The sequence below is a fragment of the Dipteris shenzhenensis genome, chromosome 11 (assembly GCF_047967505.1).
Source record: "Dipteris shenzhenensis isolate YYH24624 ecotype China chromosome 11, Dip_SZ_1.0, whole genome shotgun sequence".
Classification (NCBI taxonomy): Eukaryota; Viridiplantae; Streptophyta; class Polypodiopsida; order Gleicheniales; family Dipteridaceae; genus Dipteris; species Dipteris shenzhenensis.
Genome location: NC_141606.1, coordinates 25,055,145 through 25,199,323, shown reverse-complemented (window position 1 = coordinate 25,199,323; position 144,179 = coordinate 25,055,145). Strand labels below are relative to the sequence as shown.

General features: G+C 42.5%; 2 protein-coding genes across 3 annotated transcripts; one reads left to right on the top strand and one right to left on the bottom strand.

Moving 5' to 3' along the window:
* Positions 1-25,567: 25,567 nt before the first annotated feature.
* Positions 25,568-26,525, bottom strand: LOC147896816 (histone H2AX). Its single transcript, XM_087381580.1, has 2 exons — positions 26,234-26,525; positions 25,568-26,091 (listed from the first exon to the last, which is right to left on the bottom strand). The coding sequence occupies exons 1-2, from the start codon at positions 26,423-26,425 to the stop codon at positions 25,870-25,872; spliced, it is 414 nt and encodes a 137-aa protein (XP_087237706.1). The 5' UTR covers positions 26,426-26,525; the 3' UTR covers positions 25,568-25,869.
* A 27,273-nt stretch (positions 26,526-53,798) lies between these two features.
* LOC147896815 (uncharacterized) lies at positions 53,799-129,860 on the top strand. 2 transcript variants are annotated; one of them, XM_087381474.1, is made up of 14 exons: positions 53,799-54,111; positions 54,703-54,781; positions 54,978-55,081; positions 69,180-69,306; positions 69,428-69,522; positions 70,001-70,124; positions 85,053-85,133; positions 86,035-86,133; positions 86,242-86,418; positions 102,278-102,341; positions 117,416-117,486; positions 117,582-117,689; positions 117,903-118,076; positions 128,993-129,860. In XM_087381474.1, the coding sequence occupies exons 1-14, from the start codon at positions 54,074-54,076 to the stop codon at positions 129,143-129,145; spliced, it is 1,494 nt and encodes a 497-aa protein (XP_087237600.1). In that variant the 5' UTR covers positions 53,799-54,073; the 3' UTR covers positions 129,146-129,860. The 2 variants fall into 2 exon arrangements, with proteins under 2 accessions (XP_087237600.1, XP_087237599.1); XM_087381473.1 differs by having other exon boundaries at positions 128,960-129,858.
* Positions 129,861-144,179: the final 14,319 nt, after the last annotated feature.

Sequence of the window (144,179 nt, the reverse complement as noted above, 5' to 3'; positions counted from 1 at the left end):
CGAGAAGGTGCCGTTATATATATATAGATAGATATAGGTATATAGAGATATAAAGGTGCCCTTATATTTTATATATATATATATATATATGGGAGGATATCAAGGCTTTAGAAAGAGAGTGGGAAGGTGCCCTTACGTGCATATATATATATATTTATTTATTTATTTATTTATATTTATATCACAAAATGCAAGGCTCGTTACACATCGCCCATTGCCCGCCCAGCATCGGTCGTGTGGCCTTTACATACCAAGGAGAAATGTGGTTTAGACAGAAAGACTCCTTATTTGCCCAGCTGAGTTTGAATCCTCATGTCAGCGGGCGATGAACGGGGAGTAGAGCCTAGGCACCCACGATGTTGGGCGGTCCTTTCTTTCACCACCACGATTGTCGACAAGCCACGTGGGCACCACGCACACCTTTGCCCTTTCCCAACTTTGGGCGGGCGTTGGTGTGTAATCGCCCTTAGTACGCACAGGATTGAGGGCCAAAACTCAAATTAAGCTAAGGTAATGGCATCTGAATGCACGACACGCTCGTCGATATAGAAGGGGAGAGGGGATATGTCTGAGCGGTGGAGAGGGGGGGCGAGTGGGAGAGCAAGGGGCCTGAGTTGAGGGAGAGGAGAGGGAGCAGAGTGAGGTAGCGTTGAAACAAGGTAGAGAGGCAAGGCCAAGGAAGAGGAGAGGGAACGGAGTAAGGTGAGTGGGAGGAAGAGGGAGGGGGAAGGGGGAGAGGAGAGGAAGCTCAATGAGAGGCAAGGAAGGTGGCTTGAGGGAGAGGGGAGGAAGCAGAGTGAGAGAGTCGAGGGACGAGGCAAAGAGGTAGAGGGAGCGAGAGGAGGGGGTGGGCTCAATGGAGCTAATAGGTTAGATAGATATAGATATAATTCATACTTAGGCTAGGGGACTCTCACATTTGAATGGGGCGAACGTTTGACAGAAAAAATGGAACGTAATGGGTCGGTGCTTGGGAACGAAACACTGATTCCCTCTTGCATCGGACATGCAAAATCTCTGATTGCTTCATGCCAGATCAATGCATGCCCTATGAGATGCGCAGTATCCGCCTCTTCTGAAGCCACTCTTACAAGCTTCCATGTAACCCTCCGTGGCTGCAACATACTCGCCTTCTACGGTAGACAAAGCAACACACTTCTCTACGTGAGACAAGCACGACATTGCACCACCTATAAAGGTGAACACATAACCAGAAGTGGATATCCTGCTGTCCACATGCCTTGCATAGTCCGAATCTGTGTATCCAAGTACACGTATCTCTCCTCTGTCAAAGCAAATACACATCTGCTGGTGCCCTTCATGTATCTCATGATGCACTTAACTACCTCCCAATGCCTCTTTCCTAGATTAGCGATATACGAGCTAACAACTCCCACTACAAAAGAAATGTCCTATCTAGTAGCTATCATACCATACATAAGACTCCCAACCGCTGATGCATAAGGAACCTTGGCCATCATGGCCCTCTCCTCATTTGATTTGGAACTATCTCCCTAACTCAATTTCACAATTGGACTCAATGGAGTACTTACAGCCTTCCCCCCTCCATATTGAAACACTACAATACTTTTGTAACAAACTCCTTCTGTGAAAGCCAAAGGAGTTTCCTACTCTGGTCACGCATGATGCACATACCAAGAATATGACCTGTAGGTCCCAAATCCTTCATGTCAAAGGCTTCGTGCAACTTGTCCTTCAAGGCACTCACCTCATAAGTGTTCTTGCTAGCCCATATCATATCATCCACATCACATAAAGTGCCAGAAGTATCAGTCTATTATCCTTAGCCCTTTTAGTGTAGAGGCAATGATCAATCTCACTTCTTCTGAAACCTTGGTTCCGAAAAAAAGCATCAAACTTCTTATACCATTCTCTAGGCGCTTGCTTAAAGCCATAGAGACTCCTTTTCAACTTGCAAAACTAAATGCTCTTTGCTCTTTTCTTCAAATCCTTCTGGCTATACCATGTAAATTTCCTCATGCAAATCCCCATGCAAGAAAGTTGTCTACTGCCACAAGTCCAAGTACACATCTAAGTGTGGTAATCTTCACAAGCGAAGAGAAGATCTCATCAAACCACACCCTTCTCTTACTTGAACCCTTTAGCAACCAAACGGGCCTTGCACTTAGGCACATCATCACCTGTGACCATGTTGTAGACCCATTTACATGGCAATGCTTTCTTTCCATGTGGCAAAGAAACCAAGTCCCAAGTCTTATTCTTCATGAGTGAACTCATCTCTGATTGCATAGCATACTCCCACTTTCACTGATCCTCAAGCATCATAGCCTCTCTGTAGCAAGAAGACTCCCCACAATCAGTAAGCATCATGTAGTCTACCCCTGGAACAAATCTATCAGGTAGTCTAGACAAGTTTATCTTCTCAAGGGCATTTCAACTTGTTGTCATGCCTGCCTATCAGCCACATTTGGCTCATCATTTCTACCAATCGATGATCCATCATCTCCTTAATTGTGTACTTGTGGGAGTACATGGTGGCATCATTTGCTGCACATTCGGTGCATGGACAACTTGCTGTCTATGAACATATGCAGTGGATTCACATCCTGGAAAGTGATTCTCCTCATTTCCACATCCCTCATGGGTTTCTTATGCATATCCTTCTCATTGAAGACCACATCATGACTTCGTATGACCTTCTTTGCTTCTGTATCCTAGAGACGATAGCCCATCTCTCCACTTTCACCCAGAAAGATACATTTCTTAGACTTAGGATTTAGTTTCTTCCGAAGCTCTTTTGGCACGTGTGCATATGCCGCACACCCAAATATAAAAAAATGAGAGTAAGAGGTCTTCTTACCACTCCATGGCTCTTTAGGAATACCACCATCCAAACTCTTACTAGGTGATCTATTGATCACATGCACTACAGTCTTCATTGCATCAGCCCAAAAACCACCAGAAAGACTTGCATTGGAAAGCATACATTGCAATCTTTCCTGAATGGTGCGGCTCATCTTTTCTACAATTGGATTTTGTTTTAGAGTACGAGGGGATGTGAGCCCTCTCTTAATCTCACGTGTAACACAAAAATGCTGAAAGTCATGAGAGAGATACTCTCCACCATTGTCAGCCCCGTAGGCATTTAAGTGTTCTACCTGATTGATTTTCAACCAAATCCAGCGATTTCTAAAATACCTGGAACACATTGCTCTTCCGAGCCATAGCATAATCCCACACTTTCCTAGTTGCATCATCAATGAATGTCTTATAGTATTCAGTCCCGCCTAATGACCATGTAGGCATGGGACTACATACGTTTGAATGCACCAAATCAAGCTTTTCAAGCTCTTTCTTTCCCCTTCTTTTGTGGGCTGATTTAGTCTAGTTCCCATAGAGACAATGCTCACAAAATTCAAAGTCAGAAAAACTCAAATGCGATACATAACCCAAACAGCATAAGAGTTTCATTCCATTTTGTCTCATATGGCCCAATTGACAATGCCACAAAGAAGTACTTGGCTACTTGGTTATTGCAACAACATGATCAGACACCCCTGATACATGCAAGGGATATAGAGTCCCACACTTGGCACCCCTGGCCAAAAGCATAGAGCCCTTTTGAATTTTCCAACTCCCTAAACCATAGATGGTCTGAAAACTAGCATCATCTAGCTGACCCATTGAAATGAGACTTGGTCAGCTTAGGCACATGTCTCACATTTTTCAAAACAAATGCATACCCATTTGCAAAAGAAAACTTTATGTCACGTACTCCCACTATGTCACATGTATAGTTATTTCCAAGATGCACACAACCTGTCTTCCCACTGTCATAAGTGGAGAACCATTCCCTATGGGGAGTAACATGGAATGAAGCACCAAAATAAAATCCAATCCTGGAAATATGCATCATCTGAAGTGGTAAGAAACTTTGCAGGTAAACTAGACATGAAAAGAATGTCATTATCACTATTATCAGTGTGACTGCATTGATCTCCTTGATCTTCACTTTTCCTTTGTCCTCCCTTGGACTCTGTTCCTTCTTATTTGCACCCCAATTTGCATTCTTTTTCTTATCCCTTTTCTCTCTTTTCAACTTTACTGACAGTTGTACGGAAGGTATCCCATGAGGATGGCAATGAGCACAAGAGGAATATTGCCTTAGTCTCCATGTCAAAATTCATCTTTTGAGCCTGAAGCTGGTTGAAAATAATATTGAATTCATTCAAGTGAGAAGCAATAGAGACCCCTTCATTCATTTGCAGCTCAAACAACCTCTACATGAGGTAAACTTTATAAGAGGCAGTTTCCTTCTCATAAGTGGAACATAATTTCTTCCACAAATCTTCCGTAGGCTTCTCATATACTACTATGAAATAAACTAACGCTGCAAGATGAAGTCTAATAGTAGACTTTGCTAATACATCCAACTCATTCCAATCATCCTCAGACATAGGTGCAGGCTTAGGTGCAATCCCTTTCAAGAGTTTAATCTACTTCTTTAGAATAAGCACATCCCTTATCTGTCTTTCCACATTGAAAAGTTTTCCCCATCAAACCTTTTAATGCTGAAAAATGCCTTTTTAGACATGGAAGAGGATGCCATGATGCAAATAAAGCAAAATCCCAAATGCTAGTGCCTGCAAGAAAGAATCACACCAAATACCAAGTCCACCCAAATATGTCTGCCACAGTGGAGGGTAATATCACCAAAAATTCAAAGCTCAATGCATCAAAATGCATCTAAATCATGTGCATATTATACTATGCATCCATATGAGCAAATCTAGCCCAAAAGAAAATGCCAACCTACAATGATAAAACAATGGCAAACCCAATGCCAATAAGAGCAAAATGCCTCAAGCATAAACACCATCCATGGGCATAAGCATCAACAATGTCTCATCCAAGAGAGCATAGCACTACCAGTGCATCAACTGCAATGTGTCAAAGTTATCCCTCAGCATAAAATAGCATCTATGTGCTAAACATCCATCCCATTGTCAAGGCAATATGGGCCTATCAGTGTATCCAACAAGGATCACAATGCATCCAAATGGCCTCTAAAGCATCCACTGCAACCCAATGCAAACCACCAATGAGCGTACATGGCTCATATTTCAACCAAAGTGATATGCATAAGGTATGTCCCAAAAATTATGGCCCCACGGCAATGCCCGCCACTAAAAATAGGACCTGAGATGCCTCAAAACATGGGTGTCACTACATAATCGGACTCAGCAAGACAATCTGCAAATGTCTCTCTTCTATTGGAACTTTAAAATCCAAACCGATGAATGGGAAATGGGGCGTCAACCCTTCCAATTGACCAGCAAATAAAACCATAGAAAACTTAGAAACCTTGTAGTGGAACTTGTGAAGAAAATCCAAAAAGAGGAGAAAACATCGACACAGAGTTTCGGAATTCCTTGAATACTCCACCGAATCACGCAAAAATTTGCAGAGCTTAGTTTTAGCTTGTCCATGAATCACTGGAATAGACGGATTCAGAAATGGTGGTATGAGTGAGCGGGTCGAGTAGATGAGCGTCTAGACATAGGAAGAGATCAAAGAAGACAAGGTGCTTGATTTTGAAGCTTATTGTTGCTCCTGCTCCTTCTCTAGGGCTGGTTGGAAACTAATGGAGGCCTGGAAGTACTTTGGCAGTGGAACTTGAACCAGAGCTCACGGGTCACAAAATAGCGCCAGTAGCAGCCAAATTCACGAAAATGGTCTCCTTCCTTACTCAAGGATTTCAGCTCATTAAATGAGCAACAAAGTCTAGAGCCAAGGAATGCCAGCACCCACGAGATGATTCCTGAGGAAATCATCTCATTCAGGCTCAAAAATCATCACAGGCTCCAAAACCACCCCAAAATTCATCTTTTTGCTTCAAAACCACTTAGAAACTTGAAAAACCACACAGAAAACCAAATCAACTTTCATTTTTTATCTTTGCATGCCAAGTATGGAGTTAAGACAACCCACAAAGCTACTCCCTCCTCCCACAAGGCTGCAGCACAGCAGACTTCAAGCTCCAGGCACACATACCAGGCTCAACTAGACCACCCACAGCCATAAATAAGTGTGTGTGTGTGTGTGTTTGAGTATTGTACATAACCAACATTAAGGCACACTGGCCTTTAGCCCCCACATAGTTAAGCATCAAGGCCAATGGTAAGGACGATGAAAACTACTAGGAGGAAAGACCATGGTCCATCAATAGCAAAAATGGTTGCATTGAAAGGACGAGCTGCTCATCCAAGGAAAGGATGCCTATGCACCTTCTCCAGTTTTGTGTTCCTAAAGCCCCTTTACAGAGGCTAGTCAAGCAAGTTTGCGAGATCACAGCCTCGGCTATCGATGGCAGAGAACATCAATATGGGCATTGTAAGAGGCTTCAAAATATTTTTTAATAGAGTTCTATCACGATACAATGCTTCTTGCTGCCCATAGTCATAGGGTCGCCATCATGAACAAGGATATGACTACCCTAAAACTGGTGAGATGGAGATACAATAAGCTAAATGGGAGCTACATAATGGCCTGATATAAAGATGAGAGGCATTCTTCTTATAGCACCTATAAGATCTCCAAGGGCATATGAGGTGAAGATAACGAAAGTGACACACAACGTAGCAACTAGATCAAAGATGGCTTTTGAAGAACCATAAAGAGCGCAAATGAAGGAGTGTAGGGCTACTTCCACCTCTACCCTCATTGGAGTGATCACAAACTTAGAAATGCAGGTTTTGCAGAGGCTAAGTACACTAGGACCGACAATGTTTATTAGTTTTAAGGATGGATATTCAATTAGAGAGTTTAACCTTAGAAATGATTGTAGAAAAACACTAAGGAATAGGGAAGGAGAAGTCACAGATACGATCACCCTTTCAGGATTCTAGTAAGTTTATATTTTATATATCATTTAAGATAGCCAAATATTTTTATATCATTCTCAACTAGTCTATTGATTTGTAGCCTACTCAGGAAAACATTACATGAGTCTGTTCAAGAACTTGTACAAATTGTGGACATAGCAATCTTCTTCAAATTAAGGAATCCTAGAGAGAGGGAGGGAGGGAGAGAGAGAGAGAGAGACCTTGCTCAGAGCTCTGCATCTCAAACGTAAATTTTGGGAAACAGGGCACGTTGAGGATGGAGAATGGATCTAAGGAGGCAAATTGTAGATGCGAAGGGGGCACGCAAAGGATGGAGGACTTGAGCAAATGATGTGTGAGGTTAGGCTGCAAGAGGGCTAGTGAACTCCAATGGCATGAAGGTCTAGGTGGCGAGCCTTAAGTAGCAACATGTGGACCCACCTACCCAATTAAACTCATAAGTGCAATGGGTACGAGGCGTGTATACCAATATCTCCAATGTGTACGAGGCTTCAATGGGCATGGGGAGCGTATACCGAGGCACCAATGGCTAGTTATAATGGGTATGGCTCCAACGGCGGGTTACCAATGCCTCCAACATCTCTATGCATCACCTCCATCTCCGTCTCCCATGCATCATCTCTGTCATTGGCCCTCATACCCGCTCGTGTTCTCAATATCCATAAATTTCCCATCTCCTCTGCCCTCTCGTGCTCTCAGTCTCGTGTTTGCTATCTCTACCACTCGTTAGCTCTCTCTCTCTCTCCCCCCAACAACCATGGACTGCACAATCTCTAATTTAGAAAAGTGTGCAAAATCATGTGAATTGGAGCATTGGGAATTTCCCAAGCCTCCAAATCGCATTCTGTTGCACACTTCCTAGTCTTGCATATTTGTGAGGCCAGGGTTGTCCAGAGAAGGTTACGAAACATGATACTAGGAAGTGTGCAACAGAACGCGATTTGGAGGGTTGGGAAATTTCCAACTCTCCAACTCGCATTATTTTGCACACTTTCTTGAATTAGAGATTTTGGAGTCCATGGTTTTTGGGGGAGAGAGAGAGAGACACACACACACACACACACACACACACAGACCCCAACCCTGGGCTCCAAAATCTAGAATCCCTAAAAGTGTGCAATAGAATGTGATTTGGAGGGCCTCCGAATTGCATTCTATTGCACATCTTGAAATGTAGATTTTGGTGGTTAGGCCTACCTGGAGAAATGATCAAAGCTAGAGGTCAGGCTTGGCTGTAGGTTTAGGCCTGTATGGACTCCAAATGATTGGTTTTTCATGGTACAATTCTCTCTCTCTCTCTCTCTCTCTCTCTCTCTCTCTCTCTCTCTCTCTCTCTCTCTCTCTCTCTCTCTCTCTCTCTCTCTAACCCCAACCCTAGGTTCCAAAATCTAGAATCCCTAAAAGTGTGCAACAAAGTGGGTTGGGAATTTCCCAACCCTACAAATTACATTCTATTGCACATCTTGAAATGCAGATTTTGGTGGTCAGGCCTAGCTAGAGAAGGGATCAATGCTAGAGGTCTGGCTTGGCTAGAGGTTTAGGCCTACATGGAATCCAAAATGTTAGTTTTTCATATAGTACAATTCTCTCTCTCTCTCTCTCCCTCTCTCTCTCTCTCTCTCTCTCTCTCTCTCTCTCTCTCTCTCTCTCTCTCTCTCTCTCTCTCTTCTCCCCCTGCCAACCATGCACCTAAAATTTGAAAATAAAAAATATGTGCATCAGATGTGATTTGGAGGGTTGGGAAATTCCCAACCCTCCAAATCACATTATATTCCACACTTCTTGAATTGCAAATTTTGGAGGTCAGGGTTAACCCCAGAAAAGAGTTGAAAGCATGAGAGAGAGAGAGAGAGAGAAGATGTAATTAGTTGATCATCTCCACCAAATAGAAGAATTTTTCATCTACTTACTCCATCTACCCATAGTCTTTGTCATGTGCATCTTCAGTGATTTGTCTTTGCACTCAAGTTTATCGATTATTGCTTCATTCCTTGGTTCAAGCTTCTTGATCCATCTTTAGTGTTTGTTTCTCTCCACATTCATGGATTCACTCTCTACATGCGTTGTCTGAACTTCACATGCACTAGGGACTAACCAGCACTGTGAAAACATTGTGTATACATGCATTTAAGAATCACCCTTCTTACAATTGGAAGTACACATAATAGCTTTAAGATATTATTCTCCATCATTTGCATAGCAAAAGAAGTTTAAAGCATTGAGAATCACCACTCCACTATAAAAGTCAAAAACCACCAAAAGACTAGAATCTTCTTCACACCTGGCTACCAATGCATGAATAAAAGCCCAATCTATCATTGTACTTGACGACACTGTCGATTCACTAACATATTCAAGAGTGCAAATATAATTATATGATCCTTATAACCATGCAAATAGCTTGCGCATCACCTTCAAAATCTCCTAGATCTCTTAAGCGGGCTGCAATCTCTTCTAATGGAGTTCTTCCAGACATCCTCCTTATCACATATGAAAGCATATGCCTATACTAGTAGGCATGTGTTTTCATCCTCCTTATCACATATGAAAACAAATCCCCCTTATTACATATGAAATCACATACCTATATTAGGCATAACTTAAAATTTTCTACACCCGAGACCATTTAGTAAGGTGGGATGAATCCAATACCAAACATGCTTGACGTCTCCACCAAAAGATGTGACATGAAGCTGGGGGTAATAAAACTTAACGCACCTCTTAGCTTCCTAATACTTCCAAGCTTAATGACAGAGATCTTATATCACTAGGAAATGGGAAATAAAATATAAACTTTCATTCTAAGAGACCACACTAAACATTCTTCCCTTTCTTCCTCCCTTAGATGAGAATGAAGATGGTAACATCCCAAGACTTGATGTTGTACTCTAGCATAGGGAGAGAAAGAATTACCAGAGGCCATAAGCTCACCAAGCCGGTCTACATCAAAGAGAAGAGCAATACATTGTTGAAATAAGATCTTGCAGCTCAATATGACATGAACTGATATACATATCAAGGGGTTTGAAGGGTCTAATTTGGTTGGATGGGCAACTTCAAGGGAAACATTGCACCTCCTTCATAGATACCTTTACAAGTAGCTCAAAAATTCTTTGTCATCAGACACAGAGGCCTATAACTCCCAGTAGAGACATGATATCAAATATTCAAGTACATTTAGATATGGTCCTTGAAATGGGCTTTGTGCAGATATATGTTTTGTAAGAAACCAAGGAGCAGTTGAAAAGTTATGGACATTTTGCTCAAGGGAGTAAACTTTGTCTAAAAAATAAATAGCCATACGCAAAGAATCATAAATTTTTTATTTGACATTTGATAACTTAATACATAGGATGATGTTTCTTGAAGGGATCTTTGGGCTGATATAAGTTTTGTCAAAATTGGAGCATCGAGCTGGAATTTAAGAGCAAAATACTGACAACGCGTCAAACAGTCATGAAAAACACCTACTCCTACTGATGCCGACTTGGGAAAATACTCCCTCCATGATTAGACTTTATTAATGATCCAAGTTCCATAGAGGCTGCCTAGGAGAGAAGAATATCTCCCTTTGTGGCTCAAGAAAATAGATAAACCATGTATGCACAATGAGCGGCTGAATAGAAAGCACCGTTGAAGGCTTTGGAAGAGAGAGAAAGAACAAAGCAATGGAAAAAGGGGAGAGACACTCAAGAGAGGTAACTTGAAGTGACCTTAACTACCAATAAGTGAACACTATTCAAATGCAAATCAAAATACTACAAACACAAGGGAAAAGAAGAGATTTCATACATACAAGGGGAGGGGGAGCTCCAAGACTACTCATAGGAAGAGAATGAGCTAGAGAGATATGGACTCAAGAGTTTACATAAGAGGATATCTACAAGAGGGAGAGAGAGGGCTCATGCAAGATGCTTGAGGAGATAGAGCTACAAGAGATTGGGAAGACTTTGGTAGAGAGAGAAAGAACAAAGCAATGGAAAAAGGGGAGAGACACGCAAGAGAGATAACCTGAAGTGACCTTCATGTTTTGTAGATTTGCCCTTGTCAGGCAGAAGTTGTGTTTTTTGCAGTGATAGAATATTTTTGCAGTGTTCTGTAATGGCGTCTGATGCTCTTTCACAGATAGTCATAGAACAACTTCCAAGCATGGAAGTTTAGAATGATGAATTTCCTTAAGGGAAAAGGCTATTGGGAGTTCATTACTGGAGCTAAACAAGAACGAGTTATTCCTAATGTTCCCAATCAACAGGAGTTGCAGGCATTTAAAGGATGGCATGAGAGAGCCAGAAAAGTTATGTACTGGCTATCTATCAGTATTTCAAATTCTATGATTGTGCATATTCAAGATGCAAGCACACTAAAAGAGGCGTGGGATACTTTGACAGAAATGTATAGCACAAATATGCAGGCCAGGAAAATGCAGCTCAAGCAGGAGTTGCATAATGTGCAGAGAAAAAATATGAGCATCAATGACTACCACATGAAAGTGAAGAAGATTGCAGATGCACTTGCTTCCATTGGGTCACCAGTGGAAGATGATGATTTAGTTTCTGTGACCTAGAATGGTCTAGGAAAGGATTATGCATAGTTCTGGACATCCATTGCCATCCGTGAGAATTTTCTTGATTTTGGGGCGTTGATTGCTCTTCTAATTTCTGAAGAGCAGAGAAATGGTGGTGCATCTTTTTCAAGAGGAACTTCAAAAGAATATATCTTCTACTCAAATGCTGGAAGAGGTAGAGGCAGAGGTAGAGCAGGCCGATCTAGAGGCTGTGGCAGAAATCAGAATATGTAGCCAACTTTAGAGGCAGGGGGAGCCAAAGAGGTCGTGGTGGATGGCAGAGAGGCCAAAATGCAAACAGCAATGTTGAATGCTACTACTGTGGTAAAATGGGTCATATGGTTAAAGACTGCTATAAAAAGCAGAATGACATCATGACTTAAAAATTGCAGCAAGGCAATTATGCATCCTCTAGTAGATAGGGTGATGACAGAAATGAGCATTTGTTTATGGTGCAGCACATGACCGATTCTGTGAGAAGTGCAAAAGAAAGCAATGATGTGTGGTATGTTGACTCAGGTGCATCAAACCACATGACAGGTCATGCAGAATGGATGCAGGATGCAAGGAAAATGGAAAGACCAGCATTTGTGGAGACTAGTGATGATACTGCACATCCTATTGTGCAGATTGATAAAATTCCTTTGTCTATGCAGGATGGAAAAAAGAAATACCTGTCTGATGTATTTCATGTCCCAAATATCACCAAGAACCTGGTTTCTATTGGTCAAATGGTTGAGCAGGGCTTGCAAGTGAGATTTAATCCTCATGGATGCTTTGTTGAGGATATGAAAAATAAAGGTCGCTTGATAGCAAAAGGGAAGAAGAAGGGCATGATGTTTACGTTGGATGCGGACATGCCTGAATTAAGTGCAGCAATGTTTGCACATGGGACCGGTGTAGTTGTAAATATTAATATTTGGCATAAACGCATTGGTCATGTTAATGTACAATGACTTAAATTAATGCAGGCCCAAAATATTATTGCAGGATTGCCTAAGTTCAAGGTTGCAAAAATGCATAAGGTATGTGAAGCTTGTCAATTTGGAAAACAGGTAAGGAAACCATTTCCTAGACATGTTCAAGACAGTAAGAGGCCATTGGAATTAATCCACTCTGATGTGTGGACTACTAAAGAGTGGAAGTCTTGGAAATAGCCCATGTTAATGTTTTTGAGCCATTTAAGCAACTTCAACAGATGCTAAGGGATTCAGATGAAGCTATTACACAGAGTGAGCAAAGAGTAGAGGAGATGAAGGAGAACATCTGCAACCTTAGGATGAGGGAGGAAGGAATCAAGAAGCAACTTCATCATGTACAGAACAAGATTTGGTATTGACGGCCTTAATAATTAAATCGGATGCCTTTTGCATTTTTTGCCCAATTGGCAAATTAAGCTGCAGCATCTACTTTCTCATCGTAAATGGCTGTACTAGGCAGGCACATTTGATTTGTCCATGACCTGGGCAATGGCAAATGGCATTCTCTACATAGCAATCTTGCATGCACAAACATCCTGAAGGAAAAACATTCACAGTGTGGTAGCACAAAGGCCATTGGATCATGCTGTCATCTATGATGGGGGTATGGCAGACCATGCATTTCGGACCCTACTGCCAGTCGGGATTGAAGCTCTTGGCTATGGCGACTTGACGCATTTGTTTGCCCAAGCTTGGTTGTAGATCTTCTCCATCAATAGACCTTTTATTGTGCACCAAATGCCCTCAAAGAGCTGCTCTCTATCACCTCAATTTTGGCCTCCAAGATCTCTGTATGAAGCTTGATCATTTTTTGTAGATTTGACTAAGTTTGACTATTTGTGTTGCATGAAGCAATTGTTCGCTCCCATTATTTTGTCACTTTTATTGATGACTACAGCAAAAAAGTATGGGTGTATTTTATGAAAAAGAAAAGTGAAGTGTTTGGGCATTTCAAAGCTTTTAAAGCTATGGTTGAAAAAGAAACAGGCTTGCAAATAAAATGCCTAAGGTCAGATGGAGGGGGAGAGTACCTCTCAAATGAGTTTGCAAGGTTCCTGCAGGAGCATGGCATAAAGCAGCAATATTCATGCAGTCATACCCCACAGCAAAATGGACTTGCAGAAAGGAAAAACAGGCATATTGGAGAGGTATCTTGTGCCATGCTCAATGAAAAAGACCTGCCATATTATTATTGGGCTGAAGCAATTACCACAATAGTCTACATAATGAACAGGACTCCCACTGCAACAATACATGGCATGATGCCAGAGGAGATGTATACTGGTAGGAAACTAGATATTTCTCATTTGAAAGTTTTTGGTTGCATTGCCTATGTTCATGTGCCAGATGAGTTGAGATCCAAGTTGGATCCAAAAGCTGAGAAGTGCATTTTTATTAGTTAGTCTCTACATTAAAAAGGGTATAGGTGCTATAACCCTTCTACTCATAAGTTTACAGTTAGCAGAGATGTTGTTTTTTATGAGATGAGCAACTGGTATAAACCAGTAAATGTGATTGATGATGTAGATGCACAAAATGGTAAAGACAAGGGATGTTTTGAGAGCACCTGGTAGTGAGCCTATTTTGCGCAAGTCTACTAGAGCTAGGTATCCTGTGGATAGGCTGAAATATGATGGATTTACAGCCATTCACTATGCCTATATGGTCAAAGTGATACATGAACCAGAACCCACTTCTTTTGAGCAAGCCATGGGAGAAGAAAAATGGGAGAAAGCCATGGATGAAGAAATGGATGCCTTGGAAGCAAATGCTACATGGGAATTGGTGCCTTTGCCTAAAGACAAGAATGCAATTGGCTGCAAGTGGGTTTATAAGGTGAAGCACAATGCAGATGGTTCTGTGAACAGATACAAGGCAAGATTAGTTGTCAAGGGGTATGCACAGTCATATGGCATTGATTATGGAGAAACATTCAGTTCGGTTGCAAGGATGGCAACTGTAAGAGTAGTCATTGCTATGGCTGCATCAAAGGTCTCGCCCCCGAACCCCCACCAGGGGGGCTGCTAGCCCCCCTGGGACCCCCCAAGCCGCAAGAATAAGGGGCTCCCACACAATCACCTTTCTACCATCAACGGTCTCATTGTTAATAGACCTCATCTGACATGCAAGTCAGGATTCACCATCGAGTGTCCCGGGCTCACACATGGCTTCTCCTCATATGGGGGCCTTACAACTTGAGCACCTTGGACCACTGGTGGGGTTACCAGGAGGGTAGAGCATTTAGCATATCTAACCATTGCACACCCACACGGGAGTTGCAATAGGATACATATAGGATTCCCATGCCTAGTAATCCCATTGGTGATTTTTGGAGGCAATACCCAGACATGTAGTCAAGAGGAGGATGGGACCTCTTCGGAATTCCAATGAGTATCCACCAAGCATAAATGGCTCTTTGGAGCCATAGTGTGCTTGGCATATGCTCAATGAAAAGTACCTCCTTGAGTAATTACAAGCTCCGTCTGCCTTTCAAATGCATCCCACATTTAATGCGGTACCCCATCACTACTGGTGGGATGCTAATCATCATGATCCAAATAATGTAGATGCTCCTGGCAATTGGCCATTACTCAATAGAAACTCCAAGATCAAATGGACAAGCCAAGAAACACTCATAAGAGCCTTGGATAGATCAATTATGCAAGGCAGTTATGTCAAAACACTCAAGGAAAGTGCAAAATATAGTGAAGCCTTAGTAGTAATTCTAGAGGTGTCCCTCACCATTGATGACCATTTACCCAACCTCAGCTTCAATCTAAATCAAGAGATAAATGCTCAAACAACAATTCACCTCTTTCAAAGAGCCATATCTCTTCAAGGGCGTTATGTGTGTTTGTTCAAAGAAATGGTTGACACTGGTTTCTTAAGAACTGAGCAAGCAATCTACGGTGTTCATGGATTACAAGGAAAAGATCGACAAAAAGCTCGCTCCATCCACCGAAGCCATCTTTATCATACTCATCAGTGGGTAAGGACAAATGAGCTCGAGAGAAAAGTGGAGAAATCAAGAGAAATGACATGTATGGACCTCAATTTCCATGGGAGATGAAGTACAACTCCCTAATCTGATGTCAATAGAGGCTTCACACCTGAGAGAGAGAGACAGAGAGAGAGAGGGGGGGGGGGAGGGGTAGAATCCAAGGGTACTCATGGAAGAAGAAACTAAAGAGAAGTTGATTCTAAAACTCTATACGAGAGGACATCTATAAGAGGGAGAGAGAAGCCTCATAGAAGAGGCTTGAGAAGACAATAGGGCTATAGCAGCATGTCATCTAATGGTGGGAGACTTGTTGAACAAGGGAGAGGAGGGCTCCTTTTATAGATACTTTGTTATCTTCCTTCACCCCTTTACAATTGTTGCTTGTAGATTCATTTTCCCATCAATCACATAAGCACGTATGTCACCATCCATATCTTTTTGGCTACTTTTGACATGTGTCCCATCACAAGATTCCCAAGACTCTTTAAATATTGTGAAAGAGTCTTCCCACATGAATCTATAGGGACTCTCTCTTTTCCTTATGTTGACATCCTCCATATTCCACATAGGAATTCTAGAAGGATTCCTCTTGACTCCACATACCTCCACATGCCTTCCACACACTAGGCATGTGATCTCTCTTACATTGTTGAGCCCACATGGTCATGATCCCCCGCCTCCTCATATGACTCACTCTTCTTATTTTTTAAAAACTTCATAATATCAAATAACTCTCACCCCATACCAAGGTATTTATCATTCATACACATGGTATTTACAATGATTCATTCCACTCATTCTCTCAATCCCTTAAAATATCTTAGAAGATGAAAATAAAGTGATAGCCACTAGGCTACCGCCTCATCCTCACAATATTATCAAACCTGCATAAAAGCAATACAAATAGCAAATGAAAATATCAAAGTCTTGCATCACAATACCATTAGGATGTTGTCTTCTTCCCTTGAAACAACGTGCGGGGACATCCTCAGTCCCACTTCAACCCAATACATTTATGACTTCTCCACATCTAATCTTTATTTCAATAATAAATCCAAAGCATGTCACCACACTGCATGGCATGTTCTTCTAATATCCCAATTATCATCATGTACAATAGACTCTTTGCATAGACTTTCATGTTCTTATACACTAGAAGATCCAGGTCTCCTTCGACCAACCACCGGCTCATAAAAATACTCTAGCCTATGACTATCATGCTCCATGATTGTAGCAGGGGGGCAGAGCCTCTTCTCATTCTAATTTGGGTTTGCTCAATTGATGGCCTTTGCATTTCAGGTGTTTGATGCCCATCTTCTTCTATCACTATGGGCTATATCAACAAGCTTTTTTGTAGACACATTGCTACTAGAATCTCCAGTCACCATCCTCTCCCTCAGTTTATTCTCCCAAATATTTGCCAGCCATGTAGGCATTGTAGTGTGCACTTTCTAGTATAACCAATTATCAAGGTCAGTCGACTCACCATCTTTCACATCATCACTTCTTTAGGGCCTCTTTATAGATATTTGCACTAGCATTATATGTTGCTCTCCTCTAATTTTTGTATAGCTTTGTGTGCTCTCCTTAACATGGCATAATAATGCACCTCATGTATCCTCTATCATGCTCATTTCCCAATAATAACCACATGTCCTCTCTTTATCTTCCATTACATTTTTAGGCCCACCATTATACCCAGTTCTAACCACAAGCCAATTTGCACCTGCACCATCAGCCCCACCATGAAGCCTCTAAATTTTGGTAGAGGAAACCCATTCATTATTAATTGTTCATTAAGGAGCTACCAAAACTTTATCTGTGCACCATGGACTTCAATCTTAAATTCGCATGTAGCAACCATCGGAAGCTCTCTAATAAATGGGTCATATGCATGGGCACCCATGATAAACCAATGGAAATTATCAAAGTGCAGCCATTGTTGACCCAAGCTACCACATGGTCTCATCCTATCAACCAAGTCAAGTCCTGATCCTAGACCAATAGTGGAAATCTTAAAGACATGAGGTTGTTGGTCATCCAAGGAAAAGGATACATTGCAAGAATGGATATCTACAATGTCATTTCAAATCCAACAACACATCAAGCCCAAAGTCCATGCCTTCCATTCCATGTCTACTTGATTGCATAGCTCTTTGAATCATCCTTCTTTGCAAAAATGGTTTAATCTCAAGAACCTCTTGAAAACCAATCTCATCCAAATTTTTTGTAGCTTCCTCTTTCCCACCAATCAACATTTCCATGACAATGTCTTTGTCAATACCAACCTCGATATTTTTGCAAGATGTTGAAAGGTTCTTTTTAGCACAATCTGATATCATATCATCCACTTGCTTTTTTTGGCCTCGACTTCTACCCTCATCCACTGGATCCTCATGAACTCCCACACATGTATAGCACATCTTGTAGTGTGTTCGCGATCATGTGGAATGAAGTAGTGAATCTAAGCATTACATTGTGCAACACAGACTATTCTCTCACCAATGCAAATACCACATTCTCTATAAATTGGACCTACAAGACATGTCTTTCTTAGTTTTCCCTTCCAAAATGCCTCATTGCAAAGTTTTGCCTGCTCCATGTAAGGACAGTCCAAATTACACCATCTCCAATAGCATGCACACCTACTTATTCACAGCACTATTCTATTGAAAGAGTCTTGTGAGCTTGTAAAGTGTCCAAACATGGTCATCAAACTTTTGATCTATACCAAGCATTGTAGATACGTGAGTACAAGGTGGAAGCTCAAACACAACATAGCCATTATAGTTTGTCAACAACTCCAATGCATATTCTATACTTTTAGCACTCAAGAAAGCAACATGCAAAAGCACTATTAAGTGGGATTCTTTGAAGAAAGTTGATCACACTCACATCGTGGATTACAGAGAACATCATACCTCAAACTTTCGCTCTAGCTTGAATCAAAACTCTTTACCTTCTAGCTCTAAAGGTCGATGAATGATTCCCACATCCTCAAGTCCTACCTCCTCTTGTAAGACAATGTCACCACCTTGCAAGCCAAAGAAGTCTTTGACATGTATCGGTGAAACCTCACAAATAGTAGAGTCGTATCAAATCTCTAAAGTCTAAGCACCATATTTGATTATACAAAGATGGAAGGCATTGCTAGCAGAGAAAAATCCAGGCGATTAGCCAAAGGAGTTTAAGGAAATAGAGAATAGCAAAACAAGAGCGAAGATGTAAGGGCAAGGGAGATACAAATGAGCAATGCAAAAAAAGACTAGAAACTGAAAGAAGATGGGAAGTATCAGTCTCACCATGGCAGCCACATAATGGTAGATTCTTGATTTGATTTGCAATCATCAAATGGTGTCTACGAAAGAGCAGATACAAATTCACAAGCCTCCTCAATTTTGTTCTATCATGAGCTACATGATGATTAAAGGTATTGAGGAGAATGTGTTGCATTTTGTAAGCTAATCGTACACATTGTGGACACGAGCTGGATTTTTGAAGTGATTTTGAATTTCCAGCAAATTGCTCACATCATGAGACATAAGCATCCACAATTGAACACTATCTTAGCCATCAATATCCTCTCTCACCCTCTCTCACTCTTCCACTTACTCGCGCTTGCTCCCTCAATCCCTCACTCAGTCACTCATGCTCTCACTGACTCACTTACTCTCGCTCGCTCCCTCGCTTGCCTTGCTCACTCTTGATCACTCTCTCACCACCTCACTCACTCTCGCTCTCTTCCTCTTTTGCCCTCTCACCCTCACTCTCTCCCTTCCTTGCGCACCCTCACTCTCTCCCTCCCTCACCTAGATCACTCTCTCCCTCATGCTCTCTCCCTTGCCCTCACCCTTGAGTTCTCTTTCCCTCGCTCACCCTTGCTCTCTCCCTTGGCCTACCTCCCTCCCTTGCTCTCTCTCCCTCCCTATCTTGTTCACTCTGCCTCCCTACCTTGCTCGCCTACCTCACTCCTTCCCCCCCCCTCTCTCTCTCTCTCTCTCTCAACATCTACGCCTCCCACCCTCGTAGTTGCTTCTCTCCCTCACTACCTCCCTCCCTCAAATCCCCATCCATAGGTGGCCCATTGGATCATGCGCATTCATTTTTTGGTGGCTTAGTGGATTTTGCACATTCTTTCAAGGCTTGGTCAGCTCACCTCTTTATTCCTTACATCATATTTCCTTGTGCCAAGTTAGTCTCCATAATTTTTTAAACTCTTAAGACATAAACTATAAGCATAAAAGAGCTTTCTTGCAAGCATTGGAATGGCAAAGGGGTCTCCCTAGAGGCCGCAATATCATTTCCTCTTGGGAGCCCCCTTTGCCCAATTGTTGGGCCATTCCAATGCTTGCCCATTTTTTTGGCCTTTACAAGGGCTTCTACAAAGCTTTTATGCAGGCCCTTGAAAGTCTTATATGATAAGTTAGAAAAGGGATAGAGGAGGCTTCCAAAAAGAAGTCTCCTCCACCCCAATTTTTTTGAATTGTATGCATTGAATCTATGCATCATAGAGCATGCAACTAGCCCATTTTTTGGACTTTGGGAAGGGCTGCTCTTAGGGTCAAGAAAGGGTGTAGCCCTAACAAGAGCCAAAAAATGATCAAAGGGCCTCCCTGGAAACCACAACATTGTGGCCTCCTAGGATCCCCATTTGCCCATCTTTTTGCCTCTTGACAAGCTATAGCAAGAGTCTTTTGGAGTCCCCTTCCAAGTTTATATGATAACTCAAAAAAGGGGTAGAAGAGGCTTCCAGGAAGAAAGCTCCTCTACCATTACCTTTTTAAATGTAAAGCATTGAGTTTATGCTTCAAAGAGCATGCCAATAGATCTTCCAAGAGCCAAAAACTAGGCAAAGTGCACTCCCAAGAGGTTGTAATATCGTGTCCTAGAAGACCACTTTGCCCATTTTTTTACCCTTAGAAGGGCTGCTCTTTGGGAAGGGTAAATGCAAGAAAGGGCCTTACTGTAGCCCTGACATGACCCAAAAAAATGGGAAAAAGGGGCTCTGAGGAGGCCGCAATGGCCTCCTGTTAAGGCAAGGCCATTTTGCAAACCCCTTCAAGGGCTCATATGATCATTCAAGAAAGGGGTAGAGGAGGCTTCTAAGACGAGGTCTCCTCTACCCCAATGTTTTTGTATCTGATGCATTGAATCAAAGCATCAAAGAGCATGCAAGAATCCCCTTCCAAGGCTTTTAAATAAAAGGCAAAGTGGGCTCCCAGGAGGTTGCGATATCATGGACTCTTGGGAGCCCACGTTTGCCCATAGAAGGGCTTCTCTAAATCTCTCTTAGAGGCCCAAAGAGAGGCTTACATCTATAGTAAAAAAGACTTTATAAAGGCTTGCCTAATGCCTCCAAGAAGACTAACATGATAGCTAAAGGCTGACATGAGAAGTCTTTGAATTATAGGGCTTTGCATTATAGGATTTGCATTATGAACCATGCATTATAGGGCTTTATATTACAAACCATTGTAGGACTTTGCATTATAGGCTTTACATTACTAACAATGTTATAGAGATAAAAAAATGGGCAAACATGGCTCCCAAGAGGCCAAGGAGAGAATGCACACAAATCCACACTATTTTCAATTTAGCATACATGAAAATATTCTAATGATGCAATGGAAGTACTACTAGTGGATGAAAATCATTTATTGAGTAAGCCATATGCTTTATTTACAATGAATAACTCCATTTGAAGAAACTCGATTTATTCTCGCAACCAAAAAGACACTTGACATAGATGAAATGAAAGGCTTGGAAGTCTTTATTAAATAGCTTCAAATTATGATGCAAAAATAGCCCAAGCAATCAAGTAAGAATTTAGAGATAATCGAGTTAAATGAGGCATTTGTTAAATCTTTAAAGAAACAAGAAAATTTAAATCATTGACCCTCCGAAATCTTTTCAACAAAAACAAGATGACACACGAGGATTTGCGGTAAATAGAAATACAATGATAAATATGAAAGAAGTTGAGGAATTCATTTTACCTCAAAGATAGTGGTAGGAAGGTTGAAAAGCCCTTACTAGAGTTTGTACCATTTGACACTTCAAGAGAGTATTCTAGTTATTTTTATTACAATTTGAGCATGTGATCCAAAATTAGAGTTGGATGACCAAAGTAGCCCCATTTCGATGAAAAAGCTTTGCTCAACTAGCAAGGGATGACAAGGGAGTTCCTATAACATTCACAACTTTATGGTATGAAAAGTCTCCCAAAAAAATATAAAATGAAATAGCTAGCTCTATGAGGGTAGCTTACAAAAGAAATGTGAATGGGTTTCCAAGTAAAGAGGGTTTGACAAATGTGGATGTGAGTAGAAATCGAGGACTCAAACTCATAAAAATAAGCATGCATATGATGTTGAAAAATATATCACAATCCTTGATCATAACCTTGCACATATAAAATATCATTTAAGTAGACTTGACCCATGAGATGAAAATGCAATATTAAACTCTACACACCTTATATATTTTTCATTCAGATGGTATATCTACACACCATCTATGTGATGAATTCAAAACACTCTTTCCTTATGTTTTCATATTTACCCCCACAATCTCATTTATACTCTCCTCTCTAAAGCACACACTATGCTTCAAAAGACAATCAAATTTTAAATGTACCAAATGGCCATTAGCACTACTACCCAAATTAATGCCAAAAAGCCAATAGATTTGACAAGCACTTTTCCAATTCACCTAGTAGCATGATCCTCCAATTGTTACTAAGATGGAAATTAGACATGAGGCCAACCTTACAAATATCCCTTTCAATATTAAGCAATATTCCCCTCATAATGGAACAATGCTAGAATAAGTGATATAACCTCTCCATTGATTTACTATGAGCAAACAAGATGGGTTCACTTCAAATCTTTACACCAATTTGGCATGAAATGACAGTGATTGGTGTCCCACTTTCCATGCAATAAAACAACTTTCTAGCATGACAATTACTTCATATCTCCTTGAATCTCTTCCACCAACATCCCACTGAAGCCCCCACTTTCTATTCAGCTTTGAAAAGGCAAGTACCATATCCTTTAAGTTTATGTAGATCAGCCTAGATGAGATTTTTAGTTAGTTTTTTTCTTCTTGTTAGCATTTGATTAGTTTGTTGGTGTACTAACTAAAAAAATTTCAAGCAACTATCCAAAATCTTGCTCATAATCATGTGCATAAGTAATGTTTCTTGGAGAATGAGCTTACATATACAACCAGCACAACATATCCATCAAAGTCAAAGAACCAACCTTTGCCTTCAAGGCATTGCTCCATCATATTTCTTCACGTAGACCCCCAATGCCTTTTCACATAAGGTTTCCAACATATGCCTTCTAGGCAAAAAACAATCCCTTCATCAACTCCAAACTAGATATGAAAAGTGAAAAATCAGACAATAGCTCATCATACCAAGACAATCCCCTCAATATCCCAACCTTAGTACCTTTTCCTTGCTCAACCAATGTGATAGCTAGGTCCATGGATTACCATTTTTGAATAGATAAGGCAACCACTTGCCAACCAATGATATATTTATTATGGCCAAATCCAATAGACCAACTCCACCCCATGGTTTGGGGGCTTTCAAAGACTACCATGGGAGGTAGTACATATGCCTCCTACAATCTTCCTTAACCCAAAAAAATTCCCTAAGCATCCTTTCAACTTCCAACCAATGAGTCCATTTAAAATTCCATATAGAGACTACATATGTAACAAATGCATCAAAGAAGTGCTTTACCACTACGACTCTTGCATTCCAGCCTAGAGGCAATCTACGCCATGCACAAATCTTGATCTTGATATGTTCTTTGAACCAAATGAAGTGTTCCCTAAGGTTTATCCCAAACCAAATGGGGCTCTTAAATATCTCATCACCTCCCTTTGAGAACCCATTGCACTAGTAGAATGCTTAGACATGTCCTAAGACTAATTGATTTGGCCCAACTACACACTGAGCCTAAGACCTTGCAAAAGAGACCCATGGCCTCCATTAGAGAATCCACTAACTCCTTATTCTCCTAACAAAATGCCATTATGTCATCCACAAAGAGTTGTGAGGAAATTTGGTCTCTAGCAACTATTGGCAGATGCAATCCTTGGAGCTTACCAACAACAACAACTAACAAATGCAATCCTTGAAGCTTACCAACAATTGAAATCAATCTTTTAAACTAACACTAGCTAATTCAATGGTTCAAAGTGAATGCACCCACAATCCCACCATTCAAGCATAATGCAATAGAAGCATTACCAAAAAGCATGGAAATCATCTTGATGAAGATACTTCCAATACATCTAACAGGATCAAATGCCTTGTTCAAGTTGAGACCAAACACAATGCACTTCTAGTTAGTCATCAAAGAAGTGGCCCGTGCTGTAGGGCAAGGAAGAGAGAATCGGTTTCACTTACCTCATGATGCTTATAGGGTTTTGCAAGTGTCCACAGCTATGCATACATTCAACATGTTGCCAAAATTTTCCCGATCTTTCACAAATCCACTTTGCCCTTGAGTAACAATTAGTTGCAAAAATCCCAAATCCTCAAAGAGAGCTTTGCCACTCCCATTATGAGGCATTGAGCATGGAAATTGGCCTCCAATCCCTAACATGCAATCTCCTTTGACTCTTAGGAAATAGTTTAAATGAGTCAAGCTTCCGTTTACAATCGAGGCATTGGCCATGTCCACTAAGTCCGCACCAAGAATGTATAATGAATTTTGAAGTGAGGCCGTCAACCAAGAGCACAATCCTCTCAAACTAAGGTATCCCACAACCCATCCCATGTAAATGGCCTAGACAAAAAATCTCTCAGCAAGTCAGATATACTAGAATGAAGATCATCCATTCTAGTCTACATCTTGAGCCACTTGATGGCCTACTAGTCCTTTAAGATCATTAAGAACACTTCAAACAATAATCCAAAATCTTCAAGCAACTATCCAAAATCTTGCACATGATCATGTGCATAAGTAATGTTTCTTGGAGAATGAGCTCTTACATATACAACCAACACAACATATCCATCAAAGTAAAAGAACCAACCTTTGCCTTCAAGGCATTGCTCCATCATATTTCTTCACGTAGACTTGCATCCCCTCTAAGACCCCCAATACCTTTTCACATAAGCTTCCCAACATATGCCTTCTAGGCAAAAAACAATTCCTTCATCAACTCCAAACTAGATATGAAAAGTGAAAAATCAAACAATAGCTTATCATACCAAGACAATCCCCTCGATATCCCGACCTTAGTACCTTTTCCTTCCTCAATAAACCAATGTGATAGCTTGGTCCATGGATTACCATTTTTGAATAGATAAGGCAACCACTTGCCAACCAATGATATATTTATTATGGCCAAATCCGATAGACCAACTCCACCCATGGTTTGGAGGCTTTCAAAGACTACCATGGGAGGTAGTACATATGCCTCCTACAATCTTCCTCAACCCAAACAAATTCCCTAAGCATCCTTTCAACTTCCAACCAATGAGTCCATTTAAAATTCCATATAGAGACTACATATGTAACAAATGCATCAAAGAATTGCTTTACCACTAGGACTCTTGCGTTCCAACCTAGAGGCAATCCATGCCATGCACAAATCTTGATCTTGATATGTTCTTTGAACCAAATGAAGTGTTCCCTAGGGTTTATCCCAAACCAAATGGGGCTCTTAAATATCTCATTACCTCCCTTTGAGAACCCATTACACTAGTAGAATGCTTAGACATGTCCTAAGACTAATTGATTTGGCCCAACTACACACTGAGCCTAAGACCTTGCAAAAGAGACCCATGGCCTCCATTAGAGAATCCACTAACTCCTTATTCTCCTAACAAAATGCTATTATGTCATCCGCAAAGAGTTATGAAAATTTGGTCTCCAGCAACTGTTGGCAAATGCAATCCTTGGAGCTTACCAACAACAGCAGCTGACAAATGGAGTCCTTGGAGCTTACCAACAATTGAAATCAATCTTCTAAACTAACGCTAGCTGATTCAATGGTTCAAAGCGAATGCACCCACAATCCCACCATTCAAGCATAATGCAATAGAAGCATTACCAAAAAGCTTTGAACAATCTCCTTTTCTCCAATCTCTCGGTATAAACGCACATTTAAAATGTTAAGCCACTTTCGGATTAATTAACAAAAATGAACTGTCACAGCTGTGCAGATAACTTCGTAACTTTTGATCAGAATTGTAGGATGCCTACCCAGACGTTGAAACATATAGACGAAACAACTTGTATTGAAGGGAATTGATGAGTCCAAAATCCAGAGAAGGATACGCAGAGCATATTTGATATACAATCCAGTTTCCCTTTCTACACAGACTCTATCCAAATAGAAAGCTCATTCAACCCTTCCATCAGCGTAGAACTTCCGATTCTTTATGTACAAAGAGGCAAGGTACCTCTAAAATTCCTGAGAAGCGCTACCAACGTCGGCTTTACCCTTCCCAGTCTTCTTGGGAAGCAACACAGAGTGGATATTGGGCAGTACACCACCATTAGCGATGGTTACCGCACCGAGAAGCTTGCTTAGTTCTTCATCATTCCTTACTGCTAGCTGGATGTGTCGAGGAACAATCCGGTTTTTCTTATTATCGCGAGCAGCATTACCCGCCAGCTCAAGAACCTGCAGGGCAAAACCCAAAACCATACAGATCACAAAAAGGCATCAGAAAGAGGTCAAAAAACCAAGCAGCGGAAGGCAGCACCACAACAAAGAGGTCGTCGTGGGAAAGAAGAGAGAGAGGGGAGCGAAAAAACCAACTGACCTCGGCAGCAAGGTACTCGAGAACGGCAGCTAAGTAGACGGGAGCGCCAGCGCCGACGCGCTGGGCATATTTCCCAGCTTTAAGGAAACGGGCGATGCGACCGACGGGGAACTGGAGGCCAGCCTTGTGGGAACGGGAGACAGCTTTAGTGCCTTTCTTTTTACCACGGCCACCACTACCGGAAGAGGTCATGGTGAAGAAGAAGAGGGAAGGAGAGAGGGCAGAGCGAGCGATGGGTGAGCAGAGGGCAGCAGCAGCAGCAACGCGAGGACGAAGAAGAAGAAGAAGAAGAAGACGATGAGATCACAATTGGAGACTAGTCTCCTTTTTATTTACAACATTTTTTTGAATTTGGAACACCCGCTCTTCTCATCACCCCCCTCCCCCGCCGTTGGATCCCCTCCTCCCCTCGGGATCCATGACGTGTCTTTCTCTCTCGTCGTCCGATCTTTCCCCCCTTTCCGTCGCCAATCACAGCCATCGCCCCGGATCGCTGGCTCACTTTCTGGTCCGCCCGATCTGCCACGTGGCCTCATCTCGGCTCCCATCGCCTTTGGCGTGATTCTTTGTAAACTTTTGAGCGAGGCGAGTCCTCACGTGGTGGTCAAAACGTGTGTGTGTGTGTGTCTCTTGGACTTCCCACACAAAAAAAAAAAAAGTGTGTGTGTCTCTTGGAGGGGTGGGGTGTGAGGGTTCTACCTCCGCTCTGGACCTCGCCTCAGGTTATTAGTGTAGGGTAGCAAGAGGGTTTTTTTTTTTAAGTGCTATGAGCGCGCGTGGGCTTGCCTTTGAGGGTTAATCACATCTTGCCACATTCAAGGGCTTAACTTTTTTTTAATTTTAAATAAAGGCAAAAAGGTTACCGTTTGCAAAAAATACAGGTTATTTTTTTATCTTCATTATGGGACCATTGTCTCATTCTTTATTAGCATTGCCTCGCTAGGGGCATGCTATAGCAAAGGTTCAATTTCCCATCTAAAGCGGGACTTTCCAAAGCGAGACTTTCCAAGCCCAAAGATGCTTGCGATTGGGTGACCAAGAGGCTTCCTTTCATCCCCTCTCAACCTTATGTCTCACGAGTCTCTAGTTTTGCTTCTCGATGGCATCCAGCAACAGCAAGACGTGCTAGAAGAGTGAACGAAAGCTCTAAATCCATCAGCAACCCCATCTAGTGTGTTATTTCATATTTGTTCTTCCAGGATCTAGCAAATAAATTTGGGCTTCCAAGAGTTGTATTCTGGATGTCGAGTGGAACTTGTGCGTACCTTAGCTTAGTCGAGGCAACTAAACCTTGAAGGTGAGAAATTTGTGTAAGATGATTTTGTTGGAGTCAGTTATTGGAGACACAAGCGCGCACGCACACACACACAAACTACCTAGAGAGAGAGAGAGAAGAGAACTTCACCATTATAAACAAAGGGGCGATGCTATCGGGCACACAATGTGCCCTCTTGTTTTGGTACCTTAGGCTTATAAAGCCAAGGTGTGTGGAATTTCCCATAGCCTCTCCTTTTTCATTTGCCCCACCTAATTCGACATATCGCAACTCACATGTTCCATGATGAGAACAGGAAGCATGCGCAAGTTTTGCATTTTTGTCAATTCAATTATTCATTTGAAACTTCAAAAGGTTGATGTGCATTCACATGAGATTGAGTGGCGCAATGGATTCTCAACTTTGTGGCGGAGCCTAAGGCAAAGAACCTATCGTCATTCCACGAGGCCAAGGCGTGCATAATGGGATTGACATCACTCAACCAAAATACTTTTGTGGTACCAAACACCATTAGCATACACTCAAAATCAAGGTTAGATGTTGTTGGCAATTGTTCTACTTGGTATGGGTTCCTAGTCCCTTCTTTGTTTTCTTGAGCATAACATTAATGAAATTAATAAATGGGAAAGCCACATCCAAGGTTTTTGACTGTTAAAACCCACATTAGCCATCACCTTGATTACTCACCTGTATATTCAAACCCCTATGGATGCTTCTTTATCTCTCTCCACAAATTATGCATGCGGCTTTAGCCATACCACTCATGCTCAGCCTATATTTGGGGTGACGAAGGGTGTGTTAACCCATGTAGCACATGTGAGATAGCATGTATTTTAAAAGCCCCTATATTTCAAATTTTCCAATTTTTCAATAATCATTTACGCCTTCCATATGTACACATATTTGGATGTTAAAATTAAAGCTCTCCTTCATATAATTACAAAAGTTAATTACATTGGATAATATATTTCAAATCCTCTTGTGTATTTACATGGCTTGTAAATCAAGGTACTTAGCTAGCTCATTACAGCACTTAGTAAACGTAGCATCTTTAGACCCCTACAATCCAAACCATGGAAACCACTAATACGTCCTTCACGTCAAGACTTTCCTTTAAGTAGGGGCATCTTCCTCCTTTTCAAGCAACAATATTTTGATGTCCTAGGCCTTAAATAACCTAGCCATATTGAACCCACTTGATCTATTACTTAGTTGTTTGTCCCTCTTTAAAACTCAAGAAACCCACATTGCAAAACTTTTATCCAAGCTACATACTCAACCACTAAAAGGCGTCGTGTTGTAAGAGCACAAACATAAGCACTGTATAACCTTCAACCAAGTGTGGGGGTTAAAGGTCACTGTGCCTTTACCCCAGTTATGTACAATACTCAAACACATATATAAATGAATGAAAAAGAAGATTAGGGTGTTCTGCACCCACCAAAACTTGTGTGGCTCTCTGTTTCTCTCTCTCCCTCTTCCATTCTTGCTTCCGTTGAGAGCACTCTCAACTAGTATCAGAGCCCGGGTGATCTAACTGAGCGTGCGTGAATGCTTGAAGCTCAGCAGCTTTGTGGGAGGAAGGAGAAGCTCTGTGGGAAGCTTTAGGCAACTATTGCTTGCTTTTGGTGTCCACTTCACTTCAGGAGCTTGGAAACACCTTCATTCTTGAATCTAGGATCATTTCATTGGATTTTTGACTCACTGTGTCAATTTCTACGTTTTTCTGCCCGAGTGTTGGAACTCAAGTTTAGAGCAACCATTTGCAGATCTGTCAGATCCGGTGGACTCAGGAGGTCCTAAAACTTCTATGTTGCTCATCATTCGCACTCCGGTGGAGTTTACAAATAGCTCTGTTTCCAAAAACGTTTTTCAGTCCGTGTGTTGGACCTAGTGATTGAGACCACGGTTTCCAAAACCATCTGTCCCATTGCATTCCGGACGCCCAAAAACCCCTACTTGTCAGTTCTTACGTGATTCGGTGGAGGATTTTCAGAGTTATAGATCTCTGTGTATTCGATTTCGTCTCTCTGTTATGCATTTTTCATTCTAAGGTTTTGAAACCTTAGATTTATGCCACATGGCAGTGGATAAGTGTTGACTCCCATTTCTCACTCATCGGTTGGGATTTTGGAGTTCCGGCAGAAGAGAGATATTTGTAGATTTTCTTGCTGAGTCCGATTATGCAATGGCGCCCATGTTTTGAGGCATCTCAGGTTCTATTTTCAGTAGCGGTCATTACCGTGGGACTATGATTTCTTGAGCATATCTTATGCAGATCACTCTGGTTGTAGTTTGAGTAGTGTGCACTCATTCGTGGTGTGCATTGGGTTGCAGTGGATGATTTATAGGCCATTTGGATGCATTGCGGTCCTTATTGGATGCGCTGATAGGCCCAAATTGCCTTATGGGATGCTATTTTTATGGACGCTTTGCACATGGATGCTATTTTATGCTGAGGGATAGCTTTGACACATTGCAGGTGATGCACTGATAGTGCTATGCTCTCTTGGATGAGATATTATTGATGCATATGCCAGTGGACAGTGTTTATGCTTGAGTCATTTGGCACTTATTGGCATTTTGGATTGCCATTGCAGTTGGCATTTTCTTTTGGGCCAGATTTGCTCATATGGATGCATAGTATATGCACATGAGTCAGATGCTTTGAGACATGAGTTTTGGTGATATTTCACTCTATTGTGGCATACACATTTGGGTGCACCTGGTATTTGGTGTGATTCTCTCTTGTAGGCACTAGCATTTGGGATTTTTGCTTCATTTCCATCATGACATCCTCTTCCATGTCTGAAAATGAGTTTTTTAGCATTAAAAAGTTTGATGGGACAAACTTTTCTTTGTGGAAAGAACAAATAAGGGATGTGCTTATTCAAAAGTAGCAGATTAAACCCTTGGCAGGGATTGAAGCTAAGCCTGCAAATATGTCTAAGGATGATTGGAATGAGTTGGATGCATTAGCAAAATCTACTATTAGACTTCATCTTGCAGAGTCAGTTTGTTTCACAGTAGTAAATGAGCAGACTATAGAAGATTTGTGGAAGAAACTATGTGCTACTTATGAAAAGGAAACTGCCTCTAATAAAGTTTACCTCATGAAGAGGTTGTTTGAGCTGCAAATGAAGGAAGGGGTCTCCATTGCTTCTCACTTGAATGAATTCAATATTATTTTCAGCCAGCTTCAGGCTCAGAAGATGAATTTGGATGCATAGACTAAGGCAATATTTCTCTTATGTTCATTGCCATCCTCATGGGATACCTTCCGTACAGCTGTCAGTAACTCTGCACCTGGTGGAGTACTGAAATTTGATGATGTTGTGGGTAGCTTGTTGGCCGAGGAGATTAGACGCAAGTCTATGGACGGCAACAAGCAGGATGCAGCCTTAAATGTGCAAAGGGGCAGATCACAGTTTAGGGGGAAGTCCCAAGAAAGAGGGAAGTCTCGTAGCAGATCCAAGGCATGGAACATTGAGTGTTACCACTGTGGCAAGAAGGGCCATATGAAAAAGGATTGCTACAAGCTGAAAAGAGAGCAAAAGGATAAGAAAAAGAATGCAAATTGGGGTGCAAATCAAAAGGAAGAGAGTCCAAGGGAAGACAAAGGAAAAGTGAAGATCGAGGAGATCAATGCAGTCACACATGATAGTGACAATGATGTTCTCTTCATGTCTAGTTTATCTACAAAGTTGCTTACCACTTCAGATGATGCATATTCCCAGGATTGGATTTTGAATTCTGGTGCTTCATTCCATGTTACTCCCCATAGGGAATGGTTCTCCACTTATGACAGTGGAAAGAGAGGTTGTGTGCATCTTGGAAATGACTATGCATGTGACATAGTCGGAGCAGGTGACATAAAGTTTTCTTTTGCAAATGGGTCTGCATTTATTTTAAAACATGTGAGACATGTGCCTAAGTTGACCAAGAGTCTTATTTCAGTGGGTCAGCTAGATGATGTTGGTTTTCACACCACTTTTGGCTTTCAGAGTTGGAAAATTTAGAAGGGCTCTATGCTTTTGGCCAGGGGTGCCAAGTGTGGGACTTTGTATCCCTTACATGTATCAAGGGTATTTGATCATGTTGTTGCAATAACCGAGCAGCCAAGCACTTCTTTGTGGCATTGTAGGTTGGGGCACATGAGCCAAAATGGAATGAAACTCTTATGCCGTTTGGGTTATGTACCGCATTTGAGTTTCTCTGATTTCGAATTTTGTGAGCATTGTCTCTATGGGAAGCAGACTAAATCAGCGCATAAAAGAAGGGGAAAGAAAGAGTTTGAAAAGTTTGATTTGGTGCATTCAGACGTATGTGATCCCATGCCTACACGGTCATTAGGCAGGGTTGAATACTATGTGACATTCATTGATGATGCAACTAGGAAAGTGTGGGCTTATGCTATAGCTCGGAAGAGTGATGTGTTCCAGGTATTTGAGAAATGGCTGGCCTTGGTTGAGAATTAGTCAGGTAGAACGCTTAAATGCCTACGGACTGACAATGGTGGAGAGTATCTCTCTCATGACTTTCAGCATTTCTGTGATACACGTGGGATTAAGAGGGAGCTCACATCCCCTCGTACTCCAGAGCAAAATCCAGTTGCAGAAAAGATGAACCATACCATTCAAGAAAGGTTGCAATGCATGCTTTCCAATGCAAGTCTTTCTAGTGGTTTTTGGGCTAAGGCAATGAAGACTACAGTGCATGTGATCAATAGATCACCTAGTAAGAGTTTGGATGGTGGTATTCTTGAAGAGGCATGGAGTGGCAAGAAGCCCTTTTACTCTCATTTGCATATATCTGGGTGTGAGGCATATGCACATGTGCTAAAAGAGCTTCGAAAGAAGCTAGATCCTAAGTCTAGGAAATGCATCTTTCTGGGTTATGGTGAAAGTGGAGAGATGGGCTATCGTCTCTGGGATCCAGAAGCAAAGAAGATCATACGCAGCCATGATGTAGTCTTCAATGAGAAGAAGATGCATAAGGCACCCATGAGGGATGTTGAAATGAGGAGAATCACTTTCCAGGATGTGAATCCACCTGCATATGTTGATAGACAGCAAGCTATCCATGCACCAAATGTGCAAGAAATGGTACCACCAAGTACTCCCACAGGTATACAATCAAGGGTAGATGATGGATCATCTATTAGTGGAAATGATGAGCCAAATGTGGCTGATATGCAGGTGGGACAGCAAGCTGAAATGCCCTTGAGAAGATCATCTAGAGTGTCTAGACCGCCTGATAGGTTTGTTCCAGGGGTAGACTATGTGATGCTTACTGATTGCGGGGAGCCTTCTTGTTACAGAGAGGCTATGATGCGCGAGGATCAACGCAAGTGGGAGTATGCTATGTAATTAGAGATGAGTTTCACTTATGAAGAATAAGACTTGGGACTTGGTTTCTTTGCCACATGGAAAGAAAGCATTGCCATGTAAATGGGTCTACAAAATGAAGGTCATAGGTGATGATGTGCCTAGGTACAAGGCCCGTTTGGTCGCTAAAGGGTTCAAGCAAGAGAAGGGTGTGGACTTTGATGAGATATTCTCTCCGGTTGTGAAGATGACCACACTTAGATGCATGCTTGGACTACTGGCATCAGAGGATATGGAGCTTATGCAGATGGATGTCAAGACAGCTTTCTTGCATGGGGATTTGCATGAGGAAATTTACATGGTGCAGCCAGAAGGCTTTGAAGAAAAGGGCAAAGAACATTTAGTTTGCAAGCTGAAGAAGAGTCTCTATGGTCTTAAGCAAGTGCCTAGAGAATGGTATCAGAAGTTTGATGCTTTCATTCCGTCCCAATGTTTTAGAAGGAGTGAAATTGATCACTGCCTCTACACTTAAAGGGCTAAGGATAATAGCCTGATAATCTTGGCACTATATGTGGATGATATGCTATTGGCTAGCAAGAATACTTATGAGTTAGATGCATTAAAGGCCAAGTTGCATGAGGCCTTTGATATGAAGGATTTGGGACTTGCAGGTCATATTCTTGGTATGCGCATCACGCGTGATCGGAGTAGGAAACTCCTTTGGCTTTCACAAAAAGAGTATGTTACAAAAGTATTGCAGCATTTCAATATGGAGGGGGGGAAGGCAGTGAGTACTCCATTGCCTCCATATGTGAAACTGAGTCATACAGATAGTCCCAAATCAGATGAGGAAAGGGCCATGATGGCCAAGGTTCCTTATGCATCAGCAGTTGGGAGTCTTATGTATGCTATGATAGCTACTAGACTAGACATTGCATTTGCAATGGGAGTTGTTAGCCAGTATATGGCTAATCCAGGAAAGAGGCATTGGGAGGCAGTTAAGTGCATCATGAGGTACATGAAGGGTACCAAGAAGATGTGCATCTGCTTTGGTATAGGAGACATGCGTGTACTTGGGTACACAGATTCAGACTATGCAGGGCATGTGGATAGTAGGAGATCCACTTCTGGTTATGTGTTCACCTTTGTAGGTGGTGCAGTGTCGTGGATGTCTCGCGCACAGAAGTGTGTTGCTTTGTCTACCACAGAGGCTGAGTATGTTGCAGCCACAGAGGGTTGCAAGGAGGCTATATGGCTTGATCGGCTAGTGGGAGTTGGGATTCATACAGGTGTACCGACATTGCATAGTGATTCCATGAGTGCTATTCAGCTAGCACAGAATCTGGTCTTTCATGCAAAGACCAAACACATTGAGGTCAGGTACCATTTCATCAGGGAGGTACTTGAGGACAAGTGCATAGAGCTTGTCAAGGTTCATACAGATGATAACCCTGCAGATATGCTGACGAAAAGTCTACCTAGTCAGCGGTTTGAGTATTGTCGTGTACTGATGGGCTGTACTGATGGGCATTGGATAGTATGCTCACTGGTTGTTCTCCCTTAAAGGCACATTGTCCTTTAAGTGGGAGGTTGTGGGAGTTAAAGGTCACTGTGCCTTTACCCCGGTTATGTACAATACTCAAACACATATATAAATGAATGAAAAAGAAGATTAGGGTGTTTTGCACCCACCAAAACTTGTGTGGCTCTCTGTTTCTCTCTCTCCCTCTTCTGGTCTTGCTTCCGTTGAGAGCACTCTCACCAAGTCTTTAGTTTCTTGTTGTCTCTAAAGGGTCATGCTCTGAGTTGTCAAAAGGAAAAGGCTTGTGGTTTGTCTTCCATTACAAGCACAAAGAGTAGCAGGCAATGGCTATGTCTGTGTAGTTGAGAGTTGATCTTCAAAAACCTTTTTTCTCCCTAGCGTAGTCCCTTCAAGCACTGATACTAAAATATCCCCATTTTCAATGATTATACTCCTTGCTAAACTCAAGACTCACCCATGCAGCCTTGAAAGTCTATTCGTTATTAGAAGCACAAACAGTAGGGTGCAATGGCTATGCCTATGTAGTTGAGAGTCAATATTCAAATGGTTTGTCTTCCATTAGAAGCACAAAGAATTAGGGGCCATGGCTATGCCTATGTAGATTCTAATAACGAATAGAGTTTCAAGGCTATATGGGTGAATCTTGACTTTGGAAAGGAATATAATTACTAAAGATGGGGATACTTTAGTATAAGTGCATGTCTTCCATTAGAAGCACAAAGAGTAGGGGGGATGGCTATGCCTCTGTAGCGGAGAGTCAATCTCCTCTTTGTGCTTCTAATGATGTGTCTTCCATTAGAAGTGCAAAGAGTAGGGGGCAGTGGCTATGCCTATGTCACCGAGAGTGAATCTTTAAAAACAAAATTTCAATCTCTTCAAACACAATATACTAAAATATCCACATTTTTAGTAATTATGCCCCTTGCCCAATCAAGACTCACCCATATAGCCTTGAAAGTCTATTTGTTATTATTTGGACTTTGGTAAAATATAAATTAGAGAATGACTTTGAATTTGTATATTTGACAACACCTTCTATGGATTTTATAACATAAGGTTGAAACTTGTAATGTTTTATGCATGATTAGAAAACCAATCCATGGAAATGGGGATCTAAGCCACATCTTTCCTAGATAGGGACATTTATTGTGGGTTTGACCACTTATTAATGTCCAATTTTATAATACATACTATCCATGGCATCTACCAAAGACATGGCCTTTTTTCATGGGATCAATTACTAATTTATGCTCGATGTCACAATTAAGACTCCATGATCATGGTGTGAGTTAGAGGAATTCCCTTTTCACTATGGCATTGATCACTTCTTTATGTCAAACTTTGTAATAAAAACTCTATGTCCATGGTGTGAACTAAAGGAATGCCTTTTTACTATGGGTTGGGAGAGGGCATGGATGGAGGGGTGAGGGGTGCAAATTTCTTACTACAGCTAAGGAACTAGGAATAGGGAGGTGTGGACAAGAGAAGAAGGGAAAGGAGGGATGGGTGGTTGAGGATAGAGAACCTTTGGCTATAGCTAGAGGTTAGAAGGGGGAAGGGTTGGAGGAAGGGGAGGTGAATGCTAGAGGAGTAAGGGGGTCAAGTTAGGATGGGTGAATTGTGACTAACATACCTCACTTTATTACTACCCAAGGCCAAAGGATTTTGTCCCCTCAACAATTCAGCCTTGCTCTCAACACCTCCCCCTCCCTACCATCACAATAAATTTTATGTGTTTCTCCCATATCTTTGATGTTGTTTGTTCAAGGTAAAATAATATTATGAATTTAATATGAGTCCAACTCTTTTTTCCAATTGTAAATTTGAATAGCTTGAGATTTCATATTGTGACAATTACATTTAAAGGAATCCATGTGTAGATTATACTTTTAGTCAGGATGTCCAAGCAAATATTATTTCATGTGGAGGTCTTTAAAGGTAGAGATGTATATCAATCGTCATAATGAGAAGGGTGCTAAAGGTTATGTAAGCCATAGTGGTATCAAAGCATCTTTGAAATCAATGTATATGTCAACTTCAATAAGAAATACATCAAGATTGGATTTACTAACAATTATGGGAACACTTTGCAAGAGGGCCAAAGTTATAGTTGTGTCAACTTGTATGTTATGTAAGTCATAGTCGTATCAAAGCATCTTTGAAAGCAACGTATATATGTCAGCTTCAATAAGAAATACATCACCGTTGGATATTCTAACAATCCTAGGAACACTTTGCAAGAGGACCAAACTTAGTAGATTATTCCAATTTATAATTTCCACAACCAATCATAAAGCTATGATGGCATTTAAACAAGATAGGCAATCTTTTTATAGCATATTGTGGCATTAAAGATATTGGCATCCCAATTTTAAAAGTGAAGTTACTTTGAAAAGAGCACAATGGTAATTTATCTTCCATTGGTTCATTGTGCAAATCATGTTTGTGAGTCATGCTATGTGGGAAAGCAAATGAAGTGTTTTTTTCAACATCTTATTTTGGAAGCACAAATTTTCCAATTTAGAAGTCATATAAAAAATGGGATAACGCTAGACATAAGAAGCAATGAAGGAGCCTCGTTATTCCCTACTAATATTGCAAAGAGATCTAAATCTACTTCATGAGGAAACAATCAAAAGTCATAATTTGAATAGGGTAGTTGTAGTAGTGCAAAGGATGCAAACCTAGAATATGTTGGAAGCTTGTGAGAGATTTTGAAAGTGAATTATAGAGGATTCAATTAAGTTATTTGATGTCAATTTATTTAAGGTAGCTACATAAGGCCTCAATAGATAGAGAAAAGACTCCAAGTATGTATTTAAGGTAGTCTACATAAGGCCTCAAGCAATAGTGAGAAAAGACTCCAAGTGATCATTTGCAATTGATACCACCAAGGTTTGAGTTGACCAAATAGACACATTTGTGCTACGTATACATTGTGAGTAGATAAAAAGCCAACTCATTCTTTTGGTTTACAAATACTTTTTGATTATCCATTTTTATGCAAAACTATTTAGATACTTTTGCTGGATTATTTCTAATTCAACCTATTGGATGACAAATATTGGTAGATCGCCTATATTGCAACTCAAAAGAAAAACATGCCTAAGGACACAAAAGTTGTGGATGAGATATATGTAACAACATTTGACATCTAAGTAATTGCCTCAACTTCTACTATGCATGAATACCCCACTTGAGGTACATCAAGAGTGAAAGAAGAGAAAACTTTGTCTTGGATGACTTTTTTCTTGGGGGGATCAACTAGAATATATGTAAGTTACCACATGAGTTCAAATGAAAGGGTTTTTTAATTTAAAAATTTCAGGTAAATTTATAGAAATGCATTCGAGGTTGTACATTATTGGGTCATGAGATGTGACTCCTAAGGTAGGATAGGAATATTGGAAGTTCTTGCTTCCATGACACCTACTATGACATTTTGTATCTCTTTCTTGGCATCCATATCTTCAAAGACATGTCACTTCTTGGAGCAACTTGACAACAAATTGCTTTATGGGTGTATCAACAATCCAAGATTCTGTGACCCAAACTATCAAATATTTTCTAAACCAAGCTTGCCATAATCCTAGACTTTGGAAACACGCTGCTTTGGGCATGCACCTAGTGGACCTAGTGGCACACACAAGGAAAGAATTTAACATTTTAAACAAGGTCCAAAAGCTCCTCCCCAAGGTCATTCCCCATGAGAAGGATAATGTAATTCGAGAGGGAGCAAGAGCCCAAGAGGTTAAAGAGCATGAGGTGCCGATCCCCTCAGACCATGCCCTAGGCACCAAAGCATTTGTTTAGGCTAGACATAGCTGTCGCACCAGAACCTCCCAATCATAGGACTCTAATGCTAGCAAATACCCATCTAATGAAGGCTTGTATACTATTCCATTGATGTTGATGGTGGCATCATAGTAGATGTAAATGGGAATGCCATGCTTTCATAAATGCAAAAACTTTATTATACAAGAATCTTCAAAGAAGTGATGATGGACTTTAGATTAAACCAAGGGAGAAAAAGAATAATGTCCAACACTTTCATGATGAGTTTTTTGTCTCTGAGCAACTGGGTTTTATGATTAATAAGATAATAGATTTGTTGAATCAATGCAAGGAGGTGATTGGAAGGTCAACAAGAGAGTCGCATCCACTGAAGCCTACCAAATTAGAACATAGCCATGAATGAGGTGAAGAAAACCCTTGACAAGAACAAGCAAAAATGCAAAGCTGCAAAAGCTCATGGAGGGGAAGTGGGTAAACCCAATTAGGTTGGGATGGAAAGCGAGGGTTCATAGCTTATTTTGTGTTTTCTTATCCTTTTTCTACATAGCCATTTTTCTCTAAGATTATTTTTTCCTACATATCTATCTCACATCCCTTGCATTCTAATTTCTCATGTGTGCACAAAAGCATATGATAGGTTGGGATTATACCCCAGAAGAATACAAATATGTGTACCACAATGATACCACAATGTTTGATCAAAGGCCTAGAGGTTTGAGGAGAAGACCTTGGCGATATCTTCTTCAATGTAAGAAACTGCTAAACCTTAAACACACAATATCTTTTTCAATGTAAGAAACTCCTAAACCTTAAACACAAACACAAACTTTATGCAAACACACATGTTAAATGAGAGCTTCAAAATATGTATCTTTAGAATCTTTGATGTGTAGACACTCGAGACTGATTGTTGCATGCATAAAGACACATGCAACTATGGCTAGCAATCATGGAGATGAGAGAGGCTTCCAAGGATGGTGTGCTAATTGGATCCTTATTAAGGAGGTGGTGATGTGCAAGACAACTTAGAGGAGGATCCTTCTTATGTTCATCCTAAGGATGAGGGCTCTAACACGAACCATGGGTCACTCCAATGATGAGTAGCAAGGATGGTGTGTGCTACTTGGTGGAGCCTTTTTTGGGTTGGGTCGCATCTAGCTACCATGGTATTCTAGCCCTTAAATGTCCTTATATAATGAAGAGCTCTAGAGTAGTACCTCTGAGGACTCCTCTCTCTCTCTCTCTCTCTCTCTCTCTCACACACACACACACACACATACACACACACACACACACACACACACACATGTGCACGTGTGCACACACACACACGCATGCACGCACGGATGTGCAAGCTTTAAATACCCTAAATAGGTAAGACTTGCATTAGTATTATGTGTTTTAGGTGTAAAGTAAATTTGAATAAGGCAAAGACAATTAGGCCTTGGTTTTTGCAAAGCTAAGAACAATGAAAGGGACCTTGCTATTGCAAGTTTGAACTAAAAGAAATCTAGAACCCCTTAATTTTGTAGGGCCATGCTAGACTAGTTATGTAAGGTTACATTGAATGCAAGAGCCAACTATGAAGGACTAGCTAGAGAATTATTGGATCCTTGATTTTCTAGAATGGGCCGGAATGAAATGGTTTTTATGTAGGGTCAAGTTGATTATGTTGAATTGGGCTGATTATAAAGGACTAAGCAAAATGAAAGAGTTGATTATGTAGGGCTAGGCAAGATGAGTTCCTTGCAAGTCCTTCTATATTGGAGAACCAAATTGAATGAATTCCAATATTGTAGGTATCGTAATGTAGGCCTAAGTCAGCTATGCAAGGTAGAGTCAAATGAAAGAGTCACTTATGCAGGACCATGGTAGAAGAGTTAAAGGTTTTTTATCATTTTAAGAATAGCTAGATAAAGTTTTGATCCCTTAATATTGTACGATTGGGCTAGGTGAGCTCCCAATCCCCTAGCATTGTAGGACAAGATCCTGAGCTAGCTTTCTAGTGTTTTAAGAATGATTAGATCTTCCAATATTGTAGGACCAAGCAATATAAGTTCAATGTCCCCTAACATTGTAGGACTAGATCAGCTTCTTCACATGGCATTGAGCATCATAAATATACATAAAGGTGATGGTGGACACTAACTATACTGGTTATAGATGCTACCAGGACATATATGGGAAATTGATGAATGGTACTAGCAATAGTCATTAGCTAGAAGATTCTAAGCTCAAACCATCCACCAGCTTGGTGCTGATGGACTTTTTAATGACACATGTAGGGTTTTTCAATGAGATTGTTGCCATACTGCAAGGCGATGGAATACTTGGATGACTAATTAAAAGAACAAGAGAAGATGGGACAAAATCGAGAGAAAAATAAGGGGTCTTCTTAGTAGGCAGAGGAAGGCCATAGCATTTGGGAGATCAAATCTTATAAACAACAAGGTTTCGTTAAATGCCTTGCTTCACCCTCCATAACTCAATCTTTGAGAGACAATGGAGAAAATTCTTAATGACATATAGCATGAAGCAATCTATGAGACTTAATAGAAGGATGGGGAAGGGCACTAGAGAGCAAAGGATGAAATCGGACATTAAAGAGCCATTGTAGCAAGAAAATCATAATCGAAATTATACAGTTCTTAGAAAGTAAATTTTGCTTAATGTTGCTTGCATGAAATAGAAGCGGAGGAATATATAGAACTTTGTAAAGATTCGCTTGAAAAAAACTTTTTGCTTAATGCAGCTTTCTTGAAATAGAAGTGGAGGAATATTTTGTAATTTGAGGCTGAGATTTACCTATTAGTAGGTTGTATTTCTTGCATATAGAATGATTATTTGATTTTCACAAATGATATCCTTTGAATATGATCATTGCTTGTGGAAGAATTATTTGAGAGCACTTCTGGGAAGGACACTGTGTGCATTTGGTAGTTTTTTCCATGTTTTCCTTGCTATGGTGTGGTGAAATGGATGTTGCATGTGGGTATGTGCTACTTGTATTTGGTTTGCTTTTTAAATGAAAAAACATGGAGTTAAAATGCTTGCATCTCAATAGTCATTTACAAGAGTCACTCCATGTCCTACCCTAAACTTAGTCTTTTACATTTTTGCGCATAAGCATAATAAATGACTATGAGATGCTAATTTCAATAATAATTACCATATTTCTCTCACACAACATATTTGAAGCTCTTGACAGTTTATATATATATGTGTGTGTGTGTGTGTGTGTGTGTGTGTGTGTGTGTGTGTACATACATACGTATGTACATACATATGTATGCATGTATGTATACATAAGTACATACATACAAAAACAAGCATGTATGGCTAATTTTTTAGGTTTAATTAAAAATGAAAAAGTCAAAGTTTAGCTATGATGTTGCTGGTAAAATGAATAACACTTGTGGATTGGCATAAAGCCTATATTCCCATGATAAATATATGACGTATTTGTTAGGATGTGGCAAATGAGTTGGTCCACCTTCAACAATCTTTTCATATATTATCACACGATGTTATAGCATGCAATAGCTAGCTACCCTTGAACACTTGAAGTCTAGACTCGAGATATTTAATTCCGGACGACAAAACCTTGATCCCAAATATCAAGCTATACTTTTTACTACATAAAACATTTTTTTGTTACAATGTAGTTTTCATCTATATCCAACATGTGAAAATTAGTTGGGATTAACAATGGAGTCTGATGACATGTTGGACCATGATGAATAAAGAAAAAGAAAATTTACATCTTATATTGAGGATTTTTTTTGAAAAGTGAAAGGTTTCCTACCTTAGCAAGTTTTCATGATGTTTGATTTTAAATACTAATTTCTTTGACTTAACCTAGCCAAGAATGGAGGACAATCTAGTATACATTAGGCTTGAATAGGTACACACATCCCTTGTAATCCGGTGAGGATTCCCGGTGAGGATTCAATGGTGTATTTTGGGGGGGAACTATGTCTTCTTTTGGGTAAAGTGGGAGTGAGTTTAGTAGTAGAGGAAAGGGAAAGAATGTTACGGGCAAGGGAGGGACTTAGGAAGTTGAGAAAAGAAGAGGGGAGGGAGAAGTCAATGGAGGGGGACATGGACTTTGCAATTTCAAGGAGTAGGATCCTGAAGTGGTAAAACGTGACAAGGGAGAAGATTACCTCTTTGGGTAATTGTGCCATCAAGTTTAAGAAGGCAAAGAATTTGGCTTGTAAGGAGCTAATAAGGAAAAAGAGATCCAGATGGTTGAGTGTATACCTGACAACATGATCAAACCAGAGGATAGAGCATTTGTAGGACATGTTAGTCTTCTTTATGAGACAAGTGCACTTTATGTAACGTCTGAAAAGGTTCCAATAGTTCTTAACATAATAGTTGTCGTCTTTGTTTGAAAAGCCGGCATCGTTTACGAGTGGCACCTTTTGAGCAAAAGAACACCTCCGTCGTGTGGTGAAACCACATTTAGAATGGTCAATAGAGTTTAGAAGTGGGAGTTGAAAAAGTAATTTGAGTTAAGATGTTGATGCCCTTGGTAGGCATCTTGTTTGCATTGCTCCACCTCTTTTGAAGAGAGCTTGCAAATGAGGGCAAGCAAAGGAATGGAAAAGGGTGCAAGAGAGCTCAGGTTATCGAGACACCAGATCTTATGATCAACAACTGGAACCTTCATTTCTATGTGTCTAAGAGGAAGAAGGGGAACACATGAAGCAAAGTAATAAAGCTGTGGAAACTAGAATTTGTAGGGGCTAACCCAGCAGGGATGGGGAGGGGAAAGGCACCGTTGAGAACAAGGATGTCGTTGGTGAGGCCGAGGATGATGGTATGGTAATCATTCAAAGCTTTTGTGTCGTTGAGATTGATAGCGGCTAGGTTTGAGGCAACTTTTCCAAGTCTAGCAAGGGCCCCATCACTTTCACTTTGTGAGAATTTGAGAATCTTGATCCAATCATTAAGGGAAAGCATTCTAGTGAGTAAAGGAGTGTTTTTGAAAGGGCCTCAAGATCGTGCGTTCTAATGAATGAAAAGAACTCAAGTTTTTGAAAACATGAGAGTACCACTTGAGACATGGGAGAGGGAATCGGGAGAGGAGTGTTGAGTGACTTGGACTGAAGTGTAGTATCCAAGAGTACTTTTGCAAAGGTAAGAAAAGGAATTAGTACCAAGATTTGTGTAAAATGTAGAAAAAATAATCTAATGAAAGGAGTCAAGAGGCTAAAAAGCAGTGATGACTAAAGTGGACTATGTGCAACCGACCAAAGTTGTAGGGGAAAGGACGTGTGTGGAAGACAAGACCACAACCCCTTTAAAGACAAAAGAGTCAGGGAAAAGGGTAGAAAGACAACATTATAGAATTAAGGAAGAGTTTGAGTATGTAGGTAAAGCACCTATGAAGTTGTGAATTCATTGCTACTTTGCAACTAGATTTAGCTTAAGCAATATCATTTTTGTTGCACCTTGATTGCTTGTTCAGCTAGCTCTTCCATCTTTGGGGTAAATCGTAAAGGAGCTTGCTCCGTCATCTTTGAGGTAAATCATGAATGAGATAGAGTGGCAAGAATTATGACAGAGCACTACGGGGTGTAGTACAAGGGCACCATGTGAGGAGAAGAGACTATCTTCACACAATCACAACACATTTTATTAATGAAGAAGCACCTATATAACGGCGAGTCAATACATATCCCTAACCTCATATGTGATATTAGAATATGCTTTGTCAACATTCAATCACCCTTTCACTGATTTCTCAATCACACCAAACACGTGCATGCATAGTCACACCTAGACACACATTCTCAAGTTTATTCATACATAACCCTAGCCTTTAGACTCTATAAACTCCCTTCCAGGTACATTAGTTTTCCCAACATTCCCCCCTTAAATTGATAACCTCAACCCTAGTAGTATTCCAAGGGGATCTTCAAGATTTTTTGACCTTGTGACAACATATAAAAACTTGATGTAGAACTCACTCGAGTTACTTTAGCAGTAGAGTCATTTAGGCTCACTAGAACTAACATGACCTCATTCCAAATTTAGTTTATTATTTTACAACATATAAGATGTCATTATGAACTAGAATGAATCCTTAGCCCAAGAGGCCCAATGACATTCAACCAAGTTGGCCACAACTGCGGCCTCAACAACATCTATTTCTTCTTCATCTCTATGATCCTCAATAAGATTTATGAAAAGCCTTTTCTTGTGTAATAATCCTTCTTAAAGTGGCCTGGTTTCCCACAAAAAGGACACTTCATATAGATTTTGTCCTTGGATAAGGCCTTTGATGTAGATCCCTTGAAAGTTTTATTGATAAGGTATGCTTCCTTAGAAGAATAACCTTGAGAATTGGATATGTATAGGAGAGTCATCTACTAATGGCTCTACTAATTCTAAATATTCTACAACTTTGCACTTGAGCGTTGGATTTGCATCAAACTTTTTGCATTGGGTTTGTAATATTATGTATCAAATGTCTTGGCATTCGGAATTTGCATTGGATTAACAACAGTTAGGAAATTTGAGCGATTCCTTGAAAAAAGTCATTGGTGATTTAATTAAACCAATTAACCTAAGCTAAAACCGCTAATGTATATATTGACGTTGAGCATTAAGGTGGGTTGTGGAGGTCGAACAGCAGAGACGTTTTGACGAGGGGATCTTCCTCTTCCTCCTCGCCCTCCTCCTCCACCATCAAGCTTATGCTTCTCACCTTCACAATCGCCTCCATCAACCAATCCTTTGCCTCCTCCTCTTGCTGCGATTTCCTACTACGAGGCTCTCTCTCCTTCTGCTTCTTCTTCCGCTTTTGTTGCTATTCTCCATTCGCCCTCTGCTCAATCACTTGATTCTCCTCCCTCTTGCTCGTACTTGGCATGAGTTCAATGTTTTGGTATTGAAACATACCCACCCAAAACTTAAAAAAAAACTCTTCCCATCGCCCCTTCATCACCATCGCGAGCTCCTCGTGGGGCTCTTGAAGCCTTGCACACGTTTTCAACAACAATGACGAAGGGCAATGGAGGGCAATGGGGATCAGCAGCAGCAGCGGTTAGGAGGTGTTCAGTAGTAGGGGCGAGCACGTTGGAAACCATGCAGAGAAGAGGCTCCCTTATATGATTTCCACGGCGGTTCACATATAATTCTAGAACAACTAATACAAGGACACATGTCTCCTATTGCCTCCCCCCATTTCTACCTTCACCCGGGCTAATTGAATTTTTTCTCTCATTACCCCCCTATCTTCTCTTCTTCTAAAACTGACCCAATTATCTCAACTAGTTTAGGTGTTGAAAGATTTGTCAAAGTTGTCACAATATTTTGATAGTCCACTTGAAGTAGACTTTTCAATAGCATTGGTATGCAAACATCTACATCTGCAAGTTGGGTGGTTTAACTCTTCATCCAGTTAAGGGGGGCTAGAAGTGGATACCCAATTATAGATTAAGCTTTAAAAATTGCATCAAAAGACTGATCTTGGAGCTCTTTTCTTGAGTGCCAAAGAGCTTCTCTAACTCTTGCCATGCTTCAAAGGATGCGTGCTTTCCATTGATGTGATGAATGAACTCGTCACTTAGTCCTAAAGTAATACTGGTAAGATATCTCTCATCCTTAGCAATCCATGTGGCTTCAAAATTCCACATTGAAGTCTTCTTTGTATAGGAAGGTCTTACCATTGACATCGTATTCTCAAGGTCGTGTCTAATCCCTTACAAGAAAACTGCTTTAGAATGCACCATCACCATAAAATGCATATTGTTGCATAAGACTTTAGAGAACTCATAAATTCTTAGCATGATTGAAATGCCAACTCCTAGCATTAACTTGTGACTTGCTCTTTACATTCTCTAACTTGACTTTTAGATTTTTTGACTTCTTGCTCAAGTGGTTCTCATTCAGAGAGCAAAAGGAGGTCATCAATGTAGGATATCTGGATCATCACGGATATCACCAACCTCAATGTTCAAACATTGTAGGATTATCACATCAAAATGCAAAATAATCATCAAGTGCTTTTAATAAAGAGCTATGCAAAATGTAGTGCAATATCTTGTGGTAAGACTATAGCATCTATAACTTGATTGATTTAGTGATGCCAAAATGTAAAGACTTGACGGAAGCTCTTTAAACTCAATCTCAAAAGCTGCAGAAGTTTGCAAAGGTACCTTTGAGACTATCGTTGATTATCCAGTGATAGCCTTTGTTGCACAATGTCTTTCTTATGGATGAATGTCCATCGCCATCAACACAAGTGAAGTGCTTACTCTAAAAAATAACTATCCCTATGCATGACATTGAAACTATCGTTGATTATCCAGAGGTAGCCTTTATTGCACAATGTCTTTCTTGCGGATGAATGTTCACTGCCATCAACACAAGTGAAGTGCTTACTCTGAAAGTAACTATGCCTATGCACAACATAGAGATGATACACTAGTTACTATTGTGGAGCAGCAACAAGTGATGTTGTAGAGAAGTTAAAAGTGGTGACGTCTGTTGTGATTGGTTAAAAACATATGTTTTGCGATCAAATTGTCAGGTTGATTATGTTTGACACATCATTTTTTAGTCTAGTGGTGATGCAAGGTATCCAAAGCAAGAATTATTTGATGATATAGCTCAACATCTAGAGTAGCCTTTTTTGTGTAGAAGTGAAACAAAGGCAGGTTGTAATAGTGAATGGCAGCATGGAACAAATAGGGTTGAGGGACTAACTACAAGGAGCTAGTAGGGACTAGGATTGCAAGCAATTATATATGACAATCAAAATGAGGTAGATGATAGGGAAGCATAAGCCTTTATGGCTCTGATACCAAACAAAGGAGATGGAGTAGCAAGAGTGAAGGCAAAGAACTATGGGGTGTAGTACGAGAGCACTATGCAAGGAGAAGACAACATCTTCACAATCACAACACAGTTTATTCATGAAAAAGAGCCTTTATAAAGGCAAGTGAATACATAGTCTTGACCTAATATGTGAGATCACAATATGCTCTGCCAAACTTCAATCACCCTTCAATCTCTCCACTAAATTCTCAATCACACACACACATAGTCACACCTAGACACACATTCTCACGTTTAGTCATATGACCCCTAGCCTCTAGACTATAGACACTCCATCCCAAGTACATTAATTTGCCTCTAGACTATAGTCTAGCCTCTAGACTATAGACACTCCATCCCAAGTACATTATTTTGCCCAACAAATGCACTAACAGGACTAAGGCTTTTGCCACATGTGAGTCCTTCTACTTTGGTTTCAAATGTGCCTCAAGTTTGATTTCGAAAACTTTGGTGCTAGCTCCAAAATAAGGTCCATATCAATACTTTCTTTGGCATTGCCACCCATCACACTTGTCAACTATACCATATCAAAATAGCTATTCCATTCATTTGTTATGGCATATGGTTAGTTGGTGGTGGATTGCTAGATCATTAAGATGGTTGATTGTGCCATCTTGTAGTAGTTGCCACATCATCACTTAGGGGTGCAATCATAACATCCTACCATATAAGTAAGAATATGCTACCACGTGTGCAAAGAATCTTTGGAACATAAAAGAGTATTCAACCTTACATTTTATCATGACATCCTAGGTCTTATTAGACCCCAGATAATTTGCTAAACCTAGAATCCATATAGGGTTCATCGCATACAAAGGAGACTCGTAGAATTCATAAATGAGCCATCATTTTAGACTGAAATGGATTATTGCTATGCAAGGTTGATAATAACTTCTCTTATAATAGATGCTATAATATTGGGAGAGAGAAGATATTGCTCGCATGCATAGAGTTTCTACATATTCTTCTTGAGCAATTTAATGTGGGCATATGGTCTTGTGCCTTGGGGCGGAATATAAAGCGGAGAATTCAATTACTAGAAGAAGTAGCAGATAAAAAGTTTCCTTTCTTTATGGTTTGGGGACAAGAGGAATGTTACAAGAGGCAAAATCCTTCATTATTTAGACTAGACAAGCAGAATGTATAAGCTTTTTTCAAGCCACTTTATACCATGTGGGAATCGTGGAAAGGACAATATGATCAGACAAACACTATCTTGATCAATGATAGCCCATATAAGGGTTGTGTAAATCCTCTCAGTACTTGTTTGTTTCCATAGCCATTTAGACTTAAGAGTCAATCCAATGTTGCACTCATAGAGAAAGTATTGCCTTATCTCCTTGAACTAAGACATGTTTCAGATGTCCGATCAATGATCATAGCAGATCCCTTTGGTAATGTCTAGTTACACCAAGTCATCCCTTGTCTGGATACTTTGAGAGTGTTATCAAGAATTTTTAAAATTTATGGAGCGATATTCCTCCTCCGAAAATATTTTGGGAAGAAAGTTACTCTTCCTCAGACAAGGAGAAGAAACCATCAAATTTTTTGAAGCAAGATGAACAAAAAAAAACGAATTAGTTAATGAGAATACCAGCACCATTAAGGAGATTGTCTACAGAACAACTTGACATATTACAATCAATGCGCAATGTGGATTCAATGAGTGATGTGGAGGCAATCTTAAGGGCTCAACAACTTGGATTCTTGGGTCAATATATTATGAGCACAATTGAGAGAATCTATCTTCGGCCTTTGGAAGATTGGCAAAGACAACATGGCAGTAAGAGAACAAGTAAGAAATGATCCCATTTGTCAAACTCAATTATATATCTTATTCCTCTATAAGTGGTGCTACTGTATAAGTTTTCCTATTACTCATAAGAATTTGCATTAAGCTTTGTTTTCAATTAGCGTGGCATTGAAAATAACACAATGTTTATAAGCTTCAAAGAATTGTACTAACTCTAATGCTTCCTAACACCCATTCATATTGTTAAAGGACTTGATGCCCATAAAAATTAACAGTTATGGCAATAGTGTAAGCTCTCCAAGTTTTGGACATTTGATTTAGCTGAAGCAATCTAGTTGACCACTTTTTGATCTGGTCTGTTGCAAGCACAAATGAGCTGAAGAAGCATGAAGATATGATATTAGCCAATACTTAGTTGAACTAAAGTTCAATCAACATTTGAGATGGTTTAGTTAGTCAAGTCAGCCATGCCTAATGCTTACTCAAAAGTTGGTTATTAAAAGACAATGATTAATTATGGCTAGCATTTTGTGATGCAGATTTTCACATTACATACATTTCAATACTCTTTGATACAGTTCTTATGCGGTTGTGTAACTTTGTCAGTTATTAGGATTTATAGGCCTTCCTTGACTATCCACCTCCTAAAGTGGTGCACTACCCCATGGGTGTTTATAGTTTGAAAGACTATAAAAAGCAAAATAAACATTGGTAAAGATTTAGAAGAAAGAAATCTTTAATTAGAGTTCAATGTCTCCCCCCTCTCTTCCTCATCATCTAGATCCCTTGCTTACTAATTGTACATACACCTCTTACAAAAATATAAAGAAGCTCATCGAATATAGCCACCTCCACGATAAGGGAAACTAATTTGGAAGAAGCATTTGGACAAACTTCAAAACATATGTGGATGTTTGTCTTATACTGCAAAAGTATAAAGGAACTTATCGAATACAACCACTTCCAATGATTAGGGAGATTAGTTTAGAAGTAGGACTTGGACAAGCATCCAACCATATATGGATGTTTGTCTGTATCTATCTAGCCCTCTAATAGCTCCCCCGGTAATTGAGAAGAATTAAAACATTTATGAATTAGTGGGGAAAGAGGAGGAGGGAGGGGTTGTAAAGGCAAAAGAGGAGGGGGGGGGGGGGGGGGTTTAAGGGGAGAGTGATTAATGAGGTAGTCCCTCTTTTGTGAGGGATGGGGCCCCCCTACCATCTTATTTACAAGGGCAAGGGCTTAGAACCTTTTTACACATTTTTCACATCATCTCATGTAGCCTAACGAAAGACCTTATGAGTGGGTATAAAATGTATCGAGTTCAAATCCCCCCTTTGCATTAAAGTTTGAATGAAGTCATCTCTTTGACATTAGTTAATCGGGCTATCTCTACCTTTTCACTTATGAGATCAATTGAATTTCTCCATTGAAAAATAAAGGTCTTTTCAATTAGGTTTCTCCTCAGGTGAAGTTATATGCATAGAATAATTTGTTGAGACTAAAGGCCTTTCAAATACATAGATGGGAAGTATAGATCAATGGAGGAATTAGGTGGGTGCCATTTGGGGGGAACGATGCATTTTGTAACAAGGTCTTTCCAATACTCTAAATGAAGATGTTTTAAAAGAAAAAGAGCAAAAGTAACATAAATAACAAAATGACAACGTGTTCATTTGAGAAAGTGATACTCATGAAATAGATAAAAGGTAACAAAGCATGAAGTTATCGATAATTTGTTTTGTGATTATATTGATTAATCTAAGATAACTAATAGAACAAATGAAATCTTTTTACCAATGTTCTGTAACCAAGTGCTTACATCCATAAAAGATAGTTACCACGTGTTTCAAGCTTTGTAATTACCTAATACATTATTATGGCACCTTTTTTTTAGACAACTCCAATTTATACTCAAATTTGCTTGCTCGGCATAGATCGTTCAAGATGTTGGAATGGTACGAATAGTTAGTTCCACTAGAATAAATGGATTGTATACATGTTGAATCAAAGACAATATCAATATTGTATATACAAATCTATCTTATTAACAAAGTGATGAGAATGTCCATTCTTTTTCCCTAAGATATAAAGACATGCTAGAAGTTGTAAAAATTATAAAGTACTTTTGTTAAGAAAAGCATACTAGTAGAATGAGAATGTTGTACGCAAATGCAATCCACTTATTCTTCTTAGATAGTAACATAGACTTATGGATTTCAATGTTCACAAAAGAGCTTGAAAGTACAAAACATGTTTCCTTTGAGGAATCTTGATGATGAGAATTCAGGAACAAAATAGCTCAAGCATATTACTAAGGAGCGAACTACTACTTTATGTTTAAAAGTGGTTGCTTTATACTAAACATGTCTAATACCTTTGAATCATGAGAAATGACACTCAACATGCCTCCTTCATGGAGGCTACCTATCCATTATTTTCTCTCATGATGTCAATGTAATATGTGTTGGGATTGATGCCAAGATAAAGCGCTTGCTTTCCATTTAAGTTTACACTTCTTTGCTAGATGCAAAATTTGTGTGTTTGTTAGCACTGCCCTGTTAGGGGCAAAGCTCTAACTACTACAAAGTTTCTAATTTAGAGGCCCTTTGAAAGCGGATCAACTGGAGTTATACTCCCCCACTTGGGAGCAGTGCATTGGGCACGTGTGTGCCCCTTGTTTTAACTCTTTTAGATTTAGATACTAAAATGGGCATCCTAGTTATTTCTTATAAACCATAAATGTTCCTCCATGGTTTGGTATCTTAGCATCTATGTTCTATTAATCTATGAACTCTTTAACAATTGGATTTTAAAAAGAACCCCTCTTTGCCATATCCGCCAGTTATATGACCTCACCTTTTCCTTTCTCAATAAAAATTCTAAATTTTTTAATACATTTCACTTTTATATATGCTTCATACTTTGAGTGGACTTTTCCTCTTTGTCAAACTTAACCATAAAAGAAAGTGGCTTTTGAAAATATGTCGATAGAGATGGGACAAACGAGGATCCGTGCATGTGCTTCAGTGAAGTTTTCAAGAGAATAAATATTGTCTATAGCATTGAGGTGAGTGCGCAAGGTTATTTTCTTAATGTGGTAATGTTGTTGTGGGGTTTACCTTCTTGGGGGGTGGCCACATGCAAGTGGTGTCCATGTTTAAGGGAGATGGGTCCATCCTTGTAAAGTTTGGTAGTTTGAAGTTGATAGGTATAATTGGATGCATTATGCACGCCTACATGTTGCAATGGTAGCATGAAAGGACAAAACTAAAAGGGCGCATTGATAGAATGAGTTAGCATATTGCTTTTGGTGAGTAACTGCTACGAGGGGCAAATGGGTCAAAGCGTGTCATTGGCAAGCGTTCATGAAGACGATGACAATGAGGGAGACTTGAGGAGGAGGGAGATACATGTGGTAAAGATTACATGCAAGATTACATGCAACTTGATGATTTTATGTAGGGTAGATGCTACTTGTGGCTTCCTCATTTAGTGAGGGATTTGTAGGAAGTGGTTAACTTAAATTGTTGGCTTAGTGTTGCTATGAAAGACATCAGATATTGGAGATTGCTACAAGTCTATTGTCAGAATATTGGTCAGTTGTAGTGAGAGGTTTGATAGACCATAGTGGTGCATCTTGTTGGTGGAGTGGTGGTGGCAAAGGTTTTGTTTGTTCAATATGGCTATAAAAAGGGGAAAATTGTTTATTTGCAAGCCCTATTTGTGGGTAATTGTTTGGTCAAATGAAGCATTGGGAGTTAACCATGATTGATGTGCTGTGCAAACTATATCTTCTTCAAATGGAAGTTGAAGGGAGTTTCAATTAGAGTGGCTACAACGCATGCAAGGGCTAAAGATGGCTACCATGTTGACCACGCTCAATATGTGGTCTTCTTTGGAGGGAGTAATTTCAATTGATGTGTTTTTGACAAGAGTGGCTCAAGATGGCTCCCCATGTTGACCATGTTTGATGTGCGGTGCCAATGATATCTTGCTGCAAATGGAACTTGGAGGGAGTAGTTTTTTCTTTCTTTTTGGGCACTCACCCACCCACGGCCCATTTGAGGGCACATTTGCCTAGGAGGTTATGTTGCCAGGCTACAAGATAGGCTGCAAACAAGATCGTAATGTAAGCATCATGCAAGCTTGAAGGATTTGAATGTGGCTAGCCCTTAGGTAGGCGATTGATTTGAATGTGGGTAGCTTGCATGATGTGAATGTGGGGAAGCTACCTTTGGGCCCTACTGTTAGAGCGAGGAGTAGTTTTAATTGATTGGATAGATTGGGTACATGTATTTTCAATTTGTTAGGAATGTTGCCAATGAGATGCCATTCGAATTAGGTATTGGAGTTAGTAGGATGTCATTAGAGTTATGGGCACATGGAAGGCAAGGGTAGCTTTTCATTGGTTGTTCGATCAGATTGGGTAGTTTGATTGCAATTGTTAGGCATGGTTTTGGGTTGTCGTTTTCTATTGCTTGCTAGAAGGGCATGTAGCAAAAGGCTCATTGGTGAGGGTGAGAGAGGCTACAATGGGATGGATGGAGGCTAGAGATGGGCATTGGAGTGACCATGGTAGGGAAAGTGGGGGACGAGCCATTTTCCAAGAGGAAAGTGGGACTCCCCGACCTTGATCCTGACCATCAGCTAAGCCTTTGGGAGTGAAATTTCGAGCACCTCGGGCATGCAAATTCTAGCAGGGTGAGAGTACGATTCCGGAAAGATTTTGATCCAATGGTTGAGATGGAAGTTTTGAAGACTAGAGACGAGAGGTGGAGGAGGAGGATGGGAAGACGGCGGAGCAAAGGTGGCTAGTAGGAAGGCCGGCTTGAGGCCGTGAAATTTACAAAAAAGAAAAGAAAAGAAAATTTCATTTAATCATAAAAAGAGATGCTACTGTTGATGCTCATGCTCATCATCATAATCATCATCATCATCATGGTCAACTCTGCGTTTCTTAATGTACTTAACTAGTTTCTGCACACACATACAGAGAGACAACACTAACTCAAAGGTTAAAACAGAGAAGCATTTCTGTTCATTTCAACACAAGCATTCTTCCCAAGACAACAACAACAACAACAAGCACATGCTCTCCCCTGCTCCTGCTCCCCTCACGTTTCTCCAAGCCTCCTGCTTCTTCTTCTCCTCCATGTCTCTGCTCCAACACCTCCTCCTCTCCCTCTCCTCCACTTGGCTCCTCCATCCTCCTCCTTCCCCTTCCCTTTGCCCTTGATCGCCTCCCTCTTCCTCCCCTTCCCTCCCTTTTGCCTCGCCCCTTTTGCGTTTCATGGAGCCCTTCGTCAACTTCGTCATCCGCCCCCCCAGGTCTTTCCTCCTTCCCTCCCTCCCCCCCCCCCTTTTCCCCTTTCTCTCACAATTTTTCTTAGAGCTTTTCTGGAGAAGCTCTGCACTTGGGACGGCACACACTGCGATACCGACTTCGCGCAAGAATCCCTTTCCAGGAACACCGCGGAAAAATGTTCGAAATGCAAATTTCGCCTGAGATTAGCCAAAAATGATGCACGCTTCGAGGCGCGTATATCGTTCTCTAGAGAGTATCGGAGGCAGGACTGCAAATTCGAAGTGTGGTAAAGGCCAGGGGAATGTGCTGGGGAGCTACTACGAAGATGTGCCCCATTGCTCTAATTCGTAGACCAGAATGTTTAACGACACCGGACAACTGAAGCTCCCTCCAGAACGTGCATCTCGCGCTGTTTATTCTCAAGCGCGCTAGCAAAACTATTTCAGCAGCTTCCTTGCTACGCACGAATTGTTTTTCTTTAGGTGGATCGCTTGAATTATATACACTATATACTCCTCAATTTCAAGTAACGGCAGATTCTCCCAATTTGAAGGAATGGCGAATTCTCAGAGGTCTCAGGAGACACATGATGGTTTATTTTTGTGTGATTACAGGGCAGATTATAGTATCGACGATCTTCTCGAACCTGAATTTTCCATTAAAGGTCGCAAATATCAAAGAAAGGATTTGGAGGCAAGCGAGTATCTCTACGCTTTGTATTATCTTTATATTTTTCTCACAAGGGACGGTCGTACATTGTAAAGTGTGCAAAGAACCTTGAGAACATTCCGTCCTGCCGTGATTTGGGAGATTTCAAGTACTCATGATCTGGAGGTCTTGGGGTCTTACGAATGCAAGCATCCTCAATCTTTCCTTTTTGGTATGGCAGATTACGAACAACAGAGGTCAGGTGTTGAAGTGCAGTCATTACATTCCCCAAGCATTTTCTGAAGATGCACAACTTCCGTGTGTTATTTACTGCCATGGAAACAGGTGATTTGCAATGCGCAATCGTTGTGCGAAATGCTATTCTACCTTTGGCTTAAGTTTGTTTTGCCCCTTTCCCACTTGTTAATCCCATCTTGAGGCTGTCGAGGATGCTCAAAGCTGAAGCTCTGCTTGGTATGCGAAATCTTGTTCCTGTTACGTTTCCCGTGGACTTATGCTGCAAGAGAACGAGAAGTGGTTTAGTTGTTTTGCGATTGTGTGTGCGCTGGTCAAGCGGTAGCTCAAAAAGCTGCCGCATGGCTAGGTTTGCTTATATTAGTTCCAATATTTCCTTCGAACGTAAGCGAGAGACTGTTCCATTATTTCCTTCGAGCGTTCTAATTGCAAGCGCGAGACATATTTAGAATGCTCCCCTTAACGAAATCGAGTGTTTTCCTCTTAGATCCTCTGTTAGATATTGCTGCAATTGTCCTGACTTGTTAATGCAGGCTTTTTGTGCCACCTAACTAAAGAAACGACTATCTGCACAAACCTAGGAGGAGGCTGTATGTGGCATCAGGGAGGAGACCAAGCTGGGACGTGGGAGGTGCCAGGACTCTAGTAAAACAGACTGAGGAAATGCTAGAGAGTCCATAGGGCTGGGCTGCTCCCTGACACTGGCACAGCAGACAAAGATACTTGTGCAATGTATAGAGGGTCTGAAGCGAACCTTCATTTAATGTGTCTCTACAAGCTAGCATGCAAAGTTATTGTAGAATAACCTCAGGAGTCAGCAACACATGAGGCCTTCATCTGAAGTCAGCGATCAACATGACAATGTGGGCGGGCTGGGTGGCAGTGGAACAAGCTGAGTGAGAGAAAATGGTCTTATGGAATGGGAAAGAATCCCCCGTTTCATACATATTTAGAAATCCTTTATTAAAATGTTGTGTGTGTAAAAATTGGGTTCTAGATATTTAATAATATCTCAGCCTTTAACCCCCTGCTGATACGTGGAATCGACTCTTCTTTATGCCTCCAGGTGCTAACCTAAAGTCATCAGTAGGCTACTCTTGTTGTTTTTGTTGTTCACGATCTTTGAACCCCATGCCTGTGCATTCTTTTAAAGCACTCGTTGGCACATAAGCAGTTCTCTCTTTCATTATGCTTCCATCCTGAGTTGGTTAGCCCACTCATGTGTGTGACTTAGAAGATAGCTTGAATGTGTGCTGCATTGTCTGTGTAGGTAGGCATAGGATGTCCGCATGTTCTTATCTTGCATGAGCAAGGACGCCATGCTTGCAAGCATAGTAGAATCATGATTGTAACTTTTGTGCACGGGACTTTAGTGGGTCATTGTTTTGTCGGAGGATTGATCACAGAGATTCATAGAAGTCCTACATGCTATAGGACGTGCGAATCTAGCCATACAAAAGCAACAGCCATGCAGGCACCACATGGCATGAGGTAGCACATCCCCCATGCAGGCTGCCATATCAGCTGCAGGGCAGTACGCAGCAAACAGCAGTTGACTGGGTGCCATGTCAGCCACTGGACCTGCTGGATGGACACCTAGATCTGCCCAGGAGCAAGTTGGCTCAGGATGACTGCAGGTTGGCCAGCAGCAGACTATAAAAGCTCCCATACCTTATTGCAAAGCAATAGTTCAGCAAGCCACAACCTTCAGCAAGATGCCCCAGCAACAGGGCAGGAGGAGGAAAGGAGCAGCAGCCCTGCCCAGTGCCTCCCTCCAACTCCTTCTTAGTAAGACCCAGCTTTCACCATCGGTGCAGAGCAACTTCTTCAAGAGAGCTTTGTAATTCAGCCTTTTGGCTGAGCAATAAAGAAATACATTCTATGGAGGGGGCCACTTGCACCCCGTGTTAGGCGATTGCTGCCACACAAGCACTTGCCTCTTGCATTTCACAGAGACATTATGCTTCTGTAGTCAGTAGGTCAGCCCGTGCACGTGTGAGACTTAGAAGTTAGCTTGCATGTGTTTGGTATTGTCTGTGTAGGTAGGCATGGATACTGAAATACTGAAGTCCACGTGTTTATATCTTGCTTTTTGGCTCTGATGGCATGAGCATGGATGCCACAGCTTGCATTGTATAATTTTCTGGCAAAGACAATGTTATATGATTCTTAATTGACCCTGGCAATGTTATACGAGGGGCACAATTTACTATCTTGTCTTGATGTGACTCTGCATCTAATTTTAAGTTTGATCTGACCTTCTCCGATTCATTACAGCACCAACACTTTTGTTGACTGATTTCCCAGAGGTGGGCGAACTTGACTTTTTGATACCTCATGCTCACCTGTAAGCAGAGTCTCAAGCTGCTGGGCCTTTAGGGCAGGTCTTTGTAAGTTGCTTGCTTATTGCTCAGTGGTTCAGTCTGTTTGTGTACAGTAATTACTGTTAGAACACCCACAACCAAGAAGGTTTGAGATACCTGCAAATGTTAGGAGACATTCGCCACCCAGCCACAACAGTTCATGTGTACTAGTCCACTTAGGACACTTAGTATACTTAGGACCAGGGCATGTACCAACGGCCCTAGGCTCTACTAGGCCTTAGGGTCTCTCTTACCCCACTAACTAGTGACCACTATCTTTACCTAATTTCCTAACCCAAGGCACCCCCCCAAGGGTAATGCTACATCACACTATTATTGATGTAACATTTCCTCCCCCTTAATAAAAGTTGGCGTCCTTGGCACAATGTCAGGAATCTGAGTTTGCGACACTTTCCTAAGTAACATGTTCTTCTGAATCATCCACTTTACTAAATATTATTTTTTATGGCACGTAAGCCTTTCTTTAACATCAAGAATTCTTTCTAGATCATGTGGAAGCTTTGAGAATACTATCTTGGTATGTTTCAGAATTTGATTCATAGATGTTTGAGAAAAGGATTGCTTGCTACAGCCAACTAACACAGCGGAATAAAGAAAGGTCTTGAGATCTCACAACAAAACTTGAATGTGAACTCACTCCGTGTGCTTACTGAGAGAACACTTTAGATATGTGTATTCTCTCCACAGATATTCAGCCAAACAAATCTCATAAATAGAGGTAATGTCCAAGTACAAAATATAGCCAAAACTGACCTCTCCTAGATCACCGTATGTCCCCACTGGACTTCAGTAGCTGCTCTAGGTTGAGCACTCCTGCAGAAGTATGCTCTGATGTGTAGTGCAGATACAGCTTGCCTTCATGCAGCATTCCAGCAGGCTGGAGTGTCCTGGGGTGCTGACTCTCAACCTTTTGAATGAATGGAATGCCTCCAAAGACGGCATATATTTAGAGCTGGAATTGGCTGACCCTGTGACAGATTGGCCAAACAGTCTGTCACCCAACTTCGTCTGCTCCCCAACCAGATCTGCCTACCTGACATGGGAGGCCAACAGGTTGCTGCCTATCTGTTGCCCCGACCCTCTGTTGCTGTCTGTTGCCTGTTGCAGACTGTATGCAGCCTCTCCTTGCCAACCTGAGCTGCTGTGCTGCTGACCTCGGGCCAGGCCTATAAATGAGGATGCCTTCTCGAATAAAAAAGCATGTGGAGAGATGTCTTAGATGCCAAGGAGGGAAGGAAAAGCAACCAATGCAGTCTAGGCCAGGGCACTTTTCTTTCTTCATACAGCAGTGCATGTGGAAAGTTCCTTCATCATAAATGGCCTCTCAAAGGCAACATCCCATTTTCAAAGCAAAAAATGTCCTTTCCTACTGAACCTCAATATACATTCAATACAGGCCACTTAAAGAGCTCGAGTCGGCCATGAATGCCCTTGAAATACTTGCCCACATCCAGCTTGAAACATTCTTCCTTGCCCCTTCTCCTTGATCCTTTCTTCTTTTGCGAGGCCAAAGTCCAAAAAGTCAATGTTTTTCCAACATTTGAAAAAGTAAAAATTATAATTTTTTCTCAAGACACCAATTTTTAGGAGTTCTGACTCCTGGCAGTTTCCATTTTCATCTTTAGGGCTGCTAGTTTGCTCTTTCCGTGCAATTTTCTCTTTGCCAAGCCTTTTCTCTCGCATGCTAACACTTCAAACACGAAACCCGAGGGACCCTATTTTGTCTTTCTGAGAAATTAGACTACCATATATTATGTGATTGGCATGCTAAGTACAAAACAAAGGCCAATGCTCAATGGATGCAAGTGATCTTCATCATGCCAGTTGACACATCCCAGCACTCCTGAAACCCCTGATCTGCAAAACAACCACACACAACATCAGATCTGAGCAGGCTGCTCACCACCCAACCATGACATCTACGGGATGTGATCCCGAATCAGAAGATGTCCCCTCTGAGCCACGAGCTGAGCTACTGGCACGAACTCCCAATCAGATCCAAACCAGCCTGGTGTCCCATACCACCAGGTGGCGCTGTGAAGCCCTGGATCTGCCACTGGGCCTTGGGCTACGCTAAGATGCAGGCGCGCGTCCGCGACTCAATCCAGGAACAGACCTGGCACCTGGGAACGAGACTTGCTCCCAACTGCACACTGAGAACTGAACCCCCTGGGCCTCTTTTATAGACTCGGGCCCCAGCGCCAAAAATAGCGAAGACCTATAAATAGTTCGTACCCTTGCCACTCAACCCGAGAATCAAGCCTGCCTAGCTCTAAGCCTCCCCAGGCTAACCTGAGCTAGTTCTGTGTACCTAGTACACGTCAGATACCAATCCGTGCACATGACATACTCCCCCTCCTCTAAGAACTCACTCCTGAGTTCGCTAAGAAATCTGGAAATGTTCTTTGGAGGTTTTGTAATGTCTCCCATGTTGCATGCTCCTCAACACGATTCTTCCACTTAATCTTGTATTCCGTGATAGTACGATTTCGAATCTGTCTTTCACGAAATTCAAGAATACACTCGGGTTCGTGAGGAATAAAAGTCAAATCTGTAACTTCTATAATCTCATGAGGAGAAACAAGTTGATCATCTGCACCCAATACTTCTTTCAGTCTACTGACATGAAAGACTGGATGTACTTTAACATCAGGAGGCAATTCTAGTCGATATGCAACTGGTCCAATTCTTTTAATGACCTTGAAAGGGCCACAGTATCTGGGGGATAATTTCGGAACCAAACCAGTACTTAGGCTCTTGGATTCCTTAGGAATTCGCAAATATACCATCGTTCCTTCAGAGAACTCTCTAGGTGAACGATGTCTATTAGCATAAAATCTATCCCGATCCTGGGCACTTCTAATAGACTCCTTGGCAAACTGCAACATTTCCTGCATATCTAGCAAGAAATTCTTAGCAGCATCATTTTGAATCCCTTTTAATCCAACCATAACTGGTGACTTAGGTTGAAACCCGTACATAAGCATAAAAGGACTATAACCTGTACTAGAATGCTTTGCACTGTTGTAAGCAAATTCAATCATAGGTAGATAATCTTCCCATGAAGACTGTCTCTTAGATACATATGCCCGAAGCATGTCTTCAACCAACTGGTTGACCTTTTCTGTACTGCCATCAGATTGTGCATGATCCGAGGAACTCATACTTAGAGTAGTTTCTAACTTCTCAAAAACAAGTGTCCAAAAGTTACTGGTAAACTTTGAGTCCCTGTCACTGACTATGTCAGATGGCAAACCATACAGCTTGAACAAGTGGTCCACAAACTCGTGAGCCAACTGAACAGCTGAAATAGTTGTTCTTGTAGGTAAGAACCTAGCCATTTTTGTCAAACGGTCGACTATGACCCAAATAGAGTCATGACCCTTGCGCGTTCGAGGTAAACCAGTAATAAAATCCATGGAAATGCTTTCCCATTTATTACCTGGAATCTGTAAAGGCTGTAATAAGCCCGCGCTTCTAAGGCATTCAGCCTTAGTAACCTGACAAATCCGGCAACCTACTACATAGTTCTCTATAAATGCACGCATCTTAGGCCAATAAAAGGTATGCTTCACAAGAGACAGAGTCCTATGTATACCTGGATGTCCCGCACTAGGAGCATCATGACACTCCCAGAGAATCTTGGATTTAAGGTCCAGAACATCAGGCACACAAATCTTTTCATTCCGGAACAGCAAGCCGTTCCTAATCATCCACTGACCTCCCGCCGCCTGTATCCTAGGTGGCACAATCCCTGAGTCCTGGTCAACCATGGAGCTCCCATCCTGGACTCTCTGTGCCCAGAAAATCCCTGAACAAATCGTTCATCATCTGCTGAAAAGTAGCAGGAGCATTGGTCAAACCAAAAGGTAATACGAGGAACTCGTAATGACCATACCTAGTCCGGAATGCGGTCCTATCTATGTGTTTAGCATAGATACGGATTTGATGATAACCCGTACGCAAATCAATCTTAGTGAAATACTTCGCTCCGGCCAAACGGTCTATCAAATCATCGGAACGAGGTAAAGGATAGCGGTTCTTAATTGTGACTTTATTTAATCGTTTATAATCTATACACATTCTCCAGGAAGAATCTTTCTTCTTTCTCAAGAGGACAGGTGCATCCCAAGGTGATTTACTTGGGCGGATATAGCCCATATTCAGGTAATCCTGAAGCTGGCTAGCTAACTCATCCTCCTCTACCTGGCTCATCCTATAAGGTGGTACATTGATAGGTTGAGCCCCTGGGACTAAGTCTATGCGATGATCTACTGCCCGTTCTGGAGGTAAACCTTCCGGCAGTTGAGCTGGGAATACGTCCTTAAAATTATCTAACAACATTCTTAATTCACGGTGTTCAAACACACTTAATGCATTCTTGTTCATTACCGAAACAACAAATGAAGAAAGTGGAATCAAAACACACTGATAGACATCATAATGAGAATTGTTTAATTTATTCCGAAGCTGCATCGCAGATACAATAGGCCCCTGAGAAGAGGGAATTTTATCACACTGAATACAAAATTGGGTGTCCTTATCTACAAAAGAAAGCGTATGCTGCGTCCATCCGATCTGAATATTGTGGGTTTTAAACCACTCTATCCCGATCAACAAGTCTACATGCTCCAGATGCATAACATAGCATGTAAGAGCTCCCGTGTAGGCCTGAATCCGGATAGGAAGCGCTTCAACCTTGCGATCCCAAAACTGCTTCCCAGCTGGAAGCTGCACCTCATAGGTGTGGTCGCTAGGTACTGTGGACAGCCCCATCTTCTGCACAAATTTGTAATTAACAAAATTGTGAGAGCTGCCCGGATCAAAGAGAATGTGAACCTGTTGGTCCCTAACTTCTCCATAAACTCGGAAAAGATCATGGGAACCAAACAACGAAGTATTGAAAGTACAATTACAAGAAAGGGGGCAGGTAATGACATTTACTGAAATACCTGTCATCGTGACTTGGTTTGCTCCCTTGGCTGCGGTACGTGGACCCGCCTGGAGCTTCGGTCCTAGCACCAACTTTTGGTTCTTCCGCTTAGGACACTCATTCTTTGTGTGGCCCCGCTCCTCGCAATAGAAACATCGGCCTTCATTCTTGAGCCTGAGAGTGCGAAGGAAACGGGCCTTACCATTCTTTGCTGGAGTTAAGCTTTTCTTGGAGGCGTTGTCCGTAGGCTTCGTCTCCGCAATACCAGTCGTATGCTGAAAGAACTTGCGTTTGTTCTTTCCACTCGTATCGGTAACTGTGGTTGCCTTGGTACCGGCCATGGTATCATCATATATGCGTGCATATGTCATGGCCTCCTGCAACGTTGTGCACTTGTTGTTCTTTATCTGCAACTTATAGGAGTCTGGCAAACCATCCACGAAGAAACCTAACAAGGTTACTGGATCCATTTTGGTGGCCCTGGTTTGCAGATCCCTAAATCTTTGAAGATAAACTTCAAAGGTCAAGTTCAATTTTGACATATCGAGGGCCTTGAGCTTGCCAACGATATCGTAGTCATCCTCCTTCTTCAGGAACTCCTTCCTGAAGATGCCCTCAAAATCTGTCCAAGTATCAGGCTTAGGCTGGAGTTCTTTCCACCATAGCAAGGCTTTACCTGACATAAACCCTGCTGCAAGCTGAATCTTTTTCTCATCTGGATAGGGGTGGAATTGGAAGTGTACCTGCCACTTGTGTAACCAAGTGTCAACTACCTCCTTTGTTCTTGACTTTTGGTCACCTGGAAAAGGATCGGGAGTTATATTCGGGCCTAGCACTGAAGCCATGGCATCCACATGCGTGAGTGCCTGTACAGTGCTAGCCAGAAGAGTGAGAGTTGCTTGTATCCCCTGGAGTTGCTGTGTCAACCCCGATTGATTAGCATTGACCTGCTCGAATTTACCATCAAGAGCAGTCGTAAATTCACTGAAGGCTTTTTTAGTTATCAGGTCGTCATAGAGACCCTGATCCTCCTCTCCCACAGGAGTGTAATCCAAGTCCTGCTCTCCCATGGTGAACTCGGGATTTTGAGCATCAGACATGGCTGATATCTGATTTGAATACAAACTGAGAGAAATAACTGACTGCAACAAAGCACAGAGGAGGAAGGAGCAGAAGAAAACCGTCCCGAATGATGCAGACGTGGCGAACCAGAAGCCCACGAATCTCGGGACCTCTCCGAACCCGCAACCGGATGCGGGTGCTGCTGGAGTAGCTGTACGGTCTGCTGACGCAGGCCGTATGGTTGCTGACGGAGGCCGTACAGTGCTGACGTAACTGTACGGCGTCCGTACAGTGCTGCAGGTACAGGTGCGCAGTCCGGATTTGCAGCAACAGGTGCAGGAGCTGGCGCAGATGGTCCGTACAGTGCTGACGCAGACTGTACGGGCTGATGCAGGGCCTTCGATGGCTGCTCAGGCTGACGCAAGCAGGGGGCGGATGCAGAAGACTGCATGAGGCAGGGTGATGTTGGCGCAGGCAGGGTACGGATGAGGCTGGCTGGCTGGCACAGAAATCGAGGGGAAAGCTCGAAGCTCTAGGCTGCTTGTGGCTAGGCTAGTACCCGGCCCCCACCTATATAGGGTGCAGGGCAGCCTTATTTGGAAGCCAAGCTTCCAAAAAAGGCCAAGCCCCTCCAGCTTTGGAGGGGTGCTTTTTCGGAGAAAAGCACCCCCCTGCGCAGGCTGCTCGCAGCCTTATGCGCAGGCTGTACTCAGCCTGTTGCGCAGGCTGTTGACAGCCTGTTGCGCAGGCTGTCAAGCCTCTCTTTGCCCCGCCTACTCCGTACCATCACAGGCGCTATTTCCCCGCCTCCCTTGCTGCTTTTTTCCTGCCCATCTCTCCTGCTTTTCTGCTCTCTTACTCCTTCCTCTAGACTTCTCTCAAAGGCCTTCAGAGATCTCGATTTTCTCTCTCTCCTATTCTTCTTTCTTTTCCAGATATCTCTCCACCCCTCCTATCCCAGGTATGCAGCAAAAACGCAGCAAGAAATTTCGAAATTTAGGGCATACCTGGAGGAGAAATCCGTCAAAAATTCTCGCATCAGAAGTTCCTACCTCAGGAGTTGGCTCTGATACCAACTGACACATCCCAGCACTCCTGAAACCCCTGATCTGCAAAACAACCACACACAACATCAGATCTGAGCAGGCTGCTCACCACCCAACCATGACATCTACGGGATGTGATCCCGAATCAGAAGATGTCCCCTCCGAGCCACGAGCTGAGCTACTGGCACGAACTCCCAATCAGATCCAAACCAGCCTGGTGTCCCATACCACTAGGTGGCGCTGTGAAGCCCTGGATCTGCCACTGGGCCTTGGGCTACGCTAAGATGCAGGCGCGCGTCCGCGACTCAATCCAGGAACAGACCTGGCACCTGGGAACGAGACTTGCTCCCAACTGCACACTGAGAACTGAACCCCCTGGGCCTCTTTTATAGACTCGGGCCCCAGCGCCAAAAATAGCGAAGACCTATAAATAGTTCGTACCCTTGCCACTCAACCCGAGAATCAAGCCTGCCTAGCTCTAAGCCTCCCCAGGCTAACCTGAGCTAGTTCTATGTACCTAGTACACGTCAGATACCAATCCGTGCACATGACACCAGTCTCTCTATATCTTGCACCCTCCAACATAGTAATTGTTTGCATGAATAATAGTGTAGCGTTACCCCTAGCGAGAGTGCCTTGTGTTAGGAAATTATGAAGTAAAGAGAGTGGTCACTAGCTAGTGGGGTTAGAGTGACTCTAAGGCCTAATAGAGCTTGGCTAGGATAGTTAGTACAAATCCTAGATCCTAAGTGTACTAAGAGTCCAGAGAGGACCTGGTAGACATTTAGGAAGTGACCACGGGTCACAAATTGTGCATCGAAGACATTCTAGTGTGGTGAGTCCTCGCATGGACATCGTGGTTAGGTGGCAAACACTTCTCAACGCTTTGCAGTTATCTAACACCTAAAAGGTTGTGGGTGTTCTAGTAATGGTATCGGAGCAAGGGCTGGCTGAGTGCAGGTGTGTGGATTGATTGAGACTAGGAAAGGGATCATCAAAACCGATTTCATGATTACAATTTGGGCTTACCAGATTAGCGTGTTGACAAAGTGCCACTTTTTACTTGCTCCATATTTTAATGGGTTCATGTATAGCGCGTCGACGAAGCATGTGAAGACAGTGATATTTGTGTGTGACGTGAGCATTGTATTGTGTGTTGAGAAATGCGTACGCATTATGCAACGCAACGCGCATTAATAGGTGGGGCAAAAGGCAAGTTTAACAATTTATTCATTGACTTGTTGCTTCTTTAAAGTGTGTTGCTACATGACAACAATTGGAAGTTGTATTGTAGTAGCCTGAACAAGTATCGTGTGACGGCATTTGTATAGGCGGTTGGCGATGATTAAAACTCTATCAGAAGCATGAACGAAAATCGATTGTTATAGGTAGTTATTTGTGCACCAACAAACATATCTAACAAGCAGATAATGTCTAAGCACATATAACCTTTCCTTGTGTGTTGTCAATGTGTTGCTACCTTGCATCGGATCTATTGTGGGATTTGAGCCTATACGTTGGGTCTTGCAGGACCAGCCAAACAGTAGCACCTAACGGGGGGCTGGGGCAGGCCAATGGTAGTCTTTCAAAGAAGTTGCAATGGCTTATTTGAAAATGTGCTATCATCCCTTTGAGCGACGATCCAAAATTGCCCACTCTTTGGCACCTATGGAGTCATTTCTCATGTTATCATTGTACATGTTGGCCTTACTAAGGGAATATGCGGTATTGCTTGGTTTCTTTAGGTCAAGGCCCAAATGGATTTTGCTGAACATGGTTGGCGTTTTGGGTTAGTGGTAATAGGGATTTGTTAGTGATTTGGTTTAGACTTGTAGTTTTTGAAGCTTTGGTGTGTATAACAAGGGGTTCATTCACTCCTCCTCCGCCTTCCTAATTAATGGGCTTTGTGCTCTACTGCTCTACACTATCTTGACAAAATATGAAGAGGGGAGAGGAGAAGAGTGGAGATGAAGAGAGAGAGCACAGCTAGAGAGCACACCACAAATGACTAACTGTACACTAGATTTAGTTGAAAATGTAGAATATATACATGATGTTATGACATGATGTTGAGCATGATCTCTCAACACCGTCCCTCAAGATCAACATCATGAAGTAGGCCTTCCCTCAAGATGATGATTCTGGGGAATCGAAAAAGGACTGAGCATTACATTCCATCACACCTCTTTAATAGGAATGTCCTTCCTCTGCATCAAACCAAGAGCTTGTCGGTGTTTGTTGAAAAGTTCTTTACCGAGTGGTTTGGTAAAGATGTCTGCAACATTCTCTTTGCTATCACAATGCTGCAGTGTGATGTTACCAAGTGTTGACAGAAACTCAGTACGGAGACTTTGTATAAATAGATGCTCAAGTATGTGTGGGTGTGTGGATTTGTATGTTTGAGAGCATATTTTTATACTATGGTCTACACCCATTGCTGGGCGCTGATGACGTCAGTGGGGATGTCATGGTAGCTAGTCCCTGCTATGCGTGATGGAGTTTATGGTTTTCAATCTTATGAGTGACTATCGTGAGATTGAAACTGCACTATATTGTGTTTTTAGTGGATGAGTTTGGGAATGTTCCTGGATTCATCTAGGTATATAGTGATAATAGGGATTAGTTACTGATTAGATAGTGATTTGGGTTAGACTTATAGCTTTTGCAGCTTTGGTGTTTATGACTAGGGGTTCCAGTCCCCCATTCACTCCACTGTCCCCTTCCTAATCAATGGGCTTTGTCCCTTTCTTTTCACCCCTCTCATCTCTCTACTCTTCAGCTGTTTCTTCTCCCGCCTTCACTAATTGTTGGAGCGTTTTATTTTAATTTTTGGAGACTTGGGGACATTATAGGCTGTAGGAACGTATCTTGAGGTCAAGGCCCAAATGGGCTTTTGTCAAAGTTGAACATGGTTGGCAGTAATAGGGATTAGTTAGTGACTTATAGTTTTTGAAGCTTTGGTGTGTATGACGAGGGCTTCCACTCCCCCATTCACTCCACTTCCCCCTTCCCAATTAATGGGTTCCTCTTTTCACACCTCCTATCTTTGCTTTTCACCCCTCTCTTCTACCCTTTTATAATTAATGGAGGATTTTAATTCAATATTTTGGAGACTTGTGGACGATATAGTCTAGAAACGTATTTTACATTAAAATCAATAACACCCTGAATTTGTTGAAGCATTAAAAGCAAGGGAATATGTCATATTGCTTGGTTTCTTTAGGTCAAGGCCCAAATGGGCTTTAATCAAATTTGAACATGGTTGGCGTTTTGGGTTGGTGAAAGTGATTAGATAGTGATTTGGGTTAGACTTAAAGTTTTTGAAACTTTGATGTGTGTATGATGAGGGGTTCCACTCCCCAGTTACTCTACGAGATCCGAGGTCGCTACCACTGTCTGTTCAGAGATGGCTTTGGGCCCCTTTCCAGATTTCTCGCCTACCCAGATCAGAGATGCCTCGCGGCCTTCATTCACGAGGGGGTCCGACACAAAGAGTACTTACTCAGGCGACGGGGCTTGGCCACACCACCAGACACCTCTCAGAGCAGGATCACAAAGTTCTTTCCATCGAGTGATATTGATCGTCCAGGCTCTAGCCGCAGACATGACAGAAACCCCGACCCGACGATCGTAGCACGACACACGAGGCATTGAGGGGACACACAGATCACTCTGGGGGACCTGCCGTCACTGTTTAGACCCGGGACACGTCCCACGGGAATCACGGTCTTGAGTCGAGCCTCCTCCAAGAGACCGAGACGCACGGCACCCCTTGACAGACGCCAGCGTCCCATCACCGGCTACGCACTAGCCAGGGCGACATGACATACGGAGGATTCAGCTCCGCTCTAGTCTTTTTCCTTTTCATTGTCACACCCAGATTTATTTGACTATGTATGATCAGATTTAGGACTTCGCACGGGTGATGATTCTCGTTTAGTAGCTCCACCCTTATTGTGGTTTGTATCAGGTTTTCTTTCAGTCTCATAGACCCATCGGTCTTCCGAAGACTCTAATAAAATTTCTTTCTTTCTTTCTTTCTTTCTACCTGCCCAATGGGCTTCGTCCCTTTCTTTTCACCCCTCTCCTGTCTTTGCTTATCATCCTTATCTTCTCCCCTTCACTAGTTAATGGAGGATTTTTTAAATTTTTGTGGAGACTTGGGGACATTATAGTCTATAGAAATGTATGTGAACATTACAATCAATTTGTTAAAGCATCAAAAGCAATTACATTACCACTCACAAATGGCAGGGCTGTAGTGGTATAGTTACCTTGTTAGACTTATTGAGAGCTTTTGAGTCCTCTAGTCAGGATAGATGGAGTTCGCATATTAAACTTTCAGAAGTCTCTGTTTTAAAAACAATGTGCAAAAACTGTATTTTAGTTTGACCATGTTTGCAAACGTGAAATTTTGTTATTTGCTAAGAAATTGGCATTTACTAGAATGTAAGTAATTAACACACCTTATAGGGTTTGCAAAGTTCGTGAATGCAACACCTGCTGGTTGGACATGACACATTACGAGATTGTTATTTCTTTGTGCAATTTTTAAACAATTGTTTTTTCCCAAGGCATCAGAAAAGGTGTTGTGTATGGTTTTACAACCGAAAAGAAATTTGGATGAAAGACTGATCAGACCTGGATATCAAGTGTCTGAACTTTAAGGAAGTTCATCTTTCAGCATGGCTGTGTGCTTGTGCAAGGAAATAATTATGCATATGTATTCGAATTGATTTTCTATATCATGTGTGTTCTGGCAGTGGATGTCGAGCAGATGGCAATGAAGCAGCTATTGTACTTCTTCCATCAAATATTACTGTGTTTACCCTGGATTTCTCGGGGTCTGGTCTTTCAGATGGTGACTATGTAAGCCTGGGGTGGCATGAGGTCAGAATTTTCTCGTGGTTTAATTGCTTGTTTCTTTTTTCAAGAGGTACACAAAAGAGTTCTTTTTCTCACATTTGTGATTGTTGATACCATGCAAACATGCTATTTCTTTATCTTACAGAGAGACGATCTAAGGACTGTTGTTTCATATTTGCGATCACTGAAGCAAATTTCTCGCATCGGTCTGTGGGGGCGCTCCATGGGAGCTGTCACAAGGTATGGCTTTCTAGGCTTTGTGGAAATGGCCTACCAACTGTACTTGTAAGGGCTTTTGATTCTTAATTCTTCTTCTGACGTCTTTTTGTAAGTATTGTTCTTGGAGTTTTTGTTGTGTGGATGCTGAAGGAATGGTCTCCCTATGCACTGATGTTGATAAATGCGATTGTAGGGACTGCAGTTCTTTGTAATGCATGTGCGATGTCTTGCAGAATCACATATATCCTAATAAAATACTATTGCATTGTTGCTAAGGAGAACAGAAGTCTAGTGTTGCTTACAAGTTTTAGTTTGTAAGATTTTAGTCTTTTGAAGGTATATGCATTGTTGCTGGGAGGTAGGAAGGTTAATATAGTGTTGTGAGCTAATGGTTTCAAATGACATCCTTATATTATGCACTGCAGTTTGATACATGTGTCTACATTGACAATCTGCCATTTTTGCCAAGCCAACTTACCTTCAAGATTATTTGGTGCAGCCTCATGTATGGAGCTGAAGATCCTTCAATTGCCGGAATGGTTCTTGACAGTCCATTTTCAAATCTATTTGACCTGATGATGGAGTTAGTAGATGTGTACAAAATCCGTCTCCCTAAATTCACTGTATGTTCCACTTGCCTCATCTTGAAGTATTGGTCTGTTTGTGGTACTTAAAAGAGGATTGTTGTAGATGCAGCATTGTTACACACACATGATTTGTGCATGCACAGAGAGAGAAACAGCAAGAGAAAGACTTTATTTATGCCTTCAAAGGATCAAAATGACCTTTAAGACAAAAAGTAAATTTAAGATAGATGTCTCAAAAGGAAAAGCAACTCAGGTCATATGGTGCGGTGGTGGCATGTTGATCTTATTGGGAGAGGGAACTTGGGAAATGAGGCTCTGAAGGCTCTGGCATCATCCTCTTTTGTGCGAGAGTAAAAAAGAAAGAAAGTTCTTTTAACAAGCTATGAGTGACCAAAAATAGTCTAGAGATAAAAAAGTGCATAATGGGATCAAACAACCAGGGAAGCCTAATTGCTTCTCCCACATAGTGTGTAAAGTAGGAAAAAGTATCCATACCAAAGCAAGGTGCAATAAATTTATGGGAAGAGCTGTAATATTTCAACCAAGCTAGATTTAACTTGTGCTAGAGGAGGCGAAGGGGATGATATAGTCGGGATAGATTGTCTCCCTTGTCATGAGCACAGGGGGATGTTGCTGCCGTTGAAGCTGGTCATGCGATCTTGGGGGTGGTGTAAAGTAAGATTGACAGTCTTTATCTGTTACAACATCTTGAAAGACTGGGGATGAACCGCTCCCGAACATAATGATAGTGAACTTCAATATGCTTGGTACGCGCATGAAACACTGGGTTACGCGCAATGGCCAAAGCACTCTGGCTGTCAGTGTAGACAATAGTGGAGGATGTCTGGCAAATACCAAGATCTGTAAGTAACTGTCGAAGCCAAACACACTCTACTGTAGCGGTGAAAGCTGCCCTGTACTCAGCCTCACAGCTAGACGTGGCAACTGTTGGTTGCTTCTTGCTGAGCCAAGAAATACATGAATTGCCAAGCAAAAAACAATTGCCAGTATGTGACACTCTGGTGTCGGAACATCCTGCCCAGTCACTATCCGTGTAAGCATGCATGGTAAGTGAACCCTGATCACCGTAGAAGAGGGCTAAATCCTGAGTGCCTCTGAGATATCTGAAGACTCTCTTCACTGCCTGCCAATGCTGTGAATTGGGCATGTGCATGAATCTGCTGAGCTGAGATACTGCATACTGCAAGTCAGGTCTGGTATGACATAAATAAATAAGGCATCCAACAGCCTGCTGATAAAGAGTGATATCACATGGTGGGCTCCCATCATGAGCTGAGAATTTGAAGCCAGGGTCCACTGGAGTAGAGATTGGCTTGCAATTTTCAAACTGAAAACGATCAAGGAGCTGTCCAATATACTTGGACTGAGACATCATGATACCCCCCTCAACATGAGCAAACTGAATGCCCAAATAATAATGGAGTCGTCCCATGTCTGACATGTCAAAAATCTGCTGCAAATCAGCCTTGAAGGCTGCAATTTGCTGAGTATCTGGGCCCGTGATAAGCATATCATCCACATATAAAATCAGCACTAAAAAATCAGATCCACTCCCACGGAAATAAAGAGTGGGTTCTGTGGGACTATTCTGAAAACCAAGGGATAGTAAGTGTGCATGAATTTTGGCATACCATGCCCTGGGTGCCTGCTTCAAACCATAAAGGGCTTTTCTAAGCCGGCATACCTTATTTTCAGAATTAACAACCTCAAAGCCAGGAGGTTGTGTGACATAAACTTCTTCCTGCAGATCCCCATGAAGAAAAGTGGTCTTGATGTCAAGTTGGTGCACTTGCCAATGATGATGGGCTGCAATGGCAATGACACATCGAATGGTAGTAATCCTGGATGTGGGAGCAAATGTCTCCTCAAAGTCAATGCGTTGTTGTTGGGCATACCCTTTTGCAACAAGACGGGCTTTGTATCGATCTATGCTGCCATCAGATTTTCTTTTTAATTTGTAGACCCACCGCGTTCCAATGGCATGCTTGCCAGGTGGGAGATCTACTAATTCCCATGTGTCATTTTTGGCAATAGATTGTAACTCAGCTTTCATTGCATCCATCCACTCTTTGCTGTCAAAAGCATCTTTATGGCACAAAGGCTCTTCATTGCAAGCTGTAGCAAGGAGTGCAAACTCAAGAAAGTAACCATGCTGTCTATTCCCTGATCTTGTCCGGGCAGCAAAAGGCTGATCTTGTTTGCTGTCCCTCAATGTATCCAGAAGCCATCTGGGAACTTGCCTTTGCTGTCTATTGACAGCTCTTTCTTCAATGACTGCATCATGAGTAATGGGATCATTCTGTGCCGGAAGAGTAACCTGCAAATCAGCATGAGGGTGTGGCTGATTATTGCTTAGTGGAGGGCCTGCAGGAGGCTCATGTTGCTGCTCAAAATCCTCTTCTGTTGATGGCAGAGGTAACCAAGATTCAAAGGCATCAAACATGTCAATATCTGGCTTTGCTTTGCAGTCCACAAGAGGAGAAGCTGAATGTTCAGCAAAGATCACATCTCTACTGACAATAATCTTCCCAGTATTTGGTTGATATAACCGATACCCTCTGCTCTCTTGGCTGTAGCCAATGAATATGCATTTGATTGCCTTGTCATCAAGCTTATGTCTCAGCTGAGATGGTACATGAACATATGCAAGAGACCCAAAAACTTTCATGTGTGAAAGTGAAGGCTTCGTGCCTTTCCATGCTTCATAAGGTGTGATAGTCTTTAATGCTGTGTAGGTGATCTATTCAGCACATAGTTGGCACACATTACTGCATCAAGCCAAAATTTATTGGGCAAAGACTTGGCCTTAAGCATGCATCTGGCCATCTCCATTGTGGACCTGTTTTTTCTTTCAGAAACAGGATTCTGCTGAGGAGTGTAAGGAGTAGTGCATGAGTGAATAATGCCCTGTGAGGATAGAAATGCATCAAACTCCTTTGACATATATTCACCCCCCCTATGTGTGTTGAGGGTGACAAGCTTGCATCCTGATTCATTCTCAACCATATTCAGCCATCTCTGAAAGCATAAGAAAACTTCAGATTTGGCCTTTAAAGGATATACCCAGCAATACCTTGTGAGATCATCAATGAGAGTCATGAAATACTTGTATCCTCCAATGGCATTTGTCCTCATTGGGCCACAGACATCACTGTGTACTAGCTGCAATTTCCTTTGTGAGAGTTTTGGACAATTCTTTTGAAAAGGAAATCGATGCATCTTACCCAAAAGACAGCCCTCACACACATGTTTGGAAATTGTGTGAGTCTGAGGTACATCATTTGCCATCTGCTGTGAATGTAGCTTTGCAAGAGCTCTATAATTGAGATGGCTCATTCTCTCATGCCAAAGATGAGTTTCAGCAAGTTGTGAATCTGAAATAGCCAATGCTTCAATAGAAAGTGCAGCTGAATGATGATCAAGGTGATAAAGCCCTTTTTGCAAAGTGCTAGTGAGAACTATGGCATTGTCATCACGAAGATCATATACTAGGCATCTGTAGCCATCAATAATTACTTTGAAACCTGAAGTAGCAATTGCTGAAATTGAAATCAAGTTGACTTCAATGCCAGGCACAAAAAGAACATTTGTCAGAGTGACAGGATGGCTGGAAATGGATGTGAGGTGCACATCTCCAATTCCTTTTACAGCATATGAAGCATTATTAGCACATGTAACAGTCCCCCCTTGAGGTGCATCAGCCAGAGAATGAAACAACTGTCTGCAAGATGTGACATGCTTGGAAGCACCACTATCAAAGTACCAGGACTGAGCATCATTAGCAGTAAAGAGTGCATCAGCTTTGGAGGGATCAAATGAGCAATGGACAGCCCATGCCCAATCATCCTGAAGAGCATGTGCATGTGAAGCATCTGCTGGCTCATGGGATTCAATGGCATGTGAGGCATTAACTGTCAATCGTGCTTTCTTTTTCTCCGAAGCAATGCGCTTCCTGCATTCTGAAATGTCATGTCCAGGCTTGCGACAATAGTTGCATCTTTTCTTCTTTCCCTTATCTGCTGTATTTTTAGATGCATGGGAGGAATTGCAGCTGCTATGCGTAGAGGAATTGCAGCTACTATGCGCAGATTTTGGCTTGCCCATAGGCTTGGAAGCCTTGCCTCTTCCTGTCTGTTGTGAAGCAAATGCATGATCAGGAATAATGGCTTGTCTGTTAGCTCTACTTTGCTCTTCCTGCAAAAGCAAAGTAACTAGCTGGTCAAAAGAATAGTGGTTTGGATTACCCATGGCCACTAATCGAAGGGTTGTAGCAAACCCTTGATATGTATCTGGCAGTCCATTCAATGTGGTACTGACAAGCTGTGAATTTGGCACCACCTCATCAATGTTGGCAAGCTGTTCCATGAGGTCTTTGACCTTTGTCAAATATGCATCCATTGACTCACCTTCATTCATATTCACTTCCTGTAATTGCCTTCTCAAATATGCAACACGAGCTTCATTGCGTATCTGATAGAGAGAAGCCAATTTATCATCTCTTGCATCCCATCTTGACTGTTCTTGAGTTGGAAGAGCAGCAGCAGGAGTGCCAGAGGAAGAGGCATCAGGAGGAGTACCACCTGCAAAAGGACCAGCAGTAGAAACAACCACTGTAGCATTGGCTGGCCTCAGATCAGCCCTAGAAACAATATTCCACAAATCCTTTGCAACAAGAATATGTTTCATGAGATAAGACCACATCGGATAGTTGGTGCCATCTAACTTATCATCTTCACGAAGAACTCCAAATAAATCTTGATTGTTCCCAGCCATAGCAACTGTGATAACCTGTAAAAGACCTGAAAAACCAAAAGCCTCAAGGCTATCACTGCAAAAAAAAGCTGGCTGTCCCAAAAAATGACAGCAAATATATGCAAATTTCTGACCCAAATCAAAGGGCAAATGCAGATTTGACCCAAATGTGACTGTGACAGGCAATGTTCACTGCAAAAACAACAAATTTGGCAAAAGCCCCAAATTTATTGAGGGCAAATAGGCCAAAAAGAGGGCAAATGTAGAAAAGCCCCAAATTTTGCTGAAGTTTGGCAAATGTGACCCAATGTATGGTAATCTGACCCAATGTCCTGCAAATCTGACTCAATATCCTGCAAAAAAGACTCAATGTCCTGCAATCTCTGTAGATCTCACACGTAAGAAAGTGAGACTGTATGGTTTGCACGGCGTACGGATATACGGCTGTACAGCACCCAATGTACGGTTGCACGGCAGCCAATGTACGGCTGTACAGCAGCCAATGTACGACCTATACGGTTATACGGTGTAGGAAGTACAGGACACGCAGTACCACTGAAGGTACGGTGTACGGATGCAAGTGACTGTATCCAACGTACGGTACAGGTACAAGTGACGACGCAGAGTACGGAGCATAGCCGTACGGTTGTACGGCGTAGGTACAAGTGACGACGCAGAAAGGTACGGTTGTACATAGCAGGTGCGACGGGCATAAAGGTACAGTTGTACGAAGCAAGTGCGACGGGCAGAAATCAGAATCTGTACGAAAGTCCGTACAATCGTACGGATTGTACGGATGGAGCGTAGACTGTTGAAATTTGTGCGTGATGCGGATCCGGAGGCAGGGGAACAGGTCCAGTAGCGCTCTGATACCACTGAAGGTACGATACGAAGAGAGAGAGAGAGTGCAGGTACAAGACGAGTCGATAGAGCAGTCACGTCAAATCTTAGATAAAATGAAGAAAACACAAGTACAAAGTACTTGTACCTAGACCTAGGACTAAGTGTCCTAGGTGTCACATAGGACTAAGTGTCCTATGTGGCCTAGAAGGCACTAACACTATAAGTGCCTACACTTATGCCTACACGGCACATACCATGGCCTATAGGGCATCACTAGAACCACCAGATGATGGCCTACACCTACGGTGTCCTTAGCTGAGGGATACCCCTTGGTGGGTCTATATATATATGAGCCGTGGGCTTAGTCGGAATAATCATAAAGTATAAACTAACCCGTTTCAAAGGGTCCATGGGTTGGACTTAACCCCAACATTAATATGGGCTCATGCTATGACATTCAGGTCATAACACTAGGAGTCGACAAGGTTCTCCGTATGAGCAAGTCTAAGTGAAGATGTAGACGTTGGCTCAATAAGCGAAGTATTCATGCCACTCTTCCCGGGCCAGATGGACACAGCAGGGGGATAGGATGACTTGTATATTTCTAGAGTATAGGTCCTAGATCAATGGGACACAGATCCAACGTGTGCAAGGTGAGGATTGCTAAATGCATATGAGTCATCAAGAGATCCTTCATATGACTAAGCTAGTTGTTCATGTAGAGGTCTTTGTGTGCTAGATAAAGACAGTTTGAGAGGAGATTTGGGCTTAGGTCTCGGTAGTGGTGTCCGAGGCAAGATTATTAACATTGGGACGTCTAAGGTGAAACCTTAACCAAACCACAAACTCAGCCCTTGTCGTCAAATCACAGCTGTCTAGTTAATTTACAATCATGAAATGTGCCATAGAAGTGTTTGGAACTAAAGTCCCCTCAATGGAAATCAATCGCAACATGGTGAGGTAGATTGCATGAGGGATGGACTCTGCGTCGTAGCAGGAAACTTTGAACAGTGCGATAGAAACTTAACAATGGGGCCGAAAAGTGAATCATCCAGAGAGAGAGAATGTAGGTGAGAACGAGAGAAGAGAAGAACACAGCACTAGGGGCAAAAAATAAGGGCTGGTCCCCCCGAAGTTCATTATTGCAAGAGAAATCTCTTTGTACAAGATGGCTCACGAGGGAGCAGAGGGCGCTGATGACGTCAGTGGGGATGTCATAGTAGCTAGTCCTTGCTATGCGTGATGGAGTTTATGGTTTTCAATCTTATGAGTGACTCTCGTGAGATTGAAACTGCACTATGTTGTGTTTTTAGAGGATGAGTTTGGGAATGTTCTTGGATTCATCTAGGTATATGCTTCTGCCGTATTAGCGGACATGCAAATTTCACTTTGTGAAGTTTTCGTCCAAGTTGTGGCCTGCTAGTATTGCGATAATTCTTTCTATCTTAAATGGTGCGTTGCCCTATCAGCTAGATTTAGATTTAGATGCTCGTTTGGGAGAGACTAAAATGAAATCGTTTAGACTTCACAAGCAGTTGTAGCTTGAATGAAGAGATTTGAACTACTTTTTGATTAGCCTTCTCCTTTAGTGCTAGCCTTCGTCATGGCTGAGTTTGCCCTTCATCTCCGGAGTGCCGACAGAAACTCAATATGAAGACTTTGTATAAATGGATGCTCAAGTATGTGTGGGTGTGTGGATTTGTATGTGTGAGAGCATACTTTTATACTATGGTCTACACCCACTGTTGGGCGCTGAGGACGTCAGTGGGGATGTCATAGTAGCTAGTCCCTGCTATGCGTGATGGAGTTTATGGTTTTCAATCTTATGAGTGACTCTCGTGAGATTGAAACTGCACTATGTTGTGTTTTTAGAGGATGAGTTTGGGAATGTTCTTGGATTCATCTAGGTATATAATTCTCAATACAATTGGGAGCCTAGAGGCCCTTAATTTATAGACTAGGCCAGCCAACTAGAAAGCATGTGCTTTCCAAAAGCTGGGCCTGCTTTTCTTGCCTAGAACATTCGATTTTCCCTAGAAAGCTAGGCTTTCTCTAAAGCAAGCCCTTTCTCCATAAAGGGAGGCGCTTTTACTGCTTTCAACTCAAGTGGGCCATCATTCCATGAGGTGTCACTTGTCTTGTGTTTCACCTTAAAAAGTGGGGGATTTAAGCACTCTGCAAAGTCTTCCACCTTGCACAAACAAAATCCCCCACTTGTGTTGTGAAATACATCATTTGGATTTTGTTGTGCCATTTGAGCAAAGAAAAAGAGGCAAATAAATCTCAATAAAGCTCACATGCTGTGAACACCCTGCTCAAGTAAGAGATATCACTGCCAAAGCCTATACTAGGCTTGAGGATGCCCCTCAAATATTCCAGAAAGATCCCATACTGGGATATGTGTTGCAATCTCATAATTTTCTCTTAAAGACCAGCCATAGCTTGACTCAAGAAGGCATAAACTCAACTGAATGCTTGATTGTACCTACAAAGGCAAACCCCAGTGGCACGAGAGCCAACAAATGCAAGCAGTGGAACGGGAAAAAAACTCCCAATGCAAAGCAGTAATAAAAATGAAAGTTTACCAAACCAAAACCCCTGCAAGTGGTCTGCAAAATGCCTCCAAAAAGAGCTCCAAGATGAACTGAAAATGATATCCCATGAACCATATGTGCTTTCCTGCGAGTATGCTTGGCTTAGCAAGCTTTTTATTACTGTTTTGAAAAAAACAGCAAGTCCCTAACTATATGGACTGAAAATGCACCTAAAAGTGCAAAATATACTCCGTCCTTGCACAATACTTCGTGAGACATGTTCAAAACAACAAGGAGAGATGTCCAGAAGCCCCAAAATAGTCCCGAGAGTGGTGTAAAAGCTTAACAAACACCTCGCATATGCACAAATATTCACTCAGGAGCCGAGCGTGAGAGGGGGAAGAGTAGTGGAAAGGGAGCAAGAGAGTGAGAGTGAGAGAGACACACTAGTGCGGGTGTGAAGTGATGAGTGAGCCACATCACAAACTCACTTAAGTTTTATTAGGATTAGGTTTACCCTATGACTGTCTTAAGACAGTCATAGGTGTCCTAACTTTAATTCTTTAATTAAGGGTAGGCAATGTGCCTTTACCCCAACAACCTCCCACCTAAAGGCCAATGTGCCTAAAGGGGAGAAAAGAATAAAAATACAGCAATATACAGTTACTGTATACAAGACCATAAAGTAAGAATGGTCTCATCCTAATCCCATGATGTGGCGGCAATGTCTAAACCGCTCTGTAGGCAAGCTCTTAGTGAGCAAATCTGCAGGATTATCATCAGTATGTACTTTCACAAGCTCAAGACGCTTGTCTTCCAGTACCTCCCTGATGAAATGATATTTCACTTCTATGTGCTTGGTCTTCTGATGAAAGACCGGATTCTTTGCCAACATGATAGCACTCTGACTATCACAATGCAAAACTGGCATATCTCCTGTAATGCCCAAATCTCCCACCAGCCGAGTAAGCCATATTGCTTCCTTGCAAGCCTCAGTGGCTGCAACATATTCAGCTTCTGTGGTTGATAGTGCAACGCATTTCTGCAACCGAGACACCCATGATATAGCACCTCCTGCAAATGTAAAAATATAACCGGTAGTAGACTTCCGGTTATCTGCATTCCCTGCATAGTCTGAATCTGTAAAACCATGCACCAATGCATCCTGCCTACCATAGCATATGCACAAGTCTTTGGTACCTTTGAGATACCTCAAGACACCTTTCACTGCTTCCCAATGCCGCTTGCCTGGATTTGCCATATACCTGGATGCATACGGAACCTTGGCCATTTCAGCCTTATCATCATGTGATCTGGGGCTGTCCTTACTGCTGAGTTTTAAATGTGGAGGCAACGGGGTACTAATGGACTTCCCCCCCTCCATTTTAAACCTCTGCAGTACTTTGTCAATGTACTCTTTCTGTGACAGAAATAAAAGTCCCTTGGACCTGTCACGAGTAATACGCATGCCAAGAATATGATTTGCATCACCCAAGTCTTTCATGTCAAAAGACTGATGCAGTTGTTTCTTCAAAGCACTAATCTCATGCTGAGATTTACTGGCAATAAGCATGTCATCCACATATAGAATGAGTAGCATCAAACTGCCATCCTTTGCCCGTTTGGTGTACAAGCAATGATCGGTCTCACACCTATGATACCCTTGGGACTGCATGAATGCATCAAACTTCTTGTACCATTCTCTTGGCGCCTGCTTGAGTCCATACAAGCTCCTTTTGAGCTTACACACAAGCTGCTCTTTCCCTTTAACAGCATATCCCTCTGGCTGACTCATATAGATCTCATCATGGAGATCTCCGTGAAGAAAAGCTGTCTTCACATCCATCTGACATAAATCCATGTCAGCATGAGCAACAAGAGCCAACACTGCTCTCAAAGTAGTCATCTTGACTACAGGGGAAAAGATCTCATCAAAGTCAATGCCCTTCTCCTGCTTAAATCCCTTGGCAACCAATCTGGCTTTATACCTCGGTAAAGCATTTGAATCCACTTTGACTTTGTAAACCCACTTGCATGGCAAAACTTTTCTGCCTGCAGGTAACTGCACCAAGTCCCATGTATCATTCTGAAGTAGAGAGTCCATTTCTGACTGCATGGCTTTCTCCCACTTCTTTTTCTCTGTTCTTCCCATAGCTTCCTTGAAGCTGGAAGGCTCACCACAATCTGTCAGCATGATAAAATCAGCCACATTATTGGCTCCTGGAACAAACCTGGCAGGAGGCCGTTGTGCACGGGTGCTCCTCCTAACAAACTGTTCCGGATTAGGCTGCTGTCCAGCCTGTTCTTCATGCATATCAGGTGGCTGTACCACCGTATCTGGCTGTTCTACAGCCCCATCTGTTGGCACATCCAGTGGTGCATTATTGGCAAAATTTTCTGGCTGATTTTCAGCCTGTATACCCTCTTGAACAGGGTGATCTGCAGCAGCCTGCTGCTGCATATAAATGGGCAATCTGTGCTGTCCAACATCATCATAAATAACCCTCCTGTATTCCACAGGTTGCACGGGTTCCTTGTGTACACTATCTTCTTTAAAGATGACATCATTGCTGCGTATAACCTTCCGTTTAACGGGATCCCATAATCTGTACCCCATTTCACCTTCATCACCATATCCCATAAAGATGCATCTGATAGACTTTGGATCCAGTTTGGTGCGGAGATCTTTGCGTACATGAGCAAAGCACTCGCAGCCAAATACCCGTAAGTGCTTATATGAGGGTGGCTTGCCAGACCACACCTCCTCTGGCACTTTCAACTCCAAAGCCTTATTTGGTGACCTGTTAATAATGTGAACTGCTGTTTGCACGGCTTCTGCCCAAAAGCCATGGGGTAATGCAGCATAAGACAACATACATCGAACCTTCTCCTGAATAGTTCGATTCATCCGCTCACTTGCACCATTTTGAGATGCATTATGAGGGGCTGTGAGTTCCTGTTTGATGCCCTTAGCTTGGCAAAACTGCACAAAAGCATGTGACACATACTCACCCCCATTATTGGATCTGAGGCATTTCAGCCTACGACCTGTCCGATTTTCAACCTGAGCGACAAACCTCTTGAAAGCATCTAGGGCATCTCCCTTATGCTTCAAGAAATAGACCCACACCTTACGTGTGGCATCATCAATAAAAGTAATAAAATATTTTGCACCCCCTAGTGATAACTGTGGCATCTCACACAAATCAGTGTGCACTAGATCAAGCGGTGCTCTATTCTGGGGAGTTCTCCTTTTATGAGGAGTCACAGAATGCTTGCCAAATATGCAATGATCACAAGTAGGCAAATCTGAAAATGAAAGAGACGGCAGATAACCCAAACGTGACAGTTCTTGCATTCCTTTAACAGACATGTGTTCCAACCGGCTATGCCACAATGAAACCTTTGGCAGCTCGGTTATGGCAACAACATGATTACCCACACTGGAAACATAAAGAGGGTACAAGGTATCACTCTTAAAACCCTCAGCCACTACTGTCTGGCCATCAGTAATCACCCATTTGGAATCCCCAAATGTGGTGTGGTAACCACTGTCATCTAATAAGCCAGTGCTAATCAGATTTTTCTTGATTTCCGGCACATGGCGAACACCATCAAGCATAAATGACTGTCCATCAGGAAATACTATCTGTATACTGCCAATCCCTGCAATTTGACATGCATAGTTGTTCCCAAGATGAACAACTCCATGAGTACCTGTGTAGGAAGTAAACCACTCCCTGTGAGGTGTAACATGAAAAGAGGCACCTGAATCCAAGAGCCAGGTGTGCATGTCATGGCCATCAATAACCAAAGCATGTGCTATTACAGCAGAAGAGCATAAAACATCATGTATGTCACTGTCACTGTCCTCTGCTGCAACATTCACTGCATCCAATTCAACTAGCGTGGCCTTGCCTTTGCCTTTGCTTGCATTTCCTGCATCCTGTGATTCAGCCTTCTTGGCTTTCTGATCCCGTATGAACTTGAAGCACTTCGACTTCACATGTCCCTTCTTGCCACAATAAAAGCATTCAATGTCCTTTTTGCCACGGGACTGACTGCGGGATTTGGACTTACTAGCAGATCTCCCCTTCTGCTGAGTCCTGCCTCTATCCTGTACCTGTAAAGCATTGGAAGACTTGCTGCCCGCATTATTCCTCCTGCTCATCTCCTCCATAAGGAGAGAGCTCTCTACATCAGCATACATAAGAATAACATTTGAATTTGACAGGGTGGTCTTGAAAGTGTCCCAACTCTCAGGGAGGGTACACAACAAGAAAGTGGCCTTGAACTCCTCATCAAGATTCAACCCCTGTGCAATCAGCTGTGTAAAGATGGCATTGAACTCACTCAAATGTGAGGTCATAGCTGTACCTTCCTTCATGCGAAGATCGACCAGCTTCTTCAGCCAATAAACCTTGCTGGCTGAGCTCTTTTGGGCATACAATTCTTCTAGTCTGTGCCATAGACCATAAGAGGTCTTTTCAGTCTGAACATTGAACACAAGAGTGTCTGAAATAGTGAGCATGATAGCTGCCCTCGCGGACAAATCAAGCTCTTCCCAGTCATCAGCTGCCATGTCAGATGGCTTGACACCCTTCACCCTTATGGGCTTAGCAATCTTCTTTAACAGAAGAACATTCAAGCACTGTTCTGCCCATAATGCATAGTTATGTGCTCCTTCCAGTTTCTTTATGTTCAGAATTGAAGAATCACCTCCTCCTGATGCCATATCAGATGAGGAAAGTAACTGACTCCCTGGAAGTAAAAAAAAAGACTGAATAAAAGTTCTGATTTCTCAGAAAAAGGCCTGCTCTATTCAAGAGCCAGAAGCACTCTCAAAAGTGCTGTTTTTACTGTCAGTAAAATCTGCAGCAAAACAGTAAATGTCCCTGCAAATACTGTACCTTCTGACAAACTGTTCTGAGCTCAAAGAGGCATAAAAACAGTAATTTCAGACTGCTGCTGCTGCTCAACAAGAGCTTAACAGTGCATAATTATCTGACACAACCACTCAGACTGCTGTAAACACTGCTGTACTGACTGTAGTACTGACTGTACTGATCACTTCTCCCACCTCAGATGAGGTATGTCACTGACTCAAATTGCAGAAAATACTTGACAAACACCCCAAAAACAGTAAATGACTCTTCAGCCTGTCACAAAACCTGCAACAGTAAATGGGATAAATCCCAAGCAATCACCCTTATACCAAGGGGAGAAAATGCATCTGAAGATCTCTGTCGGTAACCCAAGTGCAATCAAACAAAGTCTGGGCAAAAGCCCCTTGATCTGACACCTGTGCCAAGTGAAAAACACCTCAACACTGAGGTAGCATGCAATATGAAAATCTCTCTGACTCTTGTACCTGACAATGTGCAATGCATAGACTGCCTCTGTGTACTCAGTAACAACACAACTCACAACGTACAAACACCCAGAAGAAAATCTTTTGAGCACTGTCAACGATGGGCAGTTAGGGACCGAGTAAACTCGATGCGCCCTGACCAAGCGTGGCTCAACTGAGATTTTCAGAGTGTGTACAAAAAATGTGACCTGCAACAAATGTCACCAAATGCACTGCGGAAATAAAGAAAATGTGTGCTCCCTGGCTACACACTGCCTCAAGGCATAGACTGCAAACACATCTAGGCAAAAGCCCTTTGATAATATCACCCAAAACTGAGAATTTCACTCAGTAAATGCATAGAAACTCCTGCTGTACTGCTGTACTTCTGTCCTTGCAGCAGCACGCTTCCCCCAAAAAAAAATCTTTGGACACAGATCCCGAGAAAATGTACCTCCCTGCTGCACACAGATCGAAGAAGAAAAAAAATCTGTGTAACTTCCTGTGGGTGTGGCGGCGTCGTCCGTACAGCTGTACGGAAATCCGTACGACTGTACGGCAGTCCGTACGACTGTCGACCGTACGGCTGCCCTTGGAGTAGGTGCGCCGCTGCGCAGCGTCGCTGAGCAGCTATGCAGCTGCTCTGCAACTATAGCAGCTGCTGTACAGCTGCCTGATGCAGCTTCGCCCAGCTGCTAAGAGGAGCTGAGAAATGCGCCGCCGCCCTGGAGCTGCCCTCGACACAGCCCGTGCCCTAGCTGCTCCCGCACCGTCGCCCTGGTCTGCTCCCGCGCCGTTGACTGCTGCGCCGCCTGCTGCTGCTGTCGCAGTCCGTCCGTACGACTGTACGGACGACGTACGGTCGTACGGCGCTGTCCGTACGTCCGTACGGAGAGGGTAGTAGGCTAGGGAGAGGAGGCTTGGGAGGGGAGGCTCTGATACCAGTTGAGAGGGGGAAGAGTAGTGGAAAGGGAGCAAGAGAGTGAGAGTGAGAGAGACACACTAGTGCGGGTGTGAAGTGATGAGTGAGCCACACCACAAACTCACTTAAGTTTTATTAGGATTAGGTTTACCCTATGACTGTCTTAAGACAGTCATAGGTGTCCTAACTTTAATTCTTTAATTAAGGGTAGGCAATGTGCCTTTACCCCAACAGAGCGCACATGTTCAAAGATTAAGCTTTATGTCCAATCGGATACTTTGTGTATTAATAGTTTTCAAAAGGTTTGAAGCTTACAAATAAACTGTTAGATCTATTTAGAGCAGGCCTCATTTACCCTCTGGCATCTATTAGCCTAAATTTTGGAAGCCTACAGTTTTTGATTTAGGGTTTAAAATTGTACCACTTCCAGCTAGGCAATGTAATGGCCATTTGACGAATATGCAAGATGAGGGATGGAGATGAAGTAGTTTGGCTGGTAGAATGTCATAGCACGATTGATATGTTTCAAGTGACTTGTCCAGGTGAGGATGGCGTTACAAATAATGCGGAGAATCATTCAAAAACGGGCACAGTTTGATATTATGGACTTGAATGTCACTCAGGTATTAGTTCATTACACCTTTCACTCCATTCTTTATGCCAACTTCTGGGAGGGATTGGATTTGTAATTATGGCTCCCATAGTGTTCATTCTGTGCTTGACATGATATGTTTTACTGAGTTTCCTGAATGTTTTGATTGCTTTAGGTGCAGCATGCCATGTGTCTCTGGTTTGTTTCATGATACTTACGAGAGGTGTATGATGCATGGTTTTTTGCTAATGACATTCCATCTCCTTTTAAGACATCTGAAGGAAAATTCATGGTGTTGAGCCGCAGTGTGTGGTGTTATTTCTAGTACGTGTAGTAAATCATTACCGGAATGCATTGACTCCAGTAGCGAGGCAGCTCCTTCAATAGTTTAGACTGCGGATGTAACTTTGTGTCTCTCTTTCCCTAATCTACTCCTTGTATCAATCTCATGTTGTTGTTGGAGTCTGTAATTTTTGCATGGCATTTTGCTGATGACATGCAACCTGTCTTTGTAAAACATCTGTAGAGAACCTTAACGTCTCCTAATACAAGGGGTGGCATTCGTATTTGTTTAAAGCATCACTGATGTTAGAAATGTTTTTGAAATGCATCGACTTGTGCAAATAGGCAGTTCATGTACTTGGCAAGCATATGTGCTGAGTCAAATTCCTTTAAGCTTGCTGGCGGGAGTGTAGACTGTGGTTGAGTGTGTCTTTGAGTCGATCTTTTCTTAAAGATCACCCTGTAAATCAGTCTTATGGGTGTTGGAGTGGTCTGTATCTTCTTTATGGTGGGAGCACCGAATTTATTGTTTCTGAACTTTTGGGTTCATGTTTGTCTTTGGTGCCAGATTGGAAGCTTTGAAAACTTGAATAATTGCCTAGTCAGGATAACTCTACTGCCTTTTGGTAATATATTTGAAATCTATGCAGCTTGCATCCAAAACGTTTATCCCAGCACTTTTCGGACATGCAGCTGAGGATGTTTTCATACAGCCACATCATTGTGAGCTTATTCATAAGGAGTATGCCGTATGTTTCCAACTGTCCCTTTCTAGAAGTCCTTGTATGTTCTTTGGGGACGTTGTGTAATGCTTGATGTTTTCGCTGCTGCCTCTTTGGCCTGTATTTGTTGAGCAGGGCGATAAAAACATCATTACCTTTGAAGGTGACCATAATTCCCCACGACCGCAATTTTATTACGACTCAGTCACAATTTTCTTCCACAATGTCTTGTGCCCACCTGGGCTTCTACCTGCTGAAGATACATGCAATCCCCTTAATTATTGTTTAGATGCTCTGCAAAGTCATCAAGAGGTATGCCCCCCTGCAACCCCGCCCCCTCCCCCCCCCCTTCCCTTGTGTGTGTGTGTGTGTTTTTTCCCCTTTCTTCCTGCATTTTTTGGGGGATTTGTGACTTATATTTGAACTCTTAGCTTTTTGAGGTTTTCATGTTGTGCATGTTAGCAATTGAAGGTGGAGTACAATATACACACAAATTTACACAGATAAAGAAGAGGGGGAGGGACATGAACACATGCAGGCTATAATGGTGCATGTGTCTATTGATTAATTGGACATCCATTTGTAATTGAATTGCATCCTTTCACATCAGGCTTAGTTGGTATCGATGAATATTGATTTAAAATGATACAACTAATGACTAATGGTCAATATGCTGACAAAACTGGTCAATCCCACTGAAAAGCATTGGCCCTTATTTTATTAGGGAGATCTGTCGGTGTATATTCCTCATCAACCAAAAACAGTTCTGGATTATAGGTAAGGAAATAGGGTGGTCCTTGACCTTCTTATCAAATGGAAGGACACATCTAGTGATGACAACTCTTGGGTAGTGTCACGTCTGTGCAGCACAATTTCCTGATTTCCTAGCCCAAAACTTCCTGATATGGTTTGTTTTGTGGTGGGAGAAATGCTATGATCCCAAGTTCATAGCATGGGTTGTGGGGTTAGGTCCAAGCGTTGGACCCTTTTAAAAGGGTTTAGTTAGTATACCCAGTGTACAGGTGCCCTTAGGATGGGTAAGTCTATACCAGGAACTTGAGCAGGTCTGCCTAGTCTGGCTGGACACCTAAACTAGTGGACTCCCGTGGTATGCGACACATGGGTTGTGGTGGTGTGGTGATTAGGTAACCTCAGGCTCGCAGGGTGATCCTTTCTATCGGATCTATGGCTGGGTGGTGAGCTTGCCAGCTGCCCCTATCTGGACTTCTTAATCTATGGTTGCTTTGCAGGACCTGGCATCAGAGTAGAACCTAGACTACACCGAAGCTTGGCACTCTCACTTCGGGTGCCTGTTTCTGAGCTGGCCCATAGAGTGTCATTAAAAGAGGGTGTTAGGGTAGGAGGGTCTGTGGCCCATTGTAAGCCTCTAGACGAGGAGAGCTAAGGGGCTTGTCTCCTCTAGGTTGCATGGGTGAGAGGTGTGTCATGTGGGCACAATATGAAGGTGATACATTGAAACAAGTACAAAGCACATGGCTGCCATGGGCAGCAGACATGGATGTCATATGGATAGCAAAGTGCAGCAGCAATTAGGGCTGCCACGTGGGCAACATGGGCAGCAACAAAGGCTGCTAGCAGGACAATGTGAAGGGCTGGCATGAGGCGGATTCACGGGAAGGAAGATGAGCCACCGTGGGCCGGTGTGGCCACTACGCGCTGCACAACAAGGACCATGGTTGCTTTGGTGTTGGACGCACAGAAGCAAAGGGGCCTAGGTGCTATATAAGCATCAGCATCTGGTTGATTAGTCAGACGCAGTCAGCAGAAGGTTCTTCAACTGGTTGGCCAGTTCATATGGCCAATCGGCCAGATCCAGGGGTGGAGGGCAGCTAGCCCCTCACCTATAAAGGGGGCTCTTGGATCATAACACCTTATCTCAGTCCAGAGTTTAGGGCTGCCTCCACTCAAAAGAGGTTTGTGGCGTTCTCCAGGAGTTTTGTGACAGATTGTCCATACTTTCATGTTGCTTTATATACATGATGCTTTGCTGAGTGCATGCTGACTATATCACTTCAGATCTGTTAAGTGTTTATGCTATCAACATCTATGAACACGTCGTCTGTTAGTAGATCTTGAGTGTTAATGATTCTGGCAATATATCACTGCTCTGGCTAAGCCACCTTGCCACAATCATATTTCAAGAGGGCAAAAGGCTTGACAGCGTGAACACTACTGTTGACGCAGCATATGTGTGAAATTTTAAAAGATATGAAGATGATGCTTAAGTGTAATGTATTATGTGGCGAGGAGAGTCATTAAGAGAAGCACTCTCAGTAGGTGCTCTTTGAAAGGGAAATGGGAGCCCTCTTTGAGATAGAACACTATTGTTTTTGAGCTGGCTGCCTGCATGCTCAGGGCAGAGATTCATTTAGGTCACCGCTATGTGTTTTAATTGGTCTCGTTAAGCACAAGCTACTGCAACATTTCTCTTCTCCAACTGTAGGATATGGAAGATAGTGGCTTCGCAGTGAATCTGCTTTCCATGTATTGGAAGTATAGTGCCGCTCTTGATTTCACATAAATCTTCTCAATTCTATTTTGTAATTCTTGAGTGCGAGCGACCACCTCAGATTGAGGGGACGATCGTTCGTATGGCCTTGAATTAAGTATCAACCTTGTATGATCATGTCTTGGTAACATAAGCTATGAGCTAAGTAGAGGCAAGTGATTGTGCCACAATTAAGGACCAGTTAACGTATGATTGATACATTGAAGATGGTGGAGTTGGTGCATTCCCATCATGATTGGGGGATTATGTCAATTCATGGCTTACCTGAACAAAGTTGAAAAGATGGATGTCATTAAGATACCACACAAGACGATGGAAGCTACACAAATCATGGGTTGCCGTAGAGAAAGAAAGAAATAAAGAAAGAAAGTCTATTAACGTCCACTGGAGACCAAAAGGTCTATGGGACAGCAAGAAACCCTTTAGTACATCTGCTTTAGGGAGGGCACATGGCAGCTCCCAAGGAGTGCAAAAAGCCACCCACATTATTTAGAATACCTACATGATAGTCTGGAAGAGTAAATAGCCATACATCAGTTTAAGACTGAGAGTCTTTTGGTTTTGATTTTGATTTGAACTATCTGATTACCGTAAAGAGCCTTCACGGTAAACTGCCCATTTTCCATCCTTTCTGACAGCCCTGACTTTAGTTAATTCAGTTGCCTTAATCTTAAGTTGAGCTTGTGTGAGCTCCTCTGCTATCCATACTTTGGATGCCCTTTAACTTGTAAGATTGTCGAAGAAGCTTAATCCGCAATGACCTTTATAGTGCAAAATAGACACTGGCCTGGAGTTGTCATCATCCTGCTCATCATCATCCACCCATTCAATGTTGGGCAAGCTTGCTTTGATCTTTGTCAATATTTCACTATATGTGTCCTCCTCTTTGTACCAATCTTCTGGGAGTCCCCCTATTCTAATCTTCAGTGCATTATCACATCTAGCTTCGTGTTCTTTAATCTCTGCTTGAATATTTGACTTACATGCTTTGGTGTCCACTTTCACAATCACTTCCTTCTTAGCAGTTTGTACTTCAGTGTGAACAAGATCTTTGACTGTAGAGACTAGTTGCGGGGTAGGGGGGGAATCCTTACAAGATTTTACAGCCTCATCAATTACTGCGTGCTTACCAGGCCCTTGTAGAATGTGAAGTCGAGCCTTTACTTCTGGCAGTTCCAATCAAATGGAGTCATAGGGTATAACAACCGATGATATACCAGAAGATGCATGTGAAATCAGGAGACATTGACACAAAAAATGCTACAGAAACTATGGCAATTCTACAAACAGGAAGTTAACTCAATGGATAGCTAAGGAATGCAGAAATACCTCAAGGAAGACGTATCAATATTTAAAAGGCATCTAATCTGCAAAATCAGAACTAGTTCACATGATCTTGAGGTCGAGAAGGGTAGATGGCCAAGACCTAAGATCCCCAGAGAAGAAAGAACCTGCAAAATCTGCCCCATAGGGAGGTAAGAAATGAGCAGCATGTACGTATAGAGCCTATGCACACATCAGAGAATTTTATGGGGATGGTAGAGAGAATTTTATTGGGGCAGCTAGTCAAAAAGCTAGGAAGCCAAAAGAGATTTTGGAACACCGCACCAAGATATTGGGACTAGCACACAAGCTAGCCGAGCAAGTTCTCACTACATAACAAGTTTGTAATGCTTATCTTACTAAATGTAAGGGATCACTATTACTTGATAGTGATCGCCAGTCCCATAGATCGTAAAGGGTCTCATCATTCATGCAGACTTCAATACAATCATATCATATCACATCTCTCCCTTCTCTATTTCTTCTCTCTTCTCTGTCTATGAGGTTTTAATGCAGCATATCGCTAAAGTCACGAGCAATAGGGCACAACTAGAGGAAGGTTCATATTGGCATTGCCGACCCTTACGATTGGCCATCACCAACTCGTAGACGAGCACATATGCATGCACGTGTAGGGCTGCATACCGAGAATTTCTCTTCTTCATGAGAGTCATGTTTGTCTCTTGTTTAATGTAGGACTAGATTAGTCATCTACTCTTTGGTATTCACAGAGCTTGTAAGTTGATCTACCTCTACATGCGTGCAATGTCTCTGTAAGTATGTCATGCTGTTTAGCATAGCATTATGGGTGGATTCAGATATGCATCTAGTCTTCTCGGAAACTATTGCAACATCAACTCCACAAGTTTGCATAGTGTGTACACTCGAGTTTTATCAGAGAGCAGGTGTTGTAAATGAACAAATATGGTGAGAGGAGAGGAGAAGAGTGGAGATGAGGAGACATGGCACTGCTAGAGAGCACACCACAAATGACTAACTGAACACTAGTATTAGTTGAAATGATGAATATATACAAACTCCTTTAGGGTTAGGGTTAGGGTTTTCAACCCTTGCACTCTTTTGGGTTAGTGCTATGCACATTGATGATATGTTGAGATGAATCCTCAACACCTTTCCTCGAGATCAACATCATGAAGTAGGACTTCCCTTAAGATGATGATTCTGGGAATCGAAGAAGGATTGAATATTACATCCCATCACACCCCCTTAATGGGAATGTTCTTCCTCTGCGTCAAACTGAGAGCTTGTTGGTGCTTCTTGAAAAGCTCTTTCCCAAATGGTTGTTTGCAACATTCTCTTTGCTGTCACAATTTTGCAGTGTGATGTCACTAAGTATCACTCTTTTTCAAATGGTTGTCTGTAACATTCTCTTTGCTGTCATAATGTTGCAGTATGATGTCATTCACTAACACTCTTTCTTTGATGAAGTGCTCTTTGACATCAATTTACTGTGTCTCGGAGGGATATACTGAATTCTTGGCTAATGCTTGAGCTGATGGATCATCACAGTATATTGTTGTTGGCTTTGATTCATCAAAGTGATCTATTTCTGACAATAGTCTTCTGAGCCATATAGCTTCACATGCATCTGTTGTGAGTGCCCTATATTCTAATTCAGTTGAAGACAAAGAAATAGTTGGTTGCTTGTTTGACAACCATGATATAGCACCTTTATAAGGAAAAATGCATATCCTTGTGTAGATATCCTGGTCTCATGATCTCCTGCATAGTCACTGTAACCGACCTTGGATGGCTTCCTCTGTATTCAATTCCAAACAGTCTTGTATCTCAAGACTCTCTTGGCTGCATTCCAGTGAGATATGTCATAAACAATGCTAGTGAACTTACTGCATAACAAATATTGGGCCTCATGATAGTTAGATATATAAGAGATCCGATGAGTTGCCGATAGTACCTGTCATTGACTGTAAGCTTTTCTAGATCTTTTGTAAGTTTCAAACTTTGTTCCATGGGAGTGGCTGTAATCTTGCAATTTGCCATATGAAACTTCTTCAGGAGACTGTCAACATATTTCTGCTGGCTCATGAAGGTGCTGTCTGAGTCTCTCCAGAACTCAATTCCAAGACAATAGTGCAAAAGTCCAAGATCTTCATAGAAAAGTGCAATGATGTCTTCCTCTTGAACTTTGTAGTAGAGAGTATGATCGGCATTGGACTTCATATATCCTAGAGTAGCAAAACACTTGTCGATTCTGCTATACTAACTTCTAGGTGCTTGCTTTAAGCCATAGAGACTTTTCTTGAGATGGCAAACCTGATGGTCTTTCCTTGATTCAACATACCCTGCCGGTTGTTGCATGTAGACTTCCTTGTCTAGGTAACCATTGAGAAAAGCATTTAGTTGGTACACATTCCATCTGCTGAGTGTCGCTAGTGATATAAAAAATCTATGGAATCCATCTTTGCAAGTCTCATTATAGTCTTGACCATATTGATGTGTAGAACCTTTTGCAACAAGTTTGGCTTTGTATCTTTCAATACTTCCATATGGATTGTACTACACTTTGTAAACCCATTTGTTTGCAATGGCCTTCTTCCCTAGTGGAAGGTCGCATAATTCCCAAGTATTATTTTTATATAAAGCTTCCATTCCTTCATTCATAGACGCTTCTGTAGCCATGATGGTAGTCATAAGAGCATAATTGGTGGTTTCAATCTAAATTGCTTTGCCTTTCTGCAAATGTCAATCTGGTTGATGGTTTGCTTTCCCTAGTAGACCGTCTGAGTTGCTGCTCTTCTCGGGGTGTCTCAAGCAATTCTTGCTCTTCTTTATCAACCTCTTCTGTAGGTGATTGAATAATCAGTGTATCTATCTCCAGTATATTTGATGTTTTCCATTTTGATTCTTCATCAAATGTCACATCTCTGAAGATTATGACCTTTCAGTTGATGGGGTCATACAACTTGTATGCTTTGCTTTCTTCATTGTAGACAACCATCAACTTTTTGCGAGATCGTCATGTATGTGCGCATATGCTATGCAACCAAATATGCGGAGATGCCCAGTGCGTGGCTTGTATCATGTGAATGCTTCATAAGGTGTTATACCCTGAATTGGTTCGGTCGGAAGACGATTAAGCAAATAGTTTGCAGTGGCAAATATCTCTGCCTAATATTAATTCGGAAGATGCTTCTCATTGAGCATTGCTTTAGCACTATCTGCTAAAGTCCCATCCTTCCTTTTAGCTATTGCATCTTGATGAGGAGTATTTGCACATATGAATCGTCTTCGAATGCCATTACTTCTGCAAAAGTTTATGAATGCTGAAGACATGTATTCGCCTCCTCTGTCTGATCTCATGACTTTGATCTTTCTCCCTGTCTGGTTCTCAACCATGATTTTGAATTCTTGAAATCTGGAAAAGACTTAAGATTTCTCTTTCAAAAAGTAGGCCCAACAATATTTGCTGTAGTCATCGATGAAAGTCAGGTAGTAAAGGGAACCATTGATGCTGCGGGTCTGTACATAACCCCATACATCTATATGTATCAAATCAAGAATACCTCGTGGTCAAGAGGTGCTTTTGTCAAAATTGGTTCTCTTTTGTTTATCGAAGCAATGTGCTTCGCAAACTTTAACAAGAAATTGTAGCTCAGGAATTTCAATTGCCATATTCTGATTTCTTAGGTGTATCAAGCTTTTGAAATTGACGTGTCCATATCTCTTGTGCCATATTACGGAAAGTAGCATCGGTTGCTGTTGAGCTGACATGGCATGCAAATCTGGTACTGAATCTAGCATTTTGAATAAGCGTCCTTCGTTGACTGCTTTTCCTACTAACTGATATCCTCTGGATTTGTTTCCGATCGTGCATTCATCTCCATCGAAGATGACTCGATAGTTGTATTTTGTCATTTGCCCATTAGACGAGGCTTTTACTGAGCTTTGAAATATAGAGTACATCTTTCACAAATCCTTTCGTATCAATGAAATTATTCAGAGGGAGAATGCCTTTTCTTAGAACTGGATTTGGTGTGTTATCTGCAGTGTAGATAACATTCTTTTGTCCTTTTAATGGTTTCATCTCTGTGAACCACTTCTGATGCTTTGTCATATGAGATGATGCACTGTTGTCGATGTACTAGGGATCTTGATCTGCTTGATCAACTTGATAACTGCATTCTCCTTTTGAATCACAATCTATGTCAAGATACACTATATCACTCTTCAGCATATCCTTACTTGCAAGAAACATATTCTGAGGCTCATTGGCATAATGACTGTGACTTGAATGTCTACTGCGATGATTTTCTCTTTCATGGAATTCCCTTGATTGTTGCTAGACTGACCTCCTTGGTGGTACTGCTTCTTGCAGCAATCTCTTTCATAGTGTCCAAACTTATGACAGTAGTTGGAATGAATGTTTGATACGTTAATGGATGCATTTCCTCATCTTGAAATCCTTCTCTGTTGGAATGATTTCCTTTGGGTGTGTGGATTTGTATGTGTGAGAGCTTATTTTTATACTATGGTCTACACCCACTATTGGGCGCTGATGACGTCAGTGGGGATGTCATAGTAGCTAGTCCCTGCTATGCATGATGGAGTTTATGGTTTTCAACCTTGTGAGTGACTATCATGAGATTGAAACTGCACTATGTTGTGTTTTTAGAGGATGAGTTTGGGAATGTTCCTGGATTCATCTAGGTATATGATTTCCTTTGATGATGATGGCCACTTCGCTGAGATGCTCTACCTCTGTGTCTGCCTCTGCCTTTACCTCTGTCTGAAGCTGTGAATGCTTGATCATTGGAATGACCTTTGCATGCTTGAATGGCTTGAGTTCTGAGTTCTTCACCAAGTTATACTGACTATAATTCTTCTAGTGTTGGAATTTGCTGTTGAATGGCAATACTCTGTACCAGATTCTCGTATCTCTCTCCTAGTCCATTCAAGATGACTTGAACAATTTCTGCAGGATTCATGGTCTCTCTTGGTGCTGCGAGTTGATTGTTGTAATCCTTGATTCTGAGTACGTAAGCATGACCCATTGAGTCGCCTTCACCTTGGTAGAAGGTGTTGTCTGCTTGAGCCGCGTCGCTTAAAGACGGGCATCGTGTCTGTTGTCGTTGCCTTGTAGATCGCTGAGGCTACAGTTGTGGCAGGAGTTGGAGCTTGTGGCCATCTATTCATTGTGGCGTGGCTTAGGGTCGACGGTCTGTGAAGGTATATGACGGAGATGTAGTGAAGAAGGCATCGTATAGCTTAGCCGCCTTGCTTTTTTGCTGCTGCTAGGAGGTCGACAATTTGCTCTGTTAGGCTGTGTGCTGGTTTGTAGTCGAGAGCTACAAGCTCTGTTGAAAGCTGCCGGGTCGTGAGCTGGGGGGCGACGTAGTTGCTTGTAGACTCATTGTTGGAGGCTGATAGAGCATTGGATGAGCCGTGGGTGGCTGTCGTGGAGGCTTTCTAGCCATTGTTGTGTTAGGAGCTGGGAGCTCGTTGCCTTGTAGCTGTAGGTCGAGGGAGCCTTTGCTGCACACGAGTCCTTGAGTTTGTTGATGCCTGTCTGCTATAGATAGATTGAAGGAGCTGCCTTGCTACTTGCAAAGGCTTCTTCGCTTGCTATGCTTTACTTTGCAGGTGATAAACCTCTCTCTTCTCTCGGAATGAATACTCAAAAGAAAAACTCTCTCTCTCTCTCACAAACAAAGATAGGATAGAACTCTATTTTCTCACGTACTAAGGTCTCTGTCTCACGTAATTTTCAAGGAGAATAGAGACTATGCTTAGATATTGCTATGTTCAGCAAACAAGGAAATGTTATGCTTATTGGGGACCTAAATGCACGCATAGGAGACTCACAATTTCAATATCCCACACAGCAAGAATACATAAAGGAGCATGAGATAGACATTGACCCCAGTTGGTGTAGATGCTCGAAGGATAAAGTGGTGAATGCACATGGTACAGCATTGGAGCATTTGATGAATGGTATGCACATGTTGGTGGTAAATGGCACAGCCCTTTGCCCAAAATCTAATTCCCCTACTTGTTTCCCTGCCAGTGGGGGGGCTAGTGTAATTGACTATGCATTGATTCATCTGGAAGCTTGCAATCTTATACACAATTACTCACTTGGCCCAAAATCTCTTGATTCGGATCACATACCACTCTATGTAGAGCTTAATATATTGCTGGCCAAGGCAACTTTGGAGGAGCATAAAGCAGCTGAGTGTGGCTATCAGGTGAACGAGGCAAAAAAGGTGGAATATGCTGAAAGCTTAGAAGCATGTCTGCTGAGAAAACAGAAATTTGGCTGGGCACAATTGAAGAATGCCATTCTCACCACAGCTAAGACAGTTTTAGGGTGCAAAAAGAACAGTAAAGAGCGTAAGAAAGGGCTGCCATGTAATGACTGGTTTGATGCTGAATGCAAGGCAGTTAGGAGTGCACTAAAGAATGGGAGATGAAAGAAGAGCAGCTGAGAAGCAGTTCCATGCTCTCACACGTAAAAAGAGGCGTGTTTATATTGAGAAAAAGGAATGGTAAGATGCAATTGATTTTGTCAAGAACCCTAGAAGAGCATGGAAAGGAGTTAAACAAAGGCCAAATGACATCATGGGAGATTTTACAGAAATAGAGATGCTTGAGTATGTTCAACAACTCTACATGCATCCCAAGGCTCGGCCCATGGCGAGCATGTCTCTTAGTGGTAATACTGAAGGTATTTTCTCATTGGAAGATGTGCAAGATGGCCTAAAGAAAATGGCAAATGGGCAGGCAGCAGACACTATTCACCTCACAGCAGAACTCATTAAGTGGTCCAATGAACACACGCAAAGGCACATAGTAATGGCACTAAACCAAGCATTCGTGTATGGTTTCCCAACCGATTGGCAAGAGAACTGGATCAAGCCAATTTACAAGGGAGGTGACCGCAATCAAGTGTCAAACTACAGAACCATTATGGTATGCTCTACTCTAGCCAAGCTATATAGTACAATAGTAGAGGCAAAGCTGAGTGCTTGGGCAGAGAAAGAAAGGAAGAGGGCAATGGGACAAGCGGGTTTCAGGCCCAAACACTCCACTGTGGATCATCTAGTTACTCTTTGAGTGTTGATGGAGGACAGCCGCCTTAAGGGGAAGGCACTCTTTTGTTGCTTCATTGATTTTAAGAAGGCATTCGATACGGTGCCTAGGGATGTGCTATGGGAGAGAATGGAATGCATAGAAGTGCCTCAGGAAATAAGGTTTGCTGTCTTTAGACTTTATGAGAAAGTAAAATGTCAATTAAAATGTAAGGATGGGATGTCACAAGAATTTTATAGCAATATGGGGGTCAAACAAGGATGCCCACTCTCACCCACCTTGTTTGGTTTATGCATTGATAGACTTGAGAAACTGATGCACACAGAAGCAGGTAAAAGAGGGTTGTTCAGCCTCTACCGAGCAGATTTTGAGATTCACTTGCTTCTTTATGCGGATGATGTGGTTGTTTTCACTAATAGTGAGGGTAAGATGCAACAAATGATGGATATCCTCAGCATGTTCTGTTCGGAAAGTGGGCTGGCTGTGAATGTTTCCAAAACTAAACTCATGATAGTCAAGACTATACAGCCAAGTAATCCCCCTTCAATCTCATATATGGGTCAACTTGTTGATACAGTGCACTCATTCAAATACTTAGGCATTGAAATTCCAGCCAATAACAAATGGAGCAGCTGTGTGCAACGTGTTGGAATATGGAAGCAAGAACTAGAAACTAGAAAACTAGAAGTGAAATAATAACAAGATTGAAAGACAAGAAGCACCTTGAGAAGAGTGTAGACAAGACACAAGCTAGATAGATGAATTGCAATGATGTGACCCATGAATATATGGGCCAAAGTACAAGACATAAAGCAAGAGTGCTTATGGGATAATTATAGAGGTGCCACATGGCACACACTCAAGACACAAAGACTAGACTAGACTTAGACAAATGTAGACTAGGGAAATAGTACACTTAGTGTGCACTTATCTCCAACACCCTCCTTAAGTGGACACTAGGAGTAAGACAGAAAGACAAGACTAGAAGACAGACATAAAGACTGATAGACTGAGAGACAAGATAGAAGACATGACAGACAAAGATCCTGAGACACCCCTCCTCAAGTGATATCCTCATATGGGTCCACAAGGGTAGGGACAAGATGGATCTAAAACAAAACACAGTCAGATTGATAGACAAATAGACAGACAGACAAGACTAGATAGACAGAAGACTGACTGTAGTCAAACAGAAAGACCAGGACACTAGAACCCTTTGACCTACATCATCGGTGGTCAAAGTGGTAGACAAGAAATAGAAGTAATCAGAAAGCCCACTTCTCATCATATGAGGAAGGAACAGCAGGATCAGCTGATGGAGATGTTGCAGCAACATAGGCTGAGGTAGATGCAGGGGCTGATGTAGAGGGTTTGGAGTAGTAGTCCCTCTCCCGGTGATTATCACGGCCACAAATGGTGCATGGATGAGCCTTGAAACAGTCCTTCTCCATATGATTAGTTTTGCCACAATGGGTGCAAGGCTTTCTTACCTTAGAACTTCCTTTCTTTGCTAAAAATGCAGTGTGAGTTACCTTTTGTTGTTGAGTTCTTTCTTGCTCTTGGAGAGCATTGATGATACCTTCAAGAGAAGGATTATTGTGATACTTGAAGGTAGTGACAAGAGTAGCATAGGTGTCAGGTAAGCTTTTGAGAAGCACAGCAATAGCAATATCTTCGGAGATGGGAGACTTTACTGATGCAAGCTGAACCATAAGACTGCGAAGATAAATTGACATGAGAGGCTATAGTAGCTCCTTCCTGCATATGTAGATCAAAGAATGAGATCATAAGTGCAATCTTAGAGTTTTTAGATCGGGGTCCAAAAAGGGTATCCAAAGTGATCCATGCTTGAGGAGCAGACTGTATGTTGGAGATGTGATGAATGTAATCATCTCCAAGACCGAGCAAGATGATAGCATAGGCTTTGTCGTTCTTGGCAGTGACAGCTTGCTCAATGTCGGGATCTTCGGGAGCAGCACGGTGAACAATGTCCCAAAGACCTTCTTTCATAAGATGGCACTTAATTTTGATTTGCCAAGTATGAAAGTTGGACCCATTGAATTTGTCGATAGACATGAGAGAATGAGAGGAAGATGCCATGTGGGAAGGTCTTACCTCTTGCTAAGATGCAAGGGCAGTGTCTATTCCCTTACAATATTGCAAAAATAAATGAAAGGAGAGATCCAAGAAGCCGGTTCTCTCACCACTTTGTCAAGGCCATAGCATGTGACAGCCCATCGAAGCAGGAGGAACCAGCAAAAAAAAAAAGGAACTGGTCAGCAAACTGAAAGAGGCAATGCACAGTACCTTAATCCCAGGCAGAGGCAGAGGCGCAAAAAGGAGTGCGGTCCAGGAGGTGCAGGCAGCGCGAGCTCCAAGGCAATGCCGTAGGGAAGACGTGGGCAGCTCTCAGGCGATCTCCGTGCAGTCACGAACAGATGGCACAGATCTCCGTGAAGATGGCGCAGATCGCGAACAGCAGCTGGAGAGGTGCGGCTTGTGCAGGTACGGATTCCATACAGTCGTACGGACTGTACGGACAGTCTTGACTGTACTTCGAAATGTTCGTTTGTTGATGCAGGTGCAGGAGCGGGAGCTACAGCAGGGACAGCAAGAGCAGGAGCTACAGCAGCGCCAGATCTGTGCAGATCTGACGCGCAGATCTGGTAGAGAGTGGAACTGCGCAGCAGATCTGGCAGCGCAATGGCGTGCAGATCTGGCGCGCAGATCTGGCAGAGAGCTGGCGGGCAGATCTGCAGCGGCAGTAGGAACGGCAGTAGCGTGGCAGAGAGATGGCGGGCAGATCTGCAGCGGCAGTAGGAACGGCAGCAGCGTGGAGAAGACGGGCAAAAGATGAAGATGGCGACCAGCTGAGCGAGGGAGAAATCTGAGAAGGCCTAGGCAGCTATGGCTACAGCAGACTGAGGGGAGAGAAGAGGGATCAACCTTGCTCTGATACCATGTTGGAATATGGAAGCAAGAACTAGAAACTAGAAAACTAGAAGTGAAATAATAACAAGATTGAAAGACAAGAAGTACCTTGAGAAGAGTGTAGACAAGACACAAGCTAGATAGATGAATTGCAATGATGTGACCCATGAATATATGGGCCAAAGTACAAGACATAAAGCAAGAGTGCTTATGGGATAATTGTAGAGGTGCCACATGGCACACACTCAAGACACAAAGACTAGACTAGACTTAGACAAATGTAGACTAGGGAAATAGTACACTTAGTGTGCACTTATCTCCAACACAACGGAGAATTGATGCAGGATGGGGAAAGTATTATCAATTTGAAAATGACTGCAACATTACCAACACAAGAAGGTGGCAAGTACGAAACATGATTTTTGGGGCATATGTGGTACAAATAGTGCTCTATGGGGTAGAGGTGTGGGGGGGGGAGTATACCATCATCAAAATGGAATGATGTAGAAAAAATGCAGAAATCTTTCATTAGAAGACACCTTGGCATCAAGGCTACCACACCCTACTCTCTCCTACTCCTAGAGACAGGATGCATACCCATAGAGTTGCATGCCTTGAAGAGAGTACTTAGATACATCACAAAGGTCAAGTGCATGAATAATGAAAGGCTACCAAAGAGGGCATGGGTAGAAAGTCAAAAGTCCCAAAAGACGAATAAGGGTAAGATTTTGGCATCTGGATGGGCACTAGATTTAAAAAAATGGTTCCAAAAATGGGAGGTAGAGAGGTACTTGGACTACTCTCCAGAGGAGGTAGATGAGGATGCCTTTCATCATGACCTGCTGAATACACTACACAGGAAATGGCAAACAGCTGAAAACAGAGATAAGTTTGAGTACTACCGTACATTTATTAACCCCGAATATTGGGCTACTTATACAAGAAGAGAAACAGCTACGCAGAAGTACATTTGCACACCTATGGCAATACATAAGCGAAGAGCTTTGGCCTCACTTCGCACCCGATCACACCAGCTGCAGATTGAAATAGGAGGATGGAAAGATATGCCAAAAGAGAGCAGAATATGTCAATTATGTGACCAGGGAATGGCAGAAACTGAAGAACACATGGTAATGATATGCCCTTACTATACTCACATCCGGAAAGCATTTAGCTCTCTTCTCGAGGGACATAACAGACTGGCTGATATGCTACATAGCGGGTCACCCCCAGCTTTAGGAACGTTTGTCTATAAGCTTTTCAAGCACAGGAACTCACCTAAGACATAAAGGTAGTTTCTCTTAATACCCTCCCCTCCAAGGGAGGAGTCTTTGTGTACGAGGATTTTGTATTGCTTAGGTCCCATAGGCCGATTTTTTGGTCTTCAGAGGACGATAATATATTCTTCTTCTTCTTCTTCTTCTTCTCTCTCTCTCTCAATGTGTGAAAAGACTTATAATCTCTCTTTCTCAAAGAATACTCGAAAAGGGATGAACGGAAATTTTCTCATGGATGGAAATTTTCTATCACTCATCTCTCTTTCTCAAAGAATACTCGAAAAGGGATGAACGGGAATTTTCTCATGGATGGAAATTTTCTATCACTCATCGGAAGTCAAAGAACTCTCGATCTCTCAATATCTCACGCTCGGATCTCGATGCCTCAACGAAAGGCAAGGGAGCTCTGATACCATGAACAAATATGGAGAGAGGAGAGGAGAAGAGTGGAGATGAGGAGAGAGGGCACAACTAGAGAGCACACCACAAACGACTAACTGTATACTAGTACTTGTTGAAAATGATGAATATACAAACCCCTTTAGGGTTAGAGTTAGGGTTTTCAACCCTTTCATTTTTAGCACTCTTTTGAGTTAGTGCTATGCACATATCGAACATGATGTTGAGATGAATCCTCAACAACAAGCAACAAGTAATGCTCTCTCAAGCTATAGTTGAAGGCCTTGTGAATTTGCAAGAGATGTGTTTAATGTTGGGAGTTAGCAAGCTATCGCGCTATTGTGAGCCAAGTTAGTGCATAAAAGAAAACAATAAAATAGTGAAATAGAAATCATTGACAATGCAAGATTTCTTTGAGATTCCCATACCATAGAGATTGGAGGTCAGTATTTTGAGAGGTTTTCTTTGCTTTTGTATACAATGTGGCAAAGCAAACATTGGACCTTTAATATCTCCATAGTTGAGTCTCTATGTAATTGTAAGACTGTTTTGGCGTATGTATGATTTATGTCTTGCAAGTTTTATGTGCGTATCACTTTCAAGGATGCAAAGAGGATGACACGTGTGTGTTTCTCTACAGGGTACAGTTTGTGAAGCATTGGGTGAACCCCTTATTACCATCTTGCAATCTCAGGAGCCTCATGGTGCGTCTCCCCCCCTTCTGCCTCTCCTTTCTTCATAAAACATAGTTTTGTGATTTGTTGCGTTTATTTGAACTAAACCAAAGATAAAAGTTGGAGGCTTCTATAGGGCAGATCCATGTATTTGTGGGCATTAGATAGAAGACGTCAAAGAGATTTATATCAGAATTCTAGATGTGGCATTTTGCATTTACTTGGAGGCTAAAGAGTGCTTTCAGCACCCCTAGGATTCTTTTCCACAAGTGTTCCATTTGTAGTTATATATGACCTTTACACCCAAGTTTGTATTCCACTTATAGTTATATGTGAACTCTAGAGTCTAGACCCAAGTGTTTGTACGACTCTACCAATTCTAAGTCCTTGCCCTCAAACGCGAATGAGTTGCTTGTTTCATGTTGTAGCGATCATGATTTCTTGGCAATGTTCATTTGCATACTGGAAAATCTACAAAACTTACTCAGGCATCCGAGGGTCTTTGTAATCCACTCTCATCCCTTGCATTAGAACCAGATCGTATACATATATGTAGCCAGATCTTATCTGGACCATAAACAATAGAGCTGCCCCTAAACTGACCCTCCCTATCTCAGGAAAGAAAACTGAAGCTCGGATACCAATGTAGCTGGAGATAGACTATCTTCACTCTCTCTCTTGCTCAATACTAACTGCAACTGCAAGACAATACACAAAGTGATGCTGTGGATGTGAGTGAGAATTAGAGGGAGAGAATGTAGTGGACCTCCGAAGAGGAAATAGATACAATTGAATAATGAATGCCCACAGGGCTGAATACACTTGTATGAAGGGACTGAAACCCTCACTTGTACGAAGGGGCTGAAACCCTCACTGCAAAATTGGAAGACTACACTACCTAGAGGAGGTGAATCCTCACTAGATCCTTAAAGAGGCTGAGGCTACCGTGCTGGTCTGTTGCGGGGAGGCCTTGTTGCTGCTATGCTGAGGCTGTGATGCCCAACTGTGGATGAAGAATGAGGTCCAAAGGCTGCCTTTTATAGCTGTTAGGTCAGCCTGGCTGACTTGGTCAACACTGACCGTTGATGCCGACCGTTGACTAGGTCGGTCAAAAAGTCAACATTGGAAAAAACATCAACGCGTTGACTTTTGACCAAAAAAGTCAACTCCGTGTTTTTTGACCTGCGATGTCGTGGCGTTGATGAGATTGGCAGAGCTACACTGAAATGCCTTTATAGCTTGATGAACAGTCACATTTGCAAACACATCGAGAGGAAACACAATCCCAAGATGAACTCAAAACACCATGAATTGAGAAAACACTAAGAAATACCATATACTGATAGCCACCAATAACTGTAGAAAATACAAAGATGAAATGTATAGAGATCACAACCTCCAAGCGACCATCAACTCATAAATAGAACCCCTTGTAGGATCAGATAGACTTTGCTTGCCGAAATGATCGACTGGATGCCAAGAGCTTGGAATAGGACCTTGGATCTTCACATCAATTACTTACTTGGCCTTATAAATGCACACAATCTTCTTGCCTTGATGCAATCCCTTAGCACCCAAGAGTGAGCGTTTTGTGACCTCATGTCACGGGGGCATGAAATTCTAAGTACTTTAATGTACTACAAGACCGTGACAACTTTGGTTTTAAAAGTCCAAGCATGGGCTTAATAATGTGTAATTAAACGCGGCATGGTGCCTAGCACATAAGCGTAATTAATCCCTAGGCCCAAAGACATTCCAAGGAATTAAAAGAGTGGTTGTTGGGAAATGATGATGTGGCATTTTTAATGGGCCCCCTAGAGGGCCATGTACCTTCAGTGGCCCCCCTAGAATTCTAGGTGGCTCTAGTGCTTTCTACATGCTCCTTTGCCATTCCTGGACCTTCCTGGGCCTTCTAAACTTCACATGTGTGGTTTTCTCTCTCATCTTCTCCCTTTGTTGAGATTTTGGACTGGTTTTTCAGCCTCCTTCAGCTGAATTCCGTTTTTCTTCTTAACTCCTCACTCGTTTGGATTCCTCGACTTCCGGTTGGCCCGATGGCTTTCCCTCTGCCTCCCCTTCGTAGTGATATGATTTTCCCTTCGTACGTTTGGTAGAACGGGCAGAGCTGAGCACTTCTTTTGCTGGTCGAATTTGCAAAAGTGGCTTTTTCTGGACCTTTTTGCTTCTACTGCCTCTTGGGCCTCTCCTCTTGCAAAGCTACAGCTTTCTGTTGAATTTGGAGTGGTCCCACGCACTGGTTGACTGGTTTTTCTCAGTTTTGGAGGACTTTCCGGCGATGAAACTTCTCCAAAACCTTCTCAATGCATTCCTCTCTAAAGCACGCTTCTTTTGAGCCCAAGAACTCCCATTTCTTCGCGACAGAAGTGCTTCTTTTCGCATTTTCCAGTGGAATTCTTGCTGGTCGGCTCTTGTAAATGCTCTTTCTTCATGCCTTTGCACTCCTCTTTGGCTGAGAATGCAATTGGGCATTGGCTACTATGTCCTCGCGATTGAGGACTTGGTTCGAGTTTTCAGGGCTTGGTGAGTTGTAATTTTGCTGCTGCAATTTCTTTTTGCCATAAGCTATTGGTTGGCCTCGTGTGCCGCCTCTTTCTTGGCTCACAGGTGCCCAAGCAGTGCTACATGAGTCATTCTTTGGTTGGGTACTTTGCTGATTTTATTTTGGAGCTTTGAAAAGCTTTGTAAATGCCATCTGGAAACCACCCAAAGAGAGTGCAGCTGGGGTGCAGTGTGATTGCATCTGGACAGCCAATGGAATTGCACTCGGAAAAGAGAATGCCTTTGGATTGAGCCTATGGGTTAAGTGCACTTATATGATGGTGTTCTATGCTTGAAGGCCTTGCGAAGGCTTAGTGAATTGGGGCTGCGTGCTCAGTTGCAGGGAAGGTCTCCCAGATGCAACTTGTAATCATTTCACTGTGAAATATAAAGAAATACCGAAAGGGGCGCCACGGTGTTTGGGGCCAATCGGGTGCACTTGTCTATGTTTGTTGAGCAGGGGCATTCTAGCCTCCATCCCTTTTTCAGTGGTTTTGTTTGTGAACAAATGGGTAAATGCCAAATGGTGATCATGCAATGGTTAATGGTTGTGATATATGCTTTGTGAGCTGTAAATAAGTGCTGAAGTGATTAAAGGTTTAGTTCCATTGCTCTCTGAGTGATTAAAGGCCGGTTTCATTGGTTCCATTGCCGGGATACCACACCCTCTTTCTCAAGAGGGGGGCCTCGGTAGTTTGGTGGAAGGATATCTTTGCTGCACTTTTTGACAGCTGAATATTACAACCATAAACATGGTGAGTACCCATTAGCAAGAGAGCTCCACAACTCCTCAAAGGAGAAGGCAGGAAAGCCTTAATGATCCAACTAGTGTACAGCTGCAGGGAGCACAACAAATGCCTTTTGAGCAGGCCACACATGAAGCTACAACTGAGCTCAACGGTGATACTAGTTCTAGCAGTGAGTCAGATGATGCTACTATGTTGATTGCACAGCTTGCAAGTGCAGTGACTGCTTTGACTCAGCTGGCTCAAAATTTGGCTCAGATTGTGCAAACAAATGCCAAGAAGAAGAAGAAATCAAGAAAGCACAAGCACGGAAAGAGTGAGTACACACATGCATCAGCTTCTCATGGCGGACCGCACACTCATGCATCAGTTTCCCATGAGGGACAGCCATCAAAAATGGCTCAGAAAGTGACTTCCAAGAGAGAGGAATCACCTAAAAGAGCACTTGAGAAAGAGGTACAAAAGGTACAGCCAGTGCAACAGTATGAGCAGCCAGCACAAGGCCTTGGTTTGGGTACTTCTACTCAAAATAATAATGTGCAGTCCATAAATGTGGCTCAACCACCTCAGCCATATTTGAGGCAGCAACCTGAATATTTTGGTACAGATTCTATCTTTGATGCTATGTTGATTTCACCGCCAATTGGGCATAGAAAGCAAGCCATGTATGACAACGTGGGAATGTAGCCAGGCATGCAAGCCACAGCATATGCTCCCATGCCTAATGTTCAGCCAAGCATGGCTCTCCCTAGTGAAGGGAATGCTGCAAATATACAGCCATCTTTGGGACAGCCAATATCAAATGTATATAAAGAATTTAAGGATGGTGGTTCTCATGTCAAGTTTGATACATATAATGGAGTACAGGACAGGTATAAAGCCCTCACATTCCTTCAACTGTTTGATGCTGCATTTCTTGGGGGTTTGTTTATAGAAGCATCCAAGATGAGGAAGGTCGCCACATTTTTGAAAGGCAATGCACTTAAGTGGTACACCAACCTTATGCTTCATGGAGATGCACCTGCTACTTGGTTGGAATTTAAGCAAGTGTTCTCTTCTACTTGGCTTACTCCAACTTTTGAAGTTGAAGTACTTTCACACTGGCATGACTTGTCATACAAACTTTACAAGAATCTTGATGATTACACCCAGAGGTTTTGGGATGTTTTGCTGCCATTGAGCTCTTACATGCATGTTTCTTTGAAAGAGCAAATAGAGAGGTACTGTTGTGGATTGCCTAGTGAGCTACGTGATTATTGCATCAAAACCAAGGTGGGTTCTATGACTCAATTAATTGAGAATGCAAGGACAGCATATGCATGGATGTAGGAGAAGAATTTGGGCTTTATGGGCAGCAAGAAAGAAGACAACAAATGGGCTGCCAAACACCAGGATAAGGACATCAAATCTGAAAATAAAAATTATGGCAAACGATTGTTTCAAAAGGGAGGAAAAGCCCAATTCAAAGCTGGTCAAAGGCGTGGACAGCCTAATAAACAGCCCCGTACCAAGTTATTTGATGAAGAGAAAAAGTCACTCATGGAGCAAAACAAATGTTTTATATGCAAAGGAGAGGGAAACTGTTGGAATCGGAGTCCTAGTGTGTGTGGTCCTAGAGTCCTAGGAGTGTCCTATAGTTGTGTGAGTGTGAAGAGTCTTGAGGCCACTTGTGCCACCTCATGTGGTAGATGCGATTCCTCACCTAGATTATAGGATCTAGATTCTCTTGTGTGTGACCTCATCTATGAGGTGTCTGTGTGAGAAGATAAGGCTTGCCCAGCCTATAAAAGAGGCTATGTACTTGCTGTGATTTTACCCATCTATTAATCCACATCAGTTCATGCCTCAGCTCGTCTCCAATTATGTGTCTCTCACCTTCTCCCCATTTTCAACACTTGGTATCAGAGCCACGTTGAAGCTCCTGCCTGATGGCATTCCTCTTGTCCGCTATCTCCTCCGCTGCGCCACTCTTCTGCTGTGCCACTCTTCTGCTGCGCCATCCTACGGATCTTCTACCCGCTCCTCTGCTCGTCTTCTGCTCGCACAACAGGCCTGATTCGTTGCTCTACGCTGCACCTCTTCTACCTGCTCCTCTGCTCGTCATCTGCTCGCACAACAGGCCTGATTCGTTGCCCACGCTGCTGCTTCTGCAACAGTCGCCATTCAACCCTACACCCCGAGCCTTAGCAAGGAAGGTCCATGCGGAGCTGCAGCAACCACCATCAGAGCACATAGGCGCCCGCATGACAGGCGCTGCATTCTGAGTACTATCGTAACTCGCCATCTCTGGTTGAGCGGAACAACTCGTCACCTGCCCGACATATCCTTTGAAGTTGCATCGCTTATCTGCAACTGTTCATCGCGTATCTCTTGGGCTGATCTCCTGAGTACAGGTCGCGAGGTAGGCAAAGGTTTTCTACGTGGCTGCTCTGCGTTTGCATTCTTCCCACGCTTTCCTCTGCAAATACCCAGTTCGTAATTACCTAATTTGCAAGCTGGAGTCTAGATTCTGATCTTCTTCGTTCGCCTCTCCACATGAGCTCCTACCCAAGCCTCATCATCGACTGCTCTTTAGCCTCAGCATCAGTGTACAAGAGCCGGTATCAGCCCGGACCTATGCCTCTCCATTGACCAGCAAACAGTCCGTCTGAGATATTCTGCGTTTTTGAAGATTTTTGCCTCATTTTGGGTGAATTTGTTGGGGCTTTTATGATCTGAAGCTCCCCTAGTGTTGCTAGAACACTATGCTCTAAGAAATTTTGAAAATCCCCAATTTTTTTGCAAACCCTAATTTTTGCAGCAACCCTAACCCAAAAATTTGGGGCTTTTCTGTCCTATGTCTTCCTTTGGCATAATTGAAGCTTCTACCATGTAAAATTTGGGCCTTTCTTGATATTTGAGTAAACATTGTAAGGGATTTAGACACTGGCTGTAATAACAGCTAAGACCTTCCCACCAATGGATAGCATAAAAAACTCCTCGTTCATCGAGAAATTATCAGGGAGCAATTTCCCAACTTGGGAGACAAAACTTCGACTTCTTCTTATGTGAGAAGGCATATGGAATATCACCAATGGCAAGGACCCAAAATCCCAAGGTGATGATGCTAGAATCAGTTGGTGGGAGAACCAAAATGATAAAGCAATGGCTATCATTGGCCTAGCTTTAGCTGACAACCTTATCCACCATGTGGATTTTGATAAGACAGCAAACGACGTTTGGAAAGACACAAGCTATTAATAAACACCAAGAAAAGTGAGTTCTTTATGCATGAGATTCATTTTCTCGGTCATATAGTGTCAAAGGATGGAGTCAAGATGGATCCTGCAAAAGTTGAGGCCATAAGGAGTTGGCCAATTTTGAAAAATCTGCATGAAGTCAGAAGCTTTCTTGGGTTGTGTTCATACTATCGGAGGTTTATAAAGTACTTTGCAGAAATTGCTTCTCCCTTGCATGCTTTACAAAAGAAAGCTGTACCGTTTCGGTGGGGACTAAAGGAAAATGCAGTTTTTGAAGAGCTGAAGCAAAAGTTGTGTTTTGAACCCGTTATTATCTTGCCAGATCTTGCAAAACCCTTTGCTGTAACTTGTGATGCATGTGGGAACAGCATAGGAGGCACTTTGATGCAGGATGGCAGAGTGGTTGCATATGAGAGTAGAGTTCTCAAAGATGCTGAATTGTACTTGCAGACATACGAGAAGGAAATGTTAGCAGTGATACATGCTTTGACCACATGGAAACATTACCTTCTTGGAGCTGATTTTTATTTGCAGACAGATCATCAGTCACTTACATATTTTCTCACGCAGAGAAAATTATTTGAAAAGCACATGAGATGGGCCAACTTCCTCTCAATGTTTCATTTTCAAATTGTACATGTGCCGGGTAACAAAAATGTCGTGGCTGATGCACTTTCCAGGAAACCACAGCGTGAAGCAGTCTCCAAGAAACCCAGTGTTTCAGTAGTGAGCATTGCTTACAACAATGTGTTAGATGTGATGAAAGATCAATATGTTAATGATGCTGATTTTTCAACTATTTATGATCAGCTTTCTGATGGTCAAAGGCATGATCACTATATGTTGAAAGAGGGTTTCATTTTGATGCATGGACGACTCTTTGTCACTGATCAGATGCGACAGAAAGTCATAATGGAAAGTCATGCTCCTCCATATGCAGGACATAGGGGAATTACAGCAACAATTACAGCAGTGGAGCAATACTTTTATTGGCCATCTTTGAGGAAAGATGTCGAAGAATATGTGAGAACATGCATGGTTTGTCAGAAAGTAAAGTTTGACAGGCAGAAGGCACCTGGGTTGTTACACCCTTTGCCAATTCCGGATAGACCATGGCAAAGCATAGCTATGGATTTTGTGTTTGATCTTCCACGTACTCCTACTGGACATGATGGATTGTGGACAATAATTTGCAAGTTTAGCAAACAAGCCCACTTTGTGCCAGTAAGAAAGAAAATTACAGCAGATCAAATGGCCAAATTGTTTCTGCAGCATGTCTTCAAGTATCATGGGATGCCTGAATCCATAATCAGTGATAGAGATCCGAGGATGACCAGCCTCTTTTGGAGAGGGCTGTTTAAAAATATGGGCACTACGCTGAATTTTTCGTCATCTTTTCACCCTCAGTCTGATGGACAATCGGAGCAGGAAAACTCTACCATCTTGGATATGTTTAAATGCTATGTCTCAGACCACAAAAGCAAATGGGAGCATTATTTGCCTTTGCTGGAATATGCTTACAATAATACGGTGCACACATCCACAGGTAAAGCACCTTTTGAAATAATGGAAGGTGCCAGGAAGATATCTCCCATTTTGCATACAAAAGAGAAAATCTTAGAAGCTGATCGTTTTGTGGAAAGCCTTGAAGTGGCTTACAAGAAGATCAAATATGCCTTGCAAAGAAGTCAGGACAAGTAGAAAAGAGCAGCAGATAAGCACCGCAGGGAATTGGTATTCACAGAAGGTGATTGGGTTTTGCTGTGTTTTCAGAAGGCAAGGCTGAAAAATAAGAAAGGCAAGGAAAGGTTGTACACAAAGCTGAACATGCGTTACTATGGTCCTTTCCAGGTTTCTGAAAAGATAAACGAGGTAGCTTACAGGCTGAAGTTGCCTCCGCATTGGAAGATACATAATGCCTTTCATGTGAGCTTATTAAAGCAATATCATAGAGATATTCCCGAGGATTTACCTGATGAGGTGCAGCCTAAAGTGGAAGAACAGGATGAACTTCTGGTCCCAGAGTAGATTCTGGCACACAGAGATAGAAAGCTCAAGGGTAAAGTTATTCGTCGCTACTTGGTAAAATTTCAAAATTACCCATCACTTGATGCGAAATGGATGGATGAAGGTGAACTGGCAAATTCACCTGGGATATTGCAGCTTGACCTTGATGCTTTCCAATTAGAGCCCCGACTGCGGTCCGGGCTCCTACAGGTAGTTCAGCAGAGCGAGCGTCTGGAGCATTACCTGGTGTTCGAGAGGGAGGTAGCACCTCCACTCCCTCAGTACAGATGGGCTCACCGTGATTTCATGAGGTCGCTTGATGACACTGTATGTTTCATCCGAGATACTGAGCTGACAATATTTCTGCTGTGAGACTTCATGATATTGATGCATCTAGACTATTGATCGCCGAGGATCACATAGATTTTGAGCAGTGTATATGGATGGATGCATGCCTCTCCTAGCCATATTTTCACTGTCTCTGTATACTATAGCTGCGGCTTTCTTGTATACTCTTTCATGCTATATTTCATGCTCACTCCTGTGTTTTGGGGCATCAAACTGTGGTTTGCTGACTGTGGTTTGCTGTTTCAAGAGAGGGGTATGTCACGGGGGCATGAAATTCTAAGTACTTTAATGTACTACAAGACCGTGACAACTTTGGTTTTAAATGTCCAAGCATGGGCTTAATAATGTGTAATTAAACGCAGCATGATGCCTAGCACATAAGCGTAATTAATCCCTAGGCCCAAAGACATTCCAAGGAATTAAAAGAGTGGTTGTTGGGAAATGATGATGTGACATTTTTAATGGGCCCCCTAGAGGGCCATGTACCTTCAGTGGGCCCCCTAGAGTTCCAGGTGGCTCTAGTGCCTTCTACATGCTCCTTTGCCATTCCTGGACCTTCCTGGGCCTTCTAAACTTCACATGTGTGGTTTTCTCTCTCATCTTCTTCCTTTGTTGAGATTTTGGACTGGTTTTTCAGCCTCCTTCAGCTGAATTCCGTTTTTCTTCATAACTCCTCACCCGTTTGGATTCCTCGACTTCCATTTGGATTCCTCGATGGCTTCCCCTGTGCCTCCCCTTCGTAGTGATATGCTTTTCCCTCTGTGCGTTTGGTAGAACGGGCAGAGCTGAGCAATTCTTTTGCTGGTCGAATTTGCAAAAGTGGATTTTTCTTGACCTTTTTGCTTCTACCGCCTCTTGGGCCTCTCCTCTTGGAAAGCTACAGCTTTCTGTTGAATTTCGAGTGGTCCCACGCACTGGTTGACTGGTTTTTCTCAGTTTTGGAGGACTTTCCGGCGATGAAACTTCTCCAAAACCTTCTCAATGCATTCCTCTCTGAAGCATGCTTCTTTTGAGCCCAAGAACTCCCATTTCTTCGCGACAAAAGTGCTTCTTTTCGCATTTTTCAGTGGAATTCTTGCTGGTCGGCTCTTGTAAATGGTCTTTCTTCATGCCTTTGCACTCCTCTTTGGCTGAGAATGCAATTGGGCATTGGCTACTATGTCCTCTTGGCGATTGAGGACTTGGTTCGAGTTTTCAGGGCTTGCAATTTCTTTTTGCCATAAGCTATTGGTTGGCCTCGTGTGCCGCCTCTTTCTTGGCTCACAGGTGCCGAGGCAGTGCTACATGAGTCATTCTTTGGTTGGGTACTTTGCTGATTTTATTTTGGAGCTTTGAAAAGCTTTGTGAATGCCATCTGGAAACCACTCAAAGAGAGTGTAGCTGGGGTGCAGTGTGATTGCATTTGGACAGCCAATGGAATTGCACTCGGAAAAGAGAACGCCTTTGGATTGAGCCTATGGGTTAAGCGCACTTATGTGATGGTGTTCTATGCTTGAAAGCCTTGCGAAGGCTTAGTGAATTGGGGCTGCGTGCTCAGTTGCAGGGAAGGTCTCCTAGATGCAACTTGTAATCATTTCACCGTGAAATATAAAGAAATACCGAAAGGGGCGCCACAGTGTTTGGGGCCAATCGGGTGCACTTGTCTATGTTTGTTGAGCAGGGGCATTCTAGCCTCCATCCCTTTTTCAATGGTTTTGTTTGTGAACAAATGGGTAAATGCCAAATGGTGATCATGCAATGGTTAATGGTTGTGATATATGCTTTGTGAGCTGTAAATAAGTGCTGAAGTGATTAAAGGTTTAGTTCCACTGCCCTCTGAGTGATTAGAGGCCGGTTTCATCTCACAATAAACCTAGAACTTGCCATGCCCTCGCCATGCTCATGGCACAACCTTCAATGAGACTTAGTACCTCCTTCGGGCCACAACCTGCAATCAACTACCCATCCAATGAAGCAAGCTCAAAGCTGAAAATCAACCAGCCCACGAACTATAGCGACAGACTCCCACTTTGCCTTACAACCTATATTTCTCTATACTTATTAAAATGGCCGCCTGCAAATCGTCTGTCAATCAAAAGCTTGCTGGCGACCTCAGATCCCTGCCTTAGTGATCACTGACGTAACTTTAATAACCTGCAATCTCACGGACGGGTCAGAGTGAATGGCGCTAGACTGGAGGTCTCTCCTTTGAAAATCCACCACCCACAAATTGTCTGGGCATACGCAAAGGCTGGCAACCCTGCTATGAAGCCGTTCTCATATTCGCTTAGACTACAAGCCTTCAAATGGCTACCAATGACATGCCAACCTTACAATTCAAGCAGACCGCGGGCGTGAAGAGGTACCCTCTTCCTTCCACACTCACCTTCCCCAATTCCTCTTGCAGCTGGCCTTAATAGATGCTTCAAGTGTTTTGACCAACTGGCTGCTTATATCAAAACAATACTATCACTTTCCTTCCCGTCGAGAACTCTAGCTACTATGTCAGAAATTTTCAAGGCTTTAATGAAGTTCGTCACTCGACCTGACACCCACAGCTGATCCACGTAAAGCTTCTCATGGTTGATTGAGAGTGATCGGGCAGTGTTGTTACACAGATTCCCACTCTGCTTTGTTGGAGAGAAGTGCCAGCAAAATCCACGAACAGTAGCTTACGAGTCCTTAGAAGATACGTGATGATAAACTACCCAATTATTCTCACGGCTGCACTACTTCCATGAACTCCTAGCACCTGAACTGATGAACCTTAGATAGCGCTGTAAGAAGGATCTTCCACGATCTACTGTAGCACTCAATCAGTCCATCATCCATTCCAAGTGCCAGTGCAAGATCCAAGGCCCTCATCCAAACTCTGATGGGCCATCCAATCATCAATTTGGTCGCAAAGTTCTTGTCATCATTTCCTGCAATCAGAGTTCTCTATACAAGTGCGTAGTTATTTCCAAAATATATGTATTCAATACAAAAATCATCTCAAAAAATAGAGAGGGCTAATGTTATGATATTCTCTAGCTACTATCTTCTATCCTATCCATGCTAGCTAGTCTTTTTATGCCAAACTGAGAGACCGTCTCATTTGGTTGTTGTTTCATATCTTGGCACTACGTTAGTACGTCCTTTACAGTATCCATGTTCTTGCATGCATTTAAGAAATGCATTTTGCTACTGCCTCCTACACATGAGTGCTCTTATTCATGATTTACATAGCATTTTTATCCGATACAAAAAGATACCAGTCGCACAAAAAAAACCCATCAGCATTGATTGTCTGTATATTGTGTGTTGATTGCTGGCTGCGTAGGGCTGCCTGCATGGTTGTATGGGATGCCTGCGTGGCAGTTGACTTGCCTGCTTGTGGTGGCACCAGCTATTGCGCCACAGGTTCGTGGATGCCCCTGACATCCCCTTCTGCCGACACTCGAACTAGGGTATGAAAGGGGCCTCCCATCGTGGTGACGGATGTGACTCTGTGGTATACCTGGATGATAAATCCTGAACTGAATGCTTGGTTCATGAATCCGGAAATGGTTGCTAAACTCATGATACCTGATTTGCAAGTACTGAATGCCTAGATTTGGTGCTAACTTTTGGTACGGTTATGTGTTAATATTCTAGGATGAGGCTCCATGTGGTTTTCCTCAGTGCATATAGTTGATAGGGACAGAGGAAGACTAGGATTCAGAGAGGCATCCTGGTCTTGTTGTAACCGTGTTGCTTGCTGAAATTTAAAGTGGCCTTCAGTTTCCTAAAGGGCAGTAAACGATAACTAACTTGCATACATTTCAATTACTGCCATTAGTCATCAACTACAGCCACTTCAAATACTTATTACAGCCCCTTAGAAATAGATCCAGCAAAGCCAAGCACATACTGAAACAATATTCAGGAGCTAGATTGCCCCTGAGTGCAACACCAAATTGGCCCCAAAATTGTTGGCGCCCCTTCCTGTTTTTATTTAATTTTATTGAGAAGGCAAGCAATACAACACGGTCACTACCTTGCACTTATCGGGAACCAGCCAATTGAATCTCTTGGCAGGCATTCAACAACCTGCAACACAAGCCAATCCTTGGCTTACAAAGGCATCCAGCCTCAATCCATAATTCCATAGCACAAGGCATCCAAAATCTAGCACATATTCAAGTGCATAATCCATGGCCAAACTGGCAACCATAAGCAAAACAAATTCTCTGGCAAGCTGACATCCAAATCAGCAAATATTCTCTGACTAGCTGCTCCAGGAATCCACATAAACAAACTAGGCACTTTCCAACAATTAGCCTTAGCCACACAGCTCGACCTAGGCTATTACCCGTGCCAATCCTTTGCTGTCCAGCTATGGATGTTATAGCTGACCGGATTACAGAAGGAGATTGTCCATGTACAAACTGGTAGTGAATTCCATCCAAAGATGACACACAGCCCTAGACCTAGCAACCAAGTTGCAGGTTCAGGGAAAAACATGAGAGAAAGATTCCATCGCACAAGGGCCCACCCTTGTACTTCGCTTCACTAGCAATTCCACTGTCCAAGCCAATCATTGGCTACAACTTGCATCCAATTTCAGTGCACACTAGCACCCAATTTCCAAGCAAGGCTAAGGCATTTCCACTATCTGTGTCCAACTGTGAGTGGCATCGCATTCCACAAGTCCAAAACAAATGCTCAAATGGCCTCGAGACAAAAATGCAACACACTATCCCTCTGGCACCAACCTGGCATCCCTGACTGGGTATTTGCCTACAGCCTGTAATGCCCAGAAAGAACTCCAAACAACGAAATGCAAAGCAACAAGCTTCCAAGATAGCAAATGCAAACCAAAAGGAAGTCAGAATATCCATACCTGCTGTCCATGGAAGAGGGGCAAGCTCTTTCCTGCACCTATCCTTTGTCCAGGCCCCCAGGGCTGTAGAAAGGACTCCCAGCCAAGGGAAAAGAGAGAGAAAAAGAGAAAGATAGAGCTTCTGGGAGCTGAGAACAGAAAGAAGAGCAAGGCTCACGGGTGCAAAGGCCAGAAACATGAGAAAAAGGCTAGAACATCAGCACAACAGGGCCTCCGGAGATGCACCAACAGCCCGTACAGCTTCGAGAAACAACCTCGGGGTGCATGCCCACAGCAGCAAAAACGAGCCTAGGACTGCGTCCTAGGAGTTCTGGGGTAGAGAAGGAGCCTTGGAATGCATGCCAACAGAAAAATCAGTTTCATACACAAGAAAAGTATTCGTACAGCCAGTTAGAAAGTCAGTACAATCTTTAAATGCTGCCGGTACATCAATTAAAGAAGGTCGTGCAGTCCGTACAACAATAAACGAGTACTGTCATTAATGCAGGCCGCACAGCATTCGATGCAGCCTTGGAAAGCATGCCATAGAGAGAAAAAGGGTAGGGAAAATCCCGTACAAAATGAAGGATAGGAGTCAAACGTTGGATGTAGGGCCTTTAGAGAGAAGGTGCATGGCAAATTGCCACGTGGCTCATTAAAGCCCCTAACCCTCCTTACTAGAGACACTGTTGGTTTGCCCCCACATTAAAGCTCTAACCCTCTTTTACCAATATAACATTGGTTTTCCTTGGGCCCAACATTTAGACCCCTCTTAGCCTTGCCTTGACCTAGCATTTGGGCCTAGTGGGTGCACTTTGAACTAGATTAGGGACTTCTAGGAAGTTGTTGCTTTCTCTAGGCCAGTCCCTCGCGGCCAAAATGTCCACGGGCTTAGTTGCACAATGAAATTCATGTCCCCGTGACAGTAATACTATATCTTGCTATACAACTGCGTTCTGCTGGTGCCGGTCTTGAACTCCTTGAATGACTGATATCAAAGGTCGAGGTGGAACACTCTTACTCCAATAGATGAACTTGGACCCATGGCATGGGATTTTGACATCCAAGCCTTGGTGCTGCTAATTTGGTTGGGCTTCGAAGTGGTGCCAGCATCGAGCTCCCAAGATGACGTCCACTGCCTGACTAGGTGCGACCCACCCTGAGATCTTCAACGTTGTTGAAGCTACCTGCATGTTGCTCTCTATTTGCTGCCCTAGCATCCCCCAGTCCTAACATTTGGCTCCAGCAGCCTATTCATTTACACAATCAGCATCATCCCAATAGAACTCAGCTCCTCCCAGTTGCATGTATGACAATAATAAGTGCACTGAATTTCTAGTTCTGTGTTTATTGTTGATATGTAATCAGTAAATTGCCTTGCAGATCAAGTCCTCGTGACAGAAATGGGCACAAAGGAGGGTTCACCTCCGCCAGTGACTCTTTCCAAAAGGAATGTAAGTATGGTTTAATCTCCAATAAAATAGAATGCTCTATTTGATTTTGAATGCATCAACTTTTTAAACGTATACTTCTTAACTCAAATGTGCAGTCACCCCTGAATGATTTGGACCATCCAGTGGACATTATTGAGATGCTTAGAAGAGTAAAGTGCAATGATGACACTTCAAAGCTGTCATGTTTTGACCCCCTGTTGGAGGTATTAATAATGTGACTTGTAACCATTTTGTTCAGCATTTTTCTGCAGCATGAAATCTCACCACTAGAATGAAAGTTGAACACTGATGTCATAATTGGGTAAACTGTTTTGTGAAGTTGTAGATTGTTTATCAATATGTGGAACAAGTCCAAGATTTACATTTGATTTAGCTTAGTCTTCCCATTTTAATGACTGTCTTTTGTTGCATAGTAGACTAACAGCAGAGAACAATGTGGAGATTCTTATTCATATCCAAGCTCAAATGGTGCTTCAACTGAAAGCTGGGGTAGATGCTCCTCGCATGGAGTAAGTGAAAACTCAGTTGACGAATCACCTTCCAGGCAAAAGTTTGCAGAGGTCCCAACAAACTCGGATGATGAGGAAAAGGTGTGACGTGTACAGTGTGTTTCTACTCTTTATTTGCCTTGTTATTAGGCTGGTATCGACCTCTTCTTTTTTGGCTGAAATAGAGGATGTAACAGACATGGTTGAGGAGAAGAGTGCTCTTTCTACATGCTCTATTTAATCATAAGATACAAGATCCATAAGCTGCAGAAGTGTTTCTCTAGAATGGATCGTGCAATCTCTAGTACAAAACACCCTATCCCAATTTCCCCAGCCATTTTTTCGGAGTAAATTTTGAAAAGTTCAAATTGGTGAAATGAAAAAATATGAGAACATTCTCAAACTAATGTTTACCCAAAAAATTCAGCATAAAAAATCATGCCTACCCAAATTCATACTTCCATGAGAGGTATCTAGTTGTTGGCTCTGCTTTTTATGCATTATCTCTTTCTTCAAAGAGGCAATACATACAAGTGTGTAATGCATGTGCTATTGTATTTGCCTTGCCTCATCAACTTTATGACTTCATTTCATCATAATCCATTCAGAGAAGGTGTTTGCATTGTTACAGCTTGAATTGACTAGAACTCTTGGTAATGTATGTGCCCGCCTTTCTTGGGCAAGAATTTGGTTTGCACACGTTTTGGCATTGGTTTATACTACCTTCTTTGTATGAATGTGGTTGCTTCAGCTTGTGTGAACTGATAGAAACTTTTGCTATTTAATATTCTACTTGTCAGGCCTTGTACGTTGCAAAAAGTCAAGCTGAGGTGCTACAGTCTTGGTGTAGTTTGGGTTTTCATATATGGTTTTGGCACGGGCTCGTATATGGTCGTACATGGTTTTGGCACATCCAAAGCTTTTAAATTATGGAATAATGGCTAGTGAAATATTATTGTTACTTGGTATAAATCCTAATTGGTATTGTAGACTGAGAGACTCTAATATTGCTTGAGCTATGTTTTTTTTACATTTATGTCGAAGTGAACTTCTCAAGCATGAGGCATGGCATAGATTTTCTTATTGGGTCTATGAAAGACTACAAATTGGCACGTGAACAACATAAGTATGGCATTGTTTATGAGCATGATAAAATTGCCTAAAGGTGGTGTTTAACCCCAAACATGTAGGGTTTTTTCAGACCAAAGTGAGTCTTGAAGGAAACCTTAGGGTATCATCACTACTAACTTTGATGTGATGATAAGAACTCTCCAATGTTTTGTCTACTAAAATATGGCAGCTGCTTCATATGCATCAATGGTCATCTACTATAGCACTAGGGCACATTAATTTTCGAATGGTCTTTTTTACCTCTATAATGAATAGACATTATTAAGGAGCTATCTTTTTAAATGGGAACACCAGATATGCAAATATTGAAATCATTGTGCATGTAGTCGATTGGACACAATGGCATTGGATTCCACTCCTAGACATAGGTTCCCATCCTATTGGAACCTCAAGCTTGGCAATTGAGTAAAAAACCCTTCTTTGACCAATGCATGTGGCATCCCATATCACTAGAGTCCTCCATCTACAAAAGGTGACTCCACAAAGTAGACATTCGTTGAGGATTTCCAATGCCTGTATAGATGCTTGGTGTGCCCGTTGATATCTTTCTTGTAGACATTGTTAAGTGTGGTTGTCTAACTTACAGTGTAAGGTAGCCTTTTTAGAATTACCAAGTTTGAGCGATTGGTGCTAACACACTTGTCTGCTCCCTTGCATTCCATTTCCTTTCCATTGCTCCCACACCCAATAGTAGCAAAATAGCAACCAGCCAACTCGTCCTACAACACACGCAACCTGTTGTGTGACTACGGCCGATGTCGACAAGTTTCCAGTTCCCACCGGCTACGTGACCTTGCATTTGTGCCATTTGCAGCTCCAGCTAGCATTTGACGACCAACTTTGACTTACAGGCTTCATATTTACAGCTCCGGACAAGCACGATAGGCTATCTCAGCATCTTTTTTCATTGTTTTACCATCCGTATAGCTGTATGGACCACCTGTGGGCAGCAACTGGCTTGGCATTGGATTCACATTTGCATTTTGCAGTGACATTTGCAATCAGGTTTGGAACATTGTAGAGAAATTGCTTGGTATAGTCATATTTGGGGCTTTGCTTGATTTTTCCCTCTTTTTGGTTCAATTTCCCTCGGGAAATTGAGGCTTCTGACCAATTTGCAGTCAGATTGCATTTGGAAGTTGAAATTCTGTACATTTGTCCTCTTTTTGCACATTTTCCCTCTTGAGAAATTGGGGCTTTTGCCAAAATTGCACTATTTAGCTCTCAGACTCTAGAGTACTTGGTAAGTCATTGTCTTTCAACTCCTCACATTTGTCTTGCAAGAAATTGGGTTTTTTGCTCCTGTAGCTTTGCATTGGCCCTTGTTTTTGCACTTCACATAAAGCCTTATCGGCTATTTTTCTGGCTTTGCAGCAAATTTGAGCATACATCTGGGATAGATTTTTGTAGACTTTTGTAGAGTTGCAAGAATTTTTTGTCAGACAGATTTGTGTGTTTGGGTTCAGTGTTTGAGGAGACCCATTTGGTCTCAGAGCTTTTGCTGTCATTTTTGGGTTGAGATTTGTAAATTTTGTGTTAGCTTTTGAGAAGCTTGCTCATTGCAATGATCGCCTTGAGGCTTTGATATTTGCATGGCACTTCCTTTTTGGAGATTTTCATTTGCAGTGGCCACCATGGATTTGTTTGGAATAATCCGCTATTCCATTCCCTTAACTATTTCATCTTCTATCCATCTCAATCGTTTCTTTCTCCCTTGCACTGGATTTGCAAACTTAAGCCTCCACTATTCCATTTCCTTCACTGTTTCATCTTCTATTCCTCTCGACCATGGATGAATTTTCCTATTAGTTTTGTTAAGAAGTGAGAACTTTATATTGGTGTTGAAAGTTTCTATATCCTAATAAAAATCAAGGTCTGAAACATTCGCCAGGATTTGAAACTTTTATCTTAAAAAAACTAAAGTTTCACCAAGATTTACAACTTTTTTTTCAAAATTCAAAAGAAAATATATTAAATTTTAATAGCTTCTATCAATGTTATGAAACTTTAAAAAATAGCTCAATAAAATTTTGCCAAGATTAGGGGGCATTGTATCTGGATCAAAGACTAGGCTTGTCTCTCAGCCACAGGCACACACTGCCACCTCATCCACTAGAGATGGTGCTACTGCTACTACAAGCCACTTTTGGCTCTACTATTGTTGCTGCACCAGTCCTCCTATATACTTGGAGCAGACCTACTAGGATCAGGGGTGCTTGGGCCCATGTTGTTATTGAATTTGCATGTAAAAGATTCATTATTCCTCACATCAGATCTTGAAGGACAGTCAAGGATGCATGGGATACTTTGGCATGTTTGGATCAGGTTCGTAATGAGGCTATAGTTGCTTTTTTGAGGAGACAACTTGAATGTGTACACATGCAGGAAGGGGACATCATAAATGCTTATCTCACCACAATCAAGGACTCTCGTGAGCAGCTTATTAATGTGGGTGAGGTTGTCCCAGATGCACAGGTTGTTTCCACGACACTTGATGGGCTGCTTGACTTATACCAGGGATTTGCTATGACATTGATGATAGTGGTTATAGGTAATCCCAACCACTATTACTTTGATAAACTTGTCTTCCTACTCTTGCAGGAGGACCCGAGTTGTCAGAACTGGTTTGCTTCTATTCCTGCAAATTAGGCCTTTGCCACCGAGTTAGAGGCAAAGGCAAAGGGAAAATTTCAGCAAGCCCAAACTTTCATCTAGCACCTCATCCTTTTCTTCTTTTGCCGTTGCAATTACTGCAGGAAACCCGGTCATGACATATGTATCGGAAGCTCATTGCTTCCGAGAAGAAGCACTGTAGGGACTGCAGTCACAAATGCACCATCTGCCCATTAGCACACCCATCAGGCAGTACATTTTTCTCATGATGAGTGGGTTGTGACATGCCATTATAATCCATCATTGGATGCTTCAGCCTTATCACTTAGAGATTTTGACTTGACTGGTATTTTGGTAGTGGTGCTTCCAAGCACATTACATCGTGCAGAGATTTATTTTAACATTGAGTGATGCTCCAAAGGGGGCATTGTCACTTGTGCAAACAATGCCTCTTATCCTGTCAAAGGAATTGGACAAGTTGAGGTTATTTCTATGTGAGGGGATACAATCACTCTTCTAGAAGTGTTATTTGTTCCAGGCATCAAGAAAAATCTGATTTCCATTTCAGCCATTTCTACCAATTCAGGGTTGTATTTGATAGTTATCGTTGTGCTATTTATGCTTGATAGTGATCGTTGTGCTATTTATGCCAATTGGCATTATAACTACATTGTACTGGGTTAGAGGTTGTTTCAGCCTACTAGGGGGAAGATTATTGTTAGCAGGGATGTTATTTTTGCTGAACATGCAGCCTTACCTTGGCTGGACTGCCAAAGACAGCCTAGCGTGGATGCATCAGATATGTGTTTGATACCTTGCTGCCCCTCTTTCAGTCTATTGCAGATTCAGATCAGCTTTTGCAGGGTCAAACCTAGCAGCTCTCAGCCTCCTCAGGTTCCACACTGATTTGCAGCGCCCCAGGATGCAACTGCAATTGATCATGCAGTTCAAGAGGAGAGGGCTGCCATTAGACATTGAAAGTCAAGGCCTAGGTGGCTCTTGGCAGTTCAAGTGGAGGGGGCTGCCAGTAGACAGCAAAAGTCAGTGCTTAGGTGGCTCTTGGACACTTTATAGGACAGCAAGCAAGCGGAACCCTTGGCTGCCCGCACTAGAGGTGCGCAAAGATAGATATGTGGCAATTTGCTTGAGCTTGACGTTGCATTGATTGCCACTATCTGTAATGAGGAACCTCTATGTCATAGAGGTGTATTTGAAAGCAATGGATGCAGGCCATGAGAGATGAACTTGATCTATTCATCTAATGGCACTTGGGAGTTATGTGACTTGCCTGTCGGAAAAGCGTGCCATAGGCACTAAGTGGATGTACAAATTGAAATACAAAGTTCATGCTGTGTTGACCGTTACAAAGCCCGCCTTGTTGCAAAAGGCTATGCCTAGCAACATGGCATTGACTTTGAGGAGACATTCACTCCCACTTACCGCATTACGACCATTTGGTGCGTCATTGCTCTTGCATCCCACAAGCATTGGGAGGTACGCCAGCTGGACATTAAGATTTCTTTCCTTGGGGATTTATTGGAAGCCGTCGACGTCACTCAACCTCTAGGATTTGAGGTGAAGGTTCTAAAATTCAGGTGTGTCGGCTGAAAAAGGCCCTCTATGGTTTGAAGCAGGCACTGTAGGTATGGTATGCCAAGATACATGCTTTTTTGCTATGACTTGGCTTTCAGAATAGCCCTATAAAGGCCACTCTTTTATGTTCGAAAGAGTGAATCAGAATTTCTGATTTTAATTCTTTATATGGATGACATGCTTATCACTGGGGCTGACATACAGAAAGTTGCAAATTTTAGGGCAGATTTTGCAGAAATCATTTGGAATGTCAGATATGGGCAGGTTGCATACTATTTGGGCATTCAGTTTGCTAATGTTGGGGGGAGCATAATCATGAGTCAATCCAAATGTATTGGACAGCTCTTGTAGCGCTTCCAATTTGAGGAGTGTAAGTCAGGTTCTACTCCATTGGAATTTGGCTTCCGTTTCTCCTCTGAGGATGGGAGTGCCCGTTTTGATGCCAATCTTTTAGCAGGCTGTGGGCCTGCCTTATTTACTTATGTCGTACCAGGCCTAATCTGCAGTATGTTGGTTCCCAATTAAGCAGGTACATACACAAGCCCAACATCTACATTTGGCAAGCAGCGAAGCGGGTCTTTCGTTACTTGAAGGCTGCACAACGTTTGACTGTTCTATGGTGATTAGTCTTCATTGGTTTTGCGACCTGTTGGTATTGCGATAATTCTATCTATCTTAAATGGTGTGTTGCCCTATCAGCTAGATTTAGATGCTCGTTTGGGAGAGACTAAAATGAAATTGTTTAGACTTCACAAGCAGTGGTAGCTTGAATGAAGAGATTTGGACTACTTTTTGATTAGCCTTCTCCTTTAGTGCTAGCCTTCGTCATGGCTGAGTTTGCCCTTCACCTCCGGAGTGCCGACAGAAACTCAATACGAAGACTTTGTATAAATGGATGCTCAAGTATGTGTGGGTGTGTGGATTTGTATGTGTGAGAGCATATTTTTATACTATGGTCTACATCCACTATTGGGCGCTGATGACGTCAGTGGGGATGTCATAGTAGCTAGTCCCTGCTATGCGTGATGGAGTTTATGGTTTTCAATCTTAGGAGTGACTATCGTGAGATTGAAACTGCACTATGTTGTGTTTTTAGAGGATGAGTTTGGGAATGTTTTTGGATTCATCTAGGTATATATTCACTGGTTTTGCATGCATTCACGAATAGTGATTGGGTTATGACACTGGCGTGTCACACAGTGGCAATTGTTTCATGCTTGGCTCAAGCTGAATACAAGGCATCCTTCGTAGCTATAGTAGAGCGTGTTTGGCTACGCAAGTTACTTTCAGATCTTCATTGCAACCAGAGCACTTCTATTACCATCTAAAGTGACAGCCAGAGTGCTTTGGCTGTTGCGTGTACAAAGCACATCAAGGTACATTATTATTATATTCAAGAGTAACTGTCAGCTGGAGATATACAGTTGTTCTACGTTTCCACAGAGGATAACTTAGCAAATCTCTTCATGAAGGCTCTTACCACGCCCCAAGTTTAAGGTTTTTCGGCATGCCTTACACTTGGTACCATTTAGCACGTGATGTTGATCTCTCTGTACCCTCATAAGTTGTTATATCCCATCTTGGACGAATAGGAGCATCCACGATCTAGTTTCTTGGTATATCTGAGATGTATCTAGGATACTTCAACCATACTATGGAGGGGGCATTTAGCCCTGGTATGGCCTTGTATGCTTTTCTTGGTTGCTTGCCAAGATGTAAGGCCCTCTCTTAAACTTGAACATCTCTGAGTAGGACAAGATCTGTCTGTTAAAAGTCTACAACACATGTTTACGTTCAAGAAGCTCACCAACATGCTTTCCCCTCTTCTAGAGAAATCATCTGGGAGGGATAATTGATGATTTTCGTAGGCTTTCAGCTGGCCTTATGTAAATCATTTGTCTGGCATCATGTTTGGATGTTACAGTTACCCTGTTCTTATTTGTCATTATTTCTTCAAATATCTAAGGGTGTTTACACACAATGGGCACCCAAGATGCAATAAATGCATCTGGACCGTGGGCGGGCGACCTTGCCCGTCCATGAGCCTCGGGCATGCCCATAGGCGGGCAAGTGTGTAAACATCCTAATTTTATTGATTCTATTGAATACTAAAAGATCGTTGGACTAAAATGCTTCTACCACAGCTCATTGTATCAGGTTTTTCACAGTCTCATAAACCCATCGGTCTTCCGAAGACTTTAATAAACTTTCTTTCTTTCTTTATTTCTTTCTCTGAATTAGGCAATATTGAGTATTTGATTGAGGATTCTGCTTGTATGCAGCATCACGTTCGCAAAGATAAAATTTTGAAAGTTAAAAATGTCTAATATTCTATGTAAACACATGTATCCCCTTTTGTAATGCGTTTTAAATGATTTAATTGACACGACCCCGTAGGATCTGACCCTATCACTGACCTAGAATCTCGTCCTCAATCCAACCAGAATCATAGCGCAGGCGTCTCGATCCTCCCGACCACCCCCGAGCACGTGGGCTACAACTCGAATCTCCTCCATAGGCCCGTATCTAACCCAGGCGTCCCATACCACCTGAGCCCGTCCAGAGGACCTTCGATACACCACCTATGATCCGCCATGTAGATTGCCAGAGTCCCGGCCTGGGTCCGAGCCCCATCCATCAATTGAGGAGCGCTCAACTGATCTGCACAATAGCACTGGCCCTCCCTCTATATAGAAGGAAACCCACTATAGATAGCACAATGCTATGAATAGCTCCCTCCATATAAAGCGAGCACTATATATGAATCAATCTCTATATATAGCAATCTCGGCTAAAAATAGCCATCCAGCCCTATGCTATCCCGTAACCCACGTTAACCTGCTATCCAACCCTAGGTACACCATGCACATGACATACTCCCCTTCCTCTAAGAACTCACTCCTGAGCTCACCAGAAAGCCCGAAAACTCTCTGTGAAGATGAGTCCATGCCAATAACTATACTCTGACTATCAGTTTGAGTGTGCTATACTTTTCATGAGATTCAAATCAAAGAAAATCTAAGGCCAAAGCCACGATCTTTGATAACTAACCCAAGGAAAGTAAATCTCTCAATCTAAACAAGGTTACGTATCATCGAGTATTCTCCTCGAGAAAACCAATAACGCCTAAATCCACAGTTAATTCCGTTGACATATCCATACACAAGCATGGTAAAATCCGAACCTGAAGGTAAATGATTCTATCAACCTTATCTATTGAGTATCATTGAACTCAAAATCTTAGGTTGAGATCGAGGAATTATTGTTCGAACAACCCCATCAATTGAACCCCTCGAGGTCAATTTTTGGGTTGCAATTTCTATCAACCCTAATTCTTGAATTACTTAGTATTCAGAAAATCCCTCAACGGAATACCTTTGTAATTCAAATTCTTGGGTTGAAATACATGACAGACTTTCCATCGCAGAATAATTAGGTGTCGGTCAAAAACTGAGGATTTCAACTTCTTCATCGCTTCTCAATAACTCGGAAGCGGTATAACGACTCTGAAACAAGCTGTCTACATTTAGAACAGCATGAGCCTTCTTCAGTATATTTTTGGTACTTAGGGGTTTTATAGTAGTGAAGAGCTGCCCATAGTTCATCCATCAAGGAATCCATCTCTCGTAGCAAGTCATGAGAACTACGAGGAATAACCTCCGATGTAGCCTCGTCCTCCATCTCAATAAAACAGTAATCCAACGTAGGTGTCTCATTACTTTGATGTCCTTCCATGGCTGGAAAATATCTCGCACGGGAGAGGGACTAGAAGAAAAACAGCTGCGTCCAAACATGTGCTCTTCCCAAGAGAGGGACTAGAAGAAAAACAGCTGCATCCAAACATGTCCCGCTTTTCTCCAACTAGCCAAAAATAGCCAAAACGCGCTAGATTTAGAGCAAGTGCTTTCCTTGCTAGAGAAAAACAAAAAAGCAACCTGCTTTTTAACCAAAAACAGTCTCGCTTTAATAGATCCTGTCCTGCTTTTCTCCAGCCAGCCAAAAATAGCCAAACGCGCTAAAATCAGGCCAGACGCTCCTTCCCAAAGCCAAGCGCCTGCCCCCAATCATATCGCCTTTGTCTCTGATGCTTGAATCTCCTAGACAAGCTGCTTTCTAGGCTTATGAACGCTCTCTCTTTCCTCCTACTTCTCAACTGCAGCAAATCTAAGTCTCTAGGGCAGGAATCTCATCCTTGAGAACCTAGAGCGAATTCTTTCCCTAACCAGCCTACTGTCACGCGTCCCCACACAGCCAATCACATCAACAACCCAAGCGTGGGTAGTTATACTATATAGGTCGATCCATCCTCATATCTCTTGCTGAAAGCATCAAGTCTTCTCATCGCCTACCCTTCTCAGGGAATCATGATTTCCAAACACGTAGCAACCGAGAGAGAGCACACAGCCTATGGACTTCTATTTCTTCCACAAATCTCTCAATCATGAGCACACATCATCAGCCAACGATTCAGCCCATACATGAGCGAAAATTCAGATTTGCAAGAGCAATCTCAAAAAGCATACCTGGAAGACATCTTTTCTGCATACCTCGCGTTGAATTCAATTGTGATAGGACAGCTCTGATACCAGATGACACGACCCCGCAGGATCTGACCCTATCACTGACCTAGAATCTCGTCCTCAATCCAATCAGAATCATAGCGCAGGCGCCTCGATCCTCTCGACCACCCCCGAGCACGTGGGCTACAACTCGAATCTCCTCCATAGGCCCGTATCTAACCCAGGCGTCCCATACCACCTGAGCCCGTCCAGAGGACCTTCGATACACCACCTATGATCCGCCATGTAGATTGCCAGAGTCCCGGCCTGGGTCCAAGCCCCATCCATCAATTGAGGAGCGCTCAACTGATCTGCACAATAGCACTGGCCCTCCCTCTATATAGAAGGAAACCCGCTATAGATAGCACAATGCTATGAATAGCTCCCTCCATATAAAGCGAGCACTATATATGAATCAATCTCTATATATAGCTATCTCGGCTTAAAATAGCCATCCAGCCCTATGCTATCTCGTAACCCACGTTAACTTGCTATCCAACCGTAGGTACACCATGCACATGACATTAATTTTGGGTCCAATGCAAGCTTGAGTTTATGTTATTTATTTAGTATCGAAGGACAGCGATATCACTTCTTATGGCCATCCTCTCAGTGCTGAATGGATACCAAGAGTCGTCTATTCCTGAGACATAAGTGGAATCATCTTTCGATCAAGCAAAGTACATTGAATTTTGGTTGTCTTCTGGGTCATCGTGTCCATAGTATAAGCATGGTGTTACCCTTCTAAGAGTTTATTGTGATATTTATCTAGATAGCTTTGTTTGATTATGGATATTATTCAAGGAAGATACAGTGTTTGTGATGCAAGTTGTCCTAAGAGCTATAGTTACTGACTTCAGAGTAAAGAGTCCTGGAGAGTCACTCTCCTGCTTGCAATTCTTTGAGCTTAATAATATATGCCATCTTTTTCGGAATGTGTTCTTGTAGTATTTGGCAATGCAATTCAATTTGTGTCATATTGCCAAGTTCTGGATTCCCATATGGATTTTGGCTTCATTGGGTGTTGCTATTGAAATTATCAAGCTATATTTGACTCCTGAAATATGTGACCATCTTTCATACTTGCAGATGATAATGAAAGCCATTGCTGCCTCTCTTCAGGATGTTGATTCAGTTGAAAGCAAAAAGGTAACAGGAATTCAGAAATGCAGCTTGGGAATCAGTCAACGGAAGGGCAAGTTCGAAGCTTTAAGTCGAAGGTTCAAATTAAGTTGTTTCAGAGGGATGGGTAGGAGAAGCAAAGCCGCGACGTGAAAAAATTTGCAGACAAGCTGTTTATTTTCTCACAAAAGTGTCTTTTTATCCATTGTTTTCCTCAGGCTTCTCAGGGATGCCAGTAATACTGCGTAGTCCCTAATATAGCACTTGTTATGAATATGTTCTAGTGCACCTGTGTACAATAAATTGTATCAAATTTCTTCACCCATCAAGGTGTGTTCAGCAAGGTTTGGGTACTGCACAAATTTTTCAGAAGGGTGTGAACATTGTGATCATGCATGTGAAACCATTGGTTGCAATCAAATGCAGCCTGGGTGTGCTTGTTTCAAAATACAGTTTATATAAAGGACAGTTGATGATCTGTTACTACACAATCTTATTCATGCACCACAGCTGAAAAGAGCAATGACTTTCCGCAAAAGAGCTGTAAATTGAGTATAACTATTTTGCAAATTTTCCAACCCACCCAGTTAAGTATAAAAAGGTTACAACAGGTGAGAGAGGATCGAGGTTTCCACTTTTCTGCCAGGACAGAGGCTTCATATTCACAAGGTACCATATAATGGCATAGACTATCCTCCATTCGTGCTATATGCCTTCATAGAGGGGCTTTCATTATCATTTGCAAGGAGGAAAAAGGTCACATACTTGGTCCTTTGAACTTGAATTCTTGGTTTTCACTTGCATTTGCATGATCCAATTTTATGTATATGGATCTATATCAAGGTTTTTCTTGTATATATCAGAGCAATTACTCTAGCATCTTTCATGTATGCATCTTTTACGACGGGGTTGTCAATTGATTCAGGGCTTGCTTTTGGGTTGATGACTTGAATCTCCTTGACTTTTCTGATCTGTTCCATCAGCCCTAAAACATTATCTGTGGTGGAGAGCCACAAAGTAGGAGATGGGAGCCTGTAAAAAACAGAAGGTTCCATATCCTGTAAATGAGAACATTGGTGTGGAGTGTGGATATGCAGCAAGGGGTTTGGCAATATGAAGATGCTTCGTTTGTCCTACTTAGGTCATAAGCTGTATTCTCCTTGTTTTGGCTTAAGGTAGCAAGCTGATTAATCACAGTTTGATGACATGAAGAGCTCACTATAAGTGTGTATATTATACGTAAACTATTGGGCCCTCTATATTTATCATGCTAGCATTCGTAGGTAATTTGTTATCAAGGGAAAAGATAGGGCGCGATGTTAACCCAATGGCAAATCTAGAGCCTTCTCCGAGTTGCCCGGGCTATTATTTACGGCTTCCAATTTGATATGTTCACCCAAAAATTTACACAACTTTCTTTTACAGGTTTCGAATTTCACCCTCAAAGCACCCAAATCGAATGGCAAAGTCATCTGGACCCATCTATAAGCTTAGATTTTTCAAATACTAGCTTATAAAAAACATGTATATACTAAAACCTATTGAAGCCTTGAAAATGGTAAGCATGGGCTAATATTTGTAACAAAAACTTGGAAAAGTCTCGCACATGACCTACACTTTCAAAGTGTGTTTCCCTCTTATTTTTTACCTTGCCTACAACCTTCTTATGAAGCACATGGTAGATAGGCCCACAAGTTTATCACAGAGTGAAACTACCAAAGAGCTAGTTGGAGTGTGCAGGATCGAGAACACTTGAGCTTTAGTTTTTTCATGCTGTACAGAAGCTTGTGTGGGGGTGATAGCATTCTGCAAGCACATGCTACGGCATGATCAATAAATTGTTTCTATTTGGTGCCATCATAACTAATTAGTAAATTGATCACATCTGTACCTTGTACTACAATACTGTAGCGCAATTACTAGAGGTATTATATAATTGCTTATGTTTGTATCTAACAAAACTTTCTAGATTGAGTGCCTTAATGAAAGTATTTGGGAGCATTGGTTTTGTTCTTTTACTCGCACACGGTGTTACACTCTCCAAAATGTGAGTTTGGATAGTAGGCAAGCTATGTCTCCTCATCGTCTCGTTTGTGCGTATGATCTCATTGATTACCCAAGCAAGCTATATTCATTTCACATGCTTTAAGACGTGTATCTTCTTTGAGAGTATACATGCAAATACATTTGACAATGTTTTCTAAGGGATATTGTGAACTGAGGGGCACTAAATATGCCATAATGTAACTCAGCCATTAATAAGCATAGTCGAGTTAATGAGTTGCTTGTTTTTGCTTATGAAAACCTTTAGTTTGTGGTATAGAGATTTCAATGGAGCAACTTGGCCTTATGATCCGTTTTGACTTAGAGCACGTCTAAAGATTATTTATACATCATTAGATCTTAGCATCATTTAGTTGGGGTTTCATGTGTTGATATGAATAAATACTTTTCCCCCCTCCCTGAAAAAAGGAGCTTCTATTAATGCTTGAAAAACCAATCATACAAACCAGCAATCCTAAAGGTGTTGATCGTGGGAATATAAACACAAAACAAACTTGGTTGTCAGAAAGAGAAATCAGCCTATTTTTGGAAAACCTAGCTCACTCAATAGAGAATCTTTGGAACAAACCCATCCATATAACTCTCTTTAATCAGCTCACCTTTATCACAAATATTCGTAGCAACTGCTTGTGAGACAAAAATGCCAAACCCCTCTACTCCTGTTGCCTACGAAGGACCACACCTTGACGCCTCTTGGCACCAGTAGCAGACATTTGTTGCTGAAAACATATGCTTTTGAATGAAAAGAAAGTCCACTGTCGGTCCTACCACAGCCCTCTACAATTTTGGCAAAGTATCTTAGATGTTATGGCTGCTGACGCACACGATCGTGGAGCCTACGCACGTTCCAATCACTATGGTCTAGGTCATGGAGAAGCGATGTGAGAAAACAAGGCTCGCTTATGAATGGGAGCGAGCATGCCACTAGTCCTTGACAATGCTCCGGAGGCTACACCATGTGCTAGAAGAGCGCTAGACTGTTGCTGTGCATATGAGGCCATTGATTGTGCAGAAGAAGACTTAGCCTTGTCCTTGTCTGAGGGATAAGGTTTTAGGTGAGGCTGAGGCGACATCTGAGAGGCAGTGAAAGGGGGGCGGGTATTTAGAATACCTGAAACTGGCGACAGAGGAGGACTGGCCTAAGTTTTTTTTTGGGGTGGGGGGGTGTGCGAAGAGGAGGGGATGTTTGAAGGAGGGGGAGGGTCGGTTGAAGGGGTAATAGCAACTGAGTGGTTGGCTCTCTTGTGGCCTACTACTGAGAAGGTTCCTGAGTGCATTGGCCACTAACACTGGGGGATCAGTGGGAAGTTCAAAGAACGTCTAGGATTGGTGTGAAGCTCTTTCCAACTGCTCTCCCTTAGACAGGAAAGTTGCCTCTTGCTCTGCTCATGCTCTCTCTCTAAGTCTGGTGTGATGCCTTCACTTCTTCCACCTTGGTCCTTTCCCCTTTAGAGCATTCCACCCAAGGGGTCTGGGACTCATGTTGCTACTGTTGTATTTCAGGACGTTGAGTCTTATTTGCTTGAGGCTCCCTTTGCCACCTTTGTCGAGCCTGCAAAGGGGGGTAGAGGGGCTTCTCTCTACCTACTCCGCCTACTAGTCTACCTCCTGCCTATTGTTTAGTAGTAGCTGCCCTACCTACCTACCTAAACAATACAACAAGCTTGCACCAGGGCCAATAAAGGCCCTCGAAATTTTGTGCCAGGGACACGCAAGCCCTTCGGACTGTGACTGAACAGAGAAGACCCCCCCAACTACAACCGGAGGTCAAGATGATGCCCCAGGGTCCCCCGTGAGTTGCTGCCTCCACTCCACCAACAAACTGCAGAAAAAGAAACTCAGAGATCAGGGTAAAAGAAAAGACCAACATGACGACACGGAGCTATGTTAGGCTCTTGAAAGTGCAATGCAAGTGTACATGGCAGGAACACCCCCAAAGAATGCCTTCGAGGTATTGACCCACCTCAGCAAAATTTGCTTGGCCTTGATCGAAAAGGTCGATGGCCTCGAGACCACTAATATGGCATTGATGGCATGAAAGATGCATATTGACAAGACCCTGAATGAAATCAAGAAGCAAGGCGGGTGTATGCAAGAAGAATGGTGGAAGGAGAAAGGGAAGAAGGATGAATGGGAAAGAGGCATGGAAAGATGAGAAGGTCAACCTCAAGGACAAAATGCAGGCCATGGGGATAGAATTACAGTAATTGAGAGATATGCAGGGGGTACCAGAAGGTACGTGTAAGGCAATGGAAGAGATGAGAGCTGAGAATGAGATGCTTAAGAAGGAGATGGCAGCGCTACAGACAACCATACAAGGGAAGCATGCTGAGTTCACAGAGCAAATCACTAAAGGTAATGTAGACATACTAGAATGGAAGAATGTGGTTAAGAAGGGTATGGCAGCCCCCAAGAAAGAGATCATCTTTGAAGCCTTGGAGGAAGAGAAAAGGAGGAGCAGCAAGGCCTTGAATGTCCTGGTCAGAGGCCTAACAGTTGGAGACACCCCTAGTCCGATGCTAAGACCTTGTTCACCAAAATGGGAGTCAACCTCACATGCGAGATAGCATGGAGGGTTGGTAAGGTTGAAGCTCCAACAAGACCACTCGTAATGAAACTACGAATAGCTATGGACAGGTCCACTCTCATGAGCATGAGGGCAACCCTAAAAGGGACCAGAATGTTTTTGGATGACGATCTCATGTTGTTGCAGTAGGAGCATCGGAGAGAAGGGATGGTACGGGTTATGGCAGCAAGAGAGGCAAGGAAATGGGCTGCCTACAGAGATGACAAAGTGATTATTTGAGAAAGAGTCGACAGAGGTGACAAGGGAGAAGTGTAGAAAGAAGAGGGTGAACTATGGTGGTGCCAGAGTTGGGAGAAGAGTGCACAAAACAAGTTGAGTATGGCTGTATGGAACTGTAATGGCACACTTTGGTCAGACCCAGGTGGCTTCTCGGAGAGACATACATAGGCAGAGACATCATCTTCTACACTCAGACACATGAGAGCCTAGAGAGAGGGTTGCCCACAGTGACAGGGTACACCTGGGAGTCTGCTCATAGGAAAGAAATGAGGAGAGAGAGTGGGGTATGAGGCTCTAGAGGTGTAGCTGTCCTTTTCAAAACACACTCGAGGCCACTCATATTTGTGGTATGGAGAGAGGAACATGCACATCACATGTGGATACGAGTGCAGCCACTAGATGCCCGACGTATCTTCATTGCAGTATGCTATTTCCCTCTGCACACGTCATCATTTGCCCTTATGAGATGATACATGAGGATATCATAGAGTTCTCCATACTGGGAGACACCCTCCTTCTGGGGGATTTCAATGCAAGGACAAGGGACAGGCAAGTGGGCTTACTTGACTTCACATATGAGAGAGATCCCCACATGATACCAGAGTTAGATGCAGTAGAACTTGGGATTCAGAGACTCTCTACAGATACTTTGCATGTTGAGTTGGGAGCTGTCCACGATCATCTACAATGGCCTTCAGAGATGGCCATCTTCTGAGGGATTCACATGCTTCCCACATGGAGGTGGGACTAGCACAGTGGACTACCTACTGGGCCCACTAGGTTTTGTCTCACGGATACATGACGACCTCACCATACCCCCCCCACTTGGAGCTGACCACTCATATCTGGCCTTCGATGTTCTTACTACTATACCAGCCATAGGGAGAGTTCCTATCGCTACCCGTACCCCGATCCACTTTGACCGTGCTCTTGATCCAGTGTATGTGTGTCACTTAGCCAGAGAGCTTCCAGCCTTATTGGAGGCTGATGTAGACCTTGCCCACGCCTCAGCTACCCTTGTCACAGTGATATAGGATGCTGCCACCAGATCCTTTCCTACGACCCAATCTTCACGGGTACGAGATGGGAAGATGCCTCATAACCCTTGGTTTGATGATGAGTGTAGAGAAATGCGAGCCCACCTCACACGGGAGTGAGCCTTCGGTCAGTTGACGCCACACAAGGCACACATGATATTTTAGCGTGGCTAACACGCCGCAAGAGACAAGCCTTCACATAGGATGGATGAGATCATCAGATCATTTCGCGGAGGAGAACCAACCACTGGGTGGGGATTCCTTGCGGAGGGAAAGCCACCCATCCCCATCATCGATCCGGGCGTGTGGCACACCTATGCATGCTTCTTATATGATGTCCCGAGGCAGACACTGCCAGACATGTCCACTATGCCCAGGCCCACTACTTGTCATCTATTCACTCTGCAGAATGCTGCACTTCACTGGCTCCACAACTGGAAAGCATAGGATCATAAAGGCCTTTGGACAGAGCACTTCGCACATGGGCAGGAGGTCCTAGCACCTATCCTTGCACATATGTTTAACCTTGCAGTTTGCCGCGGCTTCCCACTAGCGTGGAGCACCACTACTATTGTACTGATATACAAAGCAGGAGACCCCATGGACACCGGGAACTATCATACCCTCATGATTGGCCACACACTGGCCAAGATCTTTGGATCGATGCTAGAGAGAGAGATCAGCAGTCACACAGAGGCACGGGGGCAACGAGCACTAGGGTAGGCAGGATTCAGGAGGCAGCACTCTACTCTAGACCACATTTTTACTCTGAGGGCTATCATCAAGGAGGCGAGGTCCAGACATCAGAAAGTCTACAAATGCTTCATAGACTTTCGAAAGGTCTTCGATACTGTTCCACAATCCCGCATGAGCAAGAGACTACAAGAGATGCAGATCCCAGAGATATCGATTTGGGGTGTGATGAGCTTATATGAGTCGATTAGAGGCAGGGTCCATGCCCCAGGCGGCCTATTGGAGTGGGTTGAGAGCACCATTGGGGTGAAGCAGGGCTGCCCTCACTCATCGGCTCTTTTTTGGCTCTACATTGATGAGATCACATCTTTCATAGATCGCCTAGGTGGTGAGGGCTCATCACTAGGGGATCTCCTCATACAGATACTATTATATGCTGATGATATAGTCCTCATATCCTCTTCAGCAGAGGGACTACAGAGAGATCTAGAGGCCTTAGAGGTGTTTTGTAGAGAGAGAGAGATCTGACGGTCAACCTTGGGAAAACTAAGGTTATGATCTTCAACACCTCACGAGCAGTGACTAACCGACTCACTTTCACCTATCGTGGTGGTGAACCAATGGAGATAGTGCAGTCATACACATATTTGGGAGCAGTCTTCACAGGACCCATCTTCACGATGAAACATGCAGCCTAGGCACGACTCACATGAGGGCGTAGTGCTTTGGCTAGACTAGAGCGACAGTGTTTCTAGGCGCTTTTCCAGGATCCACCAACGAAGGGCTGGCTTTTTGACACACTAGTGCGACCGACTGTCATGTATGCAGCACCTTTCTGGGGGTGTGATCTTCCAAGGACAGATTGGAGGAGCTTCGACTGGCTACAGGCGACAATGGGATCTAGGATGATCCGATGTAAGCCCTCAGTTCCACATGAGATAGTACAGGCAGAGTTCACCATTACACCTCTGTAGGTTGATGCCATCTTTCAGACAGTGACTCTCATCCATAGGGTGTGGGACTTATCCCATTGGAGACTTTGGAGATTAGCCCCAGAGTCATCCAGATGACTCGCAGAGAGTGGGGCAGACACATGGTATGCATACATATCTACATGGCTTGCCAGGCACGGTATCTAGATGGATAGGCTTCCCCCCTTTCAGTACAGCATGGATGCACCTTGAGTTGATCCCGCGAGATGAGATCAATCATATTATACAATTAGACCTCCTCTAGCTTCACACATCCCGAACTTGGGGGGAGGACCAGGAACTCCCCACCAAGACCCACTTCTATCGCGACCACTTCCTGCGAGTACCAGAGGAGGGATTCATTATCAGACCCCAGTATCTCGAGGATAGAGGAGTATCTCATGCACTGAGGATTGCCATTGGTCAGATGCGGGTTTCATCCCGTCAGCTGAGGATTGAGGTAGGGAGAGCAGCGGGTATACCTAGAGAGCAGTGGATCTGCACGCTATGTACGCTGGGGACGGTTGAGACAGAGGAGCATTTTCTTTGTGTTTGCCCAGCCTACTATGAGACTCGAGGACGCTACCACTGTCTCTACGTAGAGGGGAATGGCTTCGATCCTTAGTCACGACTGATCCATTTCCATGACCAGGTCTGTATCGGACTCTATCTGATGGAGATGCAGCAACACAGGGAGGTGCTTCTACGACAGATCAGAGAGCAGCAGGGGTTGATCAGACCACTACAGGACATAGAGGGTGATCGGGCATAGTGGCACGTCAAAGACTTCTATACATTTGAGTCAGCCCTCGGACACAGTGGAGTGGAGGTAGAGGAGCTAGTCGATATGAGAGTAGTTTGGATGAGTAGTCAGCATAGTACCGCCAAGAGAGGGACGCAGAGGCCACATGTGTGATAGAGAGCCCCCAAAGTACACTCTATTGAGGTCCAACCTATCATAGCTTTCCTCAAAGGAGACCGACAGAGACAAGGGATCACTCTAGACATAGCCCAGAGAGTCCAGAGAGCGAGGAGACCACGCCCCCCGTTGTAGCGCGAGACAGCTCGACAGATGCAGATACGCGATATTTTCGCAGCCCACCAGAGAGCCATCACTGTACCAGGCTTCTGCTTTGTCCTAGCACCTGGATAGATTGATTGCTATGATATGATTATGATTCTGTTAGCATAGATTATTACTCAGCAAGGGTCCTAGCGTACCCTTTACTTCAGCCCACTGAGGCTTGTATGAGTTTGCTTTTTTGTGCGCTTTGTCCCATAGGTCTCCCGTGGACGTTAATATATCTTTCTTTCTATCCTCTGGGACAATCCCATGCTAGGTAGCCCATGTGTCTGCAATGTAAGCAGTGGCCTGGTAGCCCTAAGACCTTAATCCTCTGGCAGAGCTCTCCTCTATGAAGGGTCTCAAGGTAGATCTCCTCCAGTCTCTGCAACCAGCTTGAGGCAAAGCACCCCATCATTTGCCATGACCAAAGGTGTTGTATTCGGCGGAGACTCCATCACTGTACCAAATGCACGTCCAATGGAGGGAAGGATGGCTATGTACTCCTCAAGAAGCAAAGCGTCACCAAAAAATTGGGCACGTGATAGGTTGTGTTACTATCCTCCACAGTGAAACCATAGTACTAGGGAAAGAGGTACACCAAGTGCAGGACAAGGCAAATTGGACTTTGGTCCATAAGTGTCTTGGTGGTGTTAGGAGAACTCAACTGGAGAAGAAAGACTCGCTCTCCCATAGATGGTGACCTCCTAGATGTGTTACTCGTCTAGCACTTAACTTGCTTGTAACCAATCCCGATTTTGAGTATCAATGGCATGAGTCCCACAATTTTTCCCACTACTACTCTATCCTATAGTGACTGTATTGCAAATTTAACCTACTGCTTGTCCACTCAACAGAGAAGAACCTTAACGGCATCGGGAGTCAAGGGTCTGCCATGAGAGCCCCTCTTGCTAGACTAGAGATCACCACTAAGGTTCAATCCCCAAAAGAAACAAATGAATGTTGCGTTGTCGAGAGAGAAAAAAGGAGGAAAGAGAGCATGGGAATCCTCCTGAAAGGCTAGTTGGAGAAATCTAGTAAAACAAAGAGTCTCCCAGCAAAGATAGGAAGGCTTAGGCCTTTGGAAAATCTTTATCAAGAGCTCATAAAAGACAACCCATAGCTCCTCAAGAAAGGGTTGTGGGTTGTTAAGAAACCACAAAAGATAACCAATAGCCCGTCAAGAACGGGCACGAGATGGGGGCTACTCCAACTGCAAGAGCAGCCTGAGAAAATCTTAAAAACCGCCACCAAGAGGACATTGGAGATCTTGGAGCCAAGGGCACTAAGAGAAGCCTTTGCAAGATGCCACAACAATGTGGTGACCTCTGGCAAAACCCCCTTCCAATAGTCTGCAAGACTCGAAATTCTCCTAAAGGTGAGCTCTCCAATCGTGACTAGCACGGTTGTGCACCAAATCAAAATGTGAGCTAAGAGGGGTAACATCGAACACTTCCAGCTCATCAAGGAAGCACCTCGCGTTGCACAAGCAACCAACGCTTGTACCTAAGGGCACCATGACCTAAGGGGGGGCTGTGGAGGTAGCACCAAGATCAAGCTACACCAGCAACTCCCCGACCAACTTCTGGTCGAGTCACAGCAAAAGGTGAGGCTACCAAGAGGCTGAGGTGGACAACAGGGCAGGAGGGGAAGGAAGGAAGTAGAGGTAGTAAGAAGGAGAAGAGGTGGGGGGGGGCGAGTAGCAGTGGCATCCCTTTATGTTACAAATACTGTTAAATAAAGTATTGTGCAATCTTGGGCTAATGCCTCAAACAAGGAGTGGTTGCTTCTCAAATTGATTAATTCCCTAGTGTTTGTACAATCAAGATTTATTTATAACCTTTTGTGGTATATCTCTTTGCAAGCATCCTGGTTCAACCAAAAGATGAAGCCTGGTTGATGTATTTGGTAACATGAATTGGGGAGATTCAAAGTGAAATTCTTTTAATGTCCAATCTTTTGACCTGCGTGTGTGTGTGTTTGTGTGGTTCTCCTTCTTGTTAAAAAGTATTGAAAGTATCCAGGCTTTGAATTGAAATGCTATTAAAATGGTGTTACGAGTTTTCACATTGAGATTTGACTGCAAAAAATGGGCCAATGGGTAGGTCTCCATGGGCCACTAGTTGGAGGAAGTATAAGATCTTCCTAGATTGAAGGTTGGTCTTGAATTGGGATCAAAGTTTACTGATGACCTCAAGAGGCAACTATCGTTTGTTGCAAATGTTGCTCTAATGAAGAGGGGATCTAGGATGAAACATCTTGCTGCAAATGTCTACAACATGGTTAGTGTAAGAGAAGAAGGCCACCTTCTCTATCCTCTTAGACTATCCTATCTTTGATGGCCAAAATCACTCCTTGGGGTCACTCTTCAGGTTCCCGATGCAAACTCTTTGAGAGGTTAACCTTTCAAAGCCACATATGCCACTTGGTGGGCTCATCAGTATAACATCGAGGGTCAATGATCCATCACCTCCGCAAGTGTCTTACCACTTTGATGCTTTGCCCACTCAAGTGAATTCGAGGCTCCATCATTGGTCAAATTTGTCTCTCAAGCTACAGCAAACCTTTTTGGCAACAGCTATGGAAGATTGAGTAAAATTGACAAATGTAATAATCCATATAGAAGACTTGGAGTGAAACACCCATCTTGGAAAATTGGCCACAAGTCAAGGGGGTTCTGTGGAATCTAGGGTCGCTTTGAGCCCCTGTTGCCATGCCTTCAATATGGTTGCATCAATCTTTGGTAGTGCAGGAAGTCACTCCTTTTATTGCTATGGAAGTTGGTTCAAGATCCAAAAGGATTGGGTGGGCTCTCTGTCCCAATGTGCCTAGTTGATATGCGTATGGTGTCCAAGCATCTCCCCCTCTGATGATGAACTTGTGGATGTCAAATCAGCCTAATTAATACTGACACTCCTCTCTTGATTGGAGGTTGGTCTAGAGGAGGCTAAATAAGAGAGGCAATTACACCCCATCGGGCTCGTCAGCAAGGACGACTCCCTTCCAAGCTGAAGGGATCATTGCAAAAATCCAACATCGTAACCACTACCATTGTCCCCTTTTGTGAGGTATATTTCAAAAGCAAGACCTTCTAGGGCTCTCAGCCTAGGGTGAGCATCTGACTATGAGATTATCCAAGAGGGCTCTACATCTCTAAGTTAATGATGCTTAAGCCATCTTATGTTTGTGGCATGATCATTATCTACCAAGCAACTCTTGCTCGATTATTTTGTGTACCATTTGATCCTCTACTTATAGGAAACTCTGCACCAAACATTGGAGTATGTTTTGCACCATTTGACCGTGCCAATTTAAAATTGCACATGAAATGCTGGAACTATCTCATGTAACCTTGTGAAAGCACCAGCACGACCTAGCCATGGTCACAAGGACCTAGTTTATCACTAAATCTCTTCTTGCCAAGGATAGTTGGATGATCTTCAATAAAGGAGCTTATGGTGCACAATTCTCTGAGGGCAATCTATTGCTTGGCTGAAGTATCCAATCCCATTTGGGAGCCCAAAATCTAGTATCCATTTGAAGCCATTTTCCACCCCCCGATACAAGTACTTCTTTTGAAAATTTAAGGAAGCCATATTCAAGTTGTTCCAGTGGCCTTGGGCCCAAAGACACATAGTAAACCTTTAGTAGATGACATTCTGTTGGTTAATTGTTGAGACCTCCACATGTCATTTTCAAATTCAAAATCCCAAATCCCTTCCTCCTGTTGGATCTAAAGGTGCAGCCTAACTAGGCTAGCCTCTTGTGATTGAAGAAAATAGCTTAAGGCCTACCATAAACAAGAACAAGAAGGAGGCCACAAGACCAAGAGACACATCATGAAAAAGATCAATCATGCCAAGGATGCATGGGAAAGATTGGTTAATATGTATCATGTCTAGAATGAGGCACAGGTAATTGCCTTGACCAATCAACTCAAGGAGCTTAAGATGCATGATGGATAGGCCATCATGGAGCATGTGATAAAATTTTCACATTTGAGAGATTAGCAAAAATTGATGAGACTATTGAGGACAAAATTTCATCTCACTCACTCTCAACATTTTGGTGTGTTCTTATGGAGTGTTTGTTAAAAAGCTAACAAATAGTTTCTTATGATGGTGGGGCCTTGCAAAAGTATATCGATTCTATTATGAAATAAAGATCTAGCATAATAGGACCATCTAGAACTCATTAGCCTACTCAACATGCTTACCCAATGGATAAATTTATAGTTACAACACAAACCATACACAAGGCTATATGGTTATGACTTGAACAAGGCAAACATGAACCAATGGTGATTGGGATTTGCACCTATGTTGACACTACTACTATGCCTATATGTACCTCCTCAATCCACCATAAATGATGATAACTAACTAAATGGAGGTGGTTATAAGGGTCCATGTGGAAAAGCACATGCACACTATATTGAACATGCCTTCCATTACCACATAATAATTTGCACCTAAATAAAGGAGTCCCATTTTTTCAAAATAGACATTGGTTTTTGATGACTATTTCAACAGATTTATCAATGCTATTAAAAAGGTCTCTGTATCACCAAATAGACTTTGTATGTAAACTATATTTTCTATGATAGATCATTGATAAGTTGCGATAAAAAATTTGTTGTGTGACAATATTATGTTCTGTAGATGTCATGTTTACATGTCATTGAGGCCCTTAAATGTTTTAAGGAACCCCCAAGATTGATCAGCCCTCCTTTGCAGGAAGATTTCATGTTAATGTGCAAGATGTAAGGATGGCATAAATTCCTTTTCTCATATGGAACCTCACTATACTACAAGAGCAAATTTTTGTGACTTAGGCAACTGCATTTTGGTGGTCGCTTCACACATTCCTTCTAAAAGACATATAATGCTAGAATCCTTGAAAAAGTAGGTTCTCACAACATTGGGTATGGACTATGACTCCAACCATGCCTACTAAATGGATGTATTCTTTATAGAGCACGCCATAGTTTGTTCAAAGTGTGGAGCACTATGATATATGCAAGCAAGTGGTTGATTTGGCTATGGATGGTGTCAATCCCTTTAACCACCAATCCATATTCCGATCTACATCGCTAATGATAATTGTGAACTACAATATTCCAAGCAAGGAAGAAGGGAAATGATGTTGTCTCTCACAGTGCCAAGCAAGGAAGAACATGAACACGTATCTTGCACCATTGGTGGATGAGCTTGAAAACTTATGACAGGGCACTAACAATGGAAGAGACCTCATGTTATGGTATCTCAAAACCTAAGAATGGAAGAGACCTCATGTTATGAGGGATCTTAATGTGTTTTATGCATGATTCTCCTAGGCTTTATGATTGTACCAAATGTCGTTCTCATGAGACATTAAGCATGATTCACTGCTATCACGTACATGTGTGCTTATGTGAGTGGTGCACTCACCCCATGTCATGGAATGGCTTTCTATTCGCTATACCCTTATAGGACACATTTAGAAGTCACATACCTTTTGGATCAATGCATAAATTCAAGAATCCTTCCAAAAGCATGTGGTAGAAAAGACACTATAAGTGACGAGAGGACTAGGTCATCACAATGGGATTGAAATAAGAAGAAAAATGTGGCTATGGCAAGTGAAGATGCCAAATCCATGATAGATTTTTAGTCCAATAGAGAAAAAGTATGTTAGAGGGTGGTAGCAAGCATGAAAACCCAACGCAAGCATGAAGGGCTTTTACCTTCAACGAAAAACTAATTGGTCTAAAGTTATATCATTGGAACATCATGCATGTGGATGGATTCACTTGACCTTGATAGCTGGGATCACAAAAATATTGTGCAGTGGAAAGGTGCAACCAATTAGTCTTTTGCATAATGCATACAAGGGGCTCATCCAAGAAAAGAGCATCCAAGAAATATATTTACATTTTGGGAGTCCATTGATTGGGAATGCCAGGAGTGTCAACCCCTTGTGATTCTCCTTTTAGAGTTGGAGGTCATCTACGCTAAAGTGGATTGGGCCTTCTTCATGCAGAGATTGGAATTTGGTCACAAGGGAGGACTCATCCCTATCTCACTTAATTTGGCAAGGTTACTTACAATGCAATCAAAGACAAACCTTGTGCCTTCCTATGAAGAGATGACCTTGTAGACTACTTGCCATGCTGGCAACAACTAGAGCAAGAGGCCTCCCTAAAATATTATCTCTAATGAAGAAAAAGTAATTAAAGAATAGATTGAGGTGGGTACATCCTCAAAAGAGGTGGACACTAAGCACACCTAGTCATAGGAAAAGGGCACCAATCCGTGAGAGGTCCATCACCCAAAATAATATGTAAACAAAGATAATATAAACATCCTATGATGTAGATGATAATTTCCTCTACAGTATGACTAACAGTGGATGATGTGATTGATGGTAGCCATGGTGCAAGAAGAGCAAAGATTGGATATGCATCTTAGAAGGAGCACCACCAATAGTGGGTCTAAAGTGCCTAATTATTTGTAAGGGAGAATTTGGTTGCATCATTGCATTACCACCATAGTTCAGGATGTTGTAGAGTTCA

What these genes read in the sequence shown, in the direction of transcription:
- LOC147896816 (XM_087381580.1), bottom strand. Translation starts at nt 26,425, where the DNA reads ATGACCTCTTCCGGTAGTGGTGGCCGTGGTAAAAAGAAAGGCACTAAA. An exon ending in TCGAGTACCTTGCTGCCGAG is followed by an intron (nt 26,092 to 26,233) that starts GTCAGTTGGTTT and finishes TTTGCCCTGCAG; the next exon opens with GTTCTTGAGCTGGCGGGTAA.
- LOC147896815 (XM_087381473.1), top strand. Translation starts at nt 54,074, where the DNA reads ATGGAGCCCTTCGTCAACTTCGTCATCCGCCCCCCCAG. An exon ending in TAAGCCTGGGGTGGCATGAG is followed by an intron (nt 69,307 to 69,427) that starts GTCAGAATTTTC and finishes TTTATCTTACAG; the next exon opens with AGAGACGATCTAAGGACTGT. An exon ending in TTATTCATAAGGAGTATGCC is followed by an intron (nt 86,134 to 86,241) that starts GTATGTTTCCAA and finishes TTTGTTGAGCAG; the next exon opens with GGCGATAAAAACATCATTAC.